The sequence below is a fragment of the Triturus cristatus genome, chromosome 11 (genome assembly GCF_964204655.1).
Source record: "Triturus cristatus chromosome 11, aTriCri1.1, whole genome shotgun sequence".
NCBI classification, from domain to species: Eukaryota; Metazoa; Chordata; class Amphibia; order Caudata; family Salamandridae; genus Triturus; species Triturus cristatus.
Window position 1 is genome coordinate 412047772 of NC_140594.1, and position 144179 is coordinate 412191950.

The following is a 144179-nucleotide window of genomic DNA, read 5'->3' on the forward strand; positions in this document are numbered from 1 at the left end:
GATGTACTCTGCTGTTGCAATTAGAACACAACAGCTCAAGGAGGACTGCAGGTATCACACACAGGGCAGCACAACAGCAATGTGATGTTCCCAGGTACTCCCATCGTAAATAAGGCACTTTCGATGTCGGGATATATTAAGTAAGGTGTTTGGACCACTCATCTCTTCGATTGGTAGTTAAAACACTGCTGTAACTGAGGAGCATGTCCCGCTCACATCTCTGGTTCCCGGTGCCACCGACCTGTTGCACAATGAAATAAAGCGCTCCAATATTTTTGGGTCGAGTTCTCGCTATATAAATGTACACACCAAAAAAATCTCCACTGACCTATATTTTTTTAGACCACTGCATATCAATTATCCTCGATCTCACCTTGTAAACCCCGCCCTATGCAAAGCTCATTCCCCGCCGCCACCAGTGACGGAATGGCAGTAGGAGGGGGCAGCTCGCACTTCAGAGACGAGGGGAGACGAGGAACAGGCGAGTTTTGGATCTGGGGGACCGGATCAGTCCTTGCACCCGAACCTAGTTTTTAAGCCCGGGGGTCTAGGAAAACAGCAGCTGCAGGTAATATATTGGTATTTGTATAGCGCTTTGTTACCCCTTGCGATCCCCAAAGCGCTTCAGGTACAAACCCGCGCTCATCTGCCGGGGGTCGGAGGGGTTGGACTGGAAGAGGTAGTGGGGTCTCTGCGTGTCGAGCCCGTGGGGGGGGGGGGCGTTAGTGGAGGGGGCCCCTGCGTCGTGGAGGTGCAGGGGGCGGTCAGTAAAATAATAAGAGGGGTCGTTCACGTGGAGAACAGGGAAGGGGATGGCGGAATTACTACATTGTTTTGAGAACTTTTCATGTAAGTGGTTTATTTACTTTGGCGAAAACACGCCAGACCCGTCTAGCCAGTATGGGGGGGGGGGAGTGAAAGAATGGGGAGGGGCGGGTGGGAGGACTGCGACGACCAGAGTGGAAGTGAGGGGCGAGCTGGGAGAGGAGTACGGCTGTGAGGGAAGGGCACAGAAGAGATGAGCGCGGAGAGAGAACAACAGAGGCGGGAGACGAGTGTGACTGTGAGGGAAGGGCACAGAAGGGGAGAGTGTAGTGTGTCGATAGAGAACAGAGGCGGGAATTTGAAGAAGGCGAGTGGCGGGAACAGGGAGAGAGAATGAAGACTTGGAAGAAGGGGCCTGAAGAATGGGGGGGGGGGGCGAGAGGAAAGTGGGCACGGTGGAGGTAGAATGAAAGCAACGTGGGGGGGGGTAGAGGGCACGGAAATGAAGGTGCTACTGAAGCGAGAAGAGAAACTTGTGCTTGGGAATTTAAGGGGCTGAAGAAATGAAGTGTGGAGTTTTGGGGAACATGGGCACAGCAGCCTCCTCGACTGATGGAGATGGGGCAAAGATCTTGCATGTCCAGAGCTAGCTGGAGGGTGGGGAGTCGTGGATGGGGTCCAGGTGCGAGACGATGCAGCCTCCGGGCTGGTAATCGTTGATGACGAAGGAGATCAGGTGAGGGAGCAACGCCGGGACACCACCGCCTTTCTCCGAGGCACAGCAGAAAATGCCTCGGAGGAAGGGAGTGTCCTTTTCGGATTGGGGGGCGTGTTTTGCTGTTGTCTCCTCCCTGAGACTTCTCGCAAAAAACACGCCCCCCGATCCGAAAAGGACGGGGCTTCAACGGAGTGACGGGACCTCTTCTCCAATGGCTGGCCAGCATTTACTAGGCCAGCCAATGGAGAACAGGGAAGAAGAGGGGCGGGTTCAAGCCCCTCTTCTCAAAGTCACTCAAACTCATTAAATCTCGGAGCGAGACTGCGCAAGCGCAGCCTTTCGCAGCCGAGACCTAAAAAGGCCTGTAGTGTTTGGGCCTCAGGCCCACATGGTGCTTATTAACGGACACCGACACTGAGCAGTAGAGTGGTCTAATAGGGCCCAGGGCACATGCGCCCGGCCCCTTTTATTGACAGGGTCACCTGACTGGTAACACCTGTGGTGGGTGGGTGTCTAGTGTGGGTTTCATCAGCAGTGGAACACTATATTGTATCCAGCCGGATACTACATCCCTCCCAAACTTAAATGAAAAACAAAAACAAAAGTCCAACCTGAAATAAAACCAACAAACAACACATAGCCCCACATGAGTCTATTCGGGCCATCAGCCAGGCAGAGCTGGAGCTTCGGACCGCATGGTCAGGATGCCTTCCTCTGTCTTGGCGATGTTCTGTAGACCGGCCTGGTCTCGCGGTGGTGAAGTTTCTGTATAGAGTTCAGTGCTGGTGCATCTGGAGCTGAGGTGGAATCCACTCTGGAGGATCTCTCAGGCGCTCAGGCCTCAGTGGATGACAGAACCTGCGGCTGTCGGAGACGATCTCTGTGAGTGAGGCCTTCCTTTGGAGGTGGCGTGCTCGATGGCCTTCTTTACTCCTGACTACTGACACATGGATTTTTGTTAGCAATTAATGTGACAGTGTTGAAAATTATTGGAGCACTCCCATTGAATGTCGACATGTATCCCCCTATGTGGGAATCCCATTGTGGAAAGGCAGGCAGCGCGGCGCGGCGTGGTTAATTGCTGATCAAAGGTTAGGAGCCCATTTATCACATGGATTGTTGCTAGCAATTAACGTGAAAGGGTTGAAAATCGTTGGAGCGCTCCCATTGAATGTGGATGTGTATGCAGTAGAGAGTTGATAGGGACAAACAGAGCTAACTCTCACTGAAGTAGTGTAGTCACATATTAATTGTGCGGTGTCTTTTTTAGAGTCTGATAACCCACTGGGTCATGATTACTCCCGCTGCATCGTTAAAGGCCCGAGCCGAAGGCGAGGGACTTTAACAAAGCAGAGGGACTTTAAAAGCCGGTATAGCCCTGCTACGAAGGGCTGTAAGGCTATTAGAACATACTGCCACTAGAGGGCAGAATGTTCTAACAAATAAAACGAAGCCTTCAGGGAGCGCGAGGGGATTCAAATCCCCTCAGGCTCCCTGAAGCCTTTGTTCACAGCCAGAGCTGTGAACAAAGAAACATTGGAATGTTGGAGCTCCGGGCTTATACCAGCCATTATAAGCCCGGAGTACTCCATTGTTTTCAATGGAGCTTCCAACATTCCAATGTTCTAATGTATGAAATAGCATATTGCCAGATAGAGATTATCGAATGATTAGTGAAAGCTACCAGTTGATCTCTCCCCATGGTATACCTTCATTCAATCCCTGAATGTGTGGACAGACGGAAAATCCGGTGTTGTTCCCTTTTAAAGAGTGCACCTTTTCTCAAAATGGAAGGGGCTTCGAGCACAGTCCATTGTAAATCATCAGCTGTGTGGCCAAGGTCAATAAAGTGTGTGCACAATTTGGTGCTAGTTCTTTTACACCGATATTGCTGCGGTGCTCAGTAATGCCGGTCTTGACCGGTCTGGTAATCATCCCTATGTATCTTTTATCACAGGGGTGTTCCAGCCCCACTCACCTGAAGTACAGGTGCCTTGACCCTCCGTGCTAAACTAAACAAGCACGATTGGCCAACGCACCGGGGGGGAAGGTAGGAAGGAAAAGAAAACAGGGAAGGACGTGATGAGACTGCTAGGCTTCTCTCTGGGTTTCACTGGGACTGCAGGCACTCCACAAGCATCTACAGGGACATACAATAGAAAAGGGATACAGATATTAATAAACAAATAATAATAATAATAAAAAAGACCACGACTAGTCGGTTCGGCTAAATAGCCAGGGTTTAAGAGATTTGCGGAACTCAAGATCTGACTGAATCAGGCGTAGGTGAAGAGGTAAATTATTCAAGCATTGAGTGGCGCCCACCTCAAAGGATTTGCCTCCCATTCTAACTTTTATGAACCGAGGGGTGACAAGAAGGGGTTTGTTATTCGACCTTAAGAATCTGGCTTGATGATAAGGGCGGAGTCTCCTCCTTAAGTAGAGCGGGCCTTTGCCTTTACTTGCCCGAAAAGCTAAGGTCAAAGCCTTAAATTCTATTCGCATAGCAATGGACAACCAGTAAAGTTGGCGTAAATATGGAGAAATGTGGTGACGAAGCGGGATCCCGCAGATCAGGCGTGCCGCAGCATTTTGTACAGTCTGAAGTCTGTGGAGCAAGCCAAGCAGAAGACCCAGATATATAATCCATTTGCATAATCCAGATGGGAGGTTATCAGCGCATGGACCATGGTTTTACAGGTTGCATTGGGCAGATATTTAATGAATTTTCTGATGATTTTAATTTTGCCGGAGCAAGCAGCCGAAACCGTTTGGACCTGCGTAGCCAGGGACAAATGTTTGTCCCATCTAACACCTAGATTCTTAATCGAGTCCTTAGGTAGGGGTGCGGTGCCTAATTCATCAGGCCACCACAGTTTCGAAGAAAGGGGAGACTGTTGGTTAAAAAATAAGATCTTAGTCTTATCCGCGTTGAGTTTTAAGAAGTTACGGTCCATCCAGGCCGCAGTATTCTTAAGGCACTCTTTTAGCGGTTCAAAAGTGGAGGCGGAGACATCCCGAAAGGTGAACAATAACTGGGTATCATCCGCATAAGATAAAATTTTGATCCCAGTTTTAGAGATCAATTCTGCCAGAGGCGTCAAGTAAACATTAAAAAGAAGTGGGCTTAGGGACGAGCCCTGAGGCACACCCCATTTAAGAGGTTTGAAAAGGGAAAATGAAAGGGTGGGTCCGGACCTGTTGTTTGCGGTCTGATAGAAAAGCTGATAGCCAGTTCAGCACTGTTCCCTGGATGCCATTATCACTCAGTCGATTTAAGAGGATAGAATGGGAGACTGTGTTGAATGCTGCTGACAGGTCCAGCAGCACCAGCACCGCCTTAGATCCTCCATCGACCGCCCAGCGTATTGAATCAGCCATTTCAATCAAAGCAAACAAAACAAACACCCCAAGGTGAACTAAATCATAAAATCACAATTCCATGACTCACCCCTTGCTGTCGAGTAATCGCCTCCGTATGTATTGGAATTTAAGGCATTCTTTCAGTCATACAAGGAAGAAGTAATTCAGCCTACTCCAAGACATCCACAAATGTGCCCCAAAAAAAGGTCTGAAATGTTCAATATAGCATGAAAAACGCGAAACGTGAAAAAATCCGCTGTTAAGCCTCTCTGCTATTTACTAACAAGGATGGGAGAGTGCAGATACACAAAAATAGGGAAAACAACCAGTGCACTGGAAAACAAGAAAAAGGAAAAAAAGGAAGGCAATCCAGAACATTACAACGAGGTTAACAACTCCTCGCCAACCTGACCACAGTGATAAGGTCCCCAAGTCCAGAAAACAAGAAGTTAAGTCAGTTTGCTCCAGCCGGAACAACCCGAATCCTCCAAGGATCAAACACAGGCAAGAACTCCTCCAGATAGCGAGCACTTCGATCTTCAGCCGGGTGCAAGAACGCCAAGGCCAACTCCTTCCGGGGCAAGGAATCGGAAGAAAACCAAGCGAGAAGGAACAGGGAGAGGGCTCTAAATACGCCTCATCCCGCCTTCTACTCCTAACACCGCTGCGCAGGAAAAGGCAAAGTCAACACTACCCCCGCGCGGGGGAGAAAGGAAAAGGAAAACCGGCCCACACCCACGAAGCAGACCAACAAGGAGAATATGGCACACCAGCACCGCACGAACAGGAGCACCACACACACAAGGATAAGGTAAGGGCTATCGGACTGTAAAAAGGGGCATGTGATTGTGTAAATACTGTTTTTTATTTTGCAGTTGGTATGTGCCTTTTGTGTCCAGGTGAACATATTTGTCAGTTTTATTTCTTTTGTCGCTGTAGTCAGGCTACAGACAGTGCAGGAACCACAGGGAAAATGGCCCTTCACAGGGGGCAGGGGCCACAGGGTCCCTTGGTCTAAACTGTCTGATACTCTTGGTCTCCTGTGCACCAGCATGTCTTTTAGGTTTGAAGTGCGTTTGAAAGCGAGCCTAGGTTGTGGCATGGGTTAACTCCCAGACTGGAGGATGTTCCAATGCTTCTTTTTTAATCTTGCGTATTCTGTTAGAGTCAGCTGTGTATGTGGTAATACAAGTGAGCGTGTCTTCTGGATGTTTTGCGTGTTCTTCCAATAGTGCCTCTCTATTGTTATTTCTAGCCAGTTTTTTGGCCATTCTCACACAGTGTCGTGGGTAGTCTTGAAGGATGAGATTTTCAGAGTGTGAGAGGGCTTGTTTGTCATAGTCAGAAACAGAGCTACAATTATAGTGCAACCGTGAAAATTATCCATACAGGAAGTTGTCATGTAGTGCCCTGGGGTGGTGGCTACCATACAATAGCAGGGTGTTGTTATTTGTGGATGTTTTAATGTAGTTGTGGTCAAGTTGCCATCTTCCGGCAGGTGAATTAGTAGGTCTAGGAAGGGAATTTTTTCATCAGACAGGTCACTAGTGAACTGGAGAAAAGGGTTGAGGGAGTTAATCTGATCGCAAAAATTGTTGCATGTGGTTCTATCTTACCTCCAAAAACGTAGGATGTCGTCAATGTATCTTCGTCACAAAGTAATATTTGTGCTATATGGGTTAGTGGCGTGAAAGATGTTCTCCTCCTCAAAAGCTGTCATATAGAGGCAGGCCAGACTAGGGGCGAAGGTGCTTCCCATTGAGATCCCCTGAGTCTGGTGGTACAGTTGTTCACCAAATTGAAAAAGGTTTTCTGTCAGGGCAATGGTGGCGCAATCCATAATGAAACTGACTGGAGTAGTGGCAGTCCAGTCCTCAGAAAGTAGGGCTCTCTCGACCACTGCCAGGGTGGCTGTTTGAGGAATGTTAGTATAGAGGGCCTCTACATCAGGAGTTACCAGTAAATCAATCGAGACTGTGTGGTTAGTTGTTTCTATGAGACGTAGTACATCTCTCGTATCCTGGAGGAAGAAGGGAGTTTTTTTCACCATGGGTTGGAGGAAATAGTCGCAGAATCTGGATAATGGTTCCAGAAGTGAGTCAATGTCTGACACAATTGGTCTCCCTGGTGGTGGGAGAACACCCTTGTGTATCTTGAGGAGGATGTAATAGTAGGGTGTCCTCAGTTGAGTGTTAACCAAAAATTCAATCTCATTCTAACTAATCCACTCTTGGGATTCTGCTGTTGATACCACAAAGGTAATCTGGGTACTCAAACATCTCGTGGGATCAATGGAGATAGGAGTATAGCATTTCCTGTCTGACAGTTGGCGGTTACATTCAGTGTTATAGTCAATCGTAGTAATGATAACAACGGCGCCCCCCTTGTCTACCTGTGTTATGGCGATTTTGTTGTCATTGGCCATAGATCTAATCACTACCAACTCAGAGTTGGAAAGATTCTGGAAGGTGGGACCACTTTAAACCTGCATTATTTCCTTTAGACCAGCCTGTTCAAAGGTCAGTATGTCTACAGGAATCATATTGGTAGTGGGGGTAAACCTAGAACGGTTGCGAAGCTCCGAGTCATGTTTTTTGAAGACCTGGTTTGTCCTGAAAGAATGCCCTCAACCTTATTTTATGAAGAACGAAATGGAGTTTATAGTGGTCCCGGAATGTATCTATCTTAGGTGTGGGGCAAAGCCAAGACCCTTCTTGAGTACCTTGGTCTCTGTGTCATTCAGGGTTCTCTTTGACTGGTTAACAGCTAGTTTTTCTTCCCTGTCTGACTCCTTGTCTATACCTGATGAGGTGGTGGTTCCTGCCACTGTACACGTTTGTGCCCTTCTCTTCTTCAACCTCTTTCTCTGCACCAGCCTCTGAAAAAAAAGCAGGGTTGTAGGTTTGAGGGAAAGGTTTTTGGGCTTATGGAAACAAGGGGTATTGCCAAAAGGGGGCTGACTGTAAGGGTGGCATTCCATAATTCATGAAGGGTACTATCTAGCCTCTCTCTCCCTCATTGTTGCTACCCCAGCCTTCCATGCTGGAGTTGCTGTTGGAGGAAGGAGTTCTTCTGGGAGATGTTTGTTTTAAATCTGTTTTTATTTTTCAAAAAAAGAACCAAGGAAAGAGTCTACACTTACACAGCACATGGCCCACAACCCCTGGCAGGGCCGGCCGCATTGTTTAGGGGAGGCATGAGAAAATCAGGTAATGGTTATCAACGCAGGTGTCACACAGCAAGTCGCCTACAACCCAGGATATAGGCGGGCCGCGTAGTACAAGAGACACTGCGTAGGAATGTGATGTGGAGGAGCTTCAAGACCAAAATTCAACATGGATAAGTAAAAAAAAAAGGATAAATTGAAAAACCTATAGAGGGAGGCAGAGAAGAATTAGCTGGGAGTGTATGTGTGTTGCTGCTACTATTGCTCTATTTGCACATTAATCTTTAAACTGTTTTAAACTTTTTAAATATTGCTGAATTTGGATATTACTTCTTTCTGCTATTTGCTCCGTACCTTGATCATCCGTGTTTGCGATCACCGGTACAGGTTGGCCGGTGGTGAGAGCACAGGTCCGCCATCCTGGGTTGGTCGCGGGGTCAGCGGGCTAGGCTTTCTGGTCCCAGACAACATTTAAACGCAGGCTGGCGCGAGCGCGCCGGTGGCGCGCCAAAGGCAAGCCCGTCTGCGCCCGTCCGCGATCGTATCGCGCTCTGCGCCACCCCCCCTGTTCAGGGGGGCTCAGGTAACCATCTTAAATTATATTATGACGGTCCCTTTTAAAAAAGCCTTAATGTGAATACTGAAATCCATGTATGCCCTCGTTTAAATCCAGAGGCTCAGCTCCAGGAGCCTCTTGATGTCTGTCCAGGGTGTGGGATCATACTTCCAAAATTATGGTTTGACACCCTAGAGATGTCTAGAATTTACGCAGCAAAAGTTGAGAGAAAAATAGGTACCTCAACTTGGAAATGTGCCCTGATGAATGTTAGATCATTGATTAAACACAGCACAGAGTGTGCTTTATTCATGGAAGATGAAGATATCAAGATAGCTTTTATCACAGATTCTTGGACGGATAACGCTTCCGGCCTGACCTGGTTAAGGCGACGCCTTCTAACTTTGCCTGTTATACTTTGAACAGGCCTAAGAGAAGAGGAGGCGGATTAGTGGTTATTTACCATTCCTGCACCATCTCTTTTTTTGGCCCGGGTGAGGTGGAAGGCTGTGAGGCGCTAGACTTCTCCTTCCGTTTATCTCCCCATTATACTTTCCAAGGCTCACTTGTCGATAGACCACCTGGCCCTGGAGGCCGTTTCATTGAGCAGGTGGGCAAACTCGTGGAAACGGGTATTATGACCAGCTCCTACACTATCTTAGGTGATTTTAATTTCCATTTGGAATCTTTTTTAGATCCAGACTCAGCCAAACTATTAGACCTCATGAAGTGTAGCAATTTAGAGCAATTGGTGACTGCTGCGACTCATATGGCAGGACATATACTTGATGGCATTTTTTCCAATAATACACAACTACAAGTCACCAATATTATTCCGCTACCCTGGTCGGATCATAAGGCTGTCTCATTTAAACTTATTATCCACGACCGCCACTCTCAGAAGCCAGTTAAAAAAAAAATTGGTGAAAAGAGCGTGGAATAAAGTAGTGGCTGAGGGTTTGTGCGATTTCCTCAATAAGACCGTAGTTACACCCTCCTCAAATTTAGAAGAGGCAACACGTTCTTATATGAGCTGGCTAGAAACAGCAGGGAATAAGCTAGCACCAGGAAAAATGTTCTATCCCGCTAGACGGCTGCCCTCCGCTCCTTGGTATTCACAGGAACTTAGGGAACAAAAATTGATTTGTAAACATCTGGAGAGAAGATGGAGAACAGAGTACAAGGGTAGTGACAAGGAGGAGTATAAACGGGGTCTTGCCATATATAAACAGCAGATTCATCATGCAAAGCTTCTATACTTCTCTATGAAGATTAATAGAGCAAATAACCCAGCTAGGGAACTATTTAACACAGTCACCAGCTTGGCCAACCCAGTGGCCATTACATCCACGCCTAGTCAGGATCTGTGTGAAAAACTGTCCAGTTTCTTTTATGGGAAAGTGGATGCTATTTTCTCCACTTTCACCAAGGTAACCACTAAGACTACGGCGGGCCAAGCAGCTAAACTACACATAGAAAAGAAAGTGCTATTGGACAAATTTGCCCAACTTACAGTTACAGAAACCGCTAATCTTCTTATGCAGGTTAAATCTGGGTCACCTTCGGACAATTGCCCGATAGCGATACTTAAGTTAGCAGCTGAGCCTGTCTCTCAAGTCTTGACACCCATTTTTAATTCGATGTACACAGAGGGTTATTTTCCTCTAGATTGGAAAAAAACTTCTATTCTGCCCTTATTAAAGAAACCGAATCTCAACACAAATGATCCTAACAATTTTAGGCCTATATCTAGACTCCCAGTACCTGCTAAGATTATAGGGAGAAATTTGAATACACAACTTAGCCAATTTCTGGAGATTTCTCAAGCTTTGGATCAAACCCAGTATGGCTTCCGAGGGGGTCACAGCACCGAGAGTGCTCTTTTGAAATCTACTGAAGAGATAAGGACAGTTCTAGATAAAGGTGGAAAGGCTACTCTAATCATGCTAGATCTCTCTGCAGCATTTGATACGGTCCATCATGATTTGTTGATGGACCAGCTGCAGGAGATTGGTATACAGGGTTCGGCTTGGAGACTTTTAAGATCATTTTTGTCGCACTGGAGTCAGCTGGGGGCTCTGGGGTAATTTTTATCTGAACCTTTTTCACTGCCATGTGGAGTCCCGCAGTGGTCTTCATTAAGTCTGACACTATTTAATATATATGTGTCCTCTTTGGCGCCCCTTATTCAGTCGTTTGGGTTTAGTCTAACCACTTATGCTGATGATTCTCAAATTGCAGTGTCTCTTCTACCAGCTGAGTTAAAGAGCACGGCTGTCCGTTTTAAAGACTGTATGAAGGCGGTAGGGATCTGGATGGCCCAAAACTGCCTTAAGTTAAACTCCAGTAAAACGGTGGTGGTATGTTTTGGCAAGGATCCTAATTTCTGGTTGCCGGAATGGTGGCCAGACACCGTTGGTCCTCTTCCCACACCCAATAGGAAGGTTAAAAACCTAGGTGTGTGGGTGGACCAGAAGCTCAATTTTAAAGACCAAATAAACTCTGTAGCCTCTGCTACGTCCTTCGCTCTCATGTCCTGTAAGAAAATGTTGCCATTGCTACCTACCGAATGTTGGAAAACAGTGATCACAGATCTCACTATGTCGAGGCTGGATTACTGCAACAGTCTGTATTTCAACATCCAAGAAGGTTTAGTGCATAAGTTGCAACTCTTGCAGAATTCAGCTGCTAAATTGGTGTTGGGCATCCCTAAATACGCTCCAATAGCGAAAGAAATAAGGAAACTGCACTGGTTGCCAGTCAGGAAGCGTACCCTGTTCAAGGCTTTGTGTCTTGTGCACAAGGCACTTTATGGAGCAGGTCCGGTCTATCTAAAAGAGCGCCTGTACTGGTATACCTCCAACAGACTATTATGCTCATCTGATGCCAAACTGGTTTTTGTGCCGCGTGTGAAAAAGGCCACCTGGGGTGGAAAAAGCTTCATATTTAACACAGCCAAAGCTTGGAATAAGCTTCCTCTATATCTTAGAGGTTTGTCGAGCCTTATGGCCTTTCGAAAAGCTTTAAAAACCTGTTTTTTTATTGATTAGCATGGTCTCAGTTCGATCCTCAGGCAAGATTTCACATAGCGCTAGGACACCTACGGGTAACAGTAGCGCTGTTATAATAATAATAATAATAGGGAGAGTAAGGAAGACGAAAAAGCTAGGAAAAAGAGAGAGAACTAAGACAGGGCGAATGAGGACAAGGAGAGTGAAACAGGGGGAAGGAGTCATATTGCTTGTGAAGGCAAATAATGGCGGTCCAAGGCAATATCAAAAAGGAGGAAAGCGGCGGGTGGGGGGGAGGGAGTGGGCAAAGGCGTTCAATAGTCGGATCACCTCTCAAGGCACACCATAGCGGGCGAGGGGCAGGGCAAGTGTGGTTATGCAGACAGTCTGTCAGGTTCAGGTGGCATCACTGCGTCCTCGAAGAGGCGTAGAGCCCGGAGCTTCGGGGGCAGGAGACGCACATGTTCCATTTTCCATTTTACAAAGATAAGTGACCAGTGGCTGCCATATTTTGGTGAAGCGAGTGTCGCGGGATTGCAAGCGCGCGGTACATAGTTCCATAGTCACTATGTGCCATAAGCGCGTAAACCAAATGTTGATTGGGGGGCCTCTGCTTTTTTCCAGTACAGAGCAATGAGTTGTTTAGCGGCACCTAGCATGTGGAGGGCGATATGCCAATAGCTACGGGTGAGTGCGCGCAAATTGTCGGGTTTGAGGCCTAGGAACTGGGGATTCAGGCAGGGGGAATCCAAGCACCACCTTGATATGACTAAGAACCTCTTTCCAGAATAGGGTCAGGAGTGGACAGGCCCACTAAATATGGATGAAGTCACCCGGGGAGCTCGTGCATCTCCAACACAGTGGAGAGGAAGTGGGGAACATCCTGTGCAGTCGAGAGGGTGTGTAGTACCACTGCGTCATAATCTTGTATGCGGTTTCCTGTTGAGAGACGCTGCGATATACCTTTGGAATATCCCGCCACAGGCGACTCCACTGGGCAGGCGCAATTATAGTAGAGGTTGCCAACTGCCATTGACGTTGATATGGATGGGGAACTACAAGCGGGGAATGTTGTAAGACCTGATAGGTCCGAGAGATAAGTCCGAGAGATAAGTCCCTTCGAGTCGTCAAAGGAACGCACTAAGCGTTCAAAAGGGGTGAAAGCTCGGGTGGCGGCCTGCATTGTAGGAGACGTGGATGCCCAATGACGAAGCTGTACGTACTGAAGCCTGGTACCCTCCGGGAGTCGGAACTCCTCCTTGCACTGAGGAAAGGTTTTGAGCGTGCCTCCTACGAACAGATCCCGGATCGTTCTACAGCCACCCTCCAGCCAATTAGAGAATACCTGTGGGTTAATAGCCGTCGGGAATAGCGAATTTCCAGCAATGGGGGAATGGGGGGAAGGAAAGGTAGTGAGTCCCTTAGAGACGGCTACCTTGTCCCAGACGTCCAGCACCGTCTTGGTAGGAAGGGCAATGTAAGCACTACGGGATCGTGCGGTCCGGGGGAGCCAGGGAAGGTCCCAAATGGTTCGTCCAGTTACCGCCCTGTCCATATGGAACCAGACCTTTTCGCTCTCCCTCGCCATCCACTCAGAGATGAAGTGAAGGTGGGAGGCCCAATAGTACTCTAGTAAGTTGGGACATGCAAGCTCAGCCCTGTCCAGCGGGAGCATGAGAATTTTGTTAGAAAATTGCAGTCTACGCCCATCCCAGATGAAGTTAGTGATGTCACGCTGAAGACTTTGGATCGGGTGCTGCGAAATGGGGGTGGGGAGACATTGAAATAAATGCAGAATTTTAGGAAGTACCGAAACATTTTGATGGCGTTTAGGCGGCCCAGCCAGGAGAGGGTGAGAGGTTTCCAAACTCTTAGTTTCTCCAAGACTGACCTCCTGCAATCCCACCAGTTTGTTTAGGACCATGTGGCAAGTGAGGGGGTCAATTGAAGTCCCAAGTAGCAAATGGAACTAGTAGCCCACTGGTAGGGGACGAGGGATTGTAGTGTAGGAATCTCCTCCCCGGGGATCGTGAGATTCAGGGCCCAAGATTTCTCATGGTTAATTTTGAGACCAGATGCCAATTCAAAGGACCGCAACAAAGAGAGAAGCGCTGGCAGAGAGATGTGCGGGTGGGATACCATGAGAATAAGGTCGTCCGCAAAGAGAGCCACTTTGTGTTGTTGGCCTCCAAGGGGGATGCCGTGGACGTCGGGAGCTTGTCGTATCATCATGGCCAGAGGTTCCACCACAAGGGGCAACAACAGGGGAGAGAGGGGACAACCCTGTCATGTCCCTCTGTGTATGGAGATGGGGTTTGTGAGTTGGCCATTAACTCACACTCGAGCCTGCGGGGAGAGATAGGGGGCTATGATCCTGGCTATCATGGACGGACTCAGACCAATTTTGTGCAGTACAGCTCGGAGGAAGGTCCAGTCCACTCGATCAAACGCTTTCTCCGCATTGAGCGATAGCAAACAGGCTGGTATGTTCCAGTGATGGGCCTTCCCTACAAGATGGGCAATTCAACGCACATTGTCTGCTCCCTGACGATGCCGGATGAAGCCAACCTGGTCCGGTTCTATAAGTCCGGGTAGATGCGGATCAAGTCGCTTGGCCAATATTTTAGTGAATATTTTAAGGTCCGTGTTTAAGAGGGCTATAGGACGGAACGAAGAGCATAGGGTGGGGTCCTTGCCCCCTTTGGGAATGAGGGCAATCTCTGCCAGACCCATAGAGGGGGACGGTCCCGTCGTATCGGTATAAAAGTCGCAGTAGATGGGGCTGGAGCTGTGGCAAGAATAAGCGATAGAAGGACAGGGGAAGGCCATCCGGGCCCGGTGATTTCCCATGGGACAGATCCTTGAGAGCTCCCACAAGCTGTTCGTGAGTAAGGGGTTCCACCAGCTGCTGAGCGTGAAAAGAACTGATTGGTGTCCAGGAGCAGTTGTCCAATATGGCTTGCACTCGGCCTGGAGGCGGCATGTCCTCAGCATAGAGTGCCGAGTAATATGCGTGAAAGGCGTCGCGCTTAGCTGCCTCAGTAGTGGCCCGTGTGCCATCACCAGTCTGGACATTGGGTATGTGTGCTTTGGCAGCACGCGCTCACAGGCGTCTAGCCAGGACATACCCACTTTATACCCCCCTCCAAAAAAGCATTGTTTCAACGTTAGGAGAGTCCACTCTGCCTTATTAGTGCGAAGGGAGCGAAGTTGGCCTTGGAAGTTTGCTAGGCGTCATTTGTGTGCAAGTGAGGGACGCTCCTGATCCTGTCTCTCCAGGGCCTAGATGTCCTTAGAGAGGTTGTTTTCCAGGAGGCGCGCTTCTCGCGCCCGTGCATTCGCAAGAGACGTGATATGGCCTCGGATCGTGGCTTTGAATGCGTCCCACACAACAGGGAAGGGGGTTTCGGGGATGTCATTGGTTGCAAAGTAAGACTCAATGGCGGTTCGCAGGCTTGCCACATCAACTGGGTCCCGAAGGATGTGTGGGGGTAGGTGCCAGCGAGGGGTCTGAGGGGCACAGGCAGATGGATTTCTCAGGAGGAGCTCGAGATGGGCATGATCTGAGACCGAAATGCCGGACATAGAGACCGAGAGCGATTCGCTGACCAAGGCATGGGAGATAAAAATGTGGTCAATGCGTGAGTACGAGCAGTGCACGTGCGAATAATAATAGTATTCACGTACGTCAGGGGATTGGTAGCTCCAGGAATCTAGTCGGCCAACGTCCGATAGTTGCCTCTTGAGAGCCGAAGACGTAGCCCCTGTCCCGTGATAAGAGGCGTCGCTGCGATCCACTGCGGCGTCCCATACCATGTTAAAATCTCCCCCTATGATAAATGAGGGATCTGCCTGTGAGACATGTTCCTGCAAGATCGCCCGAAGATACGAGTCCTGCGCTTGTTTAGGCGCATAGATACTACACAGTGTAAAGGAGCGGATCCTGACCCCAGCCTTAACAAAGTGGCCAGCTTGACTACGAGATACCCTAGATTCCCCCTGCCTTATGCCAGGTCTACAGAGTATCGCCACTCCAGCCGTTTTAGAGGGGGCTGTAGCCCAGAATTGAAGAGGATAGCAGCCTTTATGAGGTGGATCTCCTGGAGGAGGATGATGTCTGGGTTTTGCTGCAAGAGGTAGCGCCATATCTGGTGTCGCTTGTTAGGGGAATTAAGTCCCTTAACATTGAGGGACAGAATCTTCAAGCACGGGGCGGTAGCCATGATTGTGTCAGAGCTTGAAGCAGTCCACTACGCCATTGTAAGGGGTAGAGTGTTGTAGCAGGAGGAAAGGGGAGAAAGATGTCGCTACCGCGGAAAGGGAAAGATCGCATTGTGGGGTACCCCCGCCCGCCAGAGCGAGGGATAGAGAAAGGGAAAGAGAGAGGGAGAGAGAAAAATAGGCAATCAGAATATACAAAACATAACATTGGCCAACAGGGCCATAGTGTCCTGGTCCAGTCCAGGGATAATCGCAGCCGAGAGGCACCGGTCATCCCGGAGAAGTCACTCTCCCAGGAGTAGGGGGGCGGGGCTGATCTCCAAGCTTAGAGCGTGACAGCAAGGAGGGCAACCCTGTGCCACTAGCCCCTAAAGTGTGGAGCTGGGTGCTCGCCAGCCACAGAACAGGGCACTGACTCGTCAGTTCCAGGTATTAGGTGCAGGCGGTGAATCAAGGCAGAGCGGATAGAGAAGCATGTCCTTTCGTTTAGGGCATGGAGGGGCGAGAGCTAGCTGGCAAACGGCTCTCTTCCATGGATTGAATGTGCTGAATGATGTCCTGCTTGGCGTGGGAGGCAGATTGCTCCCCTAGGTGTGAGTGTGAGGTTCTCCTGGAGTGGGGTACCTTGGACCAAGTTGGCTTTGCAGGTTCCCAGGTGCGGGAGGATAGGCGTGTTGGACTTGATGGTGGCGTGGTGGAGAGGTGCAGAAGGTGTGCTGCTTCCTGAAAGGATCGCACCATCCGGCGTTTGGACTCCCATTGGAAAATGAGCGCGAAAGGGTGGCCCCATTGGTACAGGATGTTTAGACTCCGCAGGTTATCCGTTAATGGCTTAAAATCTCAGCGTCTGTGCAGTGTGGTGGGAGCAAGGTCTTGGAAAACCTGTGTGGCGGTGCCTTTGTAAGTGAGCTCTGGGTTGGATCGCGCCACTTTGAGAATTGCCTCCTTCTTTGTAAAAAAGTGGACCCGAGTTCAGGATGTCAGGGACCAGGGCCCGAGACTCGGTGCGCCCGGTCTAGGGCCGGTGGGGAGGCATCATCATCGCCCCAGATGTCATGCAACAGTTTTGTGACAAATGTCATGATGTCTGACCCCTCAGCTCCTGCCGGAATCCCCCTAATACGGAGATTATTGCGGCAACTCCGGTTTTCCAAATCTTCTTGCTTTAGTTGAAGATCGATATGCTGCTCTTCTAGGGTAGCCAGCCACTACCAGAGGTGCTCTTGATCCTCCGTTCGGGTATCTACGGTCTTTTCGAGGCCATCCACTCCCTCGCCAAGGTCAGTGACCTCTTTTCTGAGTTCCCGGACACAGGAATGGACCTCTGAACGCAAGGAGCCAATTTCCGACTTGAGGTCCAGCATGAAGTTGGCCATGAAGGACTGTGTGACCGGCGCCGAGTCTTCCCCCGTCGATGACGCCATTGCACCAGGAGCAGCAGGGCCTGGCTTGTTCCAGAGTGCAGCGACTGGGTTATCCTTCTGGGATGTCGCAGATTCTTTCCCTGCTTTTGTGCGTGTCATCTCCCCTCTAGGCCGAGTACTCTCCGGTCCCCCCGGCAGGGTGGCAGAGTCAAGTGGGGAGAGGTTGGGGGCCACCCAAGGGTATCTGATGCTCCCAGGCGGTAGAGGCGCAAGATTACAGGGATCGGCAACCTCGTGGAGACCTTGTCGTGGAGAAAGCCAGTCACTATGTAGCCAAATTGTAGGGGCCGATGCCGTCGAGGACCACACTGCAACCAAGTTGTAGAGATGTCCCTGGGAGTCGGGGAACCAATGTCTCTGCACAATGCCCAAAGCAGCAAACTAAATAGCTGGGTCTACTAGGTGATGAGGGGTGTAGGGACCACTCACAGCTGGCCAGCGCCGGACTCCAGGGATGGAGAGGGTGCAAAGATGATAGCCCCCCATGTGGTGGGCGCCAGCGAGCAGGCCCCCTCAGGCCAGGCCCCATCCACCTGTGCCGAGGGCCCCAGAAAGTCGGGTCACGTAGAGGGCTCACCAGCAACAGAGGGATCAGCCACTGAAGGCCCCTCACTGTCGGGGTCCGTCGAACTCCCAGTCGCACAAGGGGCAGTCTGCTGGAGTAGACCTCGGGCAGGCTTGACGCACTTGGGGCACGTGCAGCCAGCGAAGTGTAGCGTCCAGGGGGGTTTCGCAGGGAGTCAGTCCAGCAAGGCCACAGCATGCAGGGGCGCCCCCACCCCCACACCTCACCTGCACAGAGCTTCGGTGCTGCAGGAGTCCTTGGGAGATGTTTGACTTTAGTCTGACGATGCCTCACCTACCGTGACAAAATAGTCACCCTTCAGGAATGGATATACTTTCTCTCTGTCAAACTTCTTAATATCTTTTTGTAGTTTATTAATCTTCTGTTTCATGAGATAGCCCTTATTTTCTGTGATCTCATTATTGATCTCAGCCAGTTTGGTTTTATATACTGACAATAGGACCCCGGTTTTAAGTGCCCCTTCTGCTAACTGAATCCTAATCAAAAGTGCATCAGCTAGACGTTTAGCTGTGTTAATGATCAGAATTAACCAATCCCTTGTGCACTTCCAGGCAACCAGGGACCATTGTTTTTAAAAAATTGCTTCTTCCAGAAAAATGCGGAGGACATTGGGCTCTATCGGTCCCGTCGGCGAAATGTTAGCCCTCAGGTATTCTGTCATAATGGCACCATGGAGGGTAATTTTCACCGATTGGCGTTTCATGGTAGTGAGGAAATTCCAGTCTTCAGATTGGCTGCATGATGGTGTGGTACCATCAGCCCCTATACGAAAGGGAGTTTCCAATATTTCTGTCACCGTGTCATCTCCAAAACTAAGAACTAAGTTACCATCCATCGTGGTGAAAGTAGAGATGTCACATGTTTACCGAAGTAGGGAGAAAGGGGAGGTGGGGGAAGGGGTTAGTGCTGAAGGTAAATCGTGTCCAGATCATGTACCCAATAGGGTGCCAAAAGGCTACTTGGCAAGGTCGGTCCCACTGCTGAGCCGCCATACTTAATAATCCATCACAACAATTTGGGAACCTAGAGCGCATAAAGGTCCAGCATACATGCTCTACTGTTAATTTCCGAAAGAAAAAGGTATGCTGTTCCTAAAGGGGACAAAGGACAAAGGGGAGTAGGTCAGAGAAAAGGAGCCACTACAAGGGGAGTAGTTCCTTTTTAGATCTCTCATGAGCCATGCGCTACTCTGCGAGGCTTCTAGTAAGGACTTCCAACTCGGGCCACACGCTCGCATGTGTGCTTTTTTTTTTTTGCTCCACACGTTATTGGCCTTTGTGTGCGTCTTTCTAAGAAAGACAGCACGGAATTGTGCAAATGCAGCTGCATGTCCCGCCTTCTCTCTCCCCTGGCCTAGGAAGCTCGGGAGCGGGCAGCGGCCCGCACTGCGCCTGCTGCATTCCTTAAATTCTTTGCAGTGCGCGCACGCGCACAGGAATTGGTAGATCTGATAGCAGGAGGATAATGGATGTTCTGCACACATAAGAAAGTACCTCTTGTATTTTATTAAATAAAATAACACATTTATGAGAGACATAACATGCTCAAAACCTTTTCTTATTGGCTATAATTTCACCCACCCCTTTTCTTTTTTTATCTTCAATCATCTCTCGCTATCCCTTGCTTTTGCTCCCTATGCCTCTCTACTGCCCGCTTCTCTGCTTCTCCTCCCGTCTTTCTTACTCCTATAGATCCGGTTGTCAGCCCTCTTGCAACTAGTCCTTTCTTTCTGCCTCCCCTGCCTCTATGCACTATCACGCCATTCTCTAAGACCCCTGGGTCCTGGGGGTATCCTAGCCCATGTCACACAGGCCTTTTGCATCTTAATTGTGGAAGTACAGGCAGACACTGCGCAGCCTCTAAACCGGAGCACCCAGAGGGGCCTGGAGAATGATGTGCCTGTGGGGGTATGGATACAGGAGGTGGAATCCACAGCTTCTGGACTCGGCTCTCTTTAGGCTCGAGGCACTAAGGAGAGCGCAGGCCGAGTCAGTGGTGGACATCTGACTGTAACCATCGCCAAGCCATCGTTGGCTCGCTCACCACTCCCCCAGAGAGAAAAATGCCTTGGTTGAGTGCTAGAATCTGACAAGTGCAGAATACACGCAGGTCAGCTTCGGATCAGCCAGCCAGGCTAAACGGTGGTTAAATCTGGGTGACAAATTCACAAAAGTGTTTTTTTCCATAAAGATGCAATGAATTATTCAGAAAAGGATACTTACCTGGTGAAAATCTATTTATACCTACGCAATTGTATGCTAAGAGTTTGTCCAATTACACAGGAGTAACTTTACACTAGGAGTAGGACGTAGGCTTTTCAAGGTGTGGTTAGCCTTCTGAGTTGGTGCATACATGGTACAACATATTGCCATGTGCTCCATGTGTGGTGTATATTCTGTGTTCTACGCTTACTCTGTGCAATACACACATGCACTGTGCTCGACTTACACTATGTTTCTCGGGTTTTACATGTATTTGTGCTCACTGCAGGGGACTGTGTTCAACCTCATGGCCACAGGTCCGAATCCCGGCAAAATCACTCAGCCTTTCATCCTTTCTGAGGTCGAGAAAATGAGTACTATTGAGTTGGGTAACCAATAGACGTCTGTTATTCAGCACCAAGATGCCCCTTCGCGGGTGAAAGTGCGCTTTACAAATACACGTTCTGTTATGTTACTATGATGAACTGCCCCCACCTAACAATAAAAACTATAACAAAAAAGCATTAGAACAGGCAGGGAAAAATTGACAGCATTACATAAACCAAAAAACTAGAACACATTTTTTGGTGTTAATTCTGGTTTTTATTAAGGGTTCTTCAGTTGTATATAATGATTTCTAGGTTATATATAAGGTGACAAAACTGGTTGTGAGAAGTTGGCCTGGTATATGCTGTCCACCAGTTATAGTGGGCACCTTGCACCATTCCAAACAGCCCTTATTGATGATTAGGTTTAAGACAGCCTTTAATGAAAGCTATCCTAGTGGTAGCTATGGAAAACAGCCTTCAGGCTAAGTCTCGAAGGAATGTTAAGCAATTTGGTTTACCAGATTATAACCTCTTGAATGACCAAATGAAAGGAGAACCACACAAGGTATATATTTAAAATATATGTCTTTATTACTGAACACTCTCTACTAACCTCTTTACGAGATTAGAGAACAAGGCACACAATATTACAGTTCTAAAACGACAGTAAATAGCACAATATACAATGGGCCCCAGGGGAGAACAAACCATATATTAACAAAGTGGTATAAGAACCACGACTTGACTAGACACCGTGCCTAGAGCACGTAGAATCGCTGGTACCCCAAGGAACCACCCAAGGTAGTGAAACAGGGGACCCACGGGGGAGGCGTGCAGTGTGAGAACACAGCCGCGAGCTCCGTACAATCCTATGGGAAAGTCGCGGTTGGAATTTTAAAGATTAGGGACACTTAGGAGAGGACTTGGAGCAAACCCTTTTAGACTTAGAAGGTTCTAAGGCCAGCACCCACGTGAGCACCAGAGTACTCGTGTTACCTAACCCAGGGAAGCCGGGTGCATAGGTGTCAAATGGTGTCAGGAATCTTCGCTGTCTTCAATGGAGAGTTTCTGCAAAGTCCTGCTGCCGTGGAAAGGAAAAGTGTCCGGTGTGATCCAAGCCTGGATCGAAGATGTGAAGAACCTAAAAGCAGAGGGGACAGAGTCTTGGTCACTTGCCAGTAACCATGGCACGATAGACGAATGCCCACTAATGTCGGGTGTTTCAGGTGCGGTGAGGTGAAGCTTGACTCCGCTGCCACGGGGACCAGGAGGTGTCGAAGACAACCGCAGTCTGCAGGCGAGCTGTCCCACGAAGGCTGTCGAGTGCTGGGGATCGGTGTCTGGATTGGAGACCAACAAGCCTTGGCAACGGCAACCCACGAGGTGAGAGTAAAACGGCTTCGGTGTGAACCAGCAAGGTCCTGCGGACTCCCCAAGCAATGGAGAGTCGGGGCACATCTGGAGCAACCAGGTAAGCCCATTGAAAGTTAAAGTACCCTTCTCAGGGACCCACAAGTTGACGGACAAGGGATCTTCAAGGGACCTCGAGGGATCACTAAATACCAGACCACGGGTCATTCGTGGAGTGTAGGCCTGTAATCTTCGGTGGAATCACTGCTTGGGGCCTGGACTATGAGTAGCCCAAAGCACAGCCTCGGGGATTGCCAGGAAGCATATGCTGCTGCAAATGTGCAAGGTGTCCAGGGGTTCGGGTTGCACGGTCTCCACGAGGGCTTTGGATCTCAGGATTGCTGAGAGCACGGATCGGCCTCAGGGAAGCTTGGAAACCCACCTCCTTTGTTGCAAAGTCTTCGGAGTCCTTCAGGAGCTGCGTAGTTGCAAACCGGACAGATGCGTCTCTGGTGCCTGCCTTGCAGGTGAGTAACTCCTTTACTCCAAGGGAAATTCTTCGGTCATCCAACGTCGTGTAGATAGTAGAAGTTCTGGGATGCAGTAGCAGAGTTTCGTCCAGGTAAATCTAAAGTCCTGTAGCCAGGGGTTCCTACATTATACCCAAGGAAGGGGTGGCACAAACCCTGGGGACCCACCTATGGGAGGGTCAGGACAGAGGGGTGGCTACACCCATATCCTTTGTCCAGTTTTGCGCCAGAGCAGGGGGTGGTAGCCCCTGCAACCGGTTTGAACTGGACTATGCACAGGGACACCAAATGTGCCCTCAGTGCAGACATCAAAGCACTCTTGGAGTGCACCCACCCAGCCCCAATCCACTAAAGCCTGTCTGGGAGCTGGTCACACCTCCCTGTGACAGTAAACCTATTGTCCAGGCCTCCCTTGCCGGAGTTTCATCCAGCAGCAGGAGGACAGACTCGTGTCTGTGGCTGGCAGCATCCATTTTGTGTTGCCAGGGTCTGTGAAGCTGGTACCGGTGAAGTCATGTTTCTCCCTCTAGTAGGGTGGAATCATACCTCCCCCGCCAGTTACTGGCAGGGAGGTATGATTCCAAGGTGTTTGACACCAAACACGACATGTTTCCATGCAGCCGTTTCAAAGTTAGCATTTACTGTGAGGTTATAATGCACTTAAGAGTATATGGTTTGGCTGCATCACAAACAACCCTGGAATAAAGGTTTCGAAGGCTGCAGGGGGGCTCTGCTCATGCATGAGCACCCTCTCACATAAAACCCAGCACCCTGCCTTCAGGATTGATAAGGCCTGCCATAGGGGTGACTGATAGGTTTATATGTGCAGTGATATGGATAGATATAGGGAACCTATATCTAAGTAAGGGGATGCATACACCATCTTACACAGGCTGTTGTAGCAGACCTGTTGTGTCATTTTAAATGGTCTCCTAGGGGTGGCATAATACATGCTGCAACCCCTGAGAGGCCTCTGGGGTACCTATGCCCTAGGTACATAGTATACCATATAATAGGGACTTATAAGGGTACCCCAGAATCCAATCTGTGGTGTACCTAAAGTATATGCAATCCGTTTTAGGGAGAAAGCAGATAGACTGGGGTCCTGATTAACAGGACCCCAGTCAAACTAAGTCGAAAACCAGCAAAACACCAGGCAAAAAGTGGGGGTAACCATGCAGTCAGATTCCACCTTCCTACAATGGTTATAACACTTTATTTATTATAACTTATAACTTTTAAGCATGCTGCACAACATTTACAATGCTCTACAACACATATTAAATACGTTAACAAAGCCAATAGCTGTGTCTAAGCACTTAGAAGGCCCCAAAGGCAAGACCTATTGCCTATGCCAATGCTTGTTGGAAATGGGGCCCTCACCAGTGCCGTAGCAAGGTCAAGTGGTAACCGGTGCGGAACATTTCTTGTCACCACCGGCTTGACAAGATGGCAAAAATATGTGTTTAAAACACAAATTTTTGCCATTTTTTCAAGCTGGGGGTGACAAGCGTCATCACTGAGGGGGGTGACAAAAGGGCAAAAATATGTGTTTAAAACACATATTTTTGTCATTTTGTCACCCCCCCCCAGTGATGACGCCTTGGGCGGCCCGCACCCACCGCACCCCCCCTTCCTACGCCACTAGCCCTCACACACCCTTGCAGGTGTCCTGCTTCTTCATCGGGCTTGCGCCTTGTTGGGCCGGCGCTGCAATGCACCCTCAAGGGGGCTCTTTATTGGAGATCTTTTTCCAAAGCCGTGATGTGAAGCGAAAGTTAAGGGCCCTTTGTGAGGAGAAGTTGGTGTCGATGTAGTGATTAGTGAATTAAAAACTCCCATCTCCATTGATCCCACGAGACGTTTGAGTACCCAGTTTACCTCCAAGGTATCAACAGCAGAATCCCAAGAATGGATTAGTAAGAATGAGGCTGAATTTTTGGTTAACACTCAACGAGGACACCCTACTTTTAAATCCTCAACAAGATACACAAGGGTGTCCTCCCACCACCAGGCCGATAATTCTGTCAGGCATTGACTCACTTCTGAAACCATTGTCGAGATTCTGCGACTATTTCCTCCAACCCATGGTGAAAAAAACTCCTTCCTTCAGGATACCAGAGATGTACTACGTCTCATAGAAACAACTAACTACACAGACTTGATTGATTTACTGGTAACTCTTGATGTAGATGCCCTCTATATTAACATTCTTCAAACAGCCACCCTGGCTGTGGTCGAGAGAGCCTGGACTGCCCCAACTCCAATCAGTTTCATTATGGATTGCGCCACCATTGCCCTGACAGAAAACTTTTTTCAATTTGGTGAACAACTATACCACCAGACTCAGGGGACCTCTATGGGAAGCATCTTTGCCCCAAGTCTGGCCTGCCTCTACATGGCAGCTTTTGAGGAGCAAAACATTGTTCACGCTACTAACCTCTACAGCACAAATATTACTTTGTGGCGCAGATACATTGACGACATCCTCATTTTTTGGAGAGGAGATGGAACCACATGCAACACTTTTTGTGATTGGATTAACTCCCTCAACCCTTTTCTCCAGTTCACTAGTAACATGTCTGTTGAAAAATTCCCTACCTAAACCTACTAATTCGCCTGGGGGAGGATGGCAACTTGCCCACGACTACATTAAAAAACCCACAGATAGCAACTGCCTGCTATTAAATGGTAGCCACCACCCCAGGGCACTATGAGACAACCTCCCGTACGGACAATTTCTACGGTTGCGCCATAATTGTCGCTCTGTTTCTGTCTATGACCAACAAGCCCTCACACTCTCTGAAAATCTTGTCAATCTAGACTACACACAACACTGTGTGAGAATGACCAAAAAACGGGCTAGAAATAGCAATAGAGAGGCATATTGGAAGAACACATGAAACCTCCAGAAGACACGCTCACTTGAGTTACCACATACACAGCTGACTCTAACAGAATACATAAGATTATAAATAAGCATTGGAACATCCTTCAGTCTGGGAGTTTAACCCATGCCACAACCTAGGCTCGCTTTCAAACGCACTTCAAACCTTAAAGACATGCTGGTGTACACGAGACCAAGGGTATCAGACAGTTCAGACCAAGGGACCCTGTGGTCCCTGCCCCATGTGAAGGGCCATTTTCCTTGTGGTTCCTGCACTGTCTGTAGCCTGACTACAGCGACAAATGAAATAAAACTGACAAACACATTCACCTGGACACAAAAGGCAGATACCAACTGCAATACAAAAACTGCATTTACACCATCACATACCCATGGGATAAAAGATACATAGGGCTGACTACCAGACCGGTCAAGACCCGCATTACTGAGCATCACTGCTGATCTTTGATCAGCAATTAACCACTTCATACAGACCACCTGTCACCAATTGGGGCCATATGGAGGGTTTATAAACCGAACGAACACATCCAAGTCCTCACTCCCGAGGCACATGAGAAGGGTTAGGTCATTGTACATTAATATAAACATTGCAAATAATGTAAAGAGAACTGGGGTCTGGAATCTGAAATAATGGAAGGCCGAATAGCATGGTCAAATAATATCAAATATTGTAAATAGTGTAAATAGGATTTAGGTTGTGTATATGATTTAATGGATTAGCTATTTGTTATATGATGGATTTGATTAGTCCTCTTTCTGTATTGGTATTAATAAGCTACCTATAGGATATGTATGAAATTGATATGAAATGCTTAAATAATTGATTTGTCAAATGTATGCTTTTGTCTGCCTTGCTCAATAAAAAAAAATTCAAAAAAAAAAAAGAGAGAAGGGGTAGTTAATTGGTGAAGTTCTCCAATGTATGACGTGAATACTAGATCTTGGGCTTTCCATCATGTGAACGAAGATTGTTATTCCTCCCCGTGGGCCCAATTACAAAATTTCAATTAAAATGTTACTTCCCAACAGCATGCTAAAGATTTTAGCGTTTATCCCAGTGTTTCTCTTGAGGAGGTGATGACATCACCTTCATTGGGTTAGTGTTCCCCCCCTTTTGACCACAGTGCATGAAACTACCACCTATATGTTTTTATGTATGTGTCAAATGTTTGTCTAACTTGGTTCCTATCACTACCTGTTACAAATCACGAATTCACGCATGCTAGTATTACATGCCTCCACAAGTACTATACAAGACTGCTCTGTAGGGCGCTATTTTATGATTTCTTTCATATCTTACTCCCCAGGTCAGTGATTTTACATTCTACAGGTACACTTCTAGGGTACTTAGTGTTTGGACACTACTTGTTGCATCCTTAGTCCCCAACACTGTGTAGATTAGTTATGAATTTTACGGTCCTGAAGAATTGCCCCACATCACATCTTGACTAACTGATGGCATGAAACATGTTGACTTATAAGTCACCAGGGATCATTGGTCCCGCTGGTGACATCACATTTTTAATAAGTCAGGCATACTCGTGGATTACAATTTGATTTGAGACTTGCCTAGCCTTTTTAAAGTCACTAATCACTACATCAACACCTACGTTTCCTCAATCTACACAAAGGGCCCTTAGCTTGTACTTCACATCACAGCTTTGGAAAAAGATCTCCGATAAAGAGCCCCCTTGAGGATGCCCGTCGGGCATTGCAGCGCCTTCCCGACGAGGAGTAAGCCCAATGATGAAGCATGACACTCTCAAGGGTGTGTGAGGGCCTCATTTCCAAAAAGTAATTACTACACTTATAGTGGCTCCTTTTTTCTGACCTACTCTCCTTTGTCCCCTTTAAGAACAGCATGCCTTTTTCTTTTGGTAATTAAATTGAACCATACGCAGCTGCGATGAAATCGCCAACTCTCGGGGTGCCATACAGGCCTCCCTCCATTCCTCTTCATCCAGATCTCCCACCCAGGCCTCCCACCTCACCTAGCCCACTCAAGGCCGCCAGGGGCATGAATTACTAATGAGCGATAGATCATAGAAATTGCCCACTTATCCAAATCCCCAAAGAAAATCTTCGCCTGTAGCAGACTAAACTCGAGTACTGAATCATCCGGAAGATTATGGGCCTGCAAGGGGCGGCGTAGTTGGGGGTAACAAAAGAAGTGCAAATTTGCCAGAGTATATCTGGCCTTTAAGTCCTGAAATGTCACAAAGCTACCTCCCCTGTAGACGTCCTCCAGGTAGAAAATCCCTATCCGGTCCCAGAGGATGAAGCCCTCCAGGGTCGAGAACTGACTAAGCCAAGTTCTCCGCCATAAAGGGGTCATTTCAGTGAGATGACAGTCCCAGCCAATGAGCCGAAGAGGCGCTCTCCAGCAGGTAAGGGAAACCTGCATATAAGAAGGTAGTGTGGTGGGCAGCTTTGCCCCGTGCAGATGATCAAGCAGACCATCCAGACTCATTCAGTGAATCTCCAGACAGTACACCGGGTTATCCCACCCACCCGTGAACCAGTCGTTGATCAGTACCAAATGGGCTGCGAGGTAGTATAGGTAAAAGTCCTCTAAGCCCAAGCCACCATCAATGGGGGCTCTGCGCAGTGGCTGAAAAACTACCTTGTGCCTACGACCCTCCCACACAAAACTAGTGACCCTGGCGGTCAGAGAGTGAAACCATTTGCGGGAGATGGGGTAGGGATAGTTGGCCAAAGTATACAAGTAGTACGGCAGGCACATCATCTTAAAGAGGGCAATACGCCCCATTTTTTATTTTTGTTTGCAGAGTTTTATATAGCGCGAACTCGACCCGAATCCAATCAGGTATCGGAGCGCTTTACATAGCACCAGTTGCGTTACATGAGGACACACATTCATTTTTGGTTAGGCACGGGAGATTAAGTGATTTGCCCAGAATCACAGGATGTTCAGCGTCATTACCGAGACTCGAACCCAGTTCCCCAGGTCCGAGGTCGAGCGCCCTAGCCGTTAGGCCAACTCCTCTCCCCCATGGGATTCAATGGCAGGGTAGCCAAGTGGCCCAGGACGCATTCAAGCATAAGGCCCAGCTCCCGGAAGTTAAGGGCCCAGGCCACATCCGGAAGGGGGACCGGTGAACCCCTAAATTCTTGAAGGAGGAGTGCTGGGTGGGAATGTTAGGGCACCAAACTCGCCCTAGGGCATCTTCCCCACCTCTACCAGACAGGACTTGTCTTTGTTGATGTGGAGCCCAGACGCCTCGTCGTTTAGCCGAAGAAGTGACAGACATCAGGGTTCAGAAAGCTGTGGAACTTTCAGAAATAGAAGGATATCGTCTGCATACAACGCTATACAGTCCTCAAAGCCACTCCCCCAGCCCTAAACACGGGCGTTGCAGCATATGAGTTGCGCTGGGGCTCTATCACCAAGGCGAATAGCAATGGGGACAGGGGACACCCATGTTGCGTGCCGTGTTCGATAGGAAACACGGGAGACAGAACCACATTTACACTGACCTGAGCAGTCGGGGCATGGTAAAGAAGACAGATCATATGACGGAACCCCTCTCCCATTCCAACTCGCTGAAGGACTCTGTCCATAAAATCCCATGACACTGAATCAAAGGCCTTGGTGAATTCAACTAACAAAAGGGCCAGGGTACTATCGAGGTCCTGTGCCCGGGATAGCACTGCATGGACCCTCCTAATACAATGACACATGCTGCGACCTAGCATAAATCCACCTTGATCCGGATTAATCAGGTGTGGCAACGCCCTACCCAACCGTGTCGCTAGAACGTTCGTGTTAGCTCAGGTATAATTATTACTGATGCCAGGAACTTTGGTTTTGGTCTATAAGGAAGACGATTCAATACCAGATTAGTAGCAACTCTCACTACTTTATTTAGTGAGTGCGCAAATCATCCGACCATCAGCACCTCACTCGCTAACTGCTGGTCAGAATCATCCAGAGAGCAGAGTGCCTGACCATCATGTGCAAGGAACCCAAGTAGAGCGAGGCACAAGACAGACCTCACACTTCCTCCCCCTAAAAACTAAATAAAAGTTCTAACTACATGTACAGAAATATATGACTAAAATAAATTAAAATCTAAAATGACACAATAAAACTCTACAATACCTGCAAATACAAGTGGTAAAAAAAAAAAAAAATTAAACGGAAGACATGGAAATATATAGACAAGCATATAACACCAACATTTTCCTAATGGGATACAACCATTTACCATATGGTGACAAAGATGGACAAGGATTCATCCTAGTTGAATTCCATTACTAAATCATTATAACTAGGAGGACATTGGCTTTGTGATTTCACATGTGTTATACGCTTTAGCTTCATCTTTTATTTACAGCACCGACAGAAAATTGATCACCGTGTGATGATTCTTCACTTGTGTTACTTGCTTTATGATCCTCCGCTCCTTCAGAAAAATAATCATGCACCAATACTTCTCCCTTTTAGGGTACCAGGGGAATTTCATCCTTATTACAAATTTCACCATCACAAGTATGCACCACATCAGGAAGAGCCTCTTCAATTCTTACAGGTGGTGAAAATTTGGATACACCCTTGGCCACTAAACCAGACTTCTTTATCCTAACCCAATATCCCACCGAAACATTACGCGAGCCCTCACTTTTTTGTGGCTTGCATATGTACCTTGTACACTTGTCCTGACATCAATAACCTTGGATAAAGGAGACAAATCTATTTGAACACGGTTCATCCAATCTCTGTTAAAAAAAGTTTTTTTTTAACCCAGTACCTGACCTCTCAATAGTATGAATGGTGACACATCAGTGAAATCATTGGATGTTGTTCTCTAGGCACATAACATGTTTTCTACAACCATTTTCCAATCCAGTTTACTCACTAATGCCAATTGTAACTGATCTTTTAATGTACGATTGAATCATTCCACCAGACCATCCTCCTGGGATGGTACAGTGAATTTATAAAAGAATCATTTGAATATGCCCAAAGAAGAAGCAGAACGTGGCATAGATGAATAGAAACAGAGTACCTGGCCCAGGAGCGGTGCAAAAGAAAAGTATCTGTCCCCAATGTTACCAAAAGGAAAATAAATTAAGTTCCTAAGTCAAAGTGAGCCAGAAAAAGAAAAGCACCGAGTTAGGAAGTAGACTAGTAGAAAGAGAAAATGCCCCCACCCCGCAAAAAAGAACTGCACCCCTCTTAGGAGTAGCAAAGTGAATGCCCGTTCTGGGAGGGTTGGAAAGAAAAGGACCAGACCCATACTGGGCACAGAAAAAAAAGCAGTTGCAGGATTTAGTTGTTTACTTGAGCAGCATGACATGTCTAATGGAGATGTACAGAAGCACAATAGCAGGATATGGCAAAATAGGCAGATATAATGGATGACAAACAAGATTGGGTGATTGAGATAGTCAAAGGTGCTGTTTTGTGATGAATAGACGAAAGCCATGTTTAGGCAAGTTAGATGGAAGAGTTTCGGGATTGATATATTGACAATGTTGAGTACCTAGACATTAGAGAGTGAGATGGGCATCTGAACACTACATTTGGGGGTTTTGGTATGGCCAGAAAGTTCTGGGTGGTTAATTGCAGATTCCTGGTGGGGTTGTAGCTAGTGAGGATGTTAGCAAGGTAGACCGGAAATATGTTGTGGATCATTCGGAATACAATTGTCAAAAACTTGCAAACGGTGCTGTGTTTAAGCTGAGAACCGCCAGTTTTGTGATTTAAGGGTGCGGTGAGTTGTAGAGCTTGAATAAGGTTCTGGTTGCAAATTTTAAAACCTTGTTTATAGGGGAGAACGGATATTGATGGAAGGAAGCTCATAAGCAATTATTAGGTTTGCTAAATACTAGTCAATTTGTTAGTGCATTTGGGGTGTGAAATATGAGACACGGGCATATTTTATTATGCTTAGTACTTGATACTGTTCAGCAGTGACTGGTAGTAATCGTGGCTGAAGGTAGTTGGAGAAGGTAAGAAAGGAGATGTGTATGACGTTAGCATAAATGGTAAAAGAACCCAAAAGAAGACATGATGTCCAAAAAGGAGGTGGTGGAGAACGAGAATAGGCGAGGACTTGGGACCGACTCTTATATGTCAAATGGTAGAGCGGTCAGTGGTAATCTGTTACAATGCCACCCCACTGAGGAGGTATCTGATATGTGGAGAGCAATTATAGGGAAGAGCACTATAAACAAATGACTGGAACAAGGAAAGTAACTGATGTGGTTGCAGTGTTGAATTATGCAGATAAATAAAGAAGCATGAGGGTGGAAGATAGGTGCCTCTGGAGAGCAGAGGAAATAAAGTTGGCAGCATGAGAGAGTACAGTTTCAGCTGAAAGGAGTCCTGAATGTAACACACTGCTGTGGTTATTGATGCATCACACTCTTGCAGTTGTTGGGGATGGATGAGCTTGTGCAGTCGTGTTAAAGTTTTTGGTTGTAGCACATCTTCATTTATTGATAATGCATCCTGTCTGTATGTTCATGAAGCTTATATTTTGATTCCTATATTGTTCTGGGTGTATGTATTTTGTAAAGATTTCTGGATAATACCTATCCTTTCATTCGGAATCTTTTTGGTGATTTGTTTTATTTTGTGTTTTGTTCATTTTTAAGCAGCGTGTAGTTTTTTGGGCACTATATCATTAGATTTTGTGTCTAGGGACATTGTTTTGTTTATAATTACTTATAGTGAGTTAAAGTTGCACTTCCATCTTAACTTTTATATTTCCCCAATTTGAGAGTTTATATTTTTCAAGGTGTACCTGTTGTTGGTTCTATTCTTATGTGTTTTTGAAAATATTTTTTCAAGTAATTGCTCTTGTTTTTTTACACAAAGGACAGCATCTGATTTTAGTTTAAACATGACAGAGTTTTTTGCTTAGATTTGGGTATGACATTTCTGATTTAATAAACTTACTACAAGAAGAGGTTGCATAGGTTTGTCATAAAATGTAGTAATGATCATACAGTTATATCAAATTACTATTACTGTTAGCACGTTTTAGGGTATGACTGTAAAAATGTGAATGCATGAGGCCACTACAAACGTATGTATCTGCAAACAAAAGAAGCTTGGTGAATCAACACATTGAAATAAACATTGGATGGGTCAAAGGGAGTGGTCAGAATTTTTTTTAAATCCCCTACTTTGATCCACACTTTGAATGACATTGGGTGAGCGAAGCGAGTAAGCTCTACTCACTTTAGATGAGGTCCCATCAACCCACCATCCATCCATCTACTCTCCATCCTTTAAGTTTTCATGCATCCAGCTGTCTACCCATCTTTTGTTGTGTCCATCTATCACTCATTTCACCATTTCATCATCCTCCCTTTACCATTCTGTCTATCCACCCTGCCATCATTACAGTCTTCCATCCTTCCTTCTATCCTTCTACTCACACATCCAGCTTTCCTCTATCCTTTTCCCGTCCATACAGCTGTTCTTTTTCATCCATCAACCATTACACCTCTTTTTTATGAATTCACTCATCCCAACTTCCATTCATTCATCCACCGATTCATCCAGCCTTTTATCAATCGAACACTTTTCTTTCATTTGCCCATGCAAATATTGTTTTACATTTCATTCATCTTTTCATACTTTCAGCCCTTCCTTCTTGTCCCAGTTTCGTTCTTCTTTTCATATATCATTCATTTTACTCTTCCTTCTCACACTCTCAGTAGTGTAGCCAGTGTATTGTGGGCCATAGTTAATGGAAAGAAATGGGCCCTGGCTCCTATCTGAATGATAAAATATAGCAATAAATAGGGTTTAATGGGTCCCCAGTCCCTCTGGGCCCCAGTACACTCTTTTTTATTTCTTTATTGGCCATTCGAGTGTAAGATTATAACAGCAATAGGTACTTTTAACACTACTATTTGGAATCAATTTGTATATTGGGCAAACCTTTGAGTGTACTGGGGCGATTCCCAATGCCGCGCTATGTCTCTCTGGGATATCCCTGAGGCCAGGTCCAGGAACCTGTCGCCCACTTTTCTCTTCGGTTGCCTCCTGCACGGGCCATGAAGGCATATCTCCGGCTGTACTGAGCTAGCAACGGCTAAAGGTACTTTGCAGGTCTAGTACCCCCTGCATCCAGAATTGCTCTATGACTGAGCAACTTCATACCAAGGGCAGGAAGCTCGCATCAACCAGAGCTCACCAAGGGCAGTTCCTGGTATTTTACATGTAGTATAACATTCAGTCGGTGTAGTGTGTGATATGTACAGTGCAAGTAGTTCAATTGAGGGACTTTGAATTGTGTATTACGAGTGATTTTATGAGAGCACTCCAGGACCTGGAACCACTCTTTCTCTGTAAAAGCCCTACCCAACATAGTCTCCCAGTTATCTTGCAAGGCTGTCAGGTCATCAACTCTCATAGAAAGTGCTATTTTATATAAGCCAGGATAAAAGGTGGCGTTCCCTTCCGAAGATCCGCGAAGTCTGCAGTAGTACATGAGCCAGTGGTTCTGGGTCCACCATCCGGTACATTTGTTGCATTGCAATAGCCGACACTCCATAAGCCAAAAACTGGGTACCTGGTAAGCCATAATCAGTCTCCTGTTCCTCCAGCATCCTAAAGGCGCCTTTGGAGTAGCAGTCCCAAAGGGTCTCTACATCTTCTGCCGTCCATGCAGCCAGTTGTCTGGCAATGAAATATCCACCCCCTTTCTTCTGGGAATCCCACCAGCAGTATTGCCGGGGCATAGAGTGGAGCCGACCCCACATATTAGCAGAACCCTCTCCAGCATCTTAGTGCCACGTGCAACAGCCGAGGTCTGGCGTTTGGGGCCAGCCTGTCTCCCAGTAGCAAGGCAAGCAACGCCCCCTCTTTGTGGGCCATCCCAAGATTTCCCAGTTCCACCACATGAAACCCCGCCAGCCAGTGATCGACCCACTGCAGTTGCGCCGCAAACTAATAAAGGTCAAAGTCTGGAACCCCAAGGCCTCCCTTGGTAGTCAGTCTATGAAGCGTGCACAGGGACACTCATCCCAGATAATTTCCCAAAAGTAATAAAGGACACTATGCAACATGACCATTTTAGTCAAGGCCACACGAGCCATTTTGGGAAGTTTCAGCATCCTCTAGAGCGCTACAGTACCCCAAAGAGCTCGTAACGCCCTCCTGAGTTCAACCTCTCAAATGTCCTTATCAGAATGATAAATCCTTGCTCCCAAATATTTAAAGGTTTTTGGTTCCCATTGGAGGTTGGCATTTCACACCACCCTGGGGGGTTCCACAAGTTAGGGGACATAGGGAAAGTGCCCAACTTCTGCCTGTTTGGCTGCAGACCAGAAACTCATCAGAACTCCTCCAGGAGACCACCACTCCAAGGGATGCCCGTACCTGTGTCTCTCTGGAAGAAGAGCATATCATCTGCATACAACGAGACCATGTGTTCCCTGTCATGCAGCGACATTCCTCTCCCATGATGCTCTGCTTGTGCCAAGCACAGAAATGGCTCAACTGCCAGCACAAACAGCAAGGGGAAAGGGGGCATCCCTGTTGTGCTCCGCGATGGACCCCAAATGGGTCTGAGATGTACTGGCCAAAACGCACATGGGCTCTCACACCTGCATACAGTAGCACAACCCATTGAATCCATCCCTCCCCGAGGGACACCCGAGTCATAACCACTTAAAGGGAGTTGCACCGCAGTGAGTCAAAAGTCTTCCTTATATCTATGGAAAATACCACAGACTCTGGATACTGTTTGAAATTCATTTAGTCTAGGACTCGATATAGACGCCTGATGTTGTGGGAAGTGTTGCGGTTATGGATATAACCATTCTGGTCCTTATGCACCAAGGCGGCAAGGTGATGCTGAAGCCTATCTGCCAAGACCTTGCCAAGGATCCTATAATCCAGGTTGAGCATTGATAGAGGGTGGTATGCCATCACAATCAGCGCATTTCCTGCTGGTTTGGGGATAGAGACTATAAGAGCTTCCCTGGTTGTCTCCGGTAGGCACCCACATTCTAATGTGGCAGCGTACATTTCAGCCAACCGTAGAATCTATTGGACGGAATAAGCTTGATAAAATTCAGCCAAAAGACCATCAATCCCCGGTGCTTTACCAGAAGCTTTGTAATTTATGGAAGCCCTGATTTCAGCCTCTGTTATGGGGGCACCCAATGCTTCCTGCTCTGCACGCTGTAGTTTTGGAAGAGTCATTTGCCCTAAAAAGCCCTCAAGCGCCTCTGTACGTATCGGATTGCCAGCCTCATATAGTTCCCTATAGTGATCTGAAAAAATGACATGAACGTCAGGTTGGGAGAATACTCTTGACATCAACAGAGCATTCAGCAATGTAATGGGTCTCCCCATTTCCCCAGTCTGAATGGGCCATGCCAGTATTCGCCCGGCTTGCCCCCCCTCCACATGCATTGAGCGTAGGTACTCTCTCCACTGAAGGCACTGGCGCTTATCCCGTGCTTCCATATGTTTCTTGAGCTCCTCCCTCAGGGCCTGACAGGTCCCTGGATGGCACGCCTTCTCATTTTGCAGTTGACGGATGGTTCCTTCTCGCAGGGTCAGTTCCACCTGCAATGAGCAGCTTATCCCAATGAAATTGGCTAATGCAGTGCCCCCTGACAACAACCATAAAGGCATCTCATTCAATATTAGCATGGGAGGTTGTTTGTGCATTATTGCCAAATAGTCGCCGATAACATCAGCTAAGGAGGCCGTAAAGTAAGATTCGCGTAGATAAGTAGGATCGAGCCTCCAGGTGGGCAACGGTGATATGCACTTCCCCCAGCACTTCCCCCTGTTGAAATTATGGCCCGACAGGGTGCATCCCAGATACTCAGCTTGCCAAAGCTAAGCCGCAAGTCCCACTGTGCACAGCACAGGGTCCAATCACACATACAAGTAATGTACGGGGGAATAAAAGGAGTACTCCCTTCTTCCCAGGTTGAGGTCCCATCACACGTCCCAGAGAGCCGAATGGTCCTTCCATGCTCGAATACTCTGTGCCAACCTCACCACATGGGAGTCCGCAAGGAGGAAGTAGATCTGTCAAGTACTGAATTTGCAACACCTTTAAAGTCTCCCCCCCAGCAACATCGGAGTATCTAGTTCACCCAAAAAGACCTGAAAGAGAGCTATAAGGTATTGCACTGGACCCTTATTCACACCGCACACGATCATGGTGGTACACGGCTGATTTACACGCCGCCCAACGCTGGATAAACCTCTATTCAATAGATCCCGAGCTCCTGCTACTGCCGGTCTGACTCTGACCTCGCTGATGTCCTTCCGGACACCACTCTTTTTCAAGCAACTAATCGCCGACCCCAGACGGACCATTTACTGATTGACACTCTTTACCTCCGGCAACGCCGATGTCGCGTTTGACAAGGCCTTCTGCGTAATTCCAGCACCGCCTTAACCATGCCAACCCGGTCCTGAAGATGATCCTTAGTCACTGGATCGAAACGTTGTTGACCTGTCAGCGCAATTGATGGCACTTACCTCATGTGGTTCATAAGAAACTGTTTACTAATTGCCTAAAAAGATTGCGAATTATTGATTTGAACCACAATTTTCACTGTACATACTTTCAGTTATTTCACCTTGCGCCGTTCCTTGCTGATATCACATTGTCACTTGCGTCGCCACCCGTTGTGTCACGAACACAATTGAGCACCAAGTACAATTCGGGTTGTTCACGCAAATTTTCTTTGCCCGCAGTGCTGTTACAACTGTAATTTTTCTTTTCTCTTGTCTGAATTTGTTTCAAAATATATGATGCCATGTGCACATTCTTTACAAAAACCTACAGAGAGTCTCCCTTTCTTTCATGTAATGTCTTGCACATGCTTGCTTAACTGTCCTGCCTAATGATACCAGTTAAGAAATTGTTGCTTGTTTCATGGACCCTTATTCAAGGCATATATACTGCCCCCTATATCTGATGCCCATTAAGTCTCCCCCGCGATCGCATATCGGCCCTCCCTGACAAGGTAAGGCCGTTCAGTCTACAGTGGGATTCTTGGCCTAATCCAGTCCAGCACCCCTCTGGAAAAAGCTGAATACCCTGTAGCGAAAACATTCCACTCCACCCTCTTTGTAACTTCATTGTCTCAGCTCTGGTCAGGTGGGTCTCCTGACCAAGGGCCAAGCCAATATTCCGCAGTTTCAAAAAAGAGAGGACGTGATACCGTTTGTTAATGGAGTCCACCCCCAAACATTCCCTGTGAGAAAATTGTAGCTCATCTTCTTCTAATCCATGCTGGGGCTAAATATATTCTAATCCCGTTGCCCTACCCCACCCCGAATTGGGAGATATTGCCACAGCCATCCACACACACTGAGCAAACAACAATCAAACTTTCCCCATCTCCCCACACCCCGTCAGAGTAACAACAGCTCTCTAGCCACAACCAAGAGTCCAAGTTAGTTATAGAACCCAAACCCCCAACACCAGTCCATCGTAAGGGGGTTCACAAAGGGTGCCATTGTATCCTCGCAGGAAAGGGACTCCTCCACGGACTTCTCCCTGTAGATGCATGGGTATTTCAATTACTTCTGGACCTGGAACGTCACGAGTATTGTCAAGATCCAAAACATTCAGTGATTACAAGACATACACACTCTTTCCTCATATATTTTAACACTAAAAGCACTTGCGGCCCATGTATTGTTTGTTACTGGGTCCCGCTTGTGAGTCATCAACATGTGTGTCTAATTAGCACCAACGTCCAGTATCAGCGGGAGCGTGCTCTGGCTGGCGGTGCATCCTGACTCGAAGACGTCATCCGGCAATTGGAAGGCCCGTGAGGGCACACCACTGTGGGGAAGAGCGGTACTGCAGGCGCCCTATGCAAACGTGACTGGAGAGAGAGAATCTCTCAGGACTCCAGTGCCTTCCCCACCTGCCGGCTCACAGGCAAGACTGAGGCCCCAAAGCCACTGGAAAGGCCTAGAATTACTGCCAGGCCAGCAGGCCCCCCAACAGCCTTTGCAGCCCTGCAACTCCATGTACAAGCTTGGGAGGGAAGCCAGCTGGGTATAAGACACTGGGAGGCCGAACAGTAACTGGGTGCTCCCTGTGAGAAAGTGGCTCTGTATATACTGTTCCTTAATAGGTACAGGGTGTACAGAGTCCACAGACCCCAAGGGTTTAACAGAGGTTAAAGTTAGATATAACCTTACTCTCCAAAGTGGTAGCCTGGTCGAGCAGTAAGGCAGTATCAGAGGACGTGTAAAGCATTTGTTGTACACACTCAGTCAGCAAATAGTTCCACACACTCAATAACTGAACTCTAGGCCAATGGTTTGTATATAAAAAAAAATATATGCTTGTTTTATTTTAGAACCAACACTTGGAATTAAAATATACTTTCTCGACAGGAGATGTTTCATAAAAAATACTTTTGTATATGCAATAGACTATTTAGTAAACAGTTACAAATAGTTGCAGTAGGCAACTCTATTTCTAGACACAATACATTGAGCTCAATGATAAATTCAAATTATATGCAACAGATTACTTTGTAGATTAGTTTTGTAATTCCAGGCTTGGATCCTAGATCCAGTCCTGGGTCAGTTCTCAGAATCAGCTGTTGAAAGTCGACTTTGGTACTGTAATGATTTTTAACTAATATTTAGCTATTTCAAAAGTGAGCACTTCGAAAAATTTTCAGAGCAAACAATCAATGATTCTCTATGGAAGGAAATGTAGGTTACAGGTACAGTAGGTTATCGTTACTTTTGTAATCCAGTACTGGGTATCTAGACTCAGTACTGGGACATTTATCCAAAACAGGTAAGCAATTACGTTTTCAGATGTTATACGATTTTTGAGGAATATTTAGAAATTGCAGAAATCAACACTTAGAAGAAATTTCACAGAAAAGCAGTCAATGGTCTCCTATCGAAGAAAAATGAGTTAAAGGTAAGTATAGTTGTGGGTACTTTTCAGAGTCAGTGCTGGGCACCAAGATCCAGCACTGGAAGCTCACCTAAGAGCAGGTGAGTAAATTCGTTTTTGGTACTCGGCTGATTTTTGGTGAATATTTTGAGTTTTGAAAAGTTAACACAGAAGATTTCCCAAGAAAAAGCCAGTCAATATTACCCTATGAGGAAAATGAAGTTAGCGGTTTAAGGGTAAGTACTCGACTGGCAGAGTTGAAGTTCTGGGCGTAGACTCAGGGGTCCCCCAGTGTCAGGTAGGTACAGTTAGTTCACCCTCAGCGGTTTCAGGACGGCCGGGTGCAGAGAGAGTTGGGCCCAATGTTATCCTTTGAGGAATAGGGGGGCCTTGGTTGGTGGCTGCTGTCTGGCAAGCCACGCGGCTGTGGGAGCTGGGCTCCTGGTCACTTACTCAGGGCAAGTGGGGAAGTAGGTTAGAGTAGAGTTTTCACTGCCAGGGCCACTCGGGCGGCTGGGTGCAGGGTGCTTTTGAGCCGTCGGGCGCTCAATTGATTTCTATGGGAAATCTCCGGTTTGGAAAAAGACTGCAGGCTCGGGGACGAGGACTCTTCAGGTGCCACCACCACTTCGAGAGGTAAGTTGGGTAGTTGGAGGATAGGTAGGTACCCCGGGATTGGGCACAGAGGGCCGTGGGGCGCCGGGTGCAGGGGTGCCTTTTGGTGTCGGGAAATCTTACCCTCTGTTGATCGCGGTTGGGGTGGCACTCTGTTCTGAGGCTGCAGGCTTCTCCAGGATTGTCGAGGGGGGTCCTTGGGTGCCGGACTCGGGGTCACAGTCGCCGTGGGGTCGTCCTCGTGGGTTTAGTTCACTCCGGCACCGGCCAGGCTTGGCGGGTGCAGAGTGGGCTGGGATCGCTGTTCCGGGCTGCTGCCAGGGGTGAAAGGTAGGTTCTGAGTAGAGCCTCTACTCATGGGAGTCCCAGGGAATCAGAGTTCAAAGGTAGCCAGGTCCTCCAGGGTTTCTGAGGTTGCTGGCCACAAGAGATGCCGCGCTGGAGCAGGAGCAGGTTCGAGGGTCGACAGGCCGGTAGGGCTGGGGCCAAAGCAGTTGGTGTCTTCCTCTTTTTAGCAGCTGCAGGGCAGGTCTTTGTTCTTCTTGCTCTTCTTGTAGTTTCGAATCTGGGATCTGGGGAAGGAAGGTTCAGGGTGCCCCTAAATGCTAGATTTAGGGGCGTTACAGGTAGGTGAAGGCCAGGGACCAATGGGTCCTTATCCTGGGGTGGGTACACCCCCTATCCTGCCTCTCTCCTGTGGGAGGGGGGCAGTAGCCTAATCCTGATAGGGTAGGGCCTCCCATCTTCAAGATGGCGAGAGCCCGGAGATGTGCTTCACCTTGCCTCCCCCACCTGAGGGGTGGGGTGGGCAGGCTGGCACATCCCATGTCCTTGTATGGGGTTTCCTGCCAAGCTTCCCGCCAGAGTGGGGGGTTGCAGTGGCCTGGGGAAACTTCTAGAGGCGGCAGGCCTTTGAAGCTTCCCTTTGCTCATCCTGGGGGAGGAGATTTATCACCTCACCCAGGATGTGCATTGTTGCAGGCCCGGGAGAGCAGGGGCTCTCCCACCCAGGGGTCCAGCAGCGTGTCTGCTGTGTGGCAGCCTGGGCAGCCTCAGAGCAGACATGGATTGTAGGTTAGTTGTAAGGGGGCATCTCTAAGATGCCCTCTGGGGTGCTTGGTACATTAAATCCCACACTGGCATCAGTGTGGGTTTAATGTGCTGAGAAGTTTGATACCAAACTTCCCAGTCTTCAGTGTTGCCATTATGGTGCTGTGGAGCTTGTGTTTGACGAGCTCTCAGCACCATGTATTCTTAAATGGCAGCACTGCACTTACAGTGCCCGGGAATGGACCTGGGTACTGTAGGGGAACAGGGTTCCTGCTCCTGTGCCCACACCATGGGCATAAGGCACCCAGCCAGAGGGGTGGCTGACATATGCCTTGGCAGTGTAGGTAATGGGCATGGCACACAGGGAGGTGTGCCATGTCGACTCTTCATTTTTGTCCTGCACCCAGACACTCAGCCTGCAAAGGCAGTGTGTGTGTGTAAGGGTACAGGGCCTCTAAGGGTGGCACAATGAGTGCTGCAGCCCTTAGGGGCCTTCCCTGGTCACAAGGCCCTGGGTACCTAGGGTACCATTTACCAGGGGCTGACATGTGGCCAGGGTTTGCCAATTTGGAGTTTGTGTGTTTTAAGGAAGGAACATAGGCCCTGGGCACCTGATTGGCAGGAGTCCAGGGTACACTAATTCAAAGTACATTCAGCAATATAGGAAAAAGTGGGGGCATACCATGCAAGAAAGATGGCACTTTCTCACACTCCCCATGCTAGCACGATGGGTATCAGCCGCCACAGAGCATGAAGGGGCACAGAACCGCCTCGTCCAGGAGAACAGGCCCAGAGGACCAGACAGACACACGTGGCCCGGCGCTCACACAGAACGCACAACTTTTGAGCCAGGACCACGCCACCACACCCGTGCACGAGTATGCTGGTGCCATGAGCAACCAACCCCAAGCAGGCGCTGCTGCTCCGCAGGCCGAAGTGGACAATCCGAATAGGGGTGCCAATGCACCGCCTCCAGGACACAGCCACATGGGTGTCTCACCACTGCCACCCTTCAGCAAAACAGCAGACCATGCCATGACGGCCCCATGGTGGAAGGCGTGAGTCGGACGGCTGAACCACTATTTCAAGGGCATGAGAGAGACTGATGGCACCGTGAAGAGGTCGTTACTCATCTATTACGGAGGCTCAGAGATCTACGATCTTTTTGAACACTCCCTAACACAGGCAATGATGATGACTATGAGGCGGCGGTCGCCGCGCTCAACAAGCACTTTGACCCTCAACTTAACCCAGACTTCGAGCGGTTCAAGTTTAGACAGGTGTCTCAGTCGGACACCTAGTCCGTGGACATGTTTTACGCGCGACTGCGCAGGCTGGCCGGCCGGCATGTGCGCCTTCCCAGATCAGAGGGAGGAAATACATGGCCAAGTCATCCAGGGGTGTCGCTCAAAACTGCTGCGGAAGCTGATCCTTTGACAGACGGGGAGCACTCTGGACGAGATCCTCATCTTGGCCAGGTCTCACGAATTGTCGGACGTCCGGGCTGGTGAGATGGAGGCTGCTCTGCACAAGCCGATCGTGGCGTCACATGCATCCAGATATGCGCCCATCAAAGAATAGAGGGTAGAGGCAATCCAACGGCGCCCCAATATGGCCCTCCAGGCACCAAGGACGACGAACGAAGGGCCATGTGGCTACTGCGGGGAAGACTACCCGGTGACGGCTGTGTGCAGAGCGAAAGGGAAGACATGCTCCCACTGCGGAAAGATAAACCACTTCGCCAAGGTGTGTCGCAGAAGCCGGTCCAGACACGCTCCTCCAAGGTCATAGGGTATATCGCAATGCCTGCACCAGGTCTCACTCTATGACCCACCATCGATAGGGGATGACCCACAACAGGAACGCTGCCTCTCCCTCGAAGATGATGACAATGAGGTGTTCGTCGTGTCGTTTGTCAGCAGATCCGACAATCACCGGAGGCCGACACCGATGTGCTCTGTCCTGGTAGAAGGAACGGCCGTCCAGGCACTCATCGACATGGGTGCATCCGTCAACGTGGTGGACTCGGAGCAGTATGACCGTCTGTCGCCATGGCCCCCGCTCGCACCCACCAAGTCCCAAATATACACGTACGGAGGGACAGATTCACTCCCCCCTCCGAGGGGTCATCCAGGCCAAAATCGCCAGCAGAAAGCATGTCATGGTGACCCGTTCAATCTCCGCCCGCAAGTGGTGGAAGAGCCGAAGAAGATGGAGGACCTCGATGTGATCGAGAAGGTGTCTGGCCCAACACCGTGGGTGTCCCCTCTGGTCGTGGCTCCCAAACCAAAGCAGCCCGGAGCCATCCGGCTCTGCATGGGCATGAGGCTACCGAACATGGCGGTCAAGAGGGAACGCCACATCACGCCCACCATGGACGACATAGTGGCAGACTTAAACGGAGCTAAGTGGTTCTCTAAGCTGGACTTGAACGCAGGGTACCACCAGCTGGAGCTCGAACCTGAAAGCAGGTACACCACTACGTTCTCAACGCACGTTGGCCTCAGGAGGTACAAGTAACTGAGTTTTGGGGTGTCGTTGGCAGCCGAAATCTACCAGAACGCCATCAGGGAAGCACCGTCGGGTCTGCAGGGTGTGATCAAACTGAGCGACGACATCCTGGTGTTCTCGAACACCCTAGAAGAACTCCGCACTCACCTCTGGGCCACCCTTCAGAGACTCAAAGACTGCGGACTGACTCTTCATAAGGCAAAGTGTTCATTTTACCAGGAGTCTGTTGACTTCTTCGGGTACACATTCACCAGGGAAAGACTACGGATTGACCCCAAGAAGGAGGTGGCCATCCGAGCGGCCAGCACCCTGAAGAACCTCATGGAGGTACGAAATTTACTTGGCATGGTCACTTACTGTGGCAGATTCATTCCAAACCTGGCCGCCCTGTCAGCACCGCTCCGCACTCACACGCAATGACCACAAGTGGGAATGGACTGTGGCTGCCAACACAGCGTTCAACAGCATCAAGGCAGTGCTCCTGGACAAGATGGTGATAGCCTATTTTCACCCGGGATGGCGCACTGAATTGATCGTCCACGCCAGCCCAGTAGGCCTTGGAGCGGTCCTCCTTCAGGAACATGGCCACGAAACCTGGAGACCTGTGGCGTACGCCAGCAGGGCACTCACAGACACAGAAACAAATTGAGAGGGAGGCCCTGGCAATAAAATGGGTGTGCCAGCACTTTCATTTGTACTTATGTGGCCAGGAGCTCCAGGTAGTCACCGACCATAAACCCATGCTCCCGCTCTTTGCAGGGTCGTCCAGACTGGTGCCCCGAGATTAGAGAGATGGGCCGTGCAGCTGCAGGCGTATAATTTCAAGGTAATCTTCCGCCCTGGGGCACACAACCCGGCAGACTACCTATTGCGACACCCGGAAGCCAAGCCACCTCGAAGCTCACCAACGGATGTAGCGTACTCCGAGGCGTTTGTGAAAATGATATCGCAGGAAGCATGCCCCACAGCCATGATGCTTGACGAAATTGGCCATGCAACGGATGAAGACGAGACACTGTCCAGGGTGAAAACCATCCTGACGAGCAACGGTGGGGCGCACTTCATGGACTGAACTCGGGAACTCAGAGCCGAAGACAACCACGCTCGGCAACAGATCTGGCAGGTACGCCACGAACTAAGTGTGGGAGAGCATGGAGTCATTCTGAGGGGACATGTGATCGTAATCCCGAAGATGCTACAGAGGCAGATCCTTCAGCAGGCTCATGTCGGACAAAAGCCAGGCTAAGGAACAAGTTCTGGTTACCAGCGATGGATTCCATGGTGGAGGAAAGGGTGAGGCAATGTCATGCCTGCACCATCACTGAGGAGACCCGGCGCTGGTGATCACTGAAGAGCCCAGCGAAACCCCATGGGCCAAGATCAGCCTTGATTTAGGAAGTTTCCCGGATGGGCGCACCATGTTGGTGATGGTCGACTCCTTCTCAAAGTTCCCCATCGTGGAGGTGGTGGCATCAACGGCGTTCACGCATATCCAAAGAGTCCTGAACTAGACATTTGCACTTATGGAACTGCCAGAAGAAATTAGATCAGACAACGGGCCTCCATTCCAAGGCCGGGAATTCCAAGAGTACCTGGAGAGAAAAGCGATCCGCCACCGGAAGATCACCCCTCTGTGGCCCCAAGCCAACGGGGAGGTGGAGCATCTCATGCAAACACTCAACCGGGCCCTGCGCATTGCTGTGGATCAAGGGGAAGACGTAGAATCTGAACTCGACCAATTCCTTGACGCTTACCGGCAGACGCCACACTGCACAACCAAGTGCGCTCCCTCACATTTACTTTTTAAAAGGCCACCGCGGGATAGCATCCCGACAGACCCAACGTGGAAGGCCCCGGAGTGGGACAGCGCAGCCGTCCAAGCGAGGAGGACAACAACTAACTAGAAGGCGAGCATGGCCCGCAGGGCAAGAGAGCCGCAGTTGAAGGTGGGGGACCGCGTTGTGGTCAAAGACAGACACCCTGGCTGGAAGTTTAGGATGCCTTATGAGCCGGAAGGTTGGACTGTGGTGGAGGGTCAAAGAACCATGGTTACTGCCCAGAGAGGACAGCAGGTGGTTACAAGGAACGTATCTAGTTTCAAGAAGATTTATGATCAGAACTCTGACCAAGAGGAGTCGGAAGATTCAGACGAGACCCCAAGTTTCACTCCACCCAGCTCGCCAGGGCTGATGGTCTCTACACCGGGGAGCTCACGAGTGGAGAGTAAAGAGACCATCCCCGGGGCTTACTGGCTTAGTCAGGAGGCATTGACTGGGTCACCCCCGAACACACAATCAGATGCAGTGGTCAGTTCCAGCTCCCTGAGCCAGAATTATGGTCTCCGGCCGAACCCTGTGCCCAACAAAAGACCTAAAGACTTTGTGTGCACCTCCCCATGAACCTGAAGACCCCGATGGTCGGTCACTAAAAGTAAGGAGGGATGTAGAGAGCCACCCAGGCACTTTACTACATTGCATCACCCTTACATGCGTGCATACACCCCTCGGGCGGGCTCGACCCGAGGGGATAAATAAACGTCAGGAAACCGCTCCGGTTTTCCGGCCAGTATACAGTAACCAGTGTGGCGTACCTCATTTCAGCGCTGCTGCGGCCTCGCGTTTCCATAGGCCCCGCCACGCTACAGGGGGGAGGGTAGAGCTGTACTGCAGTCCGAGGGGTGCAGCCAGGACAGGGGTGTAAGCACGGGGTGTGTTCAGGGTAGGAAGGCACTTCAGACGTCCCTACAGGAGGCGGCACCACAGACCACAAGGAGGAGGCGGGGTGGGTCAGAGGGAGGGAGCAGAGTTGACAAGAGGAAGTATGAGTGGGGTAGAGGAAGTTACCGAGCACATGTCTACAAAATGCTGCCAAACCCCTTCCGAAGCTGTGCCACAGATCACAAGGGGTGGGGGGGCACATTTATTGTGTAACCAGGGAGACGAAAGGCTCTGCCCCTTAACCATCCATCCTGAAACCTCTCACCATCGCTTCAGGTGGGGGTGCTTGGTGGGTGTTCTGGGACACACCCATCCGACCACCCCCTCTGAATGAAGCACCTCTGACGTCACTGCTAATGACGGGGGTGGGGGCGACCACTTAAGCCCTGAATGTCAGACTCCGACAGGTGAGCTATTTTCAACCCAAACAAAGTGCTGTGTGAAGTGAGCGCACCGTGTGATCTGCTGCAGGTGAGCTCTCTGTGTGGGAGGGCTGGAGCCGGGGAAGTTACAGAGTGAGGGGGTTTTGTTCCCCTCTTTTTGTGATGTACTTAGACAATACCTCTCTGTCACTAAGAAACGCCACGCAATATGTCATTAACATCAACATATAGAAATGGCAGAATTACTGCAAGAAGCATCACACTGAATGAAACTTCATGATTTAACTGTAACTGTTATGCTTGCCTGAATCACTTATACGGGGATTCCACATAGTAGCATGCTACCCGCATACAGTGTTTGGGTGCATGGTGCGGGGTAAGGCGCTATATGCACACCCCTGCCGCACCCAACCAATTACCTGGGTAATAAAAGTGTTTTACTGAGCAATAGTACCAAAGAGCCATTACTTTACTGGACCCACTGTCACCCGAGGAACTAAGGGCATTAATGAGCAAGAACACCCTGTCTATCACCTAAACACAGAGTCCTCTGTCACGTTAGTTGACAGACCTGCAGATACCTAGAGAGCACCGCGCCATTGCCCCCGTCCCACGAAGTGTGCCTCTACCTGAGGAGGAAGCCCAGCTAACAGACGTGCTGAAAGGTCCGGCAGCGCGAGGAGGACAGCAGCCTGTAGGAGGTGAAGTCCGACAAACACAGCAACGGTTCCTCGTCTTCCTGGACGGGCGCCTCCGCAGCCTCCTCTCGCTGCCGCTCGTCCGCCCGGTACCAGCCCCAGCTGAAGAGCTGCACGGAGACCGAGGACAGGCCGAACAGAGCCAGCATCAGCCCGCCCCAGTAGTAGCGGCCCTCGCTGAAGTAGCTCCCTACCACCCACAGGTCAGCGGCCTTGTCGCACAGGAAGGAGCCGGTGCCGAGCAGCGACAGGCACAGATCTCGGAGCTGAAAGTGCTCCGGCGGCAGGACAGCTCCGACTTGCCGGTCATGGCGCAGCTTCTGGGCTGCAGCCCCTCTCTCACCCTTGCTCTCAATGCTGCGCATTGTTAACGGGAAAATGCCATGAAGTGGAAGAAGTCACATACCGTAAATGCAGCGTAGCTGCCATTGTCCCAAACAGTGTGTGTATAAAATAGTACTGAACCAACATCTCATTCCTACCATGTTACGCTGCGAGTGCAAAATCCAGTCCGGATGGGTGAGCCAAAAAGGAGACAGGGAGGGAAAAAACAAGCCTCACTTCAAATAGAAAGCAAGAGTTTAGCATAAAGTGTGACATGCGCCAATAAAAAGCATGGGTAGAGCTGCCACTCCACTTCCGAAATCGCCTTAATTACAATAAATCTCGCAGAGCGTGCAGCGCATGCGCTGCGACGCTAGGCGACACCTAAAAAGTCAGCATCTGCAGACAGTCCCGCATTACGCCACAGCCTAACAATCACATGGATGCCATCCAGGCGTGATTCTAGCCCCTTAAACGGCAGGATGCATAGAGATCATCAGTGATAGGGCTGGAGTCAGAAGTGTGCGGCCATCTTGGGTGCTGATCGACCACAAGCCCCCGCCCCTGCGTACTCTTTACCTCTCTTTCTCTCATCCTTTCACCTTTTGGGCCTCCTTTACAGTAAGTGACTTTGTATCCCTGACCTCTGTTATGGCTTTCCCTTACTTTGTTTTTTTAGCTTGTTTGTCTACAGAGCTGCAGACAGAACAGACAATAATTATGTGTCATTATCACCCCTGCTTAAGCTGTGAACGCGGAGTTCAGGACGTCACTGGATGGGTTTATAAATAAATTGTTAACAGATTGACCTTACATTTTACATTTGTAAACTGTACTCCTGAAGTAATGTACTGTTTCTAAAATCTGTAATGCTAATTTGTAAATATTTCAGTGTCATTGAGCAGCATCCAGTGATATTCCCAGTTGAAAGTCATGCATTCTTAGTCTTGTAAGGGATAACAATTCCCATGGCCATTTTTTTAACCCTCTGCAGAATATTATGTGCTGACTCATAACTTTTCATCGGTTTATTGGATTGCTAAATTGAAAAAGTCAAGTAATTCGTCCCTTTGTTACCAGTTTGGATGGTTAGTGTGCATATTTTACTTACTTGCTCTATGTTTACTTCAATGTGACAGCTTTTGCCGCATTATTAAGGAAGAGTTTACATTTCTTGTAAAAGATCTTGAGAATTATTAATTTTATGAGCTTACACTAAGTGTAATCGTTTTCTCCTCTGAGTTCATTTACCACCAAGAGGTATATTTTCTAAATAAATATTTTTGCGCTTTGAAACTGATTGTAGTTTATTGCATCCAAATTAAACTAACACAGTAGAATTTGTTAGTTTCCAGAACAAACCAAATCCAAACTTCTTTTTTTTAATTCACTATTATGTTAATTTGAACAGTACGAGTTGGTGTTTAAACGTTTACTGCAAAGTTGTTATGTTTTTCAAGACATGGTTAAAATTTATAAAACAAAAGTTTCATGGCAACCGGTATAGGTCACTTTTTACAACGATTGTAATGTTACTCGTCTGTTAATTAGACAATAAATATCTGTACTGAAATTAGAGAATGCAACAAAAACCACCGTTATAAAGTAACCAGAGCATACTCATCCCATTTTCAGACTCAAAGTGTGTATTTGTCTCAAGTAGTAGAAACTGGTAACATGATACTTTCTGTTGGGTAGTTTGAAACCCATACTTTTGTACCAAAATATGTGTTTTGTCTCTTGTGCACTACAAATGAATGGCACTTAACACCTACAGCCAGGGCTTTAAGTGGGCCGGGTCTTGCCAGTGCTCAGAACCAGCAGTTCTAAAAAGTAGGTGCTTAAACGGGTCCCTATCCGGCTCTCCATTTTTACCCTCACCCTCAGGATGAAAAACATAAATATTTACTCTGCATCAGTACCACTCTTCACTGCTTCTGATGTAACTTCAAAGAGACTCGTTTGAGTTCTTTCACAGTCCCACCATTTCTGAACTGAAGCATTTTCAATATGCGATACTACGAAGTCATGGTTGTTGCTTATTCATGTTAAGCAACGAACACCCATTGACAAAGCCAATGTCACTGGCTTGTTGTAAGTGTAATGTTACTTGCTATATTATATATCTGGATGTAATGCCAGAAGTAGCAAAATACCAGTCGGGAGGCACGCTAAGCTAAACATAGATTTTCAGTTTAGGTGCCTTAAAGCCGCGCCCCTAATTAAATCAGTAAAATTAAACTCTTTGAGAGACCTCTCAGTTTTTTCATCCCACTTAAAGTCCTGGCTGCATCTATAAATTAGTTATTTGTTTGTCATCAATGTTCCTAGGGCACAAGTCGGGGTACACATGGGAACACGGCTTCCACCCATTATTTCACAGGGTGGACGGGCCCTTCTGAAATATGGTGAATTCGTCCCAGTGTAGTTTTCCAGCACTGGGACACATTCAGCAGTGCCTGCACGTTGGTGGAAGCGGCAAGGGGGCATTCTTATTTTTAAATTCAAGCTGGGCCCAAAACAAAGGCCAAAATTAAGAGGCCATCAGGCCTCCTTTTGTTTGAGTATCCCGCTGGAAACTATCTTGCACCTAGATGCAAATGCAGTGAAGGGTGAATAAAGGCACACCGCTTGTTATTACTTCACAAGTCCTTAGAGAGACATGGTTTTGACTTTGTTCAGTCCCTATATGTAGGAGATATGCATGCATTGTAAGAATGTCAGATGTGTTGGTTTGTCCCAGTGCTTACACAAATAGCAATTTAAATATCACTATTTTGTTTCATTTCTTTTATAGAGCTACTTACCCCATTTCAGGGTGTCAGAGCGCTTCACATCACTTGCACACATTATATATACATTGACAATAAATCATGTGTGTAAACCAAAGTACAGGATGTGTTGCTTAAGCCAGTGAGGGTCACAAGGTGTGTCCTTAATAGCTTCCTCTGCTATATTAGAAGGATTACAATATATGAACTGGAAGTAACAAAAGGATCTCTGTGTTAAAAGCAGTAATCCACTTACCTACCTACATAAAATGTAAATATGTCATCTGCACATTAGATGATGTGCTTTGCAGGAGGCTTTGCTACTTTGATTCAAAACTGGGACTAGACAAAACATGGATCTCTCTAGCAAATGCTAACCTCCAGAGTTATTTTACTATCATTATTGTTCCATGAGATTTACTGGGCACACACAGATCTCTGCAGCTGGTGACTTAACCCCATACAATATTAATTTTAAAATTCAGACTTTACAACCAATCAAATGGAACAGATTTACTGACATGATTCTCATTGTTGCCGATTTCTTTGTGGCAGAGGTTTTGTTTAAATGTATACGTTTGCATCACTATTTCAGCACAACCCTGACTCAAAATCTAATTTGTTAAAATTCATAATGTGCTCATATGGGCTCATGATAGACCTGCTAAACATATAAGTGAGATGTTAAGATCTGAAGTCACTTCTTCTGATGTCATTTTCTGTGAGGACATGTGTTGTGATAACATTTCCAGTGATGCCACACCATGATGTCACTTGCATACTGTCTAACTTCTTTTTTTAGGACTTGTGCCCTGACTGTTCTGTTGGGTTTATTCATTTGGCATCACTTTATTTGTTTGAGACATATTGGTACTGACCTACTTTCTTTTTCAAAACAATACAATTGAGATGTAAATGATGTTACAAACGGTGAGAAAATTGTTGAGGCTAAAGAGGCACCGGGTGAAGCATTTGAATAATTCAAATCCTGTTCCACCGAAAAGGTAGAATCTGAGGGGCATATTTATCAAAAAGTGTTCACCCCCCTTGCTGCGTTGTGTGACTGGGAAAGGGCAGGAATGCTTTGTATTTAACATTATAGAGCACAATCCTGTCTGTTCCCAGCACTGGCGGACAATGTGCTGCTTAGTGCCAATGCAACCATCCTTGCACTGCGGTGCAAGAGTGCCTGTGTTGTAAGCAGGATTGGTTTTGTGCAGGAAGGAGTACCTTCCTGCACAAAAGAACAATTCCCTGAGACATTTTCATCTTTCTCTGTGGGCTGCAGAGTGCAGTAAACATAAAAAGGGGAGAAAAGAAGGAGAAATAAAGATGTTTCTCTTTGGTACGCCTCACCAAGAGAGACGTAGCATTTTGGCTCATTCCTAGGTCTACAAGTAAAAGTAAATCTGGAAATGCACCAAAATCCATCGGTGCTGCATGGAAACACCCACACACCACCCATAGAACACCTCCCTGTGGCAGAGAAACGCACGCAGCCAGCAATGTGTGGTACTACAGATTTATAAAGCCACTCAGGGCCACGCTAGATGGCGTAGCTTGATGAATCACACTTAGTAGTTGCGTTGCACTTGCACCCTGTTGCACGGTGCAAGTGCAACGCAACTACTTGATAAATATGGCCGTGAATTTTCTGGAAAGAAATCTATGTTGAGCCACAGTTATCAACAGCGTTGGGATTGCGAATCAGCAGCACATTAAATAGCGCAGTTTTGTTAAGCAGCGTCCACAAGGTGGCGCTACAGTCACAGTGGTCGAGTCGCTCAGCGAGAAAGTACAGGATCCTTATCTAGCCACGTACGTCTGCTTCTGTGCTGGCCCTGATTAGGGGTAATCAGATGACGGCTCTAGGGAGCCATAAAAACCGTCTTTACTAGAATAACAACAGGACGCACAAAGCCAATATCATCATAACCTTTAAAACGCTATAAACCACCCTGATAAAATACTGCAGTAGGTGAACAATAAACACGGGAGACAAGCAGGTAGTTGGATAACTGGCTTAAAGCAGCGGCTTAATCCGAGTGAATTTACTTCAGCTGCTGCAATGTTTATGCAATATAGCTTGCAGCTTTCTCATATTGTATTTGGCCCAGCAAGGGCACTTTAAAATAAGAGCAGTAGCGCACACTCCCATTTTTTAAAGTAACTGAGCAACATGCATGTATTGGCACTATCTAAAACATTTTGGGAGACGGACGGGCTGTCCACTGCAAGCATTTAAAGTTGTTGGTAATTAACAATTCTTAAAAATTCATCTAAACTCCAAGTGATTCTCAGTGGCTCTAATCTTTGAAGTAATCTTTGAAGTTAGGGAATTCCATAATTTGGCAGCTCGAGCAGAGAAAGTATTTCCACTAATTGTTTCTTTCCTGTAATCTGGGATTTAAAACATAGTGCCACCATAAAAAAGGGTGGTGGGATGGGTGGGGTCGCGTGGAAGCGGCCGTGGTGTTAGAAAAAAAAAATGTACATTTTGACAGTGCCCGCCTCCAGCGTTTCGTCGCGTTCGCCCCCTCTCCTCTTCCTGGGTCCCAGCAGAACCCAAACTCCCATCCAATCCCCATGCTGCAGAGCAGCGCTACGATTGGCCTGAGCAGGCAGGAAATGCGCTGCTCGGACCAGGGAGTCTGTGGGGTTTCTCCAGCCTGGCTGCTCAATGCAGCTGGGCCGAAGAAAACCTAAGTGCGCATGTGTGTTTTGGTCGGCCTGAGACGGCCGGCCAAAACACATATGCGCACTTAGGGAGTGGACTGCACATAGCACTCCACCTCCCCCTCCCTTGCCTAAGCCCCATCCCTCCCAACACCGCTGGCTAAGAGTCGTAATATGCAAAATAAAACGATGCAAGAACATCATTTTATTCTACATTTGCTGGCTCTGAGCCAGGCAGAGGAGCTGCCACTGAATGGTTTCACTATCAACCAGCAAGTCCAAGAGGACTGAAGCATTTGGAAAACAAATGGTTTTCTCTGTACAGCCTGGCGCTGAGATCAGTTAATGCAGTCTGTTTGTTGGGGGCACTATACGCATGACCTCTGGGACATGGGCAGTGATATCTTGCTGGTTGTCCCGTAAGAACTCTGCCCTGAAGTGCTTCAAGGACAGTAGAAGGATGACGCGGTCCCTGGATTTTTTGACCCATGTCAAACAGTTCCCTCATTAGATCAGAAAATGTAGAAGTTTCTCCAGTGGAATGGCATATTCACAGTGACAGTCGGCCCAACCGTTGCAACAGTCGCCCCAGTAGTCTCGAGGCACGGGACGCGGGTCTGGCAGGCAACGAGTAAGCTAGCAAGGGCACCAGCCCTCAAAGTCACCTTCCCCTGTGGCACCAGCCACTTGCCACTTTAGTTTGTCCTTAGCGGTGCATACCCATTTCGTGGGGTGGGGGGAATTAAGTATTTCCTCACAGGGTGGCAAATCCATCACATTTGACTGATGGGTCATACAAATTGTTCAGCATTGCTAGCCCTCCCTTTACTTTTTCCTCTTCCATACTCACCCTCCCCCTCATATCTGACAACTTTCAGAGGACCACCTCCTCATTCTGTTACAGGAGGTGCAAGTGTTGCTCTACAACGGTGCTATGAGGAGGGGCCTAGACTCAGTAAAATGAGAAGGTTACTATACACTTGCTTTTTCCATGTGCCAGAAAAGAACAGAGGCCTCAAGCCTATATCGGACCATCAACTTCTGAAATGCCTTCCTGTGGAAGGTCACATTGAAAATGTTCACACTAGCCCTGATTTTAACTGCTCTGGACTTAGGAGACTGGATAGTGTATTGGTATTTGCAGGACACATATTTCTATATACCCATTGTTAGATTTGGCATCTTTTGGCGTGTTTCCCCTGAGTTTTTGCTTTCTGACCTCCCGGTTTTGATTCTGTTTTTGCTGGTGTACTGTTTCTACACACTTTTCTCATTGCTGATCAGTGGTAAAGTGCAAGTGCTCCTGTGGTAAATTGTGTTATGGATTGGTGTTTCCATGATTGGATATTTGATTTACTTGTTAGTCCCTAGTAAAGTGCACTGAGTGTGCGAGGGCCTGTGAATCAAATGCTACTAGCAGGCCTGCAGCACTGATTGTGCCACCCACGTGAGTAGCCCTGAAAAGGTAACTCAGACCCGCCATTGAGGAGTTTGTGCACAGTTTGTAACTACCATGTTGACGTGGCCAGTGCACACACTTGCCAGTCCCTCACCTTCCCTTTTCTTACATGCCAGCCACCCCTAAGGTAGGTCCAAGGTACCCCTGCGGGCTGGGTACAGTGTATGTGAAAGGTAGGACATGCCCTGGTGTGTGTGGCATGTCCTGATAGTGAATTACAGCCAATTTTGTTTCTCACTATTGCAAGGCTACCTGTTCCCCATGGGACAGAATGGGGAGTTTGTTTATAACATTTTATAAACATAATTGACCCCGGGAATTAGGTAGGAAAATAAAGTTTCGTATGCCTGAACTCAGAATCTAAAGATGCATCTTTTAGTGAAGGTGATTTTTACATTCTGTGTTAGTAAATGCCACTTTTAGAAAGTAGGAATTTTCTTGCTCAGTCATCCCGTGTGCCTTTGCTTGGAATGTGGATTGCCTGTCTGGGTTTTGTATGACAGAAGGCTGGGGAGTAGGAGTGGCTCCAGATAGTCTAGGTAGGTCAGGAAAGGGCTGAATAGACCTGGGCTGCAATTGGGGAAGGGGGAGGAGATTTCCTTGCACATCAAAGGGTCTGGTCTGCCTTTGATCATGCTGTCTCCACCTCCTGCCAGGAAGTCACACCAGAGAAGGCAGAACTGGTTCTGGCTGGGCACAGACGCTCTCTGCCTAAGAGATCAAAGGATTTTGGCACATAAATACTGGGGCCCAGGCCCCTGAACTTTAGAACTCTTCTGATCAAGAAGGCTGCCAAGAAGAAGAGTCGGAGAAGCTGTGAGGAGGTACTATCACTTTGCTGTGTGCTTTGCTGTGTTGGCCTGCAGTGGCTGCTTCTGTCTTGGGCAGTAAAAGGACTGGACTGAACTTTCTGCAATCTACTTTTATGAGTTTCACCAAGGGCGTGAGGTAGAGCTTGCCCCCTGTTCAAGAAGTCTCAGAAACAGCAAAGACTTCAAGCTCTTCAGCCCTTAGCACTAGGAACTGTGTCGTTTGTGCTGCAACAGAAGAAAAGCCACCCAACGACGTCTCTGAAGCGGCTGCCGATTCCGTGTCCTGAAGACACCGCAGAGGGCACCGCCGCACCATGGCCCTGGTCCTACCGACGCCGCCTGCTGATGCCGCCACTGAGCCCCTGCTCGCACCGCGACCTGTGAGCCCCGCACTCCGCACCGCCTCGCTTCACGGCGACACCTTGGTATCCCCGACGCCGCCGCTCCACACCGAAATCAACGGCGCTGCTTGCAGCGTGGTTCGAGGGCACCGCTCGTAAAGTTACACAACGCACAGCTCTCATACCACATAGCAGCCTTGGCCTATCGACTCCGGTGCCATTGACTCCAGTTCGTCAGCCGACGACAGCGCTACAGCAACGATGACGCCGCTGCTTGCACCGCGACCTGTCAGCACCGTGACGAGCACCGCATTCACTTCGCACTGCGACCCTGGTCCCACCGCCGCCACCGAGCCGCTGCTCGCAGTGCGACCTGAGGGCACCACTGCCCTTCGCACCGCAGCACCCGACGCCTGCCGATGCCAGCGCTCCTGACTTCAACAGAGAGAAGTTCGACCTGCAACGCGTTTGACTTAGAGGGCCCAGACGACTCCTGCACCGACCTCCAGAACCGACGCCTGCGGATGCCGTGCTTTCGGAAGCTCAACGAGAGGTCGCCGACGCCCTGCATTTCTAAAAGGTACTGTTTGAGGGTTGTTCCGACACCGTAGCTGGCCCGCAACATCACGGTCAGCCAGAACTGTTTGGATTTGTTTGCTCACGACGCCTTGATAGCCTCGGCCGGAGCTATCGACATCAAGGAACTGTTTTCAAGCATATTTTGATAACTGAAGATATTTAAGTACTGTATTGTGGCTATTTATCGTTTTTGGTCTTGTCTTAAGTATATGAAAATATTGGAAATGTTGCTAAACTGGTGTGTTGTCCTTTTGTAGTGCTTACACTGTATTACTGTTGGTTATGTGCAAATGCTTTACACACTGCCTCTAAGATAAGCCTGACTGCTTGTGCCAAGCTACCAAGGGGATGAGCAGGGGTTATTTTAGGAGGGTAACTCCCTTATCCTGACTAGAGTGGTGGTTTCTGTCTGGCTTTGGCACATGCCCTTAGCCTACCAAAAATCCCATTTCTAACACCCATCCTACAGTCCCAAAACGTTACCTGTGGTTTAGGGTCAGCCAGGAGCATTTTCAATTTGTACTGCTCAACATTTGGCCTCAACAATGTCCATCGGGTGTTCATGAAAGTGATGGAGGTGATCATGGTACACCTTCGGAGATTGGTATACCAGTTTTCCCCTGCTTCGACAAATGACTGATGAAAGTGGGCTTGCCACAGTCAGTTGCAGGTCATCCCAAATGACAGCGAACCTCATGACACCATTGGGGTCCATGGTCAATGAGCCGAAGTGGCACATGAATTCTTCCAAGTCTGCATTCATTGCATCCATCTTAAATGCAGTGCAGTTCAAGACCTTTCCACCGCCACAGCAAGTCAAGGATATTTGCGCTATGATCCTGGTCCTGGATCTCGGTGAGAGCAGCTCTGAGGCCTCTTATTCTCCTAGCATCCTGCATCTTCCTGGCTAAGTACGCCAGGTAGCACATGGAGACTCTTCAAAGGAATCTAAAGTTCCAGTGGGCCCAACACTGAGGAAATCTATGAGATGCCATCCAAAATATGGAAGAGATAGCTCATGATTTATGGTGGTGGCTGCTTGAGCATAATTGGTCCAGTGGCAGCTCCATCACCCTTCTACAACTAGAGCTGAAAGTATTGACTGATGTCTCACTACTGCGTTGGGAAGGCCATCTTGGGGATGTGGAGATCAGAGGTCTCTTGTCTCTGATAGAAGTCCGGCTCCATATCAATCTGTTGGTGGTGTGGTCCAAAAATCTGCCTCTTAAGGCCTTCCTGACATCAATTAAGGGGAGGCTGGTGCATGTTCTCACGGCCAACACCACCACCTTGTAGTATTGCAGAAAATAGGTCCTGAATTCTACCCTAAGAGGCTCTGCATCTCTGAAGTTGGTTTGAGTGTCAGGGCATTTCCCTGATTGTGAACCACCTAGTGGAGTCCTTGAATGCCAGAACAGATGAGCTAAAGTAAACAAAAAAGTGATGGGTGGAATGCTTCGATTATTCTAAGCGACTGGTATTTAGTCAGGGCTGCATCCCAGTCCACATTTTGTTGCCAACAGTGGCACTTCAGATTAAACCAGATTATATGCAAATCAGTTTCGATCCTACTCCAATAGGAACAGTTTAGCCTTAACGGCTAAGCCATGTCCTTTCTTTCTGATCTGGAACACATGCAACCCAAGTTAGGGCTTTTCATTCTGGTACAACTTGGTTCCAGTGGCACAGTGAGAACAGAACCATACCCAGACTATATGAGCTAAGATAGTGATATCTCGCAGATCACTAATGGCATCTACAGCTTGAGGTGGCGCAGGGTATTTTCTGACAGTGGGCGGAACCTTGACTAGATCTGTCTGGCACCATTGAACATGCAGTGTCAAAGTTTTTCAGCGCTGGAGTTTCTACTAGAATGCTCACTAGGAGATTCATTCTAAATGGAATGAAACATGGGAATCCTGTATGCCTCCAAACCCTGCCTCTCCTTACCAGAGTTCTGAAAAAGACCAGGAACAAACACACCTGACTCATACTGATCGCTCTGGAACAAGCATGAGCATCCATCTTCTGATCAGGCTGTAACTTTGCAAGGTCCTCCTGTCTCAGTAACAAAGCAGGGCCCTGCACCCACATCTGTGCCATCTACACCTTTGTGCATGGAGACTGAGCGGCTGCAGTTGACTGCTGTTGATATGCCACCTCTTGTGGTGGATTTCATCTTGGCCGACCTGCCAGGAAGTCCATTTATGGAAGGCACTGGGACAGATTTGTGGTTTGATGTGGTAGTCCGGAGATTGAACCATTACAAGCCAATGTGTATGATGTTCTTTTGTTTTTGTTGTATTTGGCCCACCAAAGTCTTGTGGTGCACACTATTAAAGATTGTTCTCCCTTTCATCTTTTATGTTTACCTGACCAATGGTCCTTGTTTAGATCATCTGTTGTGAATATGTTTAAAAAAGGTTTGAGCCACATGTTTCTTCCCAAGCCGTTTGTGATGCCACAGTGCCCTTCGAGCAGATGCATAGCTGCTCGCTGTCCCTGTTGATTTTTTTTTTGTGTAATTCTTTTTATTCGCAAAACAGAAATTGCAACTCGTTGGTCATTACACATACACAATCACATTTCGTACATTGTGGCAATCACAGATTCGTACACAAACATTTTACTTAAGATGGCCTATCATACATTCTGTTGACAGTACAAGGGTCCTTACTGCGTTAGTGGTTCGTCAAGGGAGGGGATCACGGGGGGCTCACACAAGTTTCCACGGTATTCATTCCATTTTGACCAAACTGCCACCCATTTCCGGGGACACCCCCGGGCCACATAGACTGTCTTCTCTTGCAGCATACACCAGTCCATATCTTTTTTCCGTCCCTGTTGATTTTAAAGACTGTTTTCCTCATTGTGATTACTTCAGCTCCTTATATGAGAGAGCTTCAGGCATTATATATCCTTCTTTCCACACAAAGTGTTGTTGAGAACACAGGCAGCTTTGTTGTGTAAAGTTGAAACACCTTTTCAAGCTGGTCAATCTGTCACCCTGCGTGCATTAGTTGCTCCTCCTCACCCCTTAAAACAGGAAGAGAGGCTGCATTGGCTGAACCCGGTAGGTATTGGCAAAGCCAATAGGTCTTGCCTATGAGAGAGCTAATGGCTTTGTCAGTTTCTTATAATTATGTTGTACAGCAGCTAAAAGTTAGAAAGAAAGTGCTATGATACAGCCATCGCTGACCACGAGATGCAGTGATCTGTTTTCTTAGATCATTCCCGGCTTTCACAAAAAACACATTTCATTATCTCACGTCCGAGCTAAAGTTCGCTGTTTTGGCCCTGCATGTAGACAGCACCAAAAAGGCCATACAGAGCAAGAAGTTTAGTGCCGTTTGCATCTTTGTAGCATCTTGACACCTGCTAGCAAGAATTTTGGGTGCTTTTTTTTTCCAGGCGGGTCATGAGGGGGCAATTAACAAAGAGGGAGGGGGTGAGAAGTGGATGGGGCAAGAAACAACAGGGAAGGGGCAGATCAGAGAGAACAACGCAGGAGGAGGGTGGGTAGAAGGGCAAGCAACAATGCAGGAGGGGGACAAAAGAAGAGGGTGTAAATAAAAGGAAATCAAATACCTCCTGAAAGTGGCAAGCAGTGTAAGGACATGGTGCAAGGGAAGCTGTTCCTGGATAGGGACAAACACACAAAGAGGACGTAAACCCGGCACTTTCTGACCAAAGAGAAGCAAGAAAATTAGAGTGATGATAAAGTCAACCAATGTTAAGTGATAGGCGGGCTCTAAGCCCCCTAAGTAAGCAAAATATCTCCCAAATGACAGAGCAACGCTGTCTCATGCTAGACCTAAAGTATAGGGCATGGCATTGTACTGTACAATATAGTGTGGTATGGTGTGGTATAGCCTGTCATTTATTATAGGTGTCTATATATATATATATATATATATATATATATATATTCACTGAAAAAACCATAGGTTTCACACATGTTATAGTTAGGAATTAGCATTTAAAAAACTTTGCAAATTCAATGAAAAAACCATAGGTTTCACACATGTTATAGTTAGCTGGACATTTCACTCGTACAAAACCATTGAAATTCCCCCGTTATAGTTAGTTCAGCTAACTATAACTCGCGCGCCCGCAATCCTGCTGATGACGTCACATATTACATCACTCATGACATGGTCAGTGACATCACTCATGACATCACTGATGACATCTCAAATGACATCACTGATGACATCACTGATGACATCATCCAGTGAATGTGTGATTTTCTTAAAAGTTTAAATATGTTTTATATATATAGGGAAAGGCCTGTTGAAGAATGAGTGGGTGTACAAGTGTGTAAATGGATGATTTTCTGTGGTGCGTAACTGACTCTATAAGTGACTCGTTTAACTGTATCTTACTGCAGACTAGTGACTAAACTGTATAAATGTTTGTATGTGTCTGTGTGTTGGTGTATAAGTGGCAGCATGGTTTTGTGAATACCTATATAAGTGTCTATATAAGTTATTGATTGGTTGTCTGGGTATCTGTATGGGTGTCTGAGTGTTTGTGTGGGTAGGGTGTGTGTGACTCTATGTATAGATGTGTGAATGGGTGATTCAGTGGGTGCATGGTTTTAAGAATGCATCTGTGATGGACTGTATGGTTGAGTGAGTGTATGTATGGGTGTGTTAGGGATTGAAAGTATATCTCAGTGGTACATTTGTAACTAACTACATATGTGAAAGGCAGTATATGTGCGTGTTAGAGTAAATAAGTGGGTAGATGTGAGAGTGTGTGATTGTGAAACTGACTGTATGGATGAGTGTGTGCTTGTATCAATGATTCTATAAGAGTGTACGAATGTGATACTATTTTTATGAGTAAGTGAACTTGAGTGTGTATAACTGCATAGGTGAGTAAATGGGAGTGTGATTATTTGCATGACTGAGTAGGTGTAAGAGTAGCTCTATGGATACTTGTTAGTGTGTGAGTGTCTATATAAGTGTATAAATGTATATTATAGTTTTGTACAGAGTGACTGTAAGTATGAGTGACTGTACAGGTGAGTGAGTGGAGGTATATGAAGACCTAAGAGTTAATAAGTGGGTATGTAATGATTGGTATTACAGTATATATGGTTTTGAGAATGGAACTCTTAAATCTTTAGTCGGTGTATCAAAGGTTATATTAGGGTGTGAGAAGATGTGGTAATTTATCACATGGATGATGTCATCAGTGATGTCATCAGTGATGTCATTTGAGATGTCATCAGTGATGTCATGAGTGATGTCACTGACCATGTCATGAGTGATGTAAATGAAGTGAAATGTCCAGCTAACTATAACATGTGTGAATCCTATGGTTTTTTCATTGAATTTGCAAGGTTTTTTAAATGCTAATACCTAACTATAACGTGTGTGAAACCTATGGTTTTTTCAGTGAATTTGCAAGGTTTTTTAAATGCTAATTCCTAACTATAACGTGTGTGAAACCTATGGTTTTTCCAGTGAATTTGCAAGGTTTTTTAAATCCTTTTTTTTTTTTTAAACAATATGCTACCTATGTTTATAATCATTGATTTACTGTATCCTGCAATATAGAAAGGTTCACCTTTTTAAAAAAAATTGGTTAGATATGGTTGAATAACATAGTTAATATCTTCTACAAACCTTTTTTTTAGGATTTTTTACCGTGCGCGTACGCTAAGCTTACCGTACGCGCACGGTACGTTTTATGTACGGTGCGCATACGTAATGTTTATGTTCCGTGTGCGCATGCGTACGCGATTTACGTACGTGCCCGTAATTCGCGTGCGACGCGTAAGCGCTTGCCCCCTACGCGCACGTGCATGTTACGCGGAACCGCCGTTCGTACGTGCGCGTGCACGCGTGCCTCTAATGCGCATGCGCGCGTGCCTCTAATGCACATGCGCATGTCTTAGGTATGCGCATGCGTACTTTTACCGTGCGCGTACGGTAAGCGTACGTAGCATGCACGGTAGGTCATGTGATTCAGAAACAACACTTTTCATTGGTTTAAACTTGTTTCATTTCCAGAAACTTCCAACACCACACCCATTCCCCCCATTACTGCTTGTGATTCCTTAGGAGAAGGAGCTGAATTGTCTTTGGGATACAATGGCAGAGCAGCAGTCCTCTTCTGAGAGTGAGCAAGGCAGCAGCATCATTAGACAGAGAAGGAGGAAACAGAAGAATTCTTTTGTTTGGGAGTATTTCACTTTTCCAGAGGGGCAGAAAGAGGTAAATGCTCCATTAGTCACCTGCTCACTTTGTGAGCGTGTCTTATCTAGAGGTAATCCAAGGAAGAAGTATTCCTTTGGTAATCACACTATGGTGAGACACATTAGGGATGTACATCCCAGGACTTTTGCTCGACATACTGAAGCAAACCCTTCAGTAAGTCACCCGAGCACATCCGCAGAAGCTCAGCCGAGTACATCTTCGGCAGCTCAGCCGAGCACTTCCTCTGCGGTGGGAGCATCACCCTCTTCTTCTCCTCTGGCCATCTACCCTCGGTTTCAGAGAGTACATATAAGGTGCAACACTTGTTACTCTCTTATTGCTATGGGGGAGTCTAGTATTCCTCTAATAGATAATAAGATTGAGCAGCACAAGTGCGGTCCCTTCTAATACTCCCATTCTTTCTTTCCTCTGTCCCTGTATTAACACAAGGGCTCTTTTAAGAGCCACCCTACCTCACAATTTTTTATTTTTATTTATTTCATCTGTTTTTTTATAAAAAAAATTTTTACCGTGCGCGTACGGTACGCGCACCTTTTTAAAATTTTTTTTTTTTTTTTAAATAAAATATTTATTACACCCTTCAATGTACTTCAGGGACCACAAGAGAAATGACAACAGCGGAGTGAGGAGAACTGAAAACGAGGAACTACGAAAGTAAATGTGTGATAAATACAGATATTTCAAACTTACCTGACCAACCTAATTTTCATTAAATGGTTTTTTTTAAATTGCTAGAAAAAAAGGATTAATTTTCTTAAAATTTCTTTCTCAATCTGTAACAAAAGAAAAAAAGTATTAATATTTAACAATACATTTTACAATACATTACACATATTTTCATATTTATTATGTTTTGCCTTTTTTTTGCTGTTTTCAGAATATATTGAATTTCACTGCAAATTGTGAAACCAATTGCATTCATCACTTAACAGCGGGCAAAAAAATTAACAATCTGAAAGATTGTTTAAAAAAAGCCCTGAATCTCTTCTCAGTAAAACATACCTTGATAGAAATATAATATATATAATAAAAATATCATCTAGCAACAATAACTATTTGTAATAAATAACGTCTGTAAATCTTTTTGCTTAAACTCATACACCCAAATAATATCTGTCAAAGAAGTCCACAAGAGAATTTTTTACCTTTCCATGAGGCCAAATGGTAATTTTTCAATTCTTTTTTGATGAAATATCCAATGGTAATCCAATAAAATCGCAAAAAATGATTTGTTCAGATGTTGCAATTTGTATCTAAAATTTTGGTTTTAGAAAAAATAAATAGGAATTTGTTAATTCTGCAGGCAAACGTTGCTTGAAAATCAATTGAGAATCATTACACAGTGTCCAGCCTTTTTCACATTTAAGATAAACTGTGTAATGACCAGAAGTTATCGTAGGTCCATCATGGAAAATTATTGCAACTGCAACAAAAGTTTTTCCTGATATTGATAATTGTTTTCCTACAAACTTCTTTATAGAAGTGTCCAATTTTGTTCCATCAGCTCTACAACGTTGCATCATTAAAATTACATACTGTCCATATTTCTTTAAAAATAACGTTGAAAACATGTCTGATTTACATTTAGAACATTCCATGCTGTGATTGGCATCTTTAACTAATTTACTAAAAGTGACTGATTGACTCTCTGGTAATGTTAAATATATGAACCTTTCAGAATCAACATTAGAGCTGCATGTGTTGAAACAGTTTTCACAACTATGTTCCCATTTATAAGACAGACCAAACATATTTTCAATTTCTACCCCTTCTTCTTCCAGTACCATAAGAATATACATCAAGAATTCCTGTGCATCTTGCTGGACATTTTGAGTAAACAGTGTACTTCCTGAACATACATCTAAAAGTTTTCTAACATCAGAAGCACTTTCTATTTTAGTTTTATCGTTACTCAGCTTCTCAAAAAGAAAACTCAGCAGAGAACAGAACCTTTTTTCATGATTTAGTAGTATCTGATCTTGCAAACTTTCAAGATAAAATACAACATTCAGCACTACATTAGCGTAGCAGTTGACACCAGAGCTATTTTCAAAATGATAACCAACAACCTCTTCAACACTGTCCTTTTTCTTTTTGCTTGCAGTCACATCACTCTCCTTTTGTTTTCTCTTCTGTACATCCTCATTACAGATATTCTCAATTCTCCTTTTCCGACAAACAACACGTTTTTCAAACACAGGATACTGACCTAAATGAGGAGCATAGCTTCTTCTTAATCTATTATATTCTTTTACACAGTTTGCATCAGCACTAACTTTTGAGTCATCAAAGTCTATCATGAATAGGCCAGATAATGTTTTCACGCGTGACAAAGCAACATATGCCATACCTTCTTTGAACACAGTTGAACCAATGTTTACAAAAGCACTATCTACAGTTAATCCTTGAGATTTGTGAATAGTTACAGCATATGCTAGAGAAAATGGAAACTGCTTCCTACGTACATATAAGTCTTTCACAAGCAAGAAACGAACTGAACAACGACAAATGTCTTTAACCTCTTCAATCTGATCAAATTTTATTTTTAAAAATTCAATTCCATCTTTTTTCTGGTATTTCACAAAACCCACAACTTTACCCATAGCTCCATTCACTAAACCTTTTTCTACATCCAAATTTCTTCTTAAAAATACTCGACAGTTCATACAAACATAAAGATTTTTTTCTAATCCAGCTGTGTTCGAAATATTCTTCTCTAGAGAATCCAATTCATTTTTCAGTTTGCCTGTTAATGTAATAGTAATTCCTTCATGCTGAATTTTGTCCACTGCTTCCATTTTCTTAATCTCTTCCTTTTCTAATTTCAAAAGTTCCTCATTGAATATCGAGCATTCACGTAGTGTTGGCATTAAGCAGATTACAGTATTTTTTTCAGCAATCTTCTGGTATATTTTCCCTGCAACTATTTCTTCATTTGGAAATAAATTATGTAGCAACTGACTCTGTAATGCTTTTCTGCCAACTTCTGTGAGTAGTCCAATTCTGATATCTTTCAGAATACTTGCATAATCTTCATCGTTTGCTTGCCTCATATTGGTAGTGAGTTCTTTGTACTCAAAGAATGACCAAATATTCGCATTACCAATACTTCCTAATGACTTCTTTGTGTCTTCATGTGTCACAGTATTAAACACTGGTTGTCCTTTAACTGGAGTGAGCTGCAGAAGATCCCCAAAAACTATAACATATTTTCCTCCAAATAACACGTCATAGTCTCTCTTTAGAATTTGCTGCATTCTTAAATGCACAAAGGCAAGCATTAAGTTTGATACCATGCTTACCTCATCAATAATGAGAATTTGCATCTTCTTCAACACTCTTGAAACTTCGAAGCATGCTTCTCCTGTTAACTTGTGATATTCTATTTTGTTCTCATGCTCCACTGGTAACATTAGCAAGCGATGTAAGGTAATTCCTTTTATGTTATATGCTGCTAACCCAGTTGGAGCAGTAACAACACAAGACAAAGTTGAATCTGTTTTTTGCTGTAGGTAGCTTCGGATGACTTTAATTAAGAAACTTTTTCCAGTTCCAGCTTGTCCACTCACATACATCCTCATTGGTTCAAATGATGCGCATGAGCACTCTTTCTTTTCATGTAGTAATCCATGGTCAATTTTTTTTGTGACTTCTTCATAAATTTGTTTTTGTTCTTCATTCAGTTGCTGTTCCAAATTTGGTAAGTCTACTAAATCTTCATGAGCTTGATTCATAGCTGTTTCCACTTCAGTCATGGCTATTGCAGCTTCATTTTCTACGATTGGTTGTCCTAGGGGATCTTGACTGAGTGTTCCAGAACTTTGGCTGTCTTGAGAACTGTTTCTAGCTACTTCAGCTGCAATTGTAGCTTCCTGTTCAATTTCTTCATTTAACATTTGCACATAATTTGTGAAAGTACTGCATTCGATCGTATCTTTGCAAGCATTAAAGGAATCTTCATAGCTCTGAAAATCTCCAAGTAATTCATCCTCTGAATGCCATGGTTTAAACAGCTGTAAAAGTGCTAAGTAGTAAAATTCCTTTTTGTCAGGAGTGTCGCAACTCAGCTTCCTGTGATTAATCAAGCTTCCTTTTGTTTGCTTCACCAAACATCCTTCCTCACCAATGACTTTATATTTTCCATTGTTGATGTCTTCTGTGGCTTTCCGTGTAAAAATGTAGTTCTGCAGCACTTCATAGAGACAGAAACAGAAAAGAGCACATGGCCAAACTGCTTTTTGAGACCATGAGCATGTGCAACCTGAATGACATACTACACTCTAGCAAAGGAAATGAGCCTTGGTGAGATTCAATGTATTAGCGTTACTCACTGCTATCTAAAACACCACACAGCGCTGAATAGTAAGGTTGACTGTACATGAGAAACAGCTTGCTCTCTGCTAAGAGTGTGCTTCTGGAGACTGTCTACTGTCAGGTGCAAAAGAGATCTGCATTGATCCTTGCGCAACTGCATAAACATTGGAGACATGTATGTAACACTACATGTGTGGTAAGGGTTAATTTGACTTCTGAACATGTACAAACTACATGACCCATTGCAGGAGTGTAAAGAAAATCTACCATGTTGATGTCAAATGTGTTTGCATTGCCCTCTCATTTGTGACATATTAATTTGGGCTCAATGCTAGCCATCACAGTTCAATAAGACAAGCTTCCCCTTTCCTACGAATGCAATTCTGAAAGAACCAGAGTAACACAAATTGAATCAATGACAACAATTCCTGTGTGCGCACAGACTCATGGTGTGATTCTAGGCACAAAACGAATTTTGATTTGCAATTTGAAAGCACACTTACGACTGTGGTAGAGCAAGTGATAATTACTGTAACAGTCTGACACATTTTCATTATATTTTTCAGAAACAGAAAACAGCACATGCCCAAACTGCTTTTTCAGACCATGAACATGTGCAACCTGAATGACATACTACACTCTAGCAAAGGAAATGAGCCTTGGTAAGGTTCAATGTATTAGCGTTACTCACTGCTATCTGAAACACTACACAGCGCTGAATAGTAAGGTTGACTGTACATGAGAAACAGCTTGCTCTCTGCTAAGAGTGTGCTTCTGGACACTGTCTACTGTCAAGTGCAAAAGAGATCTGCATTGATCCTTGCGCAACTGCATAAACATTGGAGACATGTCTGTAATACTACATGTGTGGTAAGGGTTAATTTGACTTCTGAACATGTACAAACTACATAACCCATTGCAGGAGTGTAAGAAAAATCTACCATGTTGATGTCAAATGTGTTTGCATTGCCCTCTCATTTGTGACATATTAATTTGGACTCAATGCTAGCCATCACAATTCAATAAAACAAGCTGCCCCTTTCCCACGAATGCAATTCTGAAAGAACCAGAGTAACACAAATTAAATCTCTGACAACAATTCCTGTGTGCACACAGACTCATGGTGTGATTGTAGGAAGAACACGAAATTTGATTTGCAATTTGAAACCACACTTACGACTGTGGTAGAGCAAGTGATAATTATTGTGACAGTCTGACACATTTTCCTTATAGTTTAGAGAGGCAGAAAAGAGCACATGTCCTAACAGCTACTTGAGACCATGAGCATGTGGAACCTGGGTGAGTGATTACACTAGAGCAAAGGAAATGAGCCTTAGTGACGTTGAATGTATTAGCGTTACTCACTGCTATCTGAAACACCACACAGCGCTGAATAGTAAGGTTGACTGTACATGAGAAACAGCTTGCTCTCTGCTGAGAGTGTGCTACTGGAGACTGTCTACTGTCAGGTGCAAAAGAGATCTGCATTGATTCTTGCACAACTGCATAAACATTGGAGACATGTATGTAACACTACATGTGTGGTAAGGGTTAATTTGACTTCTGAACATGTACAAACTACATGACCCATTGCAGGAGTGGAAGGAAAATCTACCATGTTGATGTCAAACGTGTTTGCATTGCCCTCTCATTTGTGACATATTAATTTGGGCTCAATGCTAGCCATCACAATTCAATAAAACAAGCTGCCCCTTTCCCACGAATGCAATTCTGAAAGAACCAGAGTAACACGAACTGAATCTCTTACAACAATTCCTGTGTGTGCACAGACTCATGGTGTGATTCTAGGCAGAAAACGAAATTTGATTTGCAATTTGAAAGCACACTTACGACTGTGGTAGAGCAAGTGATAATTACTGTAACAGTATGACACATTTTCATTATATTTTTCAGAAACAGAAAAGAGCACATGCCCAAACTGCTTTTTGAGACCATGAACATGTGCAACCTGAATGACATACTACACTCTAGCAAAGGAAATGAGCCTTGGTGAGATTCAATGTATTAGCGTTACTCACTGCTATCTGAAACACCACACAGCGCTGAATAGTAAGGTTGACTGTACATGAGAAACAGCTTGCTCTCTGCTAAGAGTGTGCTTCTGGAGACTGTCTACTGTCAGGTGCAAATGAGATCTGCATTGATCCTTGTGCAACTGCATAAACATTGGAGACATGTATGTAACACTACATGTGTGGTAAGGGTTAATTTGACTTCTGAACATGTACAAACTACATGACCCATTGCAGGAGTGTAAAGAAAATCTACCATGTTGATGTCAAATGTGTTTGCATTGCCCTCTCATTTGTGACATGTTAATTTGAGCTCAATGCTAGCCATCACAGTTCTATAAAACAAGCTTCCCCTTTCCTAAGAATGCAATTCTGAAAGAACCAGAATAACACGAATTGAATCTCTGACAACAATTCCTGTGTGCGCACAGACTCATGGTGTGATTCTAGGCAGAAAACGTATTTTGATTTGCAATTTGAAAGCACACTTATGACTGTGGTAGAGCAAGTGATAATTACTGTAACAGTCTGACACATTTTCCTTATAGTTTAAAGAGGCAGAAAAGAGCACATGTCCTAACAGCTACTTGAGACCATGAGCATGTGGAACCTGGGTGAGTGATTAGACTAGAGCAAAGGAAATGAGCCTTGGTGAGATTCAATGTATTAGCATTACTCACTGCTATCTAAAACACCACACAGCGCTGAATAGTAAGGTTGACTGTACATGAGAAACAGCTTGCTCTCTGCTAAGAGTGTGCTTCTGGAGACTGTCTACTGTCAGGTGCAAAAGAGATCTGCATTGATCCTTGCGCAACTGCATAAACATTGGAGACATGTATGTAACACTACATGTGTGGTAAGGGTTAATTTGACTTCTGAACATGTACAAACTACATGACCCATTGCAGGAGTGTAAAGAAAATCTACCATGTTGATGTCAAATGTGTTTGCATTGCCCTCTCATTTGTGACATATTAATTTGGGCTCAATGCTAGCCATCACAGTTCAATAAGACAAGCTTCCCCTTTCCTACGAATGCAATTCTGAAAGAACCAGAGTAACACGAATTGAATCAATGACAACAATTCCTGTGTGCGCACAGACTCATGGTGTGATTCTAGGCACAAAACGAATTTTGATTTGCGATTTGAAAGCACACTTACGACTGTGGTAGAGCAAGTGATAATTACTGTAACAGTCTGACACATTTTCATTATATTTTTCAGAAACAGAAAACAGCACATGCCCAAACTGCTTTTTCAGACCATGAACATGTGCAACCTGAATGACATACTACACTCTAGCAAAGGAAATGAGCCTTGGTAAGGTTCAATGTATTAGCGTTACTCACTGCTATCTGAAACACTACACAGCGCTGAATAGTAAGCTTCACTGTACATGAGAAACAGCTTGCTCTCTGCTAAGAGTGTGCTTCTGGAGACTGTCTACTGTCAAGTACAAAAGAGATCTGCATTGATCCTTGCGCAACTGCATAAACATTGGAGACATGTATGTAACACTACATGTGTGGTAAGGGTTAATTTGACTTCTGAACATGTACAAACTACATGACCCATTGCAGGAGTGTAAGGAAAATCTACGATGTTGATGTCAAATGTGTTTGCATTCCCCTCTCATTTGTGACATATTAATTTGGGCTCAATACTAGCCATCACAATTCAATAAAACAAGCTGCCCCTTTCCCACGAATGCAATTCTGAAATAACCAGAGTAACACGAATTGAATCTCTGACAACAATTGGTTGTGGTGTGATTCTAGGCACAAAACGAAATTTAATTTCCAATTTGAAACACACTTACTACTGTGGTAGAGCAAGTGATAATTACTGTAACAGTCTCACACATTTTCATTTTATTTTTCAGAAACAGAAAATAGCACATGCCCAAACAGCTTTTTTATGCTGAATACAAACCATCACAGTTCCAAAAAACAAGCTACCCCTTGCCTGCGAGTGCAACGCTAACAGAGCAAGAGCAACACAAATTAAATCTCTGATAACAATTCCTCTGTGCACACAGACTCATGGTGTAATTCTAGGCAGAAACATTATTCCTGGGTGATACCAGTACACCTTAACTTATGGTGAAGACATACTCAATAATATCTGACAAGTTCAAGACAGTTAAATATCTCCCAAAACACAAAATGTGAAAAACAACTTTAAAAGAAGAATCACATTTCTATTATTTATATCAAAATGCTCCACATACATTCCCTCTCAAATTCATAACTCACCTTTAAAAGTAGTTAGTTCGGAAATAAATGTGGCACTCAAACAGCAGATTATCAGAGCCAGAATCTCTGAGCTGTACACCTCTCTCCTCTCACCAGAACCAGTTAATGGCAAGGTTTCCCTCTCTTTTACCACACATATACATGTTAACTCCAAATCACAGTCCTTCCCACAATGTTTTCAAATGGAAACACACATTTCTATTGGTTGCAAATTTCATCCCTTTCCAAATGATCCCTTCCCCCAACATGACTTCTGACTGCTACCATAGCAACAGATCATGGAACACAGGTGTGAGCAGAGAGGTCAGAAGTTCATCACACAATGTTTCTAATCCAAAGAGCAAGAGTGCTTGACTTTTCAAACCTAACAGCAAATCCAAAGTAATGTTCTGTGTGAACACATTTTTCTGAACCAATACAAAACATGCTTTTAAAAATCTAAACACACAGCCTAGTTTTAACTGTAAAATGGTTTGAATCAGCCAATCAGTTCTTTTTAAAAAAAAAAAAAAAGTATGTTACCCTCCATTTTACATCTATCCTTCTTTTCATATTGCCATTCTACTGAAAGACACCTTCTGAGTGCATCCAGATCTCCTTGAAAGATGTTCACAGTGTGGATTATAGGTCACAGCTATGTCTTCTGGAGTGAAAAGTTTGCAGAAAAAAGAGGTATTGTGAAAGACCTTGCTTTGCCAAATGTAGACATTAAATGGATTGGTCAGAGAGGGTTAAAGTGGCACCAATTAATGCCTTTGGTGAAAACCTTTCTACATCTCCCACAGCCTAACCTTATTATTGTGCACTGTGGTGGAAATGACCTAGGCACTTTAACTGGGGTAGGTCTGGAAAAGCTTATTAAGGACACCTTTGTGCAATTGATGTCACTCTTTCCACAAACTGCCTTTGTATATTCTAATATATGCCAAAGGCAAAAGTGGAACTGGTCCAACCAATTTTGTTCGCAGATTGACAAAGCAAGAAAGCACGTCAATAAGTCTGTTTCTGCTTTCCTCAGAGACTATGGTATGGGTTTTATATACCACAACAACTTGCGTTACAACATGCAAGACATTTATAGAGGAGACGGTGTACATTTCAATGATGAAGGGAACAGAGTCTTCCTCTTGAACTTTAGACTCTGCATCGGTACTTACTTATAGGTACAAAAAACACTCCATGAACACAACGGCTCTTTTTAGAGCCAACCAACATCCAAACATTTCATTTTGATTTTTAATTCTATTTTTGTAAAAAAAAAATTCCACCGTACGCTTACGCGTACCCCGCGATTTAAAAAAAAAAAAAATGTATTTTTCACCCTTCGGGGTCCTTCAGGGACCCCCTGACAAAGGCTACGGGGTCTGAAAGTCTCTACCTTGCCCCGTTTTCACGTTCTCCACCTTTGTTTTTTAGTGTGAGACACACAAAATGGCGGCCGACACTTCCTGATTTCGACCGACTGGAATGTTTACTGTCATGTAACCACCAATCAGAATTGCGCACGGCAGCGTGCGCGTACGGTATGCTTACCGTACGCGCACGGTGCGCGCTTATAGATATATATGTACTTTTAACTGAAATATTCTCAGGAACTACAGAACAGATTTACTTCAGATATTCAAAAGGCACATCCCTGACCTGAGGACTACCTCTCTGCCAAATTTCAAATAATTCTGTTCAGCCGTTCGGGCTGTACCTTCGACTAAAGGTCCTATGGGAAAATGCATGGGGAAAACACGTTTTGGGACCCCCCTTTTTTCTCAGGCCCCGCTTGACGAATCACCCCGAGACTTTCAGGGTAGGAGCTGAGCGGAGCGCCCCATTAGTTTTGAAAATTTCACGAAGATAAGTCAACCGGCGCCAAAGTTTTTCAAAATAGAATTTTCAGATTTCCTATGGGAACTCGGTCCTAACTATAACTATCTACTGGCGACCGCCAGTAGATAATATATATATATATATATATATATATATATATATACACATACATAGTATGTGGTATGGTATGGGCTGTTACTTTAAGGTATTGTATGGTCTGTTATTGTATAGTATCATATCATATGAACTGTCATTGTATTGTATGTCTAGGCCTGTTATTTTACAGTGTATTATGATATGAGTATGGTATAGCGTGTTATTGAGGCGTACAACCTAGGAACTGCTAACAGCTTGCATCCACAATCATTTAGACAAGCACCAATAGCAACAGTTGGTGCAATTTAAAAACATGTCGCTTACGTTGTCTTTCCTAAATTGGGAAGGAAGACGCCATTACAAGGAATATGACCAAAGCAAGGAAGAGTCATAAACAAACGCACCCTTACTCAATGGTGCAACATGTAACTTTATTAAAATGTAATAAATTGTGTTGTTGTGTAGCTTGTACATCACTGTTTGGAGCGATGCGGCTTATGGAAAGTGAAGTTTAAAAAAATCTGAAACGCAGACAATTAACGAAGGACCAAGAATTTAAAAATGAAGGGGCATAAAAGCAGCTGAGAAACCGAGATACAGAGGCATTTGTGCATGCAAAAAGAACCTACAAAAACACAATACACACTCACAGAAAAAGTACTACAATCTGAGTGCAAGCAGCACAGAAGAATACTAATCAACAAATTAATCTGTACTTGATCCATGTCCAGGAAAGAAAACAAACACAAGATAAATTGAAGCCGACGTGCGCAGACTCGTTCTCACCAATGAAAAGGAAGAAAAGAAGAATGACGATGAAGCCAACCAGTTGCAAGTAATGTACAAGCTAAAAGCCCCTGATTAGTTTTTTTTATTATTAGAAACACTACATTGGTGCAAGTGACAGCACATGTGCACTGTCTCAGTGGAGACATAAAAGGGCTTTAAGCTTTTATATTGGTTGTACCATGGAAACTTTATAGATGAGTTTTCCACCACGATGAAGGGGTAGACTGTGAAATAAGATCTACTATGCACTGGCCAAGAAGCAGGTGTCGGAAGGTCTGAGAGCCAATTCCACTAAGGCTGCAGCTGTTACGACTATGGGCCAGATTCTGATCTCGCCCGGAATCCCTTCCGACCGACATGGATCTGGAATGGCTCCCGACCGACACGTTCGCGCGCTGTCCGGCCGACGTAGTACGATGCAATGTGCACGGAGCATAATACGGACGACCAACACGTACGGGAATCCATCCGTCCGAGCGAAATGTCTGGAAAATAGCCCGAAGCGACTCGAACGCTGCAACATAGCTTAGCGTGAATAGGACAGACTCGGACTACCCCGCTAATACATGAAAAAGCATCCGCTGCTGTCAACGGAACGTTTCCATCATGCTCAACAAAATACACTAGAAACAGACAGAAAAAGTCCAAACAAGCATTGTCAAAGGCATAAAAAAAAAAATAATTAAGACACACCCACAGCTCCACCTATATAAAGGGCCAAACTCCTTACCATGATCCTCTGCAAATTCAACAGACCTGCCAGCCGACACCACCACTACACTACACTGCACTGATACATACACTCACAACTCATCCACCATACAACCTGTACACTACTAGCACCTGTCAAATACCACAAACACACACCTTTACTCATACTCACTCACCCTCACCTTCACACTCACCCACACATCCATCTCCACCACCACCCATCACCATGCCCCCAAAGAAGAATCCAAAGTTCACAGATGGTGAGTTGGAAGTCATGGTAGATTAAATTCTTAGAGTAGAGCCACAGTTATTTGGCACCTTGGTCTAACAGACCCCCCTGTCCCAGAGAACCAAGATGTGGGAGAGGATTGTCTACAAGGTGAACGCTCAAGCACCTTGCCTGCGCACAACGGACGATATCAGGAACAGGTACTATGATGTGTGAAGGAGGGTCAAGAAGCTCATTAACAAAGAGCACAAACTGAGTCAGCGGACTGGCAGTGGCCCTCCTGCAACACCTGTGCACTTCACTTCCTGGGAGGAGAAGGTGCGGGCCATCCTTCCACCAGAGGGTGTCCATGGAATATCAGGAGTACCAGAGCCTGGTGAGTACATACTCAATTAGCCAATATTAATAGCAAATACACAGCCCCAGACTTCACTGTCAAGGACACATCCATACAAATCACTGTCAGCAAAGCCGTAACAACATTAAGCAAATGAGCCTGTGATGTGTATGTCAGTTTGACAAGCAAAATACCTGCAATCTCAGAGTAATATGTAACTATTTTATGATATGTAACAACTTACTAAAAAAACACAGCAAGGCTTTGGGCTCAAAACAGCAACCACCACTGTCAGCCATCTTGCCAGCACTGTTTCACTCACTCACAGGGAAGCTGAGTCACAGAAAGAAAGGTTGGGATTGCTGGGAAGGTGGGTGTAGCTAAAAGCATGATGGGAGTTGTAGCCACAGCCAACAGTCGTCCTCCCACATGGCCCAACAATCACACCTTGAACCATGCTCATCTCAGAGGGAGTGGAAAAGTACTGGCAAGATGGCTGACTCTGGGCTCTGGTGTGGGGAGCACAAGGCCCTGTTGGGAGTTGTGCACAAACAAACACCAGGCCACCACTGTCAGCCATCTTGCCATCGCTGTTTCACTCACTCACTCACTCACTCACTCACTCACTCACTCACTCACTCACTCACTCACAGGGAAGCTGAGTCAAAAGAAAGGAATGTTGGGTTTGCTGGGAAGGTGAGTGTACCTGAAAGCATGATGGGAGTTGTAGCCATAGCCAACAGTCCTCCTGCCACATGGCCCAATAATCACACACTGAACCATGCTCATCTCACTGGTAGTGGAAATGTACCGGCATGATGGCTGACACATGGGCCTTATGTATGAATTGGCTACAAGTCACAACTAGGCCCTGGGCCTCTCACAACAGTCCCCACTCTCAGCCATCTTCACTGTATATTTCCACTCACTGTCTGGGGCCACAACAAGATGGCTGACACTGTTGCATGGTGTCATGTACACAAAGCACTGTTGGGAGTTGCATTCAACTCCTACATCATGCAGCGTTGTCAGCATCCTTGCCACTACACTCCCCTCACTGTCATTGGTACTTTGTCCACGAGAAGTAAGCTGGACTGGATAGGAAGAGGGGTACAACTTCCAGCAGCATAACACAAGCACACAAACCTCTGTACTTCACAGCTCTGAGCCTGAAAAAGCAGGAAAGCAGCCTTGGTTAACTCATCTGTCCATGGAGGACATTGACAATATTTATGATGTGATCAGACACAAAGCAACGCAGTTACACCATTTGCTACTGACAGCTATTCACAAGTGTGCAATGAGATAAGAACTAGGAACACAATCATCAAAATACCATAAACCAAACGCCATATACAGTCCAGACTGTGAGTGTGGAGGTAGGCACACCAATTTGACTGCAAACGACATGCACAAATGCCACCACACATGCACAAATCTTGAAACATATCGTAAGAGGAAGAGTACGTACATCATTGATAAAGCATAGATGTGGGAAATACCAACACACCTGTGTCATGCACAGGGTGTCACTTGCCAGTCAATGCCTATGTACAGTCAAATTAACAAAACATGCCCATTTATGCACAGAGCTGGGCATGCTCAGCAAAACACTTCTTGTTAAAATCACAATATTTGCTTAAAAATATAGGCCTGGGTCTCTGACGATAGAGGACTATTTAATGTACCTACACTCATCATAATGTACAATACCAAATGTAATGTGTATGATACGATGACCTGTGCAAAAACACTTATGTGGATAACAGGGACCCCCTGAACATGAGGAAATGGAATGTAATTCCTAGGACAGGGTATAACACAGTGCAAAAATAACTTCCTAGGCAATTAACATTTTTTGTATATTGCTATGTAAAACGTGTCCAAGTAGTATAGCCAAAAACAGTATTTAAAAATATCACATAAATGTTTATTGTTAATATGATTCTCACAGAATCACGGGCAAAATCAATTAAAAAAGCAATTCAACAATGCATTTATACATGGTATAGACATTCAATGTATTGATGTTCATTAAACAACAATTAAAAGTAGAAACAAATCTGTGGCCATATGATCATCTTCTACGCGCGTTTCGGCGAAAAGTACGCCTTCGTCAGGAAATGCCACAGTTCCTGTTGGTTGGAGAAAATGTATTTAAAAAAATGATATTACATAAATAATTTTTTGTTTGTATATCTTTTACATAAAATTGGCTATAAACTATACAAGGACACTTCACATACAGCGAGAATCTGTTATTCTCACCCAAGGATAGAGAGAAGAATGATATTAACATTTAAGATGATTGTACGTGGAAATGATAAATATCTTTCTAAGGTGTGGATAATGGAACGTCTAGCGATGGATGAGAGAGGGAAAGGGGGGAGGAGAGAAGAAAAAAAGGAGGTTGGGGAAAGGTTATGTGTTAGAAAAACAGAAGAAAGAAGAGAGGAGGGCGAAATGAAAAAAAGAAAGAAAGAGTTAGAACAGAAGAAGAGACAAGCAGAAAGAAAGAAAGCTGGGAGGAGAGAAAAAAAGAAAATAAAAGAACAAAAAAGAAGAAAAAAAGAAAATAGGAAAAAAGGGAAGAAGGAAGAGAAAGGAAAGACAAGAAATGAGGAAGAGTCCAATAGGTAAAGGAGGAAGACAAACGAAAAAAGAAAAAGGGAAAGACAGAAAATGGGATGTGAAAATGGTTAATCAAGTAGGAGTATGATGACAGATGCCGAACTAGTTAGTTATTTGTGAACATCATTTAACAGAAAAGGTAGCTCTACTGATGGACCCTGGAAAGATAAAGAGCAATGCTTACTTCAAGATGTGGTCTAGCGAATGGATAACAGGTGAAGGATTTATCTGGAGGTAGTGTTTGACGGTCTGAAATGACCAAGAGACAAGATATAAGGAACTCAGTAATGATGTCCGCCAAGAGCTGTATCACTAGGAGGAATCTTCCAGTACCTGATAATTGATGTAATGCCTTTAACCATGGGGTTTCACAGTAAATAAAAAGAGCGTTGCCGGGTATTACAGGTGGTGGTCATGAAGTCTGTAAAGATAATAGCATGCTGTTGTATCGGTGTAGATGGAACTGTGTTAGCAACATCTTAAAGAGGGTTTTCTTATTAAAGATATATGGATTTACTGTGTATTGAATATAATAGAAGTACCTGTTCTATCTGCTAGAATGAATTTTCACATATGTCGATCAAATAACTTGAATGAACGGAGTGTTCATTCATAGGTTCAAGGTATATTCTTTGTACAGCAAAACTCTGGAGCGGAAAATCCAAAATATATAATTAGGATAAATGCGTGCCTATAATGATCGGGCATTTTAAAAGTTATAGCTGTTTCATTATTTACCTTTAGTTGTGTGAACCCGATGAAGGATTGCCACAGATGATAATTAAAGTGGTGCCGTATGGATGACGGGCGTCTGATTTTAGGGACAGATATCCTAAAACAAAAGAAAAGAAACAGGGAGGGGGAGGGAAGGGGGGGGGAGAGGGGAAAGGGGTTTAATGTGAAATAAATATATACACAGGGGAGTGTGTGTATAACGATGGTTAAGCCAAGTTAGTATTATTTATTGCGGTTTAACAATAACCATTTAAAGGCAAGGAATGATTACATGCCAGCTGCAAATGAGGAAGGTCGGGTGAAAAATCGAGGCTGGGGGATGGATGTGAGGGGCGAATCTATCGTATCAGCGAGTGCACGTGGCGTATAAATAGTTCGACAGTTTTTAAGAAATAAAGGGTTTGCCGGTTTAACTGTGAAGCGCTGGAAATAATCTTTACCTGATCTGCGGCGTGATGGAGTGCCGATTCCTTCTTTGTGAACGTTTACTCAGCTGGGGATAATGCCGATAAGCGAAGATGGCGGGATTCGCGTTCATTTAAATAATTAGGTTAGGTCAATATGATTGGGTGTTGCTAACTGTGAGTGCTACGTAGGTCATGAGTGGGTGGAGAAATGACTTGTTTCGTGGTGGATAGTAACGTTAAAACTAAACTGTGGTTTAGTTAAAGGTACATGTGCGAGAAAATAACAGGGCCACCGTAGCAAACCGGACCCGATTTGTGAACAGCGACCCTGTTTGCATCCATAAGTACAGATGGATAAATATCATTTATTGGAATCTTTTTACTGTGGATCTGTACATAGGTGCAGTCTCATTTGTAATGTGTAGGATGATTATATAGATTGGGATAAAAGGTTACATGAAGGTTATTTAATGTAATGTGTATGGTGAGTGATGTCTGCAGACTGTAAGTATATTAATTAGAGGCAGGATGGGAAAATATTTTTTTTGAACAATGTGTTTAATCGTACTGTCGGGGAATGGGAGCATGTGTGGGGTTGGTTACAGGGGGGGGGGGTTTGTGTGTGTTGAAAAGTCGGTGAGAGAAAACTCATACGAATGTGGGAATAGGAGAATAAGTATCAATAGGAGGTATTGTATCTTCATAGCTTATGTGCAAAAACACCACAGACATTGTGTCCCTCATCTACCCACAGGGGCGGCTGGGGAGACTGCAGGAAGAGAACAGGAATCCCAGTCCCAGACTCTGGTTGACGCTGAGCTCTCCGGTGTGGATGTCTCTCAGACCTCAACGGATGACAATGAACTACCTGGCCCCTCCAGTGTGGGTCAGCATGCAGCACCAGCAGCTCGAACACCAGCACTCCCTGTGACCACTCCCTCAACATCTATCAACCTCCAGATGACCTCTACCAACACGGACACACCAAGGCAACAAAACAACCACACCAGTGTCAACGATGAAGCAGTCTCAGTGTTGTTGGTGCCTGCAACAACAGGTCCTCTCGTGTGGGATGGGGTGGTGGGAGGGGCCGTGGGGAGAGGTCCTGTGAGGCAGCTGGTGCTGATGATCAAGCAGACCCACAGTTGGCACGCATTCTATATGCATATCGAGAATGCAATGGAGACGTTGGCCAGGTCGTTGGGTCCCTCAAGAACATGCAACAGCAGCAGGCTGCCCATTATGCCGAAATGGACTCACGCATGTCCAGAATGGACTCACACATGTATAGAATGGACTCACACATGTCCAGAATGGAGTACAAAATTGATAAAATTGATGACCAGACTGCGGTGCACAGGGACATACCTACCTGCCTCCGCCAGATTGCTGACAACATCACCCCATCTCCCTGTGTACCCTCTACATCTGTTGTTACTACATCTGCAACTGCCACAGGGAGGGATGAGGACTCTGGCGGAGAGTCCCCTGAACCACGGCAGCCTGCACCTGAGGGTACTCCAGAAAAACATAAGAGTGGTAGTCCGAAGAAGGACAAATGAGAGACATAAGGCTATGCATCCCCCCAGGAAGTGACAACCTGCTCCTGATATCCTCCATTGTGTGCGAAGCGTTCACTTTGTTGACTGTCACTGAACTCCCCCACATGGGATGGAGGGTCTAAGTTGGATCAATGACTCAAATGACGGTGGACTTGGCTCTGAAAATTTCATCTACATCCACCAACAACTCCTCTGGTACAGCACTATCACTGTCTTGTAAAATTTCACACATGCACTGCAATAAATCTTTATTCACACAATACTTGCTTCTGTCATTTGTAATATAGAGATGGTGTCCTAAAAAAATGCTTTGTCTGAAAAAGAAGTACAGCAATTTACCTACTGTCTTGTGAGTAACATGATACATATAAGAGATACACACAACAAGGTCAACACAACACAAATAGTACATGGCATACATCCTCTTTGCCTCCACTGTTGTAAACTGAAACCATATTTCAATGCACAAACACTAATCATTGTTAGACAAACTGAACATCAGTGCACATATACAGTATGTAAATGAATGTTGGATGTGTGTATACAGACGAGGCATACCTCAATGTGGAGCACATGTTTATTGCACAGGCACAACATGTTGCCTCTACAACAAATTAAATCAAATCACACTGTGACACTAAGCACAAATTAAATAAGACGTTTGAAAAATGTCATAATTGATTGTGTGTCACAGATTCCTGATCCCAAGAAAAGTTGCAATCTGTAACTGCATTGTGTGTCTGCAAGGTCACATGTCTCCATATAACAGCCAAAGAACCCTGTGAAGGAGAGACATAGAACAGTCTTGAAATACCTAATTTTCTGCATAGATCTCCAAGAGACATTTCATACTTAAAATCTTTAAATTGTGAACACTAGCTAGGAGTCATGTCAACACTGTACTGGTGAACATACTAACTCAATGGACACCAAACAACTCCAAGGGCCATGTTAAGTAGCATGCACCCACACGTATACAGAGATATTGTACAACAGACACATTTCATGGAAAGAAAGTTCTTTGTCAACTTATCATTGCATACTTACAATCATGAGAAAAGGTTGTTGATGAGCTGTCTCTGAACATCCTCCCCCCCTCATCATCACTGGCAACATGCCCCAGGCCTGGTTCCTCCCCTGCTGGAGGCTGCTGGTCCCTGTCATCTTGGATGAGAGGTAGCTCATTCCTCACTGCCAGGTTGTGTAGCATGCAACACACATTGATGATCTTACACACCTTTGCTGGTGCATATTGGAGGGCTCTGCCTGTACAGTCCAGGCAGCAAAATTTGGTTTTCAGTAGCCCAAATGTCCGCTCAATCACTCGCCTGGTCCTCCCATGTGCCTCATTAAAACTAGACTCAGCAGGGGTGACAGGGTTCCTGAGTGGTGTCAGCAACCACGGCATGTAGAGGTATCCAGAGTCTCCTAAATTTAAACAGAAAATACTTCATGTGTCTGAAAACAGGGTTCAACCTGACATCCAAGCAAACACACAACATAAACATACATTACCCACCAACAAGCCATACATGCTGATTTGGCAGCTGAGACATCATCTGTGGGATCCTACTGTTTCTCATAATGTACGCGTCGTGTGCTGATCCTGGGAAACATACACAAACGTGAGATTGTCATGTCAGGCAGACATATCACCAGGGCATTTATGGAGTGGTAATGCTTACGATTCCTGTATGTTTGTTCATTGGCTTGTTTTGGGACCAAAGCCACATGTGTACCATCAATGGAGCCAATGACATGTGGCATTCTTCCCAAAGCATAAAAGTCACTCTAGATGTCAGTAAACTGTCCTGGTGTTGGGAACTTGATGTACAGGTTCAGAAAATATAACATTGCCTCCAAAAAAACACGAAGCACATGGCTAAACATTGTCCGTGACATCCCACCAGCAGTAGCCACAGTATACTGGAATATTCCCGTAGCAAAGAAATGTAGGGCTGCCATCACCTTCACCTTGGGGGTCAGCGCAAATGGATAAGTCCGTCCAGGTAGCAAATGTGGGGCCAACTGCTCTGCCAACTTCTCAATGAGTGGTCTGGTGAAGCGGTAACGTCTGATGCTGTCACGTTCTACCATGGTCTATTGGTTGGGGAAGGGTCTGTGGACAGCTGGTCTCCGGCGGTACATAGGTAACAAATCAAAACATTATTGATACACTTTCCAATGTGGTAATGAACATGCAAAAAATCATATACTACATCAAAGCAAGACTCAATGAAGTCAGATGTGTAATGTTGAGCCTTGACACAAAGGGCAGCTATGTGACCCTCCCCAAACATTTCATTTTATAATGGTTTGTCCACAATTGCAATGCTGTGCTTTGACTAATCAATGGTGTCTGTCTCAGTCCATGTGATCAAACATTACATACTAAATACACACCTAATTAAGTATCAAAGATAGATGTTTGTAACAACTATCACATGGTGGAAAGGTACACAGACAGGGATCATGTCATGCCACCTAGGTGGAACACTAGATACAGACAGCGTGTCACCATGGACACCACTGTCATAGTGTGGACACTGTCATGATGTAATGTCTTACATACATGTACTATCATATACAAAACACATTCATGATGTGTAGCACATTTGTTTTGACACGCATACATGTATGTCTGTGACACAAAGACACAACAGCAACTCACATGCCAAATACAAGTTGATGTCTCAAGTAATTATCATTAACAACCTCAACAATGTAGTGTAAGCATTGTACAACACTCAAAATAACTTCACACAATGCACTTTCTAACACAGAGTCCAATAAAGCATTTATTATGTGTGGATGGAACCTGCGTTAACACAATGATCCCCTGGGACTGTGTCCAAGCCTAGGAGGGTGATCTGTGAAGTTGTCACTCACAGTTTTGAGGTTCCTCACAAACAATGTATTTGGTGCACATCAAGGTTGGCACATCAATGGAGTGTGAGCTATAGAGTACTCTGTCCAATATGACACGTGAATCACTGTTCCCACACATGTAATGCAGCAGAACATAAAGATTTGGTACACTGTCTGACATGCTGATTGATTAGTGTATGGTGCCTGAGCCTCACCCAAAACGGGTGGATCGCATCCTTTGGCTATTCACTGTAATGGTGAACGACGCAGGTGAGTATTAAGTGCACGCATGTGCCGCATCCTAACCAAGCATGACGCACACACAGCCCTGCCAAGTACCACGCATCAGGCGTTAGACTAACGCATTTCGGTGTGGTAAGCCGCATCACCACATTGAAGTGCGAAGTCACGCATATTAGCCTGTGCGAAAGCTCTGCGGCCCAAGCACTGGCTGCTAATTATAATTACACCAAAGTTGGGTGGTAGAGGAAGGGTGCGGTGAGCACTGCTGTGCAGACTTCTTGAGATGCTTAATGCTACAACACAATCACGTGCTGCATACATTTCAGGAACGTCAAGTGGTGTCTGCCAATGGCTACTACAGAGACTGATGAGAAAGTGTCAGTACTGTCAGACTCACAGTTACAGGTCAAATGGGTTGTTACATAGCCTAGACTGGCTCCCGTGGCGCAAGAGTGTAGCAGTTGAATTCAGATTAGTGGCTGCTGCCTAATGACTCATGAACTTGCGGTGCTGCCATAATTAACACAACGGCGCAACTGACCCAACCCAGCTGGGCCTACCGCGCATGACAAAAACACCTGGACTCTCACTGCGGAAGCAGGAGTGGGGCTGGGACGTGCCACTCCCAGCCCAGTTCTTCGTCCACCCGGCACACCCACTGGCGTTGCTTCAACCTGCCACAGTAGCCTCGGTAGGAGTGCCAAAGTCACCCAAGGTGCAACACTGCCTCAGAGTCCTTACAAGTGACCTGCTTGTCACATATCATCCCCGGCAGCGCCGTCACGAGAATCCGCATGGCGATGTGATGCCCTGCCTGTTGTTCATGTTGCTTTTCAGCAACTGGCAATGATCCACAGGTGTAGAATCAGTGACAATGACACTTTCTGTGTCGTCTGTGGGCAGATAATTGACTTTTGAAACTCACGAGCCTCCTGCATGGGTCATGCGTTTGGCATAGTTGAACCCAAATGTATTTCTGCATCATTGGATACAGTCTGTAAGTCCCTGCTGCGAAGTGAATCCCCACTGTCTAAATGTTTAGTCTCACAAGTAACTCTATCCCCAAATCTGATTTAGATTGATGAATTGTGACAGAACCTCATTCTGTTCACTTTTCTGTAGCTTTTCTCCTATGACCATCATATATTTATCAAAAGATGATTCAACCAATGAATGGACAAGTAACGTATTGGAGAAGCAGCCAAGACACGCAATGAATGAGTGCCTGCCTGCCTTCTGTTACTGAACACTGCAGTCACGCAGTCTGTTGCCGGGTACAGCCCTTCCACTTCTGTTCCTTTGTAGCAATTCTAAGATCTTCTACATTTCTCCTTGCTCAAATGGGTGTAATTAATGATATTTACATGTTTCAAACATCTTCGTTGCTTGATTTTCATGGTGAGAAAGTGTCACTCATAGTCGTTGAAATGTCACTCATAATCACACTGAAAATATGAAAATGACACACATAGCAATCTGAAACCTTGGCAGCCATGCATACATTGGCTATTGGTCGTCATGGTCACAGACGTGGGTAAGTATTCAAAGGACGTGTTCTCCACATCCGAACCGAGCCCGATGCACACATTGGCTATTGATCGTCATGGTGACAGACGCGGGTGAGAATTCATAGGACGCGTTCTCCACATCCGAACTGAGCCCGACGCACACATTGGCTATTGGCCGTCATGGTGACAGACGCGGGTGAGTATTCAAAGGACGCGTTCTCCACATCCGAACCGAGCCCGACTGACACATTGGCTATTGGTCGTCATGGTGACAGATGTGGGTGAGTATTCAAAGGACGCATTCTCCACATCTGAACCGAACCCGATGCACACATTTGCTATTGGTTGTCATGGTGACAGACTTGGGTGAGTATTCAAAGAATGCGTTCTCCACATCCGAACCGAGCCAAACGCAAACATTGGCTATTGGTCGTCATGATGACAGACGCGGGCAAGTATTCAAAGGATGCATTCTCCACATCTGAACCGAGCCCGACGCACACATTGGCTATTGGTCATCATGGTTACAGACGCGCGTTTCACTTTGTGTGCTAATCGCGTGCAGATTCTGTTTGCTTACAACAACAAGGTATCAAACTCAATAGTGTTATGATGCGGAATTTTTGAACAACGCGGTAGGCGTGTCAGATGCTTCCAATGTTATGGGTTGGCCAAATTCGGATAATGTGAACGCCTCGGCCCTATCGCTTTGGACGCATGGAACAGAATCTGCCTCTGCTGCACAGATATAAGTCTGTCTGTTCCCAAGAGACTTCACTTGCCTGCACTACATGCTACTTGACAAGATTTCAAGCTACCACTGCTGCTGTCTCTGCATTCTCTGGGATCTACTATGGCATGTACTGTGGAGAGGGCACCAGCTTTCGCAGAAGGAGTGCCAAAGTCAGGAGGACAGCCTCCTTCCACAGTACAGCAAGCTGTATGGAAAACCAGGGGAGCAGGTAAGTGTTGATTACACTGCCTTTTCAATTAGCCATGTTTTAAAACAGGCACTACTAGCATTGTGATCCCCAAGGGCAAACATGCAAACATAGTTAATGTAAGTCTTACAGTGTGTAGATTAATGTTCTGGACAGGTACAGTGATGTAGAAGTGTTTTTGGTGGGATTTATTTCTCTGCACTGTTCTCATGTTATTAAGGGAGAGTTGCACACAGGACAACTGCCCATGATGATACTTGGCTAACCTTTAGACATTATCTGCTATTCTGACCATGACCTATATGTCCAAGTGTGTGAAGAATAAACATGCAGCATGTGTAGTAATGGTGTGTCACCATGTCATCCTTACAGGTCGACATCCATCAGAAGAATGAAATTTGGCAGACCATCATCCAGGCTGTAAGATTTGTGGTGGTCTTCAAACGCCACGTCCGCCACTGCCAGAAGAGTTGGCAGGACCTCAGTGGCTGGACATGGAGGATTGCAAGAGTCCAGCTGAAGCTGTCACCTCCTCGCAAAAGGGGTGAACGACGGACCCTGACCCTCCACATGCTCTGGATACTGAAGGTGGTCTTCCTTGACCTGGATAGGCAGTTGAAGGCCAGATAGCAGCAAGGAGGGGATGAGGATGTGCCATGTTGCTGAACTATGTTTGACATGCATGTTGCACTCCCTCAGCCTGGTAACCCTCTCACAGGTCGTCTGTCTGGTGAGACACCACTTCTGTGGCAAAATGGAATGATGCCCCATTATCATCTGATGCCCACGTGTGTCCCTTTCCGTCTGTGACAATTCACACTTAGGTCCTGCGAATTTGCTGTAGTCCAAGCTTAATGTGATCAGCACCATATACAACAGGTGCATTGAGTTGACCATCATGAGTGATGTAATTGTCTGACATGTGTCAGCACATTAACTGAAATATGACCTGTACTCTGTGTGGGACATACAGATATGTTCCAATTGGTGATCTAGGTGCACACAGGTTTACAAAAAAAGTGCTACACATCTGTGCAGCAGGTGAGACCAATGTTGATGCCTCAGGCAAATGAAATGAATAAGTGTTCAAAATGTGTAGTCCCCTGCATGGTGCTCTCTGCAATCATTTGTACACATGGACCAAGGACAGGTATGCCAACTCAGGTCATCTTAGACACTGTCACATCAGATTTATGTGTGTCAGCCAACACTTTCACCATTGTAAATTTGAAATTCATGTGTCAGACTCTGTGACAGAGTGTACAGGCAGAACTTTTTTAAATACACAGGTGGCAAATATAGGAAATATGGACAGACATCTAATGTATGGAATGTGGCTCAGATACACAGGACAAAACATCTGTGTCATCCTTTGACTCTGCATAATGGTGGCTTCAACATATACGTGTATGCTGCATTACTTTCTTCTTGAGAGCTCTGAAAAAGTTCACTTAGACAGATTTGTTAATTCATAAACTCCAGTGTCTAAGTAGGACAACGTGAGCTTCTTAAAGTCTTTAAATTGTCTGTAGCACGTAGGGGACATGTATATTTGACCACTACAGATGTTGCTTTGACAGTGAAAATATGATTATGACCCGGTGCTGACTTTAAAGTTGTGATTCACTGGCCCTTTAACATGAGTCAGTACAGACTGTTTAGCCAGACAGGCCAGAGACATAGTATGCAACATGTAAATTTGTGAGGATGCAGTATTTGTACTTGTCTGTTGTCCTGCATGCAGACCATTATAGCATTGACGTTCAAGACATAGGTGCCCATCATGATGACTGGGGAGGGAAGTATGTCCATCATGTAAGCTTACAAATGTGTCCATCCCATTTGCTGTGTCACTTCCAGACTCCCTTGCATGAGATGAGACATGTTTGTAATGACACATGACCCACAGGAGCATTACAGATCAGCCAACAGGCAAAATAGTGCGTTAGTGGACATGTATTTAGTGGTATTTGAAATACATCTAACAGATGGTTCCATTGCCATCATGTGTTTGGGAACCATGGTTTACTGGCAGACTGACAAGTGCCTTGTTCTCATATGTGTAATGAATCTAAAAAGTGCCATGAGCATTATGCAAGGGCTTGCTGTGTGATGTGTTGTGATAAAACTCATGTGTCAAGTCTATGCAGATGACCGATGTGAATCTCTTTCTCATCCTTGTTCACAGCATCATCTACGGCTACTGGAGGAGACAGTCCCACGGGCCAAGAGGAAGCGGCTAGCCAGACTGGGTCCGCATGGGAGGAGGAGGAGGTACCCAGTGGCACGGAGGGTGAGGGGAGCCACACTGAGGGCCAGTCAGAAACATTGACATCTGCAGAGGACCAATCAAGCTCCAGTGATGACTCCCTTGTGGTGGTGGGTATTACGATAGCAGAGGCCACAACATCAGAGTCTGCGCCACCACCACCACCATCTTCATCCTCACAGCTGTTCCCATTCCAAGTGTCCGTGGAATCTCCCATGTTAGAGGGCATGTCTCCTTCGGGCCAGGCACTGCACCCCCTGCATCTGTCACCCCTGCTGCCCTGAGTTTGGAGGCCATGGATTTGCTAAAACAGATACTTGTGGGGCAGACATCCATGCTGAGTGTCCACCATGCACACACCAGTCTTTTGACACAATTGGTGTCATACATGGAGGGCATGTCATTAGACATGTCTGCCCTTTAGCGAACAAATCAGTCCATGGCCCCCTCACTGACGGCAGTAGTGTCCCTCCTACAGCAGTCCCTCACCCCTCCTTCCTCTGCCCCATCCACAGTCCCCACTACCCTACCTGACCCAAGCACACTCACACAGGCACTTGCACACACACCAACAGACACAAGCAGCACACAGCCACCCAAAACAAAGTCCAAGAAAACACGCACGCACACTCAGGGGACTCACATCACACAAACACATGAGAGAGGGCAAATAAACACACACACCCATCCACAACCACTCTGCATTCCTCAGCTACCTCTCCCTCCAAACCCCCTACCCTTGACTCTCCTGCAACCCGCCTTTCCCAGAGGGTCTTCCTCTGTGACCATGGCCTCTTCCCCACTGATACATCAGACCAGACTTGCAAGGGGAAGAGGAAATCCCCGGGCACAGAGAGGAGATTCACCCCTACATGCACACCCTCCCCTAAGAGTAGGAACACTGAGCCCCCCACCCGTACATCCCCAGAATGAAGAAATCAAAAACTCCACCACCATCCCACACTTCCACCATAAAATCTACTTACCAAGGCCAGGCCACCCCTCCCAAAGTTCCCACATCACACCCCATCCTAGTTTCTCCCACACACCATTACACCATCCCCAAGATGATAAGACCCTCCCCCCCACCACAAGCACTTCCTCTCCCACAACGCCACACCTTCTGTCTGTTCCGGACACTGAAGTGGAGCCCCCACTCACTCAATCAGACCTGTCCACTGCAGTGGAGCCCCCACCCCCTCAATCAGACCTGTCCACTGCAGTGGAGCCTACACCCCTCAATCAGACCTGTCCACTACAGTGGAGCCCACACCCCCTCAATCAGACCTGTCCACTGCAGTAGAGCCTACACCCCCTCAATCAGACATGTCCACTGCAGTGGAGCCTGAACCCCCTCAATCACACCTGTCCACTGCAGTGGAGCCCCCACCCCCTCAATCAGTCCTGTCCACTGCAGTGGAGCCTACACCCCCTCAGTCAGACCTGTCCACTGCAGTGGAGCTCACACCCCCTCAATCATCCTGTCCACTGCAGTGGAGCCCCCACCCCCTCAATCAGACCTGTCCACTGCAGTGGAGCCCACACCCCCTCAATCAGACCTGTCCACTGCAGTGGAGACCCCACCCCCTCAATCAGACCTGTCCACTGCAGTGGAGCTCAGAAACCCCTCAATCAGAACTGTCTACTGTAGTGGAGCCCCAACCCCCTCAATTAGACCTGCCCACTGCAGTGGAGCCCGACACCCCAACAGCCCCCACCCTCCCACAACCCAAACTGGTACACCCTAGTCCTGTCCCTGCGGTGCCTGGCATGCCCCTAAACATGCCCCTCCAAGGGGAGATGTTCCCTAGTTGTAGCAGTGCAGGCAAGCGAGGGAGGAATATTCATATGGATTATCCCCTAAAGGACTATATAATATGGACTGGCCATTGGCCTTATTGTTTTTCATGTTTTAGAATTTGTGATACAAATGCTGAATAAAGCATTTTTTTTTTCTTTTGTAGATTTGCTGTTAATAAGTCTAATGGAATTGCTGTTGAAATCTTGTAATGGGAAAATAATGATATAGTGATTTGTTGGACTGCATGTGGTCCAGGGTATATGTGTCCTATTATAGTATGTATCAGAGTCATCATTGTCTGCAATTGCAGGTTGTCTCGATCCACAACAATTTGGACAATGAGTGTGATATGCTTTTAACAACCTCCCATCTTTGACTTACACTTTTGCACATAGGTTGTGCTGACATTTGTACACATTGTACAAGTTTTTCAAGGTTTAACCGTCTACGATGGACATGCAGAATAGCGCATTGATGATAAACAAGTCATCTGTCTCATCAGTACAGCTTGGTAAACCTGAGGTTTGACTACGTGCAGATGACTTTGGACACATACATGTACACAGGCTGATGGAAAAAAAGTATTCTACGTGTTGTATTAGTTGGATCCATGTCCGAGTCTCATTCTGACATGGTAGACCCCTGCCGAGACCAAGCTTGACAGAGCTGACCTTCCACAGTATTGAAATCACCTCATGGCAGTGTGTTAACCTGTGACATATCCTGAGCCCATGGTATGTGTCAAGTGAGCATGAAACTCTGTCTTCAAACCCCTTTTCCTACCAAGATTATAGTCCCTGCAGATGTTCCTGTTTGAGAAGCTTTCTGTGTGCTGAGTAGTCCAGTGCTTTCTAGGACTATTTGACTTTGAGTGGCCCTGGGGCTCCTACATCTTCACTCTGCACATCCCTTATGTTTTTCATTTGACCTTGCTGCCTCAGTATGGAACTGGATCTCATCAAAACTGCATTTTCAGATTGAATCCTTTGTATTTGTGTCTGTTTGTGACAAATAATATGTGTTTGTGCATTTTGGATGGTCACATGTTACATTGTCCAATTGAACATTGCTGGCAGTGTTAGCCCCCAAGAGCACTGAATGGCTGCACATGGCTGAGGGTATGTAACACACACAACAATGTTTGCCTCAACAGTTCTGTTGTTGTTTTGCACACAACCACTACTTTATCACTACATTGCTTGTAGGTTTGGGCCCAATAAAGACATAATTGCTTGAACATGCTGGGGGTGTGAGACCTACATTAACCTTTTTGTCACTGCAGTGATGGGGGTTATACCCCATAACCCCTATGTGCTTGACAATGCTGAGGATTTGAACCCCACACTCAACTTTTTGTCACTACAGTGATGGTGGGGGGGGTATACCCCATAAGACCTATGTGCTTGACAATGCTGGGGTATTGACCACCACACTCATCTTTCTGTCACTAGAGAGATAGGGGGTTTGTCCAAGATATCACTTTATGTGTCGATTTCGCAGGCAGTTTACACACAAAACACAGTTTTGGCATGACAGCACTGGGAGAGTGTTCGGCATCCACCCCCTAATGGGTTGACAATGCTGGTAGTGTTAGACATCCACCCCCTATGGGTGGACAATGCTGGTAATGATACACATCCACCCCCTATGGGGTGGACAATGGTGGGAGTGTTAGGCATCCACCCCCTATGGGGTGGGCAATGCTGGTAGTGTTAGGCATCCACCCCCTATGGGGTGAACAATGCTGGTAGTGATAGGCAACCACCCCCTATGGGGTGGACAATGCTGGTAGTGATGGACATCCACCCCCTATGGGTGTGTTGCCTTTAGCAGGGTTGTGATGTTTTTGTGTGTGGTAGGTGTCTGACTTACCGTCTGTGACGAACGTGTCGGTTATGGTTGTTGAATCTACAGTAGGCGTACAGTATAGGGATGACATGAGCAATCGGATACATGGCTGCTTCGTCTTGTACGCAGTGATCGTGTTGTGGTGCAAATCAGAGCTGAAATATAGCTCTCCTGGGTGCTGTGATGTGCTGGGGGTGGCGACCTGTTTAGCGCGTAGGAAGTACGCATCGTAGTTGGCCGGCCGGAAACTGCTTTTAAAATGGCCCCGGACAACTCCATTCAGCATTTACGGAGCCGGGTCGTACGGAAAATGGTGCTGGAATCGGAGCGTATGTGTCACTCGAGAATAGGAGACATTTGCACAACGTATTTAGACGTTTGGATGGACCGGCTCCCGGAAGGAGTCAGTCGGAAGGTAAGGCTATGGTTGGCTCTGGGAGGGCCTTCTGAGCAAGATCGGAATCAACCACTATGTTGGCAAGCAGAGTGCCTGTTCTTGACGTCTGCCCGACTGTGACACGGGCATCGGTACATATTATCAGGAAGCACTACTAACTTGATAAGCAGGTCCAGCAAGAAGGACATTTTACCCACTTAGTCCAGCAAGATTTTTCAGTCTGAGTTCACTCCAAAGACCAGTGTGTCCAGTGAATCCATTGTGGTTAAATAATATGTTGCTAGCCTATTTCAGTGCTTTTGGGAAGGTAGGGTGGATATATGACTGCTTTTGGGATTGCAAAATTTCAACAGAACTCCAATAGAATTCTTTAGAGTTCTTTGGCTGGGAATTCGGCATTGTTGATCCTGCTTAAGTAGTGGATTTGTTTGGCCTTTTTATATATGATTTGTGCTTTCAGTTGTGCCTTGTCAACTTTTTTTGTCTTGCGGGTTCTTGGATTTGTACCATCTCAGATGAAGTGCTGAGACCTGGACTTTTATTTTGTTTAACTCTTTATTAATCCAACATGTTTTCTCTTTCATTATGCCTTACTTTGAAGATCTTTTTGGTATTAGTATGACAAAAACTGTGGTTATCCATTCAGAGTTTCTCTGCTGAGTTTATTGTCTCCAGTTGGGCTTATGTGGTTAGGTGAGATTTTAACCCTGCATATTTTGTACATTCCATTGCCATTAAGTTGTTGTGGGTTGGTGCGATACAGTTTGTATTTTATTTGAGATTTTGAGTGAGAAGGAGATGATGTAATGATCAGTGTGAATTACTGGTGAATTTTGTTGAATAGCAAGTAGCCCTGGGTTAGAGAAGATGACCACCAATCTAAGATCACCTATGTGGATTGGTCCAGAGACAATCTATTATAAATTGTGTGCGTTTTTTCCTGGTATAATGACATTTGATTGAGGCATATTGGTTTACCAACAGAGATGTTTAGGTCACCAAGTATACATATATTGGAGAGTATGGTTGACAGATCTGATACTGTGTCCAAGAAAGCATTTGTAAAGGCTAAATTGTTGTTTGGGGAATCTATACAGCAAAAAGGAGTTGCAGATAAAAGCAAGTCTGGATTTGAATCTAGTAAGAAGAGATTCACGTCTTCTATCTTGCTGATTGATCCTTAAAGACAGTAACAAGCCCGCCTTTTTCTTTCCATGTTGACTGCTTGTAATGGCTCGATATCTATGTGGAATCCATGAAGTACTGGAGCCATATCCTTTTTCAACCATGTTTCTGTGATGAATAGTATGTCCAGTTCTGTATCAAAGATGTATTTGTTTTTGCTCACTGAAGATGTGTTAATAAGCAAACAATTTAGAAGCCTTCCTGAGGCCCACTGGAGGGCTTGAAGAATTTTATTGAAAATCAAGCAGCCACGCAGAAACCCACCGAAGAGCAAGATTGTTTTTTTAAAACACTACAAACTGCGTCATGCATTGCAAAAAGGTACTCACCTGAATCCCACTAGAGGGCAATACATTTTCAGTATGTGACTAAATAAGAGTTTGTAGCATTTCTGTGCAGTTGATTTTTAACCTATGAATAGGGGTCTGGAGCCCCCAAAACGTGTCAGGTGCAATCGATCAGGAATGCATGTTTCCAGTTCCTCCAGAATAAAGAATTCAGTGGAATGGTTTGCCTGAGCCTATGTTCTTTCCCTAAAAATGTACTGTGTACCCCCAAATTGGCACCTCTCTGGCCACATGTAAGTCCCATGTAAAAGGTACCTTTGGTACCAAGGGCCCTTTGACCAGAGCAGGCCTCTAAGGGCTGCAGCACTGATTGTGCCACCCTTAGAGGTCCTGTACCTTAACACCCACACACTGCCAATTCAGGCTAAGCGTTTTGGTGCAGAAAAAAGTGAAGAGTCAACATGGCACACATCCCTGTGTGCCATGCCTAAAACCCACTACCTATGGCATAGGTCAGACACCCCTCCAGCTGGGTGCACTATATCAGTGGTGAGAGTACAGGCGCATGGGCCCTATACACCTACAGTGTCTAAATCTATTCTTAGACATTGTAAGTGCAGTAAAGCCAAAAAGAGTATATGGTCTGGGAGTTTGTCATTACGAGCTCCACAGCACCATAATGGCTTTACTGAAATGTGGGAAGTTTGGTACTAACTTCTCAGCACATTAAACCCACACTGATGCCAGTGTGGGATTTAATTAAAAATGCACTCAGAGGGCATCTTAGAGATGCTCCTTGAAAAACGACCTAACACTAGTGTCCTGGCTGACTGGCTGCTCGCCAGCTGCCACCTCAGACCTGTTTCTGGGCCCCTGGGTCTCCCGCTCTCGAGGTCTGGAAACAAAGCACATCCTGGGCAGAGGTGCCAAGCCTCCTCCCTCAGGATGATCAGGGTCCACGAAGGGGAAGCTTCAAAGGCTTGCTGCCTTTGTGAGCTGCCCCAGCCATTTGCTGCTCCCAGCAACTGGCCCCCATCGGTTCTGACCCCCACTTTGGGTGGGAGATTCGGCGGGAAAATCAAGATAGGAAGAGAGGTGTGCCCACCTTTGCCAACCCCACCCCTCAGGTGGGGGAGGCAAGGTGAAGCACAACTCTCAGTCCCCGCCATCTTGAAGATGGGGGACCGAGCCAACCAGAGTGAGGCTTATGCCCCCCTCCCACTGAAGGGTGGCAAGAAAGGGGGTGTACCCACCCCAAGGAAGGGACCCAGTGGTCCCAACATGTACCTACCTGAAACGTCTCTAAATCTAGTATTTAGGGATAACCCCGAACCTTGCCTCCTCAGACAAGAAGAAACAAGAAGAAAAAGGACTCAATAGCAGTGCTGAAGGAAGAAGAGGAGGACACCAACTTACTTAGCCCCAGCCCTACCGGCCTGTCCCCACCTCGCCCTGCTACAGAGAAAACCCAGCGTGCCTGCAGCCAGCAGCCCTCCAGAACCCAGAGGACCTGCCCTACCTTCACTGAAAAGACTTTGTCTCCCGTGAGCACCGGATTTGCACATCGGCAAATTCGGTCTGCACCACTCTGCACCCGATGCCCACGGCCCGAGTGGCCCAACATCACGAGGAGGCCTCTCTGGTGATCCTGACCTGCGATCTGGTGATCCCTGATCTGCCTTGAGTCTCCCGATAACGCCTGCAGCCCCTTTCTGGAGGATTACCCTGACCGCGACCAGACCCGGTAAGAAAACCAGACGCCAAAAAACACCCGACACCCCACAGCCTTGGGTGGCCCAACCAACAGTGCCTGGCATCCCATGACATCCCAACTTACCTCTCCAACCGGTGGTCGCCTCCAGAAGATCTTCGTCCCCGAGCCTGTAGGGTTTGTTTCAACCGGAGAATCCCCATTGAAAACAACAGAGCATCCAAAGTCAAAACAACACCCTGCACCCGGCCGCCCCTGTGCCGCTGTGGATGCGCTCTGCATGCTAACTCATACCCCCCTTTGCCCTGAGTTTAAGTCCAGGAGCTTTTCTCCTGCAACCTTGTGGCCTGCTCGTGAGCAGCCACCAACCGGAGGCCCCCTATCCCCCATTGCATAACATTGGGCCTCAGCACTCTGCACCCGGCCAGCCTGTTGCCGCTGAGGGTGCCTTTTGAGTGCATCCTTGACCCTGGGGGAACCCTTGTTCTAATCCAGGAAAACCAACTCCCAAAACCAAGTACTTACCTGTGAACCAATAACTTCATTTCCCCCCATAGGATTGCATTGCCTGCTTTTCTGTGAAAAATGTTCCAAGTGTGGAGTTGGAAAATTGTATGAAAACTTTAGAAACTGTGCGCTTACAAACATTGATTTACTTACTTTTTATTTAGGAAACGTCCCAATGTGATATCTAGGCAAATCACACTGAGTAGAAAAAGTAATCTGAAAAGTAATCTAAAAAGTAATCATACAGTAATTGCAAAGTAACTGAAAAGTTATTTAAACTGTTTCTGAATAATTGACCTACCTGTATCCAAACCAACTACATACAACTGCATTCAACCGTATTATTCCTGAAAAGTATTATTTCACTTACCTGCACCAGGCCTGGCTTGGTTCTAGAAATAAAATACAAGTAGATAATATTTTAATACAAACAAATTGGTCTGAGTTCAGTCTTTGAGTGTGTGACATCATTTCTTGCCTGAGTGTGTACAATAAATACTTAACACTACCCTCTGATAAAGCCTTGCTGCTTGCCCACACTACCACAAATAGAGAGTAAGGTATTATCTAGAGCCAGCTGTCTACATTGGTGGATCAGCGGTAGGGTATATAACTTTGCATTTGTTGAACTGACTTGGTCAACATCTGATCATACGACAGAACTCTTGAATTGACTTTAGAATTCTGAATTGACACATTTTTCCAAATTACTAAAAGTCTTGTTAGGGCCTTTGTTAAGTCCCCTTAGAATTTTAGAAAAATAATAACTCACTATAGTTAGGGGTAAGAGGGGTGGAATTTCAACCAGGGCAAAAAGTGTGGGTTTTGGAGCCTGTTGCACCAAGGGCCCACCAGGACTAATTGAGTGGTCCTTACCCTATCTTAGAAAAGAAAGGTCAGGTCAACTACTTGGTGGACCTGGGCACAAACAGGATGCCCAAAAGGGTGATCCATGTGAACCGCCTATAGCTTTTCCATGACAGGGCTGACATAACTATGTTGATGGTTACTGATGAGGATCAGGAGACAGAGAGTGAACCTCTCCCTGACCTCCTCTCTTACAGCCCCCAAGATGGGTCAGTGGATGGAGTTGTCTATTCAGACACCCTTACTGCCCAACAGCAGGCTGACTGTAAGCAGTGGTCAGAAACACTGGTGTGTCCATTATGTAGACACTGGGGAAAGTGTACCTGTTAAAAATAAAATCTACGACAGTCTGATCAAGTCAAGAAGAGCATCAAAGCTGAAGTCAGCAAGATGCTGGAGTTGGAGGTTATTGAACCCTCTAAAAGCCCCTGGGCTAACCAAATGGTCTTAGTCCTCAAATCTCATTCACAGGGTGGAAAGAGAGACATTAGGTTCTGTTTGGACTACAGAGGTCTCAGGTGTGTCACCAAGGCAGATCTCACCCCATACCCATGGCTGATGAGTTGATAGATAAATTGGGTGCAGCCAAATTCCTTAGTACCTTTGACTTAACTGCAGGGTACTGACAGATTGGCATGGCCCCAGGAGCCAAAGAAAAAGCTGCATTTTCCACACCTGATGGGCATTATCAGTTTAGTGTTATGCCTTTCGGTTCAAGGAATGCCCCTGCCACCTTCCAAGGGTTGGTGAACCAAGTCCTTCCTGGATTGGAGGCCTTTAGTGCAGCATATCTTGATGATATTGCTGTCTTGAGCTCCACTTGGCAGGATCACCTGATCCACCTGGGGAAGGTTTTGAAAGGTCTACAAACTGCAGGCCTAACTATCATTACATCCAAATGCCAGATAGGGCAGGGCACAGTTGTATACTTGGGCCACCTTGTTGGTGGAGGCCAAGTACAACCCCTACAACCCAAGATCCAGGCTATTCTGGACTGAAGGCTCTAACAGCCCAGACCCAAGTCAGGGCGTTACTTGGCTTGACTGGGTACTACAGGAGGTTTGTGAAAGGGTATGGATCCATTGTTACACCATCTCACAGAACTCACCTCCAAGAAAATGCCCAAAAAGGTAAACTGTACAGTTAGATGTAAAAATGCTTTTGACACCCTGAAGGAGGCAATGTGCTCAGCACCAATTCTCAAATCTCCAGACTACACCAAGCAGTCCTTTGTGCAGACTGATGCATCTGAGCTAGGACTCGGAGCAGTCCTATCCCAGACCAATGATGATGGCCAAGACCAGCATGTTGCTTTTATAAGCAGGAGGTTCCTCCCCAGGGAGCAGCGTTGGAGTGCCTTTGAGAGGGAGGCCTTTGCTGTGGTTTGGCCCCTGAAAAGGTTGAAAAAATACTTGTTTGGTACTCACTTCACAGTTCAAACTGACCACAGACCTCACAAATGGCTAATGCAAATGAAAGGTGAAAATCCCTAACTTTTCAGGTGGTCCATCTCCCTATAGGGAATTTACTGTACAGTGAAACATAGATCTGGGACTGCCCATGCCAATGCAGATGGACTTTCCAGGTTTTTCCACTTAGATAATGAAGACTCTTTAGGAAAAGGATAGTCTCATCCTCTTTTGTTGGGGGGGGGGAAGAGGTGTGTAGGAAAGTGCCCCTTTTTAGATGTTTGCCCCCCCCCCACTTTTTGCCTGATGTTGATGCTCTTTGACTAAGTGTGCCCTGTGGTCCTGCCAACCAGGTACCCAGGGCCTATGTTCTTACCATAGCATTGTACTGTGTACCCCCAAATTGGCACCTTTCTGGCTCCATGTAAGTCCCTTGTAATAGGTACCCTAGGTTCCAAGGGCCCAGTGACCAGAGAAGGCCTTTAAGGGCGCAGGACTGACTGTGCCACCATTAGAGGTCCCTTACCTTAACACCCACACACTGTCATTGCAGGCTGAGTGTTTTGGTGCAGAGAAAAGTGAAGAGTCAACATGGCACACATCCCTGTGTGCCATACCTAGAACCCACTTCCTACGGCAAAGCTCAGCCACCGCTCTAGCTGGGTGCACTATGCCACTGGTGAGGGTACAGGTGCATGAGCCCTGTCCCCCTACAGTGTCTAAGTCTATTCTTAGACATTGTAGGTGCAGTAAAGCCATAAGAGTATATGGTGCTGGGAGTTTGTTATTACGAACTCCACAGCCTCATAATGGCTTTACTGAAATCTGGGAAGTTTGGTACCAAACGTCTCAGCACATAAAACCCACACTGATGCCATCATTATCAAAATTGTATATTGAACAATAGGTTAGACAAAAATACCAAAATCTTAGAAGAGATGATGTAGGGAATCACAAGTGAAGCCTTGAAAAATGAGATAAAAAAAGAAAAGAAGGAAAGAAAAGGCAAGGCAAGCTGAAACTGCAAAAGGGAGAGGCAGAGTAGCAGAACTATGGTAGGTATGTAAAAATAGATTTTTCTATACCTAGACCATGTGGTTCACATGTTCTCATGAACTCTTTGATGGTGTCAAAAACAGTGTGCCAGAAGTATCCCACCCCAGGGCACTCCCAGGCTAAGTGTAAGAAATAAACGCTTGGTAATGAGCATCGTGTGCAGCGTGCGTCTTCATGGAGGCTCATCTTGTGCAGGTGCTCTGGGGTGCTGTAGAGTCTATTGAGATACTTAAAGTTCATCAATCGCAGCTGGTAATTAGGCGAGAGTGCCCAGGACTGAGTTCTGCCGAAACGCTAATGGTCCTCTGAAATGGGAGTCGCAAGGGCACCAGCCAACATCTGTCTAGCACCAGGGATACGCACCGGTGCCGTCTCCTGCATGCCATCTCCTGCATGCCAGCAAAAAGCCTGGCGATGAGCCTGCATGCGGATGGATTTACAAGGGTGGCTTCAAGGACCTGGAATGTGGGGGGAGCTCCAGGGAAGGAATCATGAAGTGCACAGACCGCCGCTCGCAGCTGATAGTATGTGATTGTGTCCAGCATAGTGGTGTTGCTGACCTGCAGGGCCTGCATTGGTGTAATGAAGGTACCGTCTGGTTAGATGGCACCCATAGTGGTGAGTTGCAGCCAGTGAAATCTATTGCGAGTACCAGCATCAAGCGTGAGAGGCATAGAGAGAGATGTACAATCAGTGGGATCCAAGGGACAAAAACATTGTCTAGCCGGACCCATCTTCGCCTTTTGTTCCAGGCCCACACCGTACAGCCAACTGTGCCAATGGTCATTCTGGGTCATCTGGGGGTCTGGTATAGTGCCATGCGAAGGAGGCACGGGGCAGTGTGGTCATGTACAGGTGCTGTATGAGCTTGATATTGTGTAGGATAAAGCCATTAGTGTGCAAACTGCACCTGCGCACTATCATAATATAGGTCCATGTCCAGTGCTCCCAGCCAACCTTGGTCAAAGGGGAGCATAAGCCCCTCCCCTACAACCCTAGGCTTTTTCCCTGCCCACGCAAGCGCTACCAAGCGTGATCACAGTTGTTGCATAAAGCACAATGGTAAACGAAGCGGAAGGTTAAGGAGCTGTAAGAAAATGTCCCCTGAGCCACCCTAATAACCTTATGTTCCTTCAGCGTCTCCCTCGTCTTCCTCCTATCTTCTGTGCCTGACCTATAAAAACAAAAGCTAGACTAAAATGAGAAAGGGAGCACCACCACGAAGAAAGGACTACCATTGCCCCAACAGAAGGGAGGAGACCAAAGCCTGCCCAACCAATCCCAAAGCCGGATAGACGAAGAAAAAGACATCATCACAGTATGGGGAGAAAACCACCTGGAAGAAGAGGAGTAAGGGGAGAGAAGCAACGGACGGGGAAGCAGAACGCCAGAGGGCCATGCTACGTGGGTACGGGAGGAGGGCGCCAACTCCTACTAGTCCCCAGACTCGTGGAGTGAAGAATGGTGAGCGACACAAAGGCAGCCGATGGGAGGCCGCAACTCAGAAGAGTTGCGCAGATGCAGGCACGTGCCCCTAGAAGAGGGCGGGCAAAGTCCCACAGGTGGTTGAGACGAAACCGGGACACAAGAGGGTGTTCACAGCTGGGTGTGGGTATCGGGGTTTTTCTTTCTCCCTTATGGGCCTTATTTTTCTCTTCTTTTCTCTCCATTAAAAACCCTAACTGAAGTACCCATGGCCTTTCTCCATAATAAGAGTTTTTATTTATTTTTTAAAAGACTCCTCAAGTTTGCATTCATTTATTGCAGGGCTCATTAAGGTAAACGAGTCCCCGCTAGACACTTAGGGGCCTATTAGTATGGCGGACGGATTGCCTCCGCCCACTGGCGGTGGCGATTTGCCTGCCAAAACACCCCACCAGACGGCCATTTACCCCCGCCACATTAGCATGGCTTTTGCACCAGTAGGCAATCGTCACGATTGCCTGCCGGGCGGAAAAGGCCCATAATATGGTGGCGGTGGAATGCCTTTCCATGGCGGAGACTCCGCCATGGAAAGGCACGCGGTGTTTACTTTGGGGGCCATTGCGGGCCCCCAGGGGTGTCGGGGGCTGCACTTGGGGGGTACCCATGGTATACCACTACATTGGCATTCACAAGGTGGCAGGCACCGCGCAGTGCCTGTCACGTTGTGCATGCCAATGCACAACATGCATTCTCAACATTGTGGCGGGTGCTGCACAATGTTGAATATGCGGAATGCGACCGCCAGGGTGGCGGTCGCATCCTAATTGGCAGTGCGGGACCGCCGCACCACTGGTGGCCGGTGCCTGCACCGCTAGAGTGGCGGGCAGACTGGAGTTCTTCAATAAAAAGATTTTTTTTTTAACTCCATACAAAAGCTCCATAATGGACATAGACAATATGATCAGTATTATATGTGATGTGTTTACTGATCGTATATTCTCTTGTTGTTGTGGTACATGATACTGTGTAATGGCGGGTCTGTATGTGCATGATTTGCATAAATATAATTCAATTTCACACCTATATTTCCCAGGTTGTCAAAATCTTTAAACTCTGTTACAGTACATTAATTTTGTGGTACATGACACTGTTTAATGATGGTGTGTATTTTGTATGCTTTACATTACCACATGCAAAGAATACCTGCTACCGCAGGTTGGGGGCAATGTTGGTTCCTAATGCACCCAGGGTGGGTGCATGTGGGAAATGGACAGCGAGGCTGGGGCTCCTCCCACGCTCACCACATAGTGTTTTTTTTGTAGGTGGAATGGGTAGGTATCTGGGCACCCACCAGATACTCGTAGTGACGGGTTCCCGTGCGCCCCTCCTCCTTAAAAAAAACAAAGCCCCAGACACCCTCACCATGCACCACTAATTATCCCACATATTACTTCACTTCACTTATGACATGTTTTATGACATCACTGATAGCATCACTGTAACATTTGAAATAACATAATTGAGAACAAGACTGTGGATGGCGAGGCCACAAGCTGAAGTTACCTCAGGACAGGAGTTATAGTAACTAGAGATAACTATAACTGATGAATTTGAGTGATTTATTAGGTTAAAAAATTACGTTATCACTAAAATTTTCACCTGACCATAACGTCACTTCAACCTTTCTTTTTACATAGCTTCACTTTAACCTTGGATTTTTCTGTCTATCTATCTATCTATCTATCTATCTATCTATCTATCTATCTATCTATCTATCTATCTATCTATCTATCTATCTATCTATCTATCTATCTATCTATCTATCTATCTACATATATATATATATATTACCTACTGGCGGTCACCATTAGGTAGTTATAGTTAGGACCAAGTTTCCATAGGAAGAGAAGTTTTTATTTTGCTTATAACATTGGCGTCGTTTGATGAATCTTCATGAAATTTTCCAAACTAATTCTTTTGCTCATATCAGCTCCTATGTTGAAAGTTTGGGGGTGATTCATCAAGGGGGGGGGCCGAGAAAAAAGGGGGGTCCCAAAACATGTTTTCTCCATGTTTATTTCCATAGGAAACTTTAGACCAGGCTACAGGTCGAACGGGTGAACGGAATTACCCCAAATTTGGCAGGGAGACGGGGCTTGGTCTAGAAAGCATGCTTTTGTTTATTTGGTGTAAATCCGCTCAGTAGTTTTGTAGAAATATCAAAATTTGCAGATATAGATATTTGGGAATTCTGCCATCTGATTGGCTGAGGCGTTACGAGCACGAGCTTGCTGCTTATTGGCTGCGAGCGGTGCGAGCAGTTGTAACTAGGAAGTGTTGGCAGCCATTTTGTGATTCTATTGAAGCGAGTAAGGGGAAAAAAGGGCGAAAAGAGGAGGAAAGAGGAGGGTAGGAGGGCTGTGAGCTCTGTGGGGTGGTTAGGGTGTGCAATACAGGGAGTGTGAAGCGATATATTCACCCCTACTGGTGTGAAAGGGCTGTTTTGCCCAGAGGGAGATGGTGCTGAGGTGAGGTGCTGGTACACTCGGGATGAAACCGTGAGCTGATTGCTGTAAACTGGTGTGCTCTGGGCGCTATAGCATACTGGCCGTGGACCCACTGGTGCAAGAGCTAAGGCATCCTGCTGAGGCAAACTCCAACCGCTTCTGCTGTATTTAAATCTAAGCTCCTGCATCAGTCAATTCCACATTACATGTTACAGTTCCATGTGACATAAACAATATCTATTAGACATGAATGACTGTAAATTGTAGAATGAAAATAAAGGTAGGATACGATTACCACACTGTGCCAACCAGTTCCTAAACAATGAAAACAGAGTTCAAATGCCTAAGCATACTTAGAAAGTTATTATATGAAAATAGTTCAATTGAAGTGTATTAAAATAATTTATAGGAAAAAGTCAAAAAAGTTGGAAAAAATCAATCCAAGAATAAAGTGAATTTCTTACAAGTCTTGGAGATTGCAGTCCGGAAGTTCTTCAGCGGCTTGAGATGTATAATGTTCTAAGAGGCGATTGTTGCCATCGTGTGAGAAAAGCAAAGCGATCCAATTCATATCCTCGAAGGGACAGTAATGTTCCTCGAATGTTGGAGCGGCAATTTGAATTGGCAGGCAATCTGCGATGTTGTCAAAGGTCGCACGTTGCAGGAGATCTTTCGCGGCTGTGCAGAAATCCCATTCCGCCAGGATACATTTTTGCATTGCATCCGCCATTGCTCCACTGACCGAACAATCAAGGTCATGGTTTTCAAGATACTCCATTACCTGCTGGATATCGGGAGCGTTTGCTGGGATGTTGGCAGGGCATAGATCCATTTCTCCAGTCGATTGGGCAAGTTTTGCAATAAAAAGATGGTTGCACGCAGATTGTATATGTGTAAATAAATGTCATGTTGTAGCTGGCTCCGATAATAGATAGAGGCAGGCAGCTGAAAAGTTGTTCCATTTTTTCGCGATATTGATGTAGCTTCGCGTAGAGGCGTATTCTGTCAGACATGTTTGTTACCACAGGGAGCGCCGCCATTTTTTACAAGCTAAAATAGTAGTAGGATGGCCGCAAACAGAGCGAGAATTATGGGCACTGTTCCTGTTATTCCAGAGATGATCGAATGAATGAAGTCTGGTATTATACCAAAAACAGTTTGAAAGCCTGTGACAAGGCCAGAGGAGACAGTGTTAAAAAAGTGTGCCATAGCTTAAATGTCAGATGTGTTGAAAATTGTGTAACAATTCACAAAGTGTAATGGGAGGTTCGTATTTAAAAGGGAGTGTATTTTACTTGAAGTTCGTGCTATCTGCAGTTGATAAATTACTTTTGGAGAAGTGAGGGACACTTCTGTTTGAAGCAAAAGCGCTTTCAGTTTGCTCCGTTTAATAAAATCTGTTTTCAAAGTAGGTATTGAAGGCCAAGTTGAACTTTGGGAGTTACTTTGTGTGGGTGGGAATAGAGATTGCCACAGGAAGTTATCCGGTTTGAAACAGTAAGGACATACGGTATGCCAGCTCACATTGCGTAGCAGTCCATGTTATTAAGAAGCAGATAACTGCTGTTGGAAAGCTGTGTGAATGTTGGTCTGATTGTGGGAGTTGGCGTGCTTTTAAGAAAGTACGCAAGATTGGGGCTGTAAGGTTAGAACCGTCGTGCAGATGGACATTCTTGCATAGTAATGAATGACTGCCATTGTGGTCCCACTTTTCACCTGTGAGAAAGTTCTGTATCCTCTTTAACACAGCGATATGTAAATGGGAGAAACCACTGCTCGTAAATTAACGCGCTACCTTATATAATCACATACAACATGACAAACAACATGTACACCTAGCAGACACAACAACACTACGTACTGTGGGAACCGTGGCTAGCCATGTACACAAACCAAACATAGTACCTCTGCCACACAATGCAGAATGCGGGGAGAGATGGGAGCAAAGTATGTGCGAAGGTGGCAAGTGATTCTCGATTATAAAAGTATACAATGCAAAGTGTTGAGGGGATGTGCCGGACAGACTTGAGTATGCAGAGCACAGACATGTACATGTCAACATACACTGATGGTCTATTGAGTGAAGTGGACAGTGGACGTAACCATGATAGTACAGTCATTATGGAATATTACGAAAACATAGCGCGTACGTGCCCCCTCCCCCCCAAATCTTTAGCGTAGTGGGCTGGCTCGGCATACGCAAGTCTAGCATAGGGGTATGAATAAAAGGCACGTTTCTCTGGGTGTGGTTCTCTTCCGAAATGGCGAACATGTCTGTCAGGTCTGCGCAGCTTACACCGCCACAAGGCTGACGCCGTGAGCGAAGGTGGCTGCGGGAATAATGCTCTCAGCCTGCTGGTACCCAGAAATCGCCATGGCCGCTGCGACGCACATATGCCCCACAGTTCACCTTTCGACACCGCCGTATGTGAATGAGGGCCCACCACGTGCCGGCGGAAGCTTTTGGGCCGAGGTCTGCGAGCTGGGAAGGCTCCTGAGATCAACGCTGGCTACCGCGACACAGGCAGACAACGCCCACCCTGAGGCCCAGCACCGTGGAGTGCTCTGTATACTACTAACACAGTAGTCCAACAGGTACCAACAGTGCAACGGTGTCTTGATCCCACAATGGATGATGTTAGAACTGCATCTAAGAGTGCAGATGAAGGTACTCCCTTCGACCAGGTGTAACCAACTCTAGGTCCCAACAGTGGAACGGTTTCTTGATCCCACAATGGACGATGTTAGAACTACATCTGAGAGTGGAGATGAAGGTACTCCCTTCGACCAGGTGCAAGCAACTCTAGGTCCCAACAGTGGAACTGTGTCTTGATCCCAGAATGGACGATGTTAGAACTGCATCCGAGAGTGCAGATGAAGGTACTCCCTTCGACCAGGTGTAATCAACTCTAGGTCCCAACAGTGGAACAGAGTCTTGATTCCACAATGGACGATGTTAGAACTACATCTGAGAGTGGAGATGAAGATACTCCCTTCGACCAGGTGCAAGCAACTCTGGGTCCCAACAGTGGAAAGGTGTCTTGATCCTAGAATGGATGATGTCCGATATTACCTGCTGCTTGTTGTTTTTTACAGAACTTCCTCCGTTGAGGTGCATCAGACTCTGTGCTTCCGTAGCTAATTGCTGCACATGATCATTGGGCTTGGCTGACTGCAGTTGCTGGAGTACACCGCGGTACAACAGGTCCGAACAGTGAAACGGGGTCGTGATCCCACAATGTACGATGTTAGAACTGCATCTGAGAGTGGAGATGAAGGTACTCCCTTCGACCAGGTGCAACCAACTCTAGGTCCCAACAGTGGAACGGTGTCTTGATCCCAAAATGGACGATGTCCGATATTACCTGCTGCTTTTTTTCACAGAATTCCCTCTGTTGAGGTGCATCAGACTCTGTGCTTCCGTAGCTAACTGCTGCACATGATTATTGGGCTTGGCTGACTGCAGTCGGTGGAGTACACCACGGTACAGTTGGTCGGAACAGTGAAACGGTGTCTTGATTCTGTGATTGAGGATGTCAGAAGTTAAAGTCTGTGATGATTTGTGTGTACCCCCTCCAATCAGGTGCTACCAACTCCGTGCTTTCGATTCCAATGGCACATGACTGTGAGGCGTTAATGACCACTGCCTCTGGCCTACACTGCGGTCAGCAGGGCTCACAATTCAGATCGAGTGGTGATTGTTTAATTACAGAATCCAGTAGCAACTAACTACAACGTCTATTGAAATATACACAATAGCCTTTTAGTATACTTGCTTGAAGAACTTTTTTTAGATGACTCATAGGTCTAGTACAATGACTAAATTCTTCTTGGTAGTGGTAAAGAACACTGAATAACAGTCTACACAGTGGCCAGCAGAGATCGCAATTCGAATTGTTTTGATTTATTTATTGCAGAGTTTATTGTAATTTATGTTGTTGTATTTTGTGAAGAGGAAGTGAGAAAAAGTATGCATGGATGACTGTGCTCACTACTGCCTTCAATTTACACTGCAGCCAGCAGTGTTCACAATTCAGATCGAATCGCTATTGTAGATGACGCAGTCCTGTAGGCAAAAGACATTGCTCCAGTGCGCTCTGTCCGCACCACGCATACGCATCATCGCAGGGTCCGCACACGGTTTTTGTTGCTTCGCGTATGACAAACTGGGCAGCTCAAGTCAACGCCACATGGCTGTGGGCCCTTGCTGACCGCTCTCTGGCCTACACTACAGACAGCAGTGTTTACAATTCAGATCGAGTCGCTATTGCAGATGAGGCAGTCCTGTAGGCAACAGACATTGTTCCTAGTACGGCCCGCCAGCAGCACGCATCATCGCTGGCTGTGCACATGCTGAATGCTTTTGATGTGGCTATCTGAGCGCACTAGACCTGACGGACCCTTTATGATGCAATCTTTTTGTGTATTATTTCAGAGCTACTGCCTGTATTTCAGTATACCACAAGTTATGATTCTTTTACGATGGAATCTTTTCTGTATTATTTCACATCTAGTGTCCCTACCTTACTGCAGCACAAACTATTGACCCTTTTATTATTGAATCTCTGTGTGTAATCCAATGATTACTGTTGTAGTTGATGCTAGCAGCAACCATTCCCTAAGGGCTGGTTTACACTCACCCCACACGCATTCAGCACAGACGTCACTGGATATGTGACCCTGGTAATAAAAAGGAGTCAAGCACACATGCCCGTACCAACTTCCACTATCTATCTGTGTCCGTGTGTTCATTATCTATGCATGATACTGTCCCTGTGCCGTTCCACATTACATTGTGCTGTGGACAGCGTATGCAATCATGTTACCTCTGGCAGTGAGGAAAACTTGTGTTATGTAGCTTTTAGATGCATGGCTATCACAGGTGGTAGGCTACTTTACAGAGCATGAATATTGATGAAGATGATGGTTGCATGTTGTGTGTAGTGTCAGAAATGTGTACATAGCAAAAAGTTTTCAAAGAAGTTCTCTAAGCAGAAGGGGAGTCTCTCATCAAACGCTGTAGAGAGAATGACTAAAATGGGTGGGGTCCTCCAACTGTTACAATGGGAAATGTTATGAATCAATCAAATGCTTTTCTTTAAGGTCACATGGCAATCACGCACCGAGCGCGCAAGGAGGCCACACCCGACACGATTTTGAGAAAATATATTTACCATAATATAAGTTTATTACAGTTAGAAATATATAAATGTTTAAAATATTTTAGATTATCGCTTGTTCTCATATACATGAGGGAATGGCGTACCCGGCATGACACCATACATCCATGACGTAACACAGGGCCTAGCAGCGTGCACTCATCACATACGCAACGAGCAGCAGGCACGACCCCATACGCACATGACGTAAGACGCGGCTTGGTACGGCGTACCCGTCGCATACCAAAGTAGCAGCTGGCGCGACCACATACGTATATGATGTTATGCAGGACGAGGTGCCACGAACCCGTCGGATACGAAATGCGCATCCTTTACGAGTTTAGCAATATGGCGGATAGGATTCGCGTGCTGATGGAGCTTGGTACACTACCGGTACGGGACTTCAGTTTTCTAAAAAAAAAGAAAAAAAGATAGATACTTTTTTTTGAAGATATAAAACATTACATATTTTTCCAAATTAATTAAAAAAAAGGATAATAGAGTTCCAAAATACTACACACAAAAAATTGAAAAAATATAGGTTTTATACATATTAAAATATGAAACTAACATTTAAAAAACTTTCGAAATTCACTGAAAAAACCATAGGTTTTACAGACCTTATAGTTAGGAATTAGCATTTAAAAAACCTTAGAAATTCACTGAAAATTGCGCTCCACCTCAGAGTATTGAACTTGATGATTTGCTTCCTCCTTGAGGCGTCCTTACTGTGTGTAATGAGTAATTGTATTACCTCAAGTTGTCATGCTTACCTTGATACTACGATATTGATAACTGCTTGTATGCCGATGTTTGTTAATAAAAGGTTTTCTAAAAAAAAAAGGAATTCACTGAAAAAAACCATAGGTTTCAGGGACGTTATAGTTAGTTGGACATTTGACTCATATATAATCAGAGAAATTTGCCCGTTATAGTTAGTTGAGCTAACTATAACTCGCACGCCCGCAATGCACTGGTGATGACGTCACATATTACATCACTCATGACATGGTCAGTGACATCACTGATGACATCACTGATGACATCTCAAATGACATCACTGATGACATCACTGACATCATCCAGGTGATAATCTGATGCACATACTGATGGCCTAATATAAACTTTGATACATGCACTCTAAAATACAGACTACTATTTTTGAAACCATACACACAACAATGTCAGATACTACATACCACCCACTATTTCCTAGGTCTACACTCACATCCACTCACTTATACATGCAGTTACTCATCAATACAATACTATAATATGCACTCATACACCTATACATACAGTCACAGTCCGCCAATCATCCATAGAGTTACTCACACACCTAGTCAGTCATGCAAAGAATCAATCACATACCCATTTACTCATGCATACAGTTATACACACCAACTGCGTAATTTATACACACACCACATCACTTATTTATGCAGATACTAACACACACTTACTGTCTTATACAATCACTGATACAAGCAGACACTCTTTTATACACCCACTCTTCAAATAACTTACTCTCACGTATAGTCATTTATATACTCCAACACTCACATATACTGCCTTAAAACATATGTAGTTACTCACACATATACCAGTGAGACATTCATTCACTCACCAACACACCCATACACACACTAACTCATCCATACAGCCCTTCCCAGATGTACTTTTGAATCCATACAACCAGTGAATCACCTACTCAGACATGTATGCACAGAGTCACAAACCTCCCCACCCACCCACACAGACACTCAGGCACTCATACAGATACTCAGACAACAAATCAATAACCCATATAGACACTCATGTAGCTACTCACCAACCCATGCAGCCGCTTATACACCAACTGAGACACTAATACAGACTTTCACACAGTTTAGTCACTAACCCATACATTCAGTAACACATGTTCAATCACTCACTTATACAGTCAGTCGGGCACCTACTAAATAATCCATTCAGGCACTTGTAAATCCACTCATTCTTCAATACAACTTGGCATAGATATATATGAAAAATATTTCAACTTTACAGAAACACACATTCACTGGATGATGTCAACAGTGATGTCATTTGAGATGTCATCAGTGATGTCATCAGTGATGTCACTGACCATGTCATGAGTGATGTAATATGTGACGTCATCACCAGTGCATTGCGGGCGCACGAGTTATAGTTAGCTCAACTAACTATAACGGGAGAATTTCTCTGGTTTTATATGAGTCAAATGTCCATCTAACTATAACGTCCCTGAAACCTATGGTTTTTTCAGTGAATTTTCTCTCTCTCTCTATATATATATACCAAGTTTTCCCGAAACGCGTAGAGTTTTGTGTTGCCAAATAAACTCTGCCTTAAAAGCACAGGGTGCCGTGAAGCGTTGTTTTTCCTGGTTGATTGGAGCTTTTTCAGCGTAGTTTTGGAATATATATATATATATATATATATATATATATATATATATATATATATATATATTATCTACTGGGGGTCGCCAGTAGATAGTTATAGTTAGGATCGTGTTTCCATAGGAAATCCGCAACATTCTATTTGGAATAACTTTGGCGCCGATTGACGAATCCTCGCGAAAATTTTCAAAATAGGTGGGGCGCTCCGCTCCTTCCCTGAAAGTCTCGGGGGGATTCGTCAAGCGGGGGCTGAGATAAAGGGGGGGTCCCGAAACGCGTTTTCCCCATGCATTTTTCCATAGGACCTTTAGTCCAAGCTACAGCCCGAACGGCTGAGCAGAATTACTTGAAATTTGGCAGAGAGGTAGTCCTCAGGTCAGGGATGTGCCTTTTGCAGGTCTGGTGTAAATCTGTTCAGTATTTCCTGAGAAAATAGCATTTAAAAGCATATATATATCTATAAGCGCGCACCGTGCGCGTACGGTAAAACTTACCGTACGCGCACGCTGCCGTGCGCGAGCGCGATTCTGATTGGTTGTTAGATCTTAGTAAACATTCGAATCGGTCGAAACCAGGAAGTGTCGGCCGCCATTTTGTCTCTCGCAGTCTGAGGGGGTGAAAAACAAAGGTGGAGAACGTGAAAAGGGGGCAGGGTGGACAGTTCCTGACCCCCTAGCCTTTGTCAGGGGGTCCCAGAAGGACCACCAAGGGCCAAAATTTCCTTTATTTTTTTTGCGAAAAATCGCGGAGTACGCGTAGCGTGCGCGTATGGTAGAAACGGAAAAATTCCGCGAAATGTGTAACGTAACATGTGTGAAACCTATGGTTTTTTAAGTGAATTTGCAAGGTTTTTTAAATGCTAATACCTAACTATGGGGCATATCAACAAGGGCTTTATCTCTGCTTTTTTGGCTTTAAAAGCCAAAAAAGCAGAGATAAAACTAGCGCCCTATCAACAACAGGGTGCTAACAGGCAAATTTGCATGTTAGCACCCTTTTACTCTACGCTTCCCCTTGCATCTATAATGAGATGCAAAGGGGGCGTTCCAGAGTAAAATAATAGGAGAAATGTCGCTAAGCGACATTTCTCCTATTATCAAGAATGTCGCTAACCCTGTTAGAGACAAAAAAAGCAGCGCTAACCGCGGTTAACGCTGCTTTTTTACGTCTGGTATTTTTCTGACTTAGCCATGATATCCTATGGAAGGAGGATATCATGGCTAAGTTTGTCTGTCCCTATCAACAAGGTAACGTGAGATTATCGCTGGGTTTCCAGCGGTAATCTCACGTTAGCCTGTTAGCGTGAGGATTTTTATCGCTATTGAGATAAGCGTTGCTAATAGCACGCTATCTCAGCGATAAAATATCACGCTAGCCGGCGATAATTATCCTAGCGCTAAGTGCGCTTAGAGATAATTATCGCCGGTTGTTGTTGATATGCCCCTATAACGTGTGTGAAACCTATGGTTTTTTCAGTGAATTTGTACGGTTTTTTAAATGCTAAGTTATGTATTTTTTTTTTTTTAAGGTTTTTCACCGTGAAGCGCACCGTGCTTCACTGAAAAAACCATAGGTTTCACACACGTTATAGTTAGGAATTAGCATTTAAAAAACCTTGCAAATTCACTTAAAAAACCATAGGTTTCACACATGTTATAGTTAGCTGGACATTTCACTCGTGAAAAACCATTGAAATTTCCCCGTTATAGTTAGTGCAGGCAACTATAACTCACGCGACCACAATCCTCTGCTGATGACGTCAGATATTACATCACTGATGACATATGTGTCTTTCTGAAAAAAAAATATTTGTAATATATGTATAGCTAAAAATTTATGGAAGAAGACATGGGTAAATAAGTGTCTAAATACAGTGATGTAATATCTGACGTCATCAGCAGAGGATTGCGGTCGCGTGAGTTATAGTTGCCTGCACTAACTATAACGGGGGAATTTCAATGGTTTTTCACGAGTGAAATGTCCAGCTAACTATAACATGTGTGAAACTTATGGTTTTTAAGTGAATATATATATATATCCAAAACCTAGCCACTTCACTCGCTGCTTCCGCCTTGAGTGATCGCTCCCCTCGCTGCTCCTCACAGCGTGGTATCGTATTGCTGCATTGTAACCAAGTTGTGATATCTGCATAGCTCCATTTTTAGTAAGCTTCGTAATTTCATAGCGCTATTATCCCACAGCGCTTACATTGCTTTGATTGCATTGTTGTGTGTGATTCCCCCCGGCGCCCTGCTCTGACCTCCCCTCCATTTTGATCCTGCTGTTGTTGTGTTCCCCTGAGCCCGCCACGCCTCCCAGCTGAGCCGCCCTCCCACAAGCACCCAAAAGCATTCCCCAAACCTCGCAGCGCTGTGATTCACTCGCTGCTTCCGCCTTGAGTGATCGCTCCCCTCGCTGCTCCTCACAGCGTGGTATCGTATTGCTGCATTGTAACCAAGTTGTGATATCTGCATAGCTCCATTTTTAGTAAGCTTCGTAATTTCATAGCGCTATTATCCCACAGCGCTTACATTGATTTGATTGCATTGTTGTGTGTGATTCCCCCCGGCGCCCTGCTCTGACCTCCCCTCCATTTTGATCCTGCTGTTGTTGTGTTCCCCTGAGCCCGCCACGCCTCCCAGCTGAGCCGCCCTCGCCCCTCCCCCTCCGCTATCCATATATGACAGTAGTTCCCACGCGCAGCGTTTACGCGCAGCGCCCGCGCCCAACCCGCGCCGAAGGTGCGCCAAAGGTAAGCCCGTCTACGCCCGTCCGCGCCTGGACCGCGCCCAGCGCCAGACCCCCTGCCCCTCGAGCTGCCCAGCCCTCCCGCATTACCTACGATGCCGCCTCCCTCCTAGCCCTCGACCCCGGTCGCGCCCCCAACTGCGTCCATGCCGCTCCTGGACACACCCATGGCCCTTTCTCCTGCTACTCCTGCAAATTCAGCAGCACCGACAACATCTCTGCTACGTCCACACCACAGATTCCCGACCCCAACCACCTACAATGCATCCTTCTCAACACCCGATCGGTCCATAGGCATGCCATTGACCTATGGAATCTACTAGACACCATTTCCCCGGACATCGCCTTCCTTACGGAAACATGGATGAATGCTTCCTCCGCACCAGACATCACCATTGCCATCCCTGAAGACTATAAGATCACCCGCAAAGACCGTACCAGCCACACAGGAGGAGGAATCGCCATCGTCCACAAGAAATCTATCCGCATCTCAACCAGCTCTGACGTCAATCTCGCCAACTCCGAACATCTTCACTTCCAGATCCACATCGACCCCAAAACAACACTCAGAGGCACTCTCCTCTACAGACCACCAGGACCCCGCGCAAAATTCAGTGAAGACATCACGGACTTCATCACCCCACACGCGCTCCCCTCCAAAGATTACATCCTTCTGGGAGACCTCAACTTTCACCTTGAAAAGACCAACGACCACAACACCTCCACCCTCGTGGACAACCTCGCCAACCTCGGACTTAAACAACTAGTCACTTCCCCCACCCACATCGCAGGTCACACACTCGACCCCATCTTCACATCCAGCAATCATATCTCCTTCTGCCACACTACGGATCTCCTCTGGACCGACCACAGCTGCGTTCACTTCATCTACAACAAGCCGAAACCCATCATCCACTCCCAACCTACCCTGCAAAGAAACTGGAACAAAATCACCACGGACCAAATCTCCGCATCGCTCCTTCGAAACTCCCCAGCCCTCTCTTCTAACGCCAACGAAGCCGCCGCCAACCTCACCCTATGGTTATCCAACACCGCCGACACCTTAGCTCCACTGAAAAAACGTCAAAGCAAACCTGGCAGCAAGAAAGCCTCATGGTTCAACGATGATCTCAAGAAGTCCAAGAAACTCTGCCGCTCCCTTGAAAAGGCCTGGAAAAAAGACCCAACCACCAGCACCAAGGACGCCTTCAAAAGCGCCACCCGCACCCACCACCAACTGATCCGAAAAGCCAAGAAAACAGCTTTCAAGGATCGACTTGACAACAACGCCCACAACAGCAAGGAACTTTTCAACATCGTCAAGGAATTTTCCAATCCCTCGGCCAACTCCAACGACATCACCCCCTCTCAAACCCTCTGCGACTCCCTAGCCTCTTTCTTCCACAACAAGATTGCAGACATCCACAACAGCTTTGACAACCAACCCGGAAACCAACCCACCCTACCATCTGCTGACCACCTTCCCCCCGTGAACACCCTTAACGCTTGGAACCCAATCTCCACTGAGGACACCATCCGCCTGATGAATTCCATCCACTCAGGATCCCCCACAGACCCATGCCCTCACCACATCTTCAACAAAGCAGACTCCGTCATAGCACCGCACCTCCGAGACGTCATCAACTGCTCCTTCAACTCCGCTACCTTCCCAGAAGACTGGAAACACGCCGAACTAACTGCCCTTCTGAAAAAACCAACTTCGGACCCCACCGAACTCAAAAATTACCGCCCCATCTCGCTTCTTCCATTCCCGGCAAAAGTCATCGAGAAAGCCGTCAACAACCAGCTCGCCGCTTTCCTCGAAGCCAACAAATCCCTCGACTCCTCACAGTCCGGCTTCCGAGCCAAACACAGCACTGAGACCGCCCTCATCGCAGCAACAGACGACATTCGAACTCTACTGGACAACGGAGACACAGTCGCCCTCATCCTCCTCGACCTCTCTGCAGCATTCGATACAGTCTGCCACAGCACCCTTCTACAACGCCTCAATAACATCGGAATCCAAGGAAAAGCACTTGAATGGATCACCTCGTTCCTCACCGGAAGAACCCAGAGAGTCCGCCTTCCTCCATTCAAGTCCGAGGCCTCTGAAGTCATCTACGGCGTCCCTCAAGGATCCTATCTCAGTCCCACCCTCTTCAACGTATACATGAGCCCCCTCGCGGCCATCGCACGCCGACACAACCTCAACATCATCTCCTACGCGGACGACACTCAACTAATCCTTTCTCTCACCAATGACCCTAGCACCGCCAAAACCAACCTACACGAAGGAATGAAAGAAGTTGCCGAATGGATGAAACAAAGCCGTCTGAAACTGAACTCAGACAAAACTGAAGTCCTCATCTTAGGTACATCCCCCTCTGCATGGGACGATTCCTGGTGGCCTGAAGCCCTCGGAAAAGCACCCATCCCGACAGACCACGCACGGAACCTAGGCGTCATCCTGGATTCTTCACTCTCAATGAACAGACAAGTCAGCGCCGTATCCTCTTCCTGCTTCAACATTCTTCGCATGCTCAGAAAAACATTTCGCTGGATCCCCCTCGAAACAAGGAAAACAGTTACCCACGCTCTAGTCACGAGCCGACTGGACTACGGAAACACCCTCTACGCGGGTACTACCGCAAAGCTCCAGAAGAAACTCCAACGAATCCAAAACGCATCAGCCAGGCTCATATTAGACATCCCTCGCAACGAACACATCTCTGATCACCTTAAAGACCTCCACTGGCTACCCGTCAATAAGAGGATCACCTTCCGACTGCTTACCCACGCACACAAATCACTCTACGACATCGGACCAGATTGCCTCAACTCTCGACTGTCCTTCTACACCCCCTCCCGCCAACTACGATCTTCCAGCCAAGCCCTCGCCACTATACCTCGCATCAACAAGACCACCATGGGAGGCAGATCCTTTGCATACCTGGCGGCTAAAACATGGAACTCACTCCCCGCCTACCTTCGCCTCACCCAGAACCACCTAGCGTTCAGAAAGCAGCTTAAAACGTGGATATTTGACAAATAATCCTCCTCCCCTTCCTAAGCGCCTTGAAACCCTCTGGGTACGTAGTGCGCTATACAAATCTTATGACTTGACTTGACTTGACTTCAATCTCCTCCGAGGAGAATAACGAGAGCAGATCCAATTTTCGTGCCGATTATTTATTGCTCACACCACTCTGCCATAACGCGTTTCGGCTGTTACCGGCCTTGATCACATGATAAAGAAAGGGTGCCAAGTGGCCCCTTTCCTGGGCATATTTCAGCCTGGGGGTCCACATCCCCGGGGCCTGGCCATTAGTTTGTGTACCCTGGTCTCATCCGAAGCACCCACTGTGTACTGTTGAGGATGGCGGGGGGAGCCTGAACCCCTGCAGTCCCTGCTGGCTCCCGGCCTCCTGCGGGAGCTGACATTGCTTGTACACACAGGGAGCTGCTACATGCAGCTCCCTGTGTGTAAAAGCAATTGTGCTTTGCTTTGAGCTCGCAAGCACAGTTTGCTATGGCTTGCTGGGGGCGGTTAAGCTCCTGCCAAGCCATAGCAAACAGCTGTGTCCCAGGGTTTGGCACCCCAGGACAAAGCAGGAACTGCCCTTTGGGGTGGCGGTCCCCATGGCCATTCTATGGCCCCGCATTAATATTACATTTAGCACTGGACAGGTGGCTGCGAGGGGGCAGTGTGGCCCCTCCGCATTTGTCATATTTAGCCTCGGGGTGGTGGCGGCCCCTGGGGCTGCGGGAGGGGCCATGCACTCTCTCCCACATTCATACATTTGCCCTGGAGAGGTGGTGGTCCCCAGGGCAAGGGGTTGCTCAGGGCAATCCCGCATAAATGATTAAAGGTGGAGGTTCCCGCGGCTTTAGGGATCCTAGGAGGGGTCCCATGCGCCCCTCCTACATATTGTGGACATGCCCCCAGGGCCCAATTTGAAACAAAGTGTGGGAGCCCACGCTTTGTTGTTTGTTTGTTTTTTAAATTTTCAGCGGGATTTGCATATCCAGATCAACTCCTGCTGAAAATGTAACACAAAATGCTTTTTTGCCCCTGTGGGACCCTGAAGAAGCCCAGGGGGTCAGGATGTTTCTACCTTGCCCCCGTTTCTCTTTTTTTAACGTGTTTTCCTGTGACTTGGTTCAGCCAACTCACAAGATGGTTTGAAGTGTTGCTAGCCAATCAGATCTCAGCACGAGATCTCAGGAAGGGTCGCGTATCACCCCACGTCTCCAGTTCCATATCTGAAAATCCTTTAAATAACCCCCAACTACTGAACAGATTTTCACCATATAACAAAAAGGGCCAAAGTTGGGGGTATTCTGTTTAGCAGTTCGGGCTAAGTAGCCATGTCTAAAGTTTCCTACAGAAATTAACAAGGGTAAAAAGTGTTTTGGGACCCCCTTTTTCTTGGCCCCCGTTTAACAGATCACCCCAAAACTTTCAAAACAGAGGCTGAAGTGAGCGTTAAACTAGTTTTGAAAACTTCGCGAGGATTTGTCAAACGACGCCAGTTATTGGCAAATGAAAAACGCTTTTCCTATGGAAACTAGGTCCTAACTCTAACTACCTACTGGCGACCACCAGTGGTATATATATATTATTTTTTTTTCACTTAAAAAACCATAGGTTTCAGGCACGTTATAGTTAGGATTTAGCATTTAAAAAACCTTCGGAATTCACAGAAAAAACCATAGGTTTCAGGGGTGTTATAGTTAGCTGGACATTTCACAAAACACAAAACTCTACGCGTTTCGGGAAAACTTGGTATATATATATAGAGAGAGAGAGAAAATTCACTGAAAAAACCATAGGTTTCAGGGACGTTATAGTTAGTTGGACATTTGACTCATACAAAACCATTGAAATTCCACTGTTATAGTTAGTTCAGCTAACTATGACTCGCGCACCCGCAATGCACTGATGATGACGTCACATATTACATCACTCATGACATGGTCAGTGACATCACTCAAGACATCACTGATGACATCTCAAATGACATCACTCATGACATCCCTGATGACATCATCCAGTGAATGCCACGCCCCTTTTTACAACACTCTTCAACCCAGCTCCGTGGCGCTTACTGGAGGTACCTGGTGGGCTAGTTGGCCCCCAGGGACCCTCAGGATTGAAGAGGAATTAATTCCTCAACTTAAACCGTGCCACAGGGTGTGTTTGCATACATGTCAACTCAGGCCCTGCCCCTCCCTTCACCACTGTGCAAACGCGCCCCGTGGCGCATTTTAAGTTCGGGGATTACCCCCCTTGAATCCTGAGGGTACATGGGGTGCAACTAGCCCACCAGCCACCTCCATTAAGCGCCACAGAGCTGCGTTGCAGAGAGGTGTAAAAAGGGGCATGGCCTCAGAACACCTCTCTGCAACGCAGCCCCCTGGCGCATACTGGGGGTTCCTTGTGAGCTAGTTGGCCCCCAGGAACCCCCAGTATTCAAGGGGAATTCGTTCCCCATCCGCAAACACGCCAGGGGGCGCGTTTGCAGACTGCTGAAAGGAGGGTGTGTGGCCTCCGGCGCAATACCGGTATTTCTTTTTTTTTTTTAAGAAGGGGGTCTGTGTAGCCCCCCTTCTTTTTCTCCTTTTTTGGCCCTGGGGACCCCATCCCCCAGGGCCTGCCCCCTAATTTGTTTTTTAAAAATTAAAAAATTGGGAAGGGGGCCGTGTGGCCACCCTCCCGAGGCCTTAATCAGCCCCGGGGACCCCATCCCCCGGGGCATGGCCTTTTTTTATTTTTTTTTGGAGGGGGGCTGCGTTGCCCCCCTCATCTGGCCACTTAAGGCCCAGGGGACCCCATCCCCCGGGGCCGGCCTTTCTAATTTATTTATTTTTTAAAAATAAAATTTTATTTTTTTGGGGGGCACTAATAGCCCCGGGGACCCCATCCCCCGGGGCTGGCCCTCTCCGTTGGGGGCCATGGGGGGGTCCCCAATCCCCCCATGGTCCCGCCAGCTCCCCGCCTCCTGCGGGAGCCGGCATTGCTTTTCCACATGGGGAGCTGCTAACATGCAGCTCCCCGTGTGGAAAAGCAATTTGGTTTGAATTTTGAAAGAGAGAGCAGGTTTCAAAATTCAAACCAAGTTTGCAGTGGCAGGGCGGGAGCCGCGAGGCTCCCGCCCTGTCATAGCAAACAGCAGTGTCCCGGTGGTGGGCACCCCGGGACACTGCAGGAGCCGGTCCTGGGGGGTGGCAGTCCCAAGGGCCATCATTGGCTCCAGGGGGGAGGCCGCGCGGCTCCCCTCCCACCAATTTCCAAAGCCCTGGGGGGTGGTGGTCCCCCCAATTTACATATTTAGAGCCCCGGGGAGGTGGCGGTCCCCGGGGTGTGTGGGGGGCTTGAGCCCCCCCACACAGGGTATTTTTTGTTTAAAAAAAGCCCCGGGGAGGCGGTCCCCGGGGCTGCGGGGGGCAAAGTGCCCCCCCGCAATGTAAATCAAGTCGAGCCCCAGGGGGTGGCGGTCCCTGGGGCTCAGGGGGGGCCTTAGAGGCCCCCCCAACATTAACCTATTAAGCCTCGGGGTGGCGGTCTCTGGGGCTGCGGGGGGGCCGTGTGCCCCCCGCAATTATTCATACTTTGCCCCGGGGGTGGCAGGCCCCGGGGCAGTGTTGGGGGATTGGGCCCCCCCACACTTTATTTTGAACACGCCCCCTGGGGCTAATTAGCATCGAAGCGCGGAAGCCCGCACTTCGTTTTTTTTTATCGGCAGGATCCGCGCACCCAGCATGAATCTTGTGGGACCCCCTGAGCAGGCCTAGGGGGTCAGGGTGTTTCTACCCTGCCCCCTTTTTGCGTTCTGCGCATTTTTTCTTCTGTTTTCTTGTGCCTCGGTTCTACTGAGGCACAAGATGGCTGCCAACACTTCCTGGTTGGGAGTGCTGACAGCCAATTAGCATACAGCTCGGCGGGGTGCGTGGATCCATCGCGGCCATGGATATATATGTGATTTTGATTTTCTCAGGAACTACGGAACAGATTTACACCATTTAAGCAAAAGGGACGACTCTGAACCAAGGTCTACCTTTCTGCCAAATTTGGTGTAATTCCGTTCAGCAGGTCAGGCTGTAGCTGCGACTAACGGTCCCTATGGAAAATTGCATGGGGAAAACACGTTTTGGGACTCTCCTTTTTTCTCAGCCCCCACTTGACGAGTCACCCAGAGACTTTCAGGATAGGAGCGGACCAGAGCGGGCCACGAGTTTTGAAAATTTTGCGAAGATTCGTCAACCAGCCCCAAAGTTATTCCAAATAGAATGTTGCGGATTTCCTATGGATAATAGGTCCTAACTATAACTACCTACTGGCGACCGCCAGTAGGTAATATATATATATTCCAAAAACGTGTAAACATGTATCGCCAAACGCTGCACACCTGCCGAATGTAGGGAGAGCGACATTTTGAATACACAACCAAAAGGACGTCATCATGGACATGGAAGAGTTACTAGGGTCGTGCTTGTGACATATACATAAATAGAAAATATAATAACATGTTGATAACTGGCTCAGCCTAAATTGTAAAACCATAAATTGCAAACAATCTGTGATGTATAATCGATAGTGCATTTAAAAAAATACTGATAGAGCTATTCATCCTGATTTGGCTAGTCATCAGAAATGTCTATCGCGCATTATTATAATACGCGGCATGTAGAATGTGCAAATCAAGGAATGGAAACGATTTTCTGATAAGTGATACTCTGCAAATGCAATTAATCATCCTAAAATGAAAAACATACAGGATAAAGCACTAAGCATATGTGACATGGAAATTCATCATACTGAGCTGATGCAGCAGAACAATTCATACGAGTGTGTATGTACCTATTTCATCTGATCAAATAGATTCAGAACGCTTTTTCATAACACTACTGCTCAAATTAGATATGTGACTGTTACAAAAGAAAAAAGGAAAAATAAAATGATCACATATTCGTGACATACATAATCTCATGTTGTCAACAGTTGTTGAGTGTGAACAAACATAACATCTTTATTGTTGTTTCATCAGCCAAATGGCAATTCGATCGAGCATATCAATACCTTTGTTATGTTTTATTCAATCTTTCTGGTTTTACCCAGTTCTGTCTGGGTAAATAGTAATGGACATGTGTGTCTGTTCCCAGTACGTTCCATAAATTAACGGACCCTGTGTTTCTACTACACATCTTCTATAGGAGTACATAAAGATAAGGTGCCTTAATAGTCTCGTCATCACTTTTCTATCACGGATTCACCCCTTCATAGTGTTTGCGATCTTCGGAGAAAGTTTGTAAACAGTTTTTTAACTCGAGTACAGGATATGACACACACATAGGATTTGTAATAAGAGTTACGGTCGTGATAGAAAAAGCATATTTAATTGAGGCACCTAGGGGTATTGTGTGATAATGCAAGAGGCCAATATATCCCGTGGTCACCCCAATAGGATAAGATAAGATGGAGTAAAACCAGAAACCTTAATTTTCAACTTTAAGATTGCACCAACCTAAATACTATGGCCCTTCTAGAGAACTTTGGAAACCCTGGTCTCATATAGCACATTACAACACCCACCCACCCCACCGGGCACCTATTGGGCTCGATTTTCTCCTTAATCAGCTACATCAGGAGTTAACAATCTAGCAACCATGACCTATCCCACACAACAAAAAAACCAGTAAGCAAGAGGGTCTGAGGGATCACACGACCAACCTGGAAAAGTCCCCCTACTGATAATGTATAAACACAAAGGTCCAGGGGTAAGGAACTACAAAAGAACCAACAAACGAATCCAACAAAAACAGCAATAGAGCTCGAAGAGCCTGAATGGAACTAAACTAAAGCCAAGTCAAAGAGTCCTCAATAAGAGGACATAATCCCATCACCCACCGTGGTGGCATGCTTCATCATGTGGGATCTCCTCTCAACCAAACCTAGGGGCCGATTCACAGAATTAACTTAAGACAAAATCCTAAACTTACTACTTTTGGTATTCACAGAAGTTAGGATTTAGTCTTAAGTTTGTCTTAAGACAAACTTAAGACAGACTTAAGACAGACTTAAGACAGACTTAAGACAAACTTAAGACAGACTTAAGACAAACTTAAGTTTGTCTTAAGTCTGTCTTAAGTCTGTCTTAAGTTTGTCTTAAGACAAACTTAAGACTAAACCCTAACTTCTGTGAATACCAAAAGTAGTAAGTTTAGGATTTTGTCTTAAGTTAGTTCTGTGAATCGGGCCCCCTGTTTGGCTGAGGAGCTACTACTCCCAGTGTGCAGCTAAGGGAGGAGCTCGCGGATGTTTTAATCTACACTCATGGAACAAGATCTCCTAAAGATCGATGAAGCTAACCTAGGTCAGGTGAGAAACTAAAGTGCAGTGTAGGAACAAGTGATTTAAAATTGACTACTGGAACATCAAAGACTTTAATAAGGAATATCCCTGTGCCAATATTAAAAGCAGAATAATGGCGCGATCTGGCTAAAGTGCCGAACGCGCTTCCAAAAACCAGGAAACGGTCTACATGTTTCAGACCGGCCGTCAGCATCCAGGAAGGAGATCCGGGGTGACGACGGAGAGAGCGTTGCCTCACGCCCTGAGTTGCTACCAGGAGCGGCAGGCGTAATCCCGATTTCATTACGGGTACTTACCCTCTTGACCGGTAGGATTCCAAAAAACTCTGAAAGTGATCCTGCGGTACAAGGTTGGTTGTATCGTTCTGCTACCACTTAGACACTAGTTCACGTGAGTGCTTTATGCACTCTTCTTGCAGTTGCAGTAGTTTTTGTTGTGGTCGTGATGAAAGCCTTGATCCTAATGGTTTGATCGTTTAAGGCTGAAACATGTAGACCGTTTCCTGGTTTTTGGAAGCGCGTTCGGCACTTTAGCCAGATCGCGCCATTATTCTGCTTTTAATATTGCCACAGGGATATTCCTTATTAAAGTCTTTGATGTTCCAGTAGTCAATTTTAAATCACTTGTTCCTACACTGCACTTTAGTTTCTCACCTGACCTAGGTTAGCTTCATCGATCTTTAGGAGATCTTGCTCCATGAGTGTAGATTAAAACATCCGCAAGCTCCTCCCTTAGCTGCACACTGGGAGTAGTAGCTCCTCAGCCAAACCAGGTTTGGTTGAGAGGAGATCCCACATGATGAAGCATGCCACCACGGTGGGTGATGGGATTATGTCCTCTTTTTGAGGACTCTTTGACTTGGCTTTAGTTTAGTTCCATTCAGGCTCTTCGAGCTCTATTGCTGTTTTTGTTGGATTCGTTTGTTGGTTCTTTTGTAGTTCCTATCCCACACAACCACAGACCCATCACCACTGGAAACATCCTCCAGAGCTGTAAATGCATCACAGTAGAGGAGTGGGCTTTGGCCCGAGCAGCACCACCCAACAACAACAGCTTGACCACAGACCAGTTGGTACACAGAGGAACTGAGTTGACAAAATGCTACTGCAAGGAACTGGAGCGCAAATGGAGAACAAGTCAAGACCCCACAGATAAAGATTCCTTCACATCAACCCTAAGATGCTGCCATCAGCAGATATGGAACACCAAGTGCACAGCTCTGACAGATCGCATCAGCACCAGCACTAACAGGAACAAGGAAATCTTTGCAATCATCAAAGATTTCGCAGTGCCTCCTGCAGCCTTCAGCAACATCACTGCACACAAAACATTTGCAATAAGTTCTCGGAATTCTTCTGTATTAAAATCACCTTCTCCTACAGTGACTTCGACCCTTAACCGAACCACATCACTGTCCCAACTCAACTTCCCATCAAGGTGGAAGAACAGACCCTGACCTCGTGGCCTACAACCATTACCATCGAAATCGCTGCTACCATGAAGACCAGTGCTTAATTTGTGCCGGTGCTTTCAGGTGCTTAGCACCGGCACTTATTTCTTACGGCCGGGTCTACCTATTACAGTGCATGCGACAACAACATATGATTAGCAGTACGAGTTAACGATCTTCTACCCGCATATGGAGCACCAGAAACAGCTGGTGAGATGACGTGACATCCTTGCCTCAGCTCAGCATAAGTAAATCATGGTAGCGCGAGTGCCCTGCGGCCGCTAGCAATCAATGCTGCATTCCTGCTTTATGATGAATTGTTAGCCCGGTACTCGTCCTCCCTCCTCCCTCCTTGACCTTGAATTGAAAGTGTTTCCTCCTGAGTCAAACTGACCAATGCAGATTAAGGTCCCGATTTTTTGCCTGCTCCACCATACTGCGCAGCTGCAGTCATTCAAGGAAGCAAGCAGCGTGACGCGCAGAACCAGGCCTATAATTGAAAAAACGCAAAAGGCAGTAAGTATTTCATGTTTGTTTCGTAACATGTGCTACTCTCTGGTACTTTAATGGTTGAGGTACACCGTACGTCACATGCTAGGAAAAGTGCAACCACCGTGCACTGGGCCGATCATACTCCGGGCTTGTTCGCAAATTCCACTGCAGATGTCGAACTGCTGCTGTACAGTCCTGATTGCCGGGCTACCCGACCCGAGTAATGAGTGATAATAAATAATGTGTCTATATTTCTTTTCTTTTAAACAATTTTTATTTGCAACAAACCAAAGCAGCAGTGCACGGGATGATACAGTCGTAAAGGAGGGTCCAAAACAAAACCTCAACATCATCACAGTTCGTACAATAGAAAGATAGTAACTCGACACGCTGCCTCCGGCAGGCGACCATTCCGTTATGCAACACAAAAAGATGATGGACGGAATGTTGAACATTGTCAAACATTCACCCCCAGTCACAGATCTGGGTTTAATCCATCGTTATTTTGCTCACCGCACCATTCCGTTATAACATACAATATAGACCAGGCTAATAAATGCATTGGTAAAATGGAATGATACAGTAAAATGGGCACAGTCATTTAGGTGGCCAATGGGGGGAGGGAACTGCATCTGTAAGCTGGGCCATCAGTGTTTGTCTCTCACGTCGCAGTTCCACAGTAGGGGAGACACAGATGTCAAATGTGTCTATATTTCTTAGCACATTAATTCAACTAGAATCTAGAAAGGGAAATCTTACTTGTACTGAAAAGAAAACAAATCGATTTTAAATGGCACAATGAAAGAGACATCCGTATCCTGCTCGGGCCCTGCACAGTTCATAACAGAAGCTCTGCTGAGTGCAACTTCACAGAGATCTAACGTAAATAACAAAATGTAATTTTCAGTCTGACGTAGCAAAAGAGATGAAAACTGAACCAACCACATCAGTCTTCAAATGGGTAAAAAACAACTTGCACTCAAGTGTTTAATAAACTTTTACTACCAGAGGAAAGAACAAATACACAGTCCTGCAAGACATACGAGGAGCAAATACATTTAACCCCTTCTGTGCCACGCCCTTTCCCCCTCCTGTGCCGGGCGTTACATTAGTGGGTGGGGTTCATGGCGAGATAGTCTCGTCATGGGCACAGCGCGACCGTGCTCCATGACGAGACTATCTCGTGGGCACTGAAGAGGTTAAAGAATTTTTTTTCAAAGAAGGCAGCTGCGTATTTCCCTAACCGCAATGTCACTATTTAAAAAACACATACATTTTGACCAACAGCATTATTTCTTTTTTAGTACACAAATTGGGATCTACGTGAAGCTCAGATGTAATTTGTACATCTGGCCCTTTAGGCTTACACTTAGTTCAGGATAGATGACACATACTTTGCAATTGGACAAAACATTCGAAAGCACTCCAGGGACAGTATAACAGATGCGTGAAATGGAAATAGAAAAGTGTGGGTATTTACTATTCCAGAGTACCTTCTTGCTACAGAGAAGGGCTGGTACTCTCTCATTAAACGTATTAGACATATGCTGAGAAGTGCAGATACTCGCACTTGAAAATGAAAGATGTGCAGGTACTCGGTCCCTAAAAGTACTAGCCCATTTAAAGCACCGATTATCATTATAGTAGCTTTCCAGGAATACACACATATTTGTCAATGTCCATGGTGCACAGTTACACATTTATTGACATATATGAAAATGGGGTTCACACATAATTTTTTCTTTTAGGGGGATGCTGATTTTCCCAAAGACAATCCCCTTCTCCTACACCTCATGAATATTATTCCCACTAAATTATTGTTTAAATGTACCTTTGTGAATGCCTGCAAACATGCACGTTTGTGGGTCATCACATCATTTGCAAGGCACTCTTGCCATTGAATATCCACTCTCCAAGCTTCTCCCCAAGATTAGGGGAGAGCATGTGGCATGACAGCCAGCGCTGAAACCAAAGGAAATGATGGACGGAGTGTTGAACATTGCAAGCACTCACCCCCAGTCAACTGATCTGGGTTTAATCCATCACCGTTCTTTAGCCCACTCTGCCACCCCAGTTCAGACATGGCCATATGCAAATCAGTCTGACCCTGTGCCTCATGGGAACAGTCCAGCCCGAACTGCCAAGCCATGTCTTCCCTGGACCGGAAACAAGCTTCCTAGGACCGGTTTCTGGCATTTCAGCCGTCTTCAGCCAGGCTTGCTTGAATCCAGTGGCAAAGTGAGCAAGGGACTCACGTCTGAGCACACCCTGCCAACTTATGGCGAACAAAGCAGAAACCAAAGGAAATGATGGACGGAGTGTTGAACATTGCAAGCACTCACCCCCAGTCAACTGATCTGGGTTTAATCCATCACCGTTCTTTAGCCCACTCTGCCACCCCAGTTCAGACATGGCCGTATGCAAATCAGTCTGACCCTGTGCCTCATGGGAACAGTCCAGCCCGAACTGCCAAGCCATGTCTTCCCTGGACCGGAAACAAGCTTCCTAGGACCGGTTTCTGGCATTTCAGCCGTCTTCAGCCAGGCTTGCTTGAATCCAGTGGCAAAGTGAGCAAGGGACTCACGTCTGAGCATACCCTGCCAACTTATGGCGAACAAAGCAGAAACCAAAGGAAATGATGGACGGAGTGTTGAACATTGCAAGCACTCACCCCCAGTCAACTGATCTGGGTTTAATCCATCACCGTTCTTTAGCCCACTCTGCCACCCCAGTTCAGACATGGCCATATGCAAATCAGTCTGACCCTGTGCCTCATGGGAACAGTCCAGCCCGAACTGCCAAGCCATGTCTTCCCTGGACCGGAAACAAGCTTCCTAGGACCGGTTTCTGGCATTTCAGCCGTCTTCAGCCAGGCTTGCTTGAATCCAGTGGCAAAGTGAGCAAGGGACTCACGTCTGAGCATACCCTGCCAACTTATGGCGAACAAAGCAGAAACCAAAGGAAATGATGGACGGAGTGTTGAACATTGCAAGCACTCACCCCCAGTCAACTGATCTGGGTTTAATCCATCACCGTTCTTTAGCCCACTCTGCCACCCCAGTTCAGACATGGCCATATGCAAATCAGTCTGACCCTGTGCCTCATGGGAACAGTCCATCCCGAACTGCCAAGCCATGTCTTCCCTGGACCGGAAACAAGCTTCCTAGGACCGGTTTCTGGCATTTCAGCCGTCTTCAGCCAGGCTTGCTTGAATCCAGTGGCAAAGTGAGCAAGTGACTCACGTCTGAGCATACCCTGCCAACTTATGGCGAACAAAGCAGAAACCAAAGGAAATGATGGACGGAGTGTTGAACATTGCAAGCACTCACCCCCAGTCAACTGATCTGGGTTTAATCCATCACCGTTCTTTAGCCCACTCTGCCACCCCAGTTCAGACATGGCCATATGCAAATCAGTCTGACCCTGTGCCTCATGGGAACAGTCCAGCCCGAACTGCCAAGCCATGTCTTCCCTGGACCGGAAACAAGCTTCCTAGGACCGGTTTCTGGCATTTCAGCCGTCTTCAGCCAGGCTTGCTTGAATCCAGTGGCAAAGTGAGCAAGGGACTCACGTCTGAGCATACCCTGCCAACTTATGGCGAACAAAGCAGAAACCAAAGGAAATGATGGACGGAGTGTTGAACATTGCAAGCACTCACCCCCAGTCAACTGATCTGGGTTTAATCCATCACCGTTCTTTAGCCCACTCTGCCACCCCAGTTCAGACATGGCCATATGCAAATCAGTCTGACCCTGTGCCTCATGGGAACAGTCCAGCCCGAACTGCCAAGCCATGTCTTCCCTGGACCGGAAACAAGCTTCCTAGGACCGGTTTCTGGCATTTCAGCCGTCTTCAGCCAGGCTTGCTTGAATCCAGTGGCAAAGTGAGCAAGGGACTCACGTCTGAGCATACCCTGCCAACTTATGGCGAACAAAGCAGAAACCAAAGGAAATGATGGACGGAGTGTTGAACATTGCAAGCACTCACCCCCAGTCAACTGATCTGGGTTTAATCCATCACCGTTCTTTAGCCCACTCTGCCACCCCAGTTCAGACATGGTCATATGCAAATCAGTCTGACCCTGTGCCTCATGGGAACAGTCCAGCCCGAACTGCCAAGCCATGTCTTCCCTGGACCGGAAACAAGCTTCCTAGGACCGGTTTCTGGCATTTCAGCCGTCTTCAGCCAGGCTTGCTTGAATCCAGTGGCAAAGTGAGCAAGGGACTCACGTCTGAGCATACCCTGCCAACTTATGGCGAACAAAGCAGAAACCAAAGGAAATGATGGACGGAGTGTTGAACATTGCAAGCACTCACCCCCAGTCAACTGATCTGGGTTTAATCCATCACCGTTCTTTAGCCCACTCTGCCACCCCAGTTCAGACATGGCCGTATGCAAATCAGTCTGACCCTGTGCCTCATGGGAACAGTCCAGCCCGAACTGCCAAGCCATGTCTTCCCTGGACCGGAAACAAGCTTCCTAGGACCGGTTTCTGGCATTTCAGCCGTCTTCAGCCAGGCTTGCTTGAATCCAGTGGCAAAGTGAGCAAGGGACTCACGTCTGAGCATACCCTGCCAACTTATGGCGAACAAAGCAGAAACCAAAGGAAATGATGGACGGAGTGTTGAACATTGCAAGCACTCACCCCCAGTCAACTGATCTGGGTTTAATCCATCACCGTTCTTTAGCCCACTCTGCCACCCCAGTTCAGACATGGCCATATGCAAATCAGTCTGACCCTGTGCCTCATGGGAACAGTCCAGCCCGAACTGCCAAGCCATGTCTTCCCTGGACCGGAAACAAGCTTCCTAGGACCGGTTTCTGGCATTTCAGCCGTCTTCAGCCAGGCTTGCTTGAATCCAGTGGCAAAGTGAGCAAGGGACTCACGTCTGAGCATACCCTGCCAACTTATGGCGAACAAAGCAGAAACCAAAGGAAATGATGGACGGAGTGTTGAACATTGCAAGCACTCACCCCCAGTCAACTGATCTGGGTTTAATCCATCACCGTTCTTTAGCCCACTCTGCCACCCCAGTTCAGACATGGCCATATGCAAATCAGTCTGACCCTGTGCCTCATGGGAACAGTCCAGCCCGAACTGCCAAGCCATGTCTTCCCTGGACCGGAAACAAGCTTCCTAGGACCGGTTTCTGGCATTTCAGCCGTCTTCAGCCAGGCTTGCTTGAATCCAGTGGCAAAGTGAGCAAGGGACTCACGTCTGAGCATACCCTGCCAACTTATGGCGAACAAAGCAGAAACCAAAGGAAATGATGGACGGAGTGTTGAACATTGCAAGCACTCACCCCCAGTCAACTGATCTGGGTTTAATCCATCACCGTTCTTTAGCCCACTCTGCCACCCCAGTTCAGACATGGCCATATGCAAATCAGTCTGACCCTGTGCCTCATGGGAACAGTCCAGCCCGAACTGCCAAGCCATGTCTTCCCTGGACCGGAAACAAGCTTCCTAGGACCGGTTTCTGGCATTTCAGCCGTCTTCAGCCAGGCTTGCTTGAATCCAGTGGCAAAGTGAGCAAGGGACTCACGTCTGAGCATACCCTGCCAACTTATGGCGAACAAAGCAGAAACCAAAGGAAATGATGGACGGAGTGTTGAACATTGCAAGCACTCACCCCCAGTCAACTGATCTGGGTTTAATCCATCACCGTTCTTTAGCCCAAGCAGAAACCAAAGGAAATGATGGACGGAGTGTTGAACATTGCAAGCACTCACCCCCAGTCAACTGATCTGGGTTTAATCCATCACCGTTCTTTAGCCCAAGCAGAAACCAAAGGAAATGATGGACGGAGTGTTGAACATTGCAAGCACTCACCCCCAGTCAACTGATCTGGGTTTAATCCATCACCGTTCTTTAGCCCAAGCAGAAACCAAAGGAAATGATGGACGGAGTGTTGAACATTGCAAGCACTCACCCCCAGTCAACTCATCTGGGTTTAATCCATCACCGTTCTTTAGCCCAGCAGAAACCAAAGGAAATGATGGACGGAGTGTTGAACATTGCAAGCACTCACCCCCAGTCAACTGATCTGGGTTTAATCCATCACCGTTCTTTAGCCCAATTTTAGAACTGAGAAACCAGCATCGGCTCATCATTTTGTAATTCTGGGCAAATCACTTAATCTCCCCGCGCCTAACAAAATGAATGTGTCTTTGTGCAATGTAACTGGTGCTCATTTAAAGCATTCCAATACTCTATATAAAACTGCAAAAAAACTAAAAGGGCAGAATTACTCAAAAATCTTATTATAGGAGCTATTAATATTACTAGTTAATGTTTGAAGAAATAATTTAGATTTTCTTTCTAGAAGTGATGTTTTTGAATTACTGAGGTGATACTGTGAGGTAAGACTCTGTTTGCCAGTGTGAGTTTTATGTGCTGCTGCCGTTGAGACTTGTTGGTGCTTTTTTTGCCAGTGCAGTACTGATATTGGTCAATTTATAAGTATAGTGAGGAATTTTGGTTATGAGGACCTTTAGTGAGTACATGACAGCCTCGGGAAGAGCACTGCATTTGGCAGTAAGATTGAGTATCGAGTTCATATTATGGTCTGACTTTGCCACGGTGACATACATTTGCCGCACTCGGGGATATTTTGAGTATCACAAGATTTTATGGTGCTAGGAGGTTCCTTAAGGTCTTTCAAAGCTTGAGGATGAAAAATGGGGAGTATCGGTCTTTAGTGTTCATGATGCTTGATTCACAATAGGCCATCACCCCAACTTTTGTTTAGCCAGCATGGTGGCTTGTATAACACTACTAAAACTCTTTAGGGGCGTATGTTACTTTTTCTAAATATCAAATGGTGGATTACAGAGTCACATATTGACACTAGATTAGTCTGCATCAGGTAAAAAAGAAAACAGGTGACCTGGATGCATATAGGCCCCAAAATCATAATGATATGTGTTCAAATGTGTTACTTGTGGATCTTGGGCAAGCAGAAACAAATTGTTGAAAATGGCTCTCTTTAGTTTAATCAAGCTGGCTTTTGACAGGGATTCTGTACCAAACAAGAAGAGAAGCAAAATCTACATCTTTATGTAGCATTCCTTTAGCTTGCTCAGGCGTTCAATTCTGTGACTCAAAACAACTGTTGTCAAAATATGGAAAAGTTGGGGATTGACATGTGTTTGAAATCTTTAATAGGGATTTTGTACAATGATACCTCAATAACTGCACCCATGGCCTGGAGAGGGCATTTAGTTATTCTCAAAATGACAAGGAAGGGGGTGTGATGTGGCCGTGGGTGGGCTTCTGTACTATTTATTCTCAACATCACTGAATTTTCCTATGGGGAGAATGACTGGGTTAAGGATGTGTCCATGTAAAGTAAAAGTGATGCCCTCCTCCATGTAGATTATACAGCCCAGAGTATGCGTTATGGACACGGTGCACTGTTCTATCTATTTTGTGCCGCCATGCACAATTAAATCTATGTGCAGAACAGGACAGATTCAGAAGAGGCATATTTCTACAGTGGGCAACATTGTTAGGTGCGCGAGATGTAGATAGAGCGGATTTAAAGGGGTACTATATTATTATACATTATTCCACTGTAATATTGCTTCTGAAAATATGTTTCAGGATTGGTGGGTACTTCAATTTCTGTTCTACGCCAGTTGAGGTTGTGGGTGGAGCCAATAGAGTAAGTAGGTGGAGTCAGTGGAGAAAGAGGGTGGAGTCGGGGGAAGTGGGTGTGACCTTCTAGAAACATTTGAGCACCTGGACTTAATATTTTACAAATTAAGCACTGATGAAGACCATCCTCGCTGGGGCTCCTTCTGACTTTTGCCCCCACCACTCCTTCACCAAAGAACTCCTACTGATAAGCGAAGCACTAACATCCATCCTCAATTGCTTCACAGGCTCAGCCACATCCCATACACCTGAAAACATGCCACCGCCATGTGCCTGCTCTAGAAACCCTTCACTGACCCGGCCACACTCTCCAACTACAGACCCATCTCCCTCCTATCACAGCAAAAGACGTAGAGAAACTAATCAAACAACGCCTTACTGACCACCTCAGCATTTACCAGCTCCGTGACACATGAACTCATATTCTCCCTTTCAGAATAGACCCCCAGCACAAGAAACAAGTTCATCACTTGCATGACCGAAGTCACTAATTGGATGAAGGCCAATTGTCTCAAGCTCAATGCTGCCAAGGATCGAGGACTACATAGCCCAACTGTAAGGAGGCTACACTCAGTTAACCAACTGAGGCGCTCATATATGGGGTTTTGACATACGGCAGCACAGCAAGTCACCGTGCTGAACTACCCGACATAAAAGTGAAAGGGCATGAATGCACTGTATTTATCCAATACGGTACATTCCTGTCCTTTCCCCCTGCGCGTGTGCCGTTTCGGCAGTCTAGTGAGAATGCTGGCACCCTTGCACCACAGTGCAAGGATGCCTGTGTTGTCGGCAGGATTGTTTTTGTACAGGAAGTGGCACCTATCCTGCACAAAAACAATCCTGAGAGGCTTTTTCCTCTTTCTATGTGTGCTGCAGAATATAGCGCACATGGAAAGAGGAAAGAAAGAGGCGAAATACATTTATTTCTCCTCATTGGGCTTCCCCTGGGGGGGAGGGCGTAAGGTTTTGGTGCATCTCCAGTTTACATGGTTCTGTAAATCTGGTAAAGCATCAAAATCCATGGGCACTGCTTGGGAAAACCCATCGCAACGCCAATGGAATACCTCCCTAGCGCAATGTAAGGCAACTGCCTTACTTCATATTTATGGGGAAACTCAAAGCCACGCAAAGTGGCTTTGGGTGACCTCATAAATATGTTTTTGTAGTTTGCACCGCCAGAGCGTCATAAAAACTGATGCTATGGTGGTGCAAGGGGCTCATAAATATGCCCCTAAATGTCTTCTTAACAAGGAGACAACTGAGACCTTAGTTGGTCTATTACTAACTCCTGTTCCATTCGGGTCTTGCCTACTACCTACAACTCAGAGAATGCAAGTCCCAGGGAGTTTGCTTGCATTAGGCATTAATTCATACAAGAGATGAAAGCAATCCTCAATATTTAAAGAGCTCATCTCTGAGGAGCCAGCCTCCTTTTTAAGACAATTTGAATTGTTTTTTGCTGGAAAGGAAGATTTTTTATCCTAAAAGTAAAAAGGAACAATAGTAAACCTCAGAAATCTCCTAAGCTCCTGGTGGATAGATACATGTAAAAAGGAATCACCCATGTTCAGGTAGGTCAGGAATTCCCCAGGTCCAATAAGAGGGATAATCTATTGAAGGCTAGTAATCCTGAGATGCTTTGTTCCAGTGAACTGATAGACCAGTTTAATGTTTATGAGCTGGAATCCTTGCACTGCCTGTGGCCATATTTGCCCAATAGGTCTTTTTACTCCAGATTCTAAATACACTTCCACAATGAATCACTCCTGGCTGGGTCTGAGGGCTAAGACTTTGGTAGGATCAGACTAGGTTGCTAACAACTCTAAGATGCATTCTCCTCTTACTGTAGTCAGCACCTACTTGTCTAAACGTGGGTTCCATAAGTGAAGGCAGAGGTAGGGAACCAAGACCATAACTTAAAGTCTTGGCAGAACACTGGCATAATCCAACCCACTCACACAGACTTAGTTTAGGCATGAAGGAGGATTTGAAAGTATTCTTCTCCAATTGGTGACCTCTGAATCTCATAGCATTACCATTAAACCAGGTCATGGCAACTTGGTGGGTTTTAATTGATGGAGAGAATCCACAATGAATGAATGAATGAATGTGGGTTTTATAGAGCGCGTAGTAACCCGGAAGCATCCCAGCGCTAAAAAACCAAGACAGCCGATTCAGAGGTGGTAACCATGGAGAGAGGGGATCAGGGGAAGAGGTGGGTTTTCAAGAGTTTTCTGAAGCGGAGATGACAGGATTCGCTCCTGAGTTTGGGAGGTAGGGTGTTCCACAGTCTAGCCGTGTTCACTGAGAATCGCCAACCTCCTGTGCGTGCCTTTTTTACTCTGTGCACTGTGATAAGATGTTCATGATCCGAGCGGAGAGGCCTATTGGCTTTGTAGGGCGTGACTAGGTTTTTGAGGATGGGGTGGCCCTTGTCCTGCAGAAGTTTGTGTGTGAGACAGAGGGATTTGAATTTTATCCTTTCTCTTATTGGGAGCCAGTGCAGGAGTTTCAAAGCTGGTTTGGCAGATGTTCTAGCCGGGGTGTTCGTGAGAAGCCGGGCTGCGGCGTTCTGAATTTGTTGTAGTTTGTTAAGGGTGGATTCGGGTGCTCCCAGGAAGATGGCGTTGTTATGATCCAGTCTGGAGAGGATCAGTCCTTGGATGAGCAACTTCCGGGAGGCTTGCGGGAGAAGGGGCAGAATTTTACGGACTGATCTGAGAAGGCCGAAGCAAATACCCACAGTTTTTTTAGCTTGAGTTTTAAAGGACAGGTCCTTTTCCATCCAGATCCCTAGACTCTTGATCTCCTCTTTGGGAGAGGGGGGCTCTCCCAGGCATGTGGGCCAGATGTTCAGGGGAAGGGTGGACCCTTTATGCCCAAGGAGCATGACCTCCGTCTTGGACCCATTGAGTTTTAGGGCTGATTCACTCATCCAGATGAAGATTTCAGAAAGGCAGGTGTGAAGATTGGATGGTCCTTGGTCAGGTTGGGATAGTGAGATGACCAATTGGGTGTCGTCGGCGTAACTAATGATTTTTACTCCAAACGGGGCGACCACCTCCTCCAGTGGGGACATGTAGACATTAAATAAAGTTGGGCTAAGGGAGGAGCCCTGCGGTTCTCCGCACTGGAGGGGAATCGCCGTGGAGCGGATGTTACTCTCCCAAACCTGGAAGGTACGGTTGTTTAGGAATGATGTGAGCCATGACAAAGCAGTTCCTACCACCCCAATGTCATTAAGTCGCTGGATGAGGACCTGGTGGTTAACAGTGTCGAAGGCCGCACTGAGGTCCAGGAGGATCACTGCCACTGATCCTGTTGTTAGGTCTCCAAGAAATGGGAGAGTTTTTTGTTAACTAATTTTTCCGTAATCTTGCTGATTCCGGGGAGAAGGGAGATTGGCCTGTAGTTGGCCAGGTCCGAAGGATCTAGGAGCGGTTTTTTGAGAAGGGCTTTAACGACGGCAGCCTTCCAGCCGGGAGGGACCGTTCCCTGACACATAGAGGAATTAATGAGGTCAGTAAGGGGAGTGGCGATTGTGGATGCCACCATTTTTAGGATGCGAATGGGAACCGGATCGCTGGGAGAACCACTTTTTACCGTGGCCAGCGTTTTGAGAACTTCTTCTACTGTTACCGGGCCAAATGTGTCCAGGAGAGTGTCTAGTTTGGCCGGCTGAGGATTTGAGTCTGTTCCAGACTTGCGTAGACCGTTAGCGTCTGTTCTTGGGATGACTTGAGGCAGCGTAGCGAGGATGTTGTGAATTTTTTCGTCAAAATATTTTGCCAGTTTATGGCATTTGTCCACAGAGGTGTCAAGAACTGGGGGAGGGTCAGGCACTTTGAGCAGCTCTTTCATAATGATGAAGGTTTCTCTAGCGGAGCTGGAGGACTTTTTGATTCTCTCATCAAAGAATTGGCTTTTGGTGTTACGCAAGGCAGTTTTATAAGTTCTCATGGAGGAGCGAAATGCGTCTTTTCTGGATTTAGTTCCGTCTTTCCTCCAGGAGCGCTCCAGTTTTTTGCATTCTTTCCATAGTAGTTTTAGCTCTGGGGTGTACCAAGGGGCAGGGTTGGCTCTTTTGGCTAGTTTCAGGGTGCTTTTTTTAGGAAGAAGAGAGTCGAGTGAGTGGGTGAGCCAGATTTTGAATTGCGTATCAGCGGTTGCTGGATCTAGTGCCGGGGGGAGAAAAGACTGCGTAAGCCTGGCGGACCAGTCTTCAGTTGAGAGTTTGGGCCAGGGTCTATCCGTGACCCGAGTTTTGAGGGGTTGAGGTGGCGGGGCGCTGGATTGCCAAGAGATAGGGACCAGGAAGTGGTCTGTCCACGGGAGTGGGAGGGGGGGGGGGGTGGTTTTAAGGTCGTTGATGTTGGTGAAAATGGGATCAAGAAGGTGACCTTTGTCATGCGTAGCCTCTGAGTTCACTAATCTTAAATCGTATGAAGTGAGGTCGAGTAGGAGATCGGACACTGTCAAATCCTGGGGGTCTCGAAAGTGGAGATTGAGATCTCCCAAGATTATGAAGTTGGGGGATGAAGTTGCCATTGAAGTGACGGTTTCTATAAGGGCGCTGGAGAACTTGGTCGGGACCCCAGGTGGGTGGTATATGAGTAAGCCGGATAGGGAGACTGTGGGTGAGATTTGTAAAGCGAAATGGCAGCTCTCGCAGTCTTCGATGGTCCCGTTTTTTGCTCTGCAAACGAGCTGCTCCCTATATATTATTGCAAGGCCACCTCCTCTGCCGTGGGGTCTGTTCTGAGAATAGATTAGGTAGCCTTGGGGAAGGGTGCTGACGATGTCGGATTCAGAGTTGGGGGTTAGCCAGGAACAGAATGTCAATCGTATGGTCCTGTATAAGGAGGTTTATCTCTAGGGAATGTTTCGGGAGAGACCTGCAGTTCAGGAGGGCCAGTTGCAGGGCATGACGTCCCACCGTGGTGTGGGCTGAGTTACAGAGATCGCAGTTGATAAAGGTTTTCTCCCCTTTATAGGTGTAGATACAGTTTGCGTTTTTCATGGGATTGAGTGAGAGGAGGTTTCCTTGGGTGTAGCTATAGCGATCGCTGGTGGGTTTGGGCATAGAGTCTGGGCCTAGGGCCGGCTGGGCCCGGACGGGCACAGACGGGCTTACCTTTGGCGCGCTGCCGGCGCGCCCGCTGCGCGCATCCGCTGCGCGCGTCCGGTTGACGCACATTTTGTATAGGTGGGAGGGGGGCGTGGCCTCTGAAGGTTGGCGTGGCCTCACTTCCCTCTAATGGCGGCTACAAGATTTCCCAAAGCGCCGCGGCAGCGTTCAAGTCGGCTGCGCGGTGCGACTTTGGTGATGAAGGAGGGGGGGAGTGCTCAAGATCAGGTGAGTTCACACAATTAAAACAATTTAAAATGTCTGTGCTAAGGTTATTTTCGGCGAGTGTCTCCCGGCTTCCGCCTCAGGAGCTGTCAAGGCTAATGCGTGCAGAGGAGCGGCGCGACTTATATAGCGAGGGAGGGAGGGGCGTGGCCTCTGAAGGTGGGTGTGGCCTCACTTCCCTCTAATGGCGGCTACAAGATTTCCCAAAGCGCCGCGGCAGCGTTCAAGTCGGCTGCGCGGTGCGACTTTGGTGATGAAGGAGGGGGGGAGTGCTCAAGATCAGATGAGTTCACACAATTAAAACAATTTAAAATTTCTGTGCTAAGGTTATTTTCGCCGAGTGTCTCCCGGCTTCCGCCTCAGGAGCTGTCAATCCAGGCCCAAAGATCTTCCTGAACACCCATGACCCAAAATGAAAAAGTTACCACCTGAGTCAATAGTACAGGTTTCAGGGTGCCAAAGCTTAGAAATCAATGTGAAGGTTCACTAGGTCCTATTAATGAGGCTCTCATGCATCCATTAGTAGGGGATGTGAGGCACTGTGCACAGTTCTGTGGAGGCCACAGGCACTAAACATCTGACAGCTGTAAGTTACTACTAACTAAAATCCAAACAGTTTTTTACTGTATTTTCAATAATCCTCTGGAGAAATTGAATCTTCCAAGGTTTTCCCTTGCCTGCCTTCCTGGACCTTTGCAACGGGGCTGATACAAAGTAGTCAAAAGCACATGGATTTACCAAGACTCTCTCTGCCAATGCCTTCTGGTTGACAGGCAATGCCCAGCTCAGATGAGAAGAAAGATGAGCTCAGGTATTGTTGTTGGACAGATGTGAACCTGGCACAAGGTAGTTGTATGCAGATATTGCTTAAAAACGCAGATATGTGCAGTTTTTGTTACAAAATAAAACTGAACTTTTAAATCTCACAGATATAATTAGCTCTGCAAACCATAGGTTGCACACTTGCCATGCAAACCATAACTCACTCGCCATATGCAATGCATGACTTCCCCCCAATCTAACAGATGACTTCACAACTGACATAAATAATTTTACTATTCACGTAACATATCATTAACAATATGAATGACACGACTATGGACACTGTATGATCCCTTTGTGTGTTATGGTTTGAAGATGAGGTCTGAAGTACTTTTATTTATTTAAATTAATTAATATTGTGAGGTAAAAAGACTTATGCCCACAACTGGCTGGGTCCAAACTGGGGTGGCGTAGTGGGCAAAAGAACGATGGATTTAACCCAGATCGTTTGACTGGGGGAGAATGTTTGCATTGTCAGCATTCCGTCCATCATTTGTTTGATGTAACACTTTTCGCCCTAAGTGGGATGGGTATGCCCAGACGTGGGTCCCTTGCTCACTGTGCCACTGGATTAAAGCTAGCCTGGCTGAAGAAGGATGACATATGCAGAAACCGGTCCCAAGATGCTTGTTTCCGGTCCAGGGGGGACCTGGCCTGGCAGTTCGGTCTGGACGGTTCCAATGGGGCACAGGGTCAAGACTGATTTGCATATGGCTGGGTCCAAACTGGGGTGGCGTAGACTGGGGGAGAATTTTTGCATTGTCAGCATTCTGTCCATCATTTGTTTGCTGTAACACTTTTCACCCTAAGTGGGATGGGTATGCCCAGAAGTGGGTGCCTTGCTCACTGTGCCACTGGATTCAAACTAGCCTGGCTGAAGAAGGGTTACATACCCTGAAACCGATCCCAGGATGCTTGTTTCCGGTCCAGGGAGGACCTTGCCTGGCAGTTCGGTCTGGACTGTTCCCATGGGGCACAGGGTCAAGACTGATTTGCATATGGCTGGGTCCAAACTGGGGTGGAGTAGTGGGCAAAAGAACGATGGATTTACCCAGATCTTTTGACTGGGGGAGAATGTTTGCATTGTCAGCATTCCGTCCATTATTTGTTTGCTGTAACACTTTTTGCCCTAAGTGGGATGGGTATGCCCAGATGTGGGTCCCTTGCTCACTGTTCCACTGAATTCAAACTAGCCTGGCTGATGAAGGGTTACATACACTGAAACCGATCCCAGGATGCTTGTTTCCTGTCCAGGGATGACCTGGCCTGGCAGTTCGGTCTGGACTGTTCCCATGGGGCACAGGGTCAAGACTGATTTGCATATGGCTGGGTCCAAACTGGGGTGGCGTAGTGGGCAAAAGAACCATGGATTTAACCCAGATCTTTTGACTGGGGGAGAATGTTTGCATTGTCAGCATTCCGTCCATCATTTGTTTGCTGTAACACTTTTCGCCCTAAGTGGGATGGGTATGCCCAGACGTGGGTCCCTTGCTCACTGTTCCACTAAATTCAAACTAGCCTGGCTGAAGAAGGGTTACATACACTGAAACCGATCCCAGGATGCTTGTTTCCTGTCCAGGGATGACCTGGTCTGGCAGTTCGGTCTGGACTGTTCCCATGGGGCACAGGGTCAAGTCTGATTTGCATATGGCGGGGTCCAAACTGGGGTGGCGTAGTGGGCAAAAGAACAATGGATTTAACCAAGATCTTTTGACTGGGGGAGAATGTTTGCATAGTCAGCATTCCGTCCATCATTTGTTTGCTGTAGCACAACTTACAGTCAGCTGCCGCCAACATTCTAGTCTCTCCATAGCCTGATATGATGAGGCAGTGTATCTAACATCTCCTTCTGGGAGGAGGTCAAGGATGCTAATAATACATTACTACCCAATAAGGCCCTGGACCCTGATGGGGCATCAATTGATATGTTTAAGTCCAAAATAGAGCTTTGAACCCCTTTAATCACCTCATATACTAATGTGCCTGTTAGTGATAGTCTCCCAGCTTTTTTGTCTCAATTGGTGTTCATGCCTGTATTTAAGAAGAGAAATAAAGATGATCCTTGTTGTTATTGGGCCATTTCATTAATTTATTCTGTTGTAAAGATGATGCGCTGGATCGTCTTGATAGGCTGATGAACTGGGAAAAAAACATCACACATTATCAGACATTCAATATGGTTTTCAACCTCATCTTACGACTGTGGATCAATGCCTATATCTATACTTGCATCAAGCAGAATTTCAAAATAATTAAAGGAATACAATAATATTTGCCATTTACAGACACCACATAGGCAAAACTTCTGATGCTAAAAAACCTTGAACTGGGAAATTCTATTGTCTTGCTAAGATTTAAGCCTTCTTTTATTTTCTTGCAACCAATCCCCCACACCCGCTGTTCAGGTGTCTTACTATTATTATGAAAAACGTTACCCTCCTTTTCCCACCCTGAAACCCCCAAAACCCCCAAAACACACACCAGACACACCCATCCTGCCCACCAAAATACTGTCCATACTGATAACAGTATGAACCCAACCCCACCACACAATCACCAAATAGCATCAGCTACCTACATGAGAGAATCACCCCTGCCTACACCAACACCGGAAAAGAATACATGGAAAAAAGTACATGAAAGTGCAGACAAGTGCCAAAAAGCAAAAAGAAAATAGTGTGGTGAGAGAGAAAAAGGTAAACATTTCCCCCTATGAGGGTAAGGAAAGGCTGAGTGCCTCAGATTGGGTAAATATCCATTCCCTTATACTGCTATGCCCATCCCCCCATGCCCCTTGGAGAGGCCGGATATGTTCATTGATTTATCAAATCCTTAATTGGTTTCACATCAGAAACACACTTTCTCCCACTGCTGAAGGTCAGGGATTAATTGTTGTAGCCTCTATCTCCGAACCAGTTTCTTTGCAAGTCAGATCTCACAAGAAATTCAGTGCTCTCATCGGTGACCTAGGATGGGCTTCTTGATGGATGAACTGTTGTAGAATAACATTACCAAGATAGATCAAGCTGACCCGCATATATTTGGCCCCTCGGCCTTTACCAGGTTTGCGAAATAGAAATTTATGTGCCAGTTGAATAGCGCTATCCATGTCTCAGCCACCAAGCTGAGGGAGCGCTGCTTGAAACAGACTGAGCCCAAAATATCTAGTATCATCCCCTTCCTTCCCCGTTAGATATCCCTAAAATCCTCGGGTTATTTCTATGGATGTGATTTTCTATATCCTCCACTCTAGATGAGGGAAGATCTAGTTTAGCTCCCTGAAGTTCCATTGGGGATTGATTACTATGGGTCAGCTCCGCCAGACTGCTCTCTTTGATTTCGATGTCTGTAATTCTATTCTGAAGAATGTCCATATTCCTTGATAACTTACGAAGCACAACTTGCTTTTTGAGGTGGACAGTTTTCAGTGAAAGATTATCCTCACAGTTCTGATCGCTGAGGGTCTGTATAAGCTCACAGATCACCAAGAGAGAGGGCTAAGGCTGATTAGTGCAGGTGGACTCACCAGATACCTTATTAAACAATGACATCGAACTCTCCAAACCCTTCACACCTACTTTAGATGATCTAAGCACTGTTTTAGTTGACTTGTGATGGGGCTCACTGGTCAGAGTGAGCTTGAATCCTTTAGAATCCCATAGCTCCTCCTCACTTCACCACGCTGGATCTAAAGTCCCATTTTCAAATACGCTTGTCAGTAGTTCTTCCACTTGCACAGTAGGTAGCACAGCAGATGCACCTGCACTGTCTCTCTTAAACTGGGCTTCCAGAGGAGTAGAGGTGGGAGTAGGTAATAATGATCTTACCCTGGAAGGTCCTTGACTCATGGTTCTCCCATCCACATTTTCTTCGCCCAATTCAGAGCCCTTTTGAAACTTCATCTGAAATAAGCTGCCCACTTTTATCACTTTTGTCAGCCATGGAGCTAGCCGGAATAACCTTCGTCTATTCTGCAGAGGGTCTCCCCAACCTCTGACATGGTAAATTGCCCTGGCTATTGTCCTTCAAAACTGCATCTGCCAAATCTACATCATCCGGTCCTGTTATCCCGGCTATTATAATATGCGCCCTATATCCATATTCAATATGTTTGTTCCAAGAGGGTGTAGCCAAGGATTTTCCTGCTTCTGACAGACTGGTCAAAGGTCAGATATTAAGCAAAGGTTGCTGCTATTGCGCAGGCTGACCCCCTCTCGCAGTGTTCCTGCAGTGGCATAATCTCTAATAGATTTCAGAGGGGGATTAACAGGCTTATCTGGATTTGACCGTATTTTTCTAATCAGGGTGACTTATTTACCTAACAGGCACTCTTTAACACAATCTCTGAGGCTTTCCCACTGCCTGGAGTCTCTTACCATCATTGTGCAAAGTTGGGCCCGCTCACTTCTCGTTGCGTACCAGCTCTGCTATTGTTGGTGCCACCTGTAGAGCAACCTGCAGCATGACTGTTTCACATCAACATCATCTTTTTGGCCCAGCCAGCAGCCACCAAACCGCTGACCCCTTTCCAGTCAGCGACCAAGCCGTCAGTGGAGCCTTAGCGGCATAAACTATCCAAGCCGCCACCGGACCCCAAACTGCACTATTCGTGTCGCACAGTGGGCCAGTCTCAAACCTTCCCCGGAAGCCCTCCCTCACCACGACTCCTCTCCAGCAGCACCAGGGGAAGGCCGTGCAATTCCACCGCTTGGGATGGAAACCGGTCCACCAACCGCCGCGCCTGTTTGTCAGGTAGAGGTGAAAGCTCACACCATGCCGCCGTTGCCAACGTATGTCTCAACAGTAATTTTCTCACATTGGAGTGCATGTGGTGGAGTCTCTTAGCTCCTGTCTCCGCTCTCCTTAATGGTTGCCTTCCTTGCTGTTGCTGGTTACGTACACTATAACATTCCTATCTTGAAAATCCCTGCACCCTGCATTTTCCCAAGCAAATTCTTCAGGGCTAGTGGTAAGACCCAGCCATAGCTAACCAAGTGGCCCCATCTTCCTTGATTTTTACAGGTAGTATCTTTAGAGCTTCATCCATGGCCAGAACTGCTTATAATGTGTAGTGACTTTAATATGATTATGAAACCTGGAATTGATGCTTTTCCATCAGAATCTCATGTAGGAAGTCAAAACTATAAAATAAGAGGGGCTGTCACTCAGCTAATGAAGATATACGGTTAGTGGACGTGTGGAGCTATTGTTAGCCATGGAAATATGGCTTCACATTCTATTCGGCACCGCATAAATCGTCTCACAAATTGATATGTTCTTGGTAGATATTCTTTGGCCTCTACCATACCTATCCATCTCAACCCGCGGATGGTAACCGACCATAATGCATTATCTTTCTTTATAAAGAGCAGGATTTTATGCGCTCTACATGATCCACCCCAGTGATCATGTAGACTCCTATCAGATAAACAGTTTATCGAAAGTATGGAGGTCAAGCTTAGGGACTTTACAGATATAAACTTGGAATCAACATCTATTCTAATTTTTGGGGATGCAGTGAAGGCATATGTTTGGGGAAAGACAATTAATTATGCAATAGGGATGAGACAGGAAGTGAAGTAAATAGAGCTAGAGATGCGCAGGCACCTATCCTCACTGGAAATAGATCTAGCCATTTGTATTGGGCAATATTGGATAGAGGAAGCATCTAAGGCATATAAACAAATGATTGCCACACAGACCTTAATCAAGAAAAGGATTCGGGGTAGGGTCAATAAGAAGATCCAGGCATAT

The 144179-nt window shown here is 46.3% G+C and overlaps 1 long non-coding RNA gene across 1 annotated transcript; it reads left to right on the top strand.

The window, feature by feature from the left end:
* The first annotated feature begins 5438 nt into the window (after window positions 1-5438).
* LOC146784333 (uncharacterized) lies at window positions 5439-80374 on the top strand. Its single transcript, XR_014970620.1, has 2 exons — window positions 5439-5657; window positions 79307-80374. It is a non-coding gene; the product is annotated as an uncharacterized LOC146784333 (long non-coding RNA).
* The last annotated feature ends 63805 nt before the right edge of the window (window positions 80375-144179 follow it).